The 143,705-nt window shown below is 45.3% G+C and overlaps 2 protein-coding genes across 5 annotated transcripts; one reads left to right on the top strand and one right to left on the bottom strand.

Annotated features, from left to right (window-relative positions):
- Nucleotides 1-10,985: 10,985 nt before the first annotated feature.
- On the top strand, nt 10,986-54,393 carry ZRANB1 (zinc finger RANBP2-type containing 1). 3 transcript variants are annotated; one of them, XM_058810861.1, is made up of 11 exons: nt 10,986-11,195; nt 24,601-24,698; nt 25,336-26,232; nt 36,607-36,794; nt 38,284-38,437; nt 40,809-40,880; nt 42,151-42,349; nt 46,395-46,515; nt 47,357-47,486; nt 51,137-51,366; nt 53,817-54,393. In XM_058810861.1, the coding sequence occupies exons 3-11, from the start codon at nt 25,419-25,421 to the stop codon at nt 54,033-54,035; spliced, it is 2,127 nt and encodes a 708-aa protein (XP_058666844.1). In that variant the 5' UTR covers nt 10,986-11,195; nt 24,601-24,698; nt 25,336-25,418; the 3' UTR covers nt 54,036-54,393. The 3 variants fall into 3 exon arrangements, with proteins under 3 accessions (XP_058666844.1, XP_058666843.1, XP_058666845.1); XM_058810860.1 differs by having other exon boundaries at nt 25,382-26,232; XM_058810862.1 differs by lacking the exon at nt 10,986-11,195 and adding an exon at nt 12,030-12,211 and having other exon boundaries at nt 25,382-26,232.
- A 1,712-nt stretch (nt 54,394-56,105) lies between these two features.
- On the bottom strand, nt 56,106-98,202 carry CTBP2 (C-terminal binding protein 2). Of its 2 annotated transcripts, XM_058810859.1 has the most exons (10): nt 97,051-98,202; nt 96,519-97,017; nt 68,975-69,129; nt 67,190-67,334; nt 64,319-64,525; nt 63,559-63,773; nt 62,974-63,104; nt 62,014-62,141; nt 61,308-61,425; nt 56,106-59,799 (listed from the first exon to the last, which is right to left on the bottom strand). In XM_058810859.1, exons 1-10 carry the CDS (start codon nt 98,200-98,202, stop codon nt 59,619-59,621), a joined length of 2,931 nt encoding a protein of 976 aa, XP_058666842.1. In that variant the 3' UTR covers nt 56,106-59,618. The 2 variants fall into 2 exon arrangements, with proteins under 2 accessions (XP_058666842.1, XP_058666841.1); XM_058810858.1 differs by having other exon boundaries at nt 96,519-98,202.
- Between the last annotated feature and the right edge of the window lie 45,503 nt (nt 98,203-143,705).

Raw genomic sequence — 143,705 nt, forward strand, 5'->3', positions numbered from 1 at the left:
GTCAGGAACAGCTGTTCTTTAGGACGTTGTAGGTATCTTTTCTCTCAAACTAATTTGATCAGGACTTAGGAAAACCTCCACAAAATAAATACTCCACAGTTCAAGCAGACACTGCAGCTGCTCGGTGGGGAAGGTTTCAGCTATGGAAATAGGGAAATTGCTGCTCCACAGGAAGATGGGAGCTAACTATTTCCTCTGGTGTGGGAAGAGTTGTCAGGGCTGTGGAGAAAAACAGAGCACCCAAGGGCAATTAGTGACTGGCAGATCAACATCATTTTCCTGTCTGAGCACTTACTATTAACACTTGAGGACAAACAGGGTCAGGACTCACCTTTAAAATATTTTCTACACAAGGAGAGAGAGAGAGAATGTGTCTAAATAGCAAAATATCTTCCTTTAACATTGCTTTATCTTTTCTTTCTTCATCTTCTCTAGCCATTATTTTTGTGGCTGAATGTTTTAATTTATCACCAAATACAGGTTTCTCTCTGTGCCATGTAAACTCCCTTGTCTGTTCAGTTTTAAAAGTGTACAGTGTTTTTGAGACCATTCATTTAAAAAGAGCTTTTAAAATGAAGGTGGTTCTTTGCACAGAACCCCTGAGACAGCTGCCAGGAGTGCTGCATAAATTACAGCCTCTTCTAGTGACCATTTAATGCAAGGAAGATGGAAAAAAACCAGCATGCAGATGATGCTGAAAGCCAAGAGCATTTTTCAAAACTCAAGGTCTTCACGCTAATAATGAAAAATTCCTTGTCTCTGCTGGGGGTGACCTTGTGAAAAGCAGCTTGCATGTGCATCTCAAAACATCAGGGCTAAATTAGGTCTCCATAATGCGAGTGCAGTGTGAACTAGGGTGTCTGTGCTCCCCAGAGGGGCCAGTGTGCCTGGAGGTAACGTGTTCAGCCTAGTTCAGATGCACTGAAATGCTCTGGGACGTGCTCAGGTGTGCTGAGCTGCAGGTGCTGCTTTCTCCCTGCTCCAGAGGAAAGGACAGTACAGAACAGCTCACAGGTGAGAGCTGTGGGAGAGGAGGATGCTGGATGAGAGGTGAAACTCTTCCTTTCAGATGGGAAATGAGCAGCTCACAGGTGAGGGATGCTGGAGAGGAGGATGCTGGATGAGAGGTGAAACTCTTCCTTTCAGATGGGAAATGTTGCTGCCTGGAAGCTTCCAAACCCAGAGAGGTTGTGGTGAATGCTGGAGTGTTGAATCCATGCTGGTTTGCACGAGCTCAGGAGCTCCAGCAGGATTCCAAAAGTGCTGCCAGGCTGCCAGGATGACCAGGAGAGGATGGAGCTGATGGAGTGTGTCTCTGGGGACATTTCCCATTTCTGGAGGCACCTCCATCACTTCAGGGTCCACCTCCACCCTTGCTCCCTGCCTTGGACACCAGAGGCTTTAGGAGATCCCACAGAGCTTTGGAGAGCAAGTTTCAGAGTTCCTGGATAAGTTACAAAAGCTCCAAATTCTGTGATAATTTTTGTTTTAAGCAACATTTTTCTTTTTCTGGAAAATTTTCCTTACTAATTACTTTCATTTTGTAGAATTAAGTATTTTAGAACATTGAAAATTGAAGCAGGAAAGAAATAGAGGCTTTTAAACAGCTCCAGCTATAAACTTGGATGAGAAATATCAATTAAATGATTTTTGTCGTGGCCCTTCCAGTATTAGGCTGGCAGAAAGAGAAGCCAAAACTGTTCTTGCTGTTCTAAGTTAATAGTTTGTGTTTCTAATCCATAATCTCTTTTATTTCACGCAGTCTCACTACATTTGGGACTTCATGCTCTCTAGTCACATTATCTCTCAAGGAAAACCAGCTCAATTAAACTTCATTTGGGTTTGAAAAGAGGCAGAGTGTGCATGTTTTGAGACAATTAGTGCAAGCTCAGACTGCTTATCAGGGAAAGAACAATCAGTGTCAGTCAGACCCTGGAACAGGGCTCAGAGAAGCCATCAGTGGGATCTCCACCCTTGGAGGGTTCACACTCAAAGGCTCTGATCTGGCCAGATTTTGTCTAGACTGTGCTTTGGCCAAGAAAAGCTGGACCAGAGGGTCCTTGAGGTCCCTTCCAGCCTGCTCCTCTGGGATTCTCTGATACACATCTAACCCCAAAGCCCTGTAAATCTGCAGGCAACATCTATGAGTACAAAAAATATTGTACAGGAGCCTGTGGGATGGGTTACAGCAGCCAGGAATCCCACTGCAGTGTCTGAGGGTATGGAAAGGAAAGGATTATGAAGGTATTCTGTCAGATGAGGAAAACCAGCTAAACAGGGCATATGGACCCAAAATGCCAGGCAGAACACAGATGCTAATATTCCCTATTTTTCCTGGAGTGTTTCAGGAAGCCCTTGATCAGTATTAGATGTAAGGACTCAGCCTGAGTGAGCTGCTGGTGAGAGCAAATCTGCTCATCCCTCTGCACTGAGCTGGGGTATTGACCCAGCACTGGCACAAACAGAAATGCCTTCTGCACTCTGGCAATCAAAAACTGCAGGAAAAAACCTAACCAGCTGGTTTGTTTTGTTCCAAAACATTGGAATTATATTTTTAACTAATGAGTTTGAGAAACTGATATTTGTGGTTCTCTTTTGGTGTTTGCTTTTAGTTCCTGACCCCTTTGTTTATACTTAGTCAATATTTTATGCTTTTCTGTGCTGCATTGAGGATTAGAAATCTACTTTGAAAATAAAGCCTCAGATTCTAACTCAACCACTTGACTCTAGAGGCAGAAGGTCTAGGACAGGAAGCAAACATTCCAAGAAAAACATGAAAATACTGACAGCTGACAGAAGTGTGATGTAACAGTGTTGAACTGAGAAGATCTAACAGGACCATATGCTGAGGCAGTCAGCAGCTCTGAGAGGAAGCCAAAGTCCAAGGGACTTTTCTCCAGGGGTTATCAAACCTAAATAAGAAGCAGCTATTTTGATTCTGAGCAACACCAGCGAGGCCTTATTTGGAATATTCTCTGATGTGAGAGGAAGACAGCCAAGAAATGAGCAGAGCTCAGCTTTGGAGCTGTGTGTTCTGGGGGAAGCCCAGCTCACTTGGCCTCTTCCCTGAGTGCCTGAGGACACTGGGAAAACTCTTGAGGATGAAGCAAATCAGGCAAGATGTGTACTTGGAATAAGAGAGTGAAAATTCAAAGCCAGGATGGCAGGATAAGAGAAATAGAAACAAAATGAAATGGCAGAACTTCTGTTTCTTCAGCACAGTGGTTGGAAAGCTCTAATTCAAACAGGTTTGGGCTCCATTTGAGAAATGAGCTCCCTCATTTGAGGCAGGTGATCAGCCCCATTCATCTGAACAGCCTCTGCTTCTGACATGGGGAGCCTGGACTCTCATCTATATCAGGTTGGATGAGGCTTGGAGCATCCTGATCCAGTGGAAGGTGTCCCTGCACAGGGCAGGGCGTTGGAACAAATGATCTTTAAAGTCCCTTCCAACCCAAACCATTCTGTGATTTTATGATCAGCTGTGTAATCAATATTCCTAATATAACCAATGTAATGTGATGTTTCTATACCAGTGAAATGTGGCTTTTGGGCCAAATCTGGACTTTCTCCCCAGCCCTTGGGTGTTTGTCCAGGTCCCTTGACTGTAAAAGTTGGCTTGGCAGAGGGAGGAACCATGGGAAGTCTTGGGGAAACTGGGCTGTGTGAGAGCCATGCCCAGGAATAAAAGGACATGAATCCCTCCTGGCCAAGGATTTCAAAGATTCCACAGCCAGTGAAGGAATGTGACCTTCCTGAGACTGAGCAGCTTCACCAATTTCCAGTTATTCCAGCAGCAGCTCAACATTTTGCATAATTTTGTAAAATTGGTTTTATTGATTAGGCTGAATTGCATTGTGCAGAGCTCAGACAGTGGCTCAGCCCCTCTGCTGCTGTGGTAGTGAGATGGACAGAGAATGATGGCACATGGAGCTGGCTGGCTTAGGGCACCAGGGGGTTACTCCTCAGGTAAATATCCTCCTGAATTCTCTGACCTTGCTCCTCACTCTGACTTCTGTGGGATATCCAAGTCCTTGTGATATTTAGGCAATTTCAGCTGTACACAACCCCAGAGATGCTCTGAATTGTCCTTTGGTGTTAGAGCCCTGTAAATTTACAGCTGTGCCTGGACATGGGCAGCTCCAGAGCTGCTGTCCCATACAAGTGGGAGCTTTTGAAGCTTAAACTTTCTTCAAAGGGCTTAGGCAAGAGAAACTCAGATGCAGCTGAGACATGTGGTTGGAAAACGGAAGCAACACGTTCCTGAAACACAAAATCTGTAAAGTCTCAGGGTGGCAAGGATTATTTGGGAGACAGAAAACATATTTTTCATATGAAAGCAGCAATGTGTGCTACAAAAAGCCTGTTTATAATGCAGCTTACCTAGCAGACAGCCATGTCAAGCTGTCAGTGGAGAGAGGACTGACAACAAGCTAATGACCTCCTGCTGCTCAATAAATGTCTCAGCTTTGCTCCAGCATCTCTTTGTGCAGTGGGAGGGAGACAGAGATGCCAGGCAATGTTCTCTTGCAATTATTTTATTCTGTTTCTACCCATTCTTTTAACACAACATACAAGAAAGGCGGGCACAGCAGCTTTGGTGAGGGATGATACAGTAAACAGTCGCTCAAGCTATAATTACTAAATTTTTTTTTTACATTTAGGAATAAAAGCAATCAAAGAACTGTCCTTCCAGAAAAATAATCTGTTTTGAAAATGATTTATTTTTCTGCTCCACTCATTGTATCTGTAAATAAGGCAAAGCATTATGAGGTACCCTGCTAGACAGCTTTCTGCAAGATTAAATTAGCAATAAGATGGAAAGCTACTTTTTATGCAGTTATTGAAACTGCCTATTAGTGATGAAGACGGCTAAGAGAAGGTACAGATTTTTACAGAACACACCTCTAAAATATATTAAATCATATTTATGTGATAAGAATTTATGGATCAGGCTAGGCCTGAATTAAAATAAAAATCTCATCCAACATTTCATGGTGTTCCAGAAAAAATGTCTTTTCCCCATTTTAATTCCAGAATTTTGTATTCCTTATCTTCCCCAGCTACCATCCAAGGTCTCCACTAATGGCTCTAAAGTATCCCTGATATTCTTTCACCATCCTGCTGAGCCTGTAGTGTGGTAATTGGCACTGCTCTGTTGGAATCTCACTCTTACTGGTTTGTGTTCTGGTTTCAATTGAGCTGTCTGTGTTTAATCCTAGATTTGCTCATAAAAAGGATAAGTTTCAATAAATAGGTAAGAGAAAGGCTTCTGAGACACAGAATGAAAATATCCAGAATCCTTAAGCAGTCTATTGGTGGATTACGTCAACTCAAAGATAGATTTTGCTCCCTCTGGCTCATCAAATAATCTGATTAGCTGGTGCTGATTATGCTGGGCATGATGCACTGTGTTCTGCAAACCAGACACAGAATGTCCCTTCTCTGCTGCCTCGTGTGCTCCTGGACAGCCTTATTTATAATAAATCCCATTTTCACTTTTGCCAACCTCTAACAGCTTTGGCTCAACTTTGGGCCATATTAAAGGCACCTGATAACGCTGCCTTGCTGCACAGGAGAAGGGCTGGCCTCTCCTAGAGCAGAAAAATGTCTGAGATTCTGCCTCTCAGCTCCACTGCCATTGGGTTTAGCATCTCTGGCTTTTACACAGTGTTTGGGGAGGGGTGATGCCATCACAAAAGCCAGCAGTCAGAGGAGGGGGTTGCCTGACCCAGTATCAAAACCTGTGGCAGCACAATGTGGCGTTTTCATCTCCTCCAGCCCCAGCTGGCAGTGGTGGAGGAGTCAGTGTTATGCTGACCCCACACCTCATTTTCTGCTGCCAGAAGCATTTTGGAGGGGTCTGGGGTTGGTGCTAGTTAAATGTGTCAGTGGTGATGGTGGCAGAAACAGTGGCCATTGTGCAGAGCTATCCAGGCTCTTTAGGCCTGACATTTCTGTACAGCAGTAAGTTTGTGGATTTCAGTCCATTTTTAAAATGGATTTTTGTCTCAGGTCCTCACAAATGTCTTATATGCCCGTGAAGGGACTCAGGCTGCTGCATCCTTTCAGAGCTGTGTTGTGATTTGTCACTGCAGTCCCTGATGGCTTTCAGAGCACACCCAAAGAGCTCTGTGCATTCTCCTATTCTATTTTTCTTTCCCCTTTCCCACCCTGTCTCACATTTTCCTTGGTTCCCTCTCTCTTTTCCTCCTGTCTGTCCTCCCCCTGCATTCCTGAGCTGTGCCAGCCTTGCTGATGGTGCTGGGAGCAGCAGCAGCCACGCTGTGCTCCCCATCTGGGCTGGGCAGCTCCTGCAGCTTCCTGGAGCCTCCAGATCCTCACTGGGGGCTGGAGCACGGCCACCATCCCAGCTTCCTGCTGTTCTCCACGTGAGCTGCTCTCTGTTGGCCAGGCTCCTTCACCTACACAAGGTCTGCCCAGCTGAGGAAAGCTTCCAAGGTTCCCCCATCACAGGGCTCAAAGCCTTCAGCTGGGCAGCCCCATCCCAGTGGCTTTGCTCCTTCACTCCCTCTGCTCCATGTGGAACTAGAGAGGAAACAAGAAAATTATGAGAACATGGATGCTTTCAATGTAAGTGCTCGCCACTTTGAACCATTTTCTTTTTGCTACTGAAATACATTTCAGGGTGCAGACTTTAGAGACATTTCTACCCAGTTTTTCCAAGCTAGGTTTATTTATTCTCTATCCTTCTGGCTGTTTTGTCCCCAAAACAATCACCCCACACACTGTGACCTCTTGGAGAACTGTGAAGGGTCTCTTGCTGGCTCTTTCACATCTCTTCCAACCCAAGGCATCCTATGGTTTTGTAAATGAGCCTCCTCTGACTTCAGCCTTGCCTGGATAGGACGGATCGTGATCTAGCTAGAGCTGAATACTTTTATGATTCAAATGGAATTGAGAAAAGCAGCCCAAGGATGGGATTTACTGGATGTAAAGGCTCAGGCTGACTCAGAGGATGGAAGACTGGTAACAAATCAGTGAACCATTTAAAACATCCTGTTCTCAATCCAAAACCTGTGCTTCCTTTGGATTTTTGTGCATTTCTATTCCTCGCCCTTTATCTAAGTGTTGCTAGTCCTCCTTGCTCCTGAAAACACAGGATAAAGAACAGCAAGAGCAGGATCTGAGGAGCTGGTTGAGTAGGGAGCTCTGCATATCCAAAGTTCAGCTAGTGAGGAATAATAACCATCTGGTGACCACGTCCATCCCTGCTGCTGGAAAAGCTGAGGATGAATCTCCTGATGGGAGCCGGCACCCTGCCTGAGAGCAAGGAGCTACCAGGGTAAAGAGAATTACATAAGAGCAAGATCTGCACTTAGACATCACTAACTAGATGTAATCTTTGCATTCAAGCTGAGGTAATTCTGCTGCAGCACAAAAACACTCCATGCCAGCAGAAAATAATTAGGTTTTTGTCTTTTTTTTTTTTTTTTTTTGCTTACCTGAAGCACAATTTTGTGTCGCTGAGGCTCCCCTGCTACTACACACAACAAATGTGCTCCTGTGGAATGTTTCAATGCTTGCTTTCTAATTATAGCTTTGGGTATCATTTGCTCTGGTATAAACAGGGTGAATCAGAACAGAAACGTCAGGCAGGCTTGAGGGTAAGGCCTTTTACTAACAGGACTGAAAAAAATCAGAGCATCTTGTGAGGCAAAGCTCTCAAAGGGTTTCACGGGAGACAGCGGCAAATTGCAGCTCAGGGTTGTGCCAAAAAAATCCTGAATTTATAAATTCTTTGTGGGAAAGGAAGGGAACTTCCCAGCCATCTGCCTCGCTGGCTGCCTGCAAGGCTCACACCTCGCAGGCACAGAGGGTTCCAGGCTGCTGGGATGGCAACCAAGGGGGCTCTGAGCTGGCTAAAGCTGCAAAATCACAGCCCTTGTGCACACTGCTGGGGTTTTACCAAATCTGTGGGCTCTGACAAGGAGATTGACTATCAGCTCTGGTAGGGAGAAAGGAGATTGGAGCTAGGATGGCTAAGGAAGGTGGGGAGTTACAAGAACAGGGATTTATGATGTTCGAAAAGTGGGGAAAAGAGAAATCTGGAACACACATATATGTGTAAATGATATTTTTTTCCCGTGGCTCTGCCGTGGGTTTGTTGAGAGGCACAAGGGGCAGTTGTACAACTCTGTGTGAAGGCACACGAGCTGCAAGGCCTGAGCAAATGCAGCTCTGCAAAGGAAGGCTCCCAAAATAACAGCTTCAGCTGTCAAATGAGTATGACTGTTCCAAATTCCTTCCCAGGGAGTTAAAATTTCTCCTTAAACCGGTGAAAGAAAATGAAAATTTTGGGTGGGATATAGGAAATTATATCCCACCCTCCTTCCTTACAACTTCTGCCACCTCTAACAAAAATAGAATTATCTTCCTGACATTTAAAAAAAGAAAAGATGATCAAATACCAAATCTATTGAGGACTGGACTATCAAGTCATGTAGATTTTGATGTGACTCCAAATTAGAAGTCTGAAAGCTCTTCTTGGATAAATTATATGTGTAAATATCAATGTTCTAAACTGCTGAAAGGTCATTCCTCTTGTATTTTATTGTTTAAGTCCAGAACAAATGGCAAACTTCTGCAAGGTAAACCTGGAAGGAGACACCAGCAGCTTTTTGAGCTAAAGCCAAAGACACAGCCTGACAATAAAGTCACCAACATCAAAACCATCAGGTAATTGGGAGATGCAGCCCAGGATTTGCTTTTGCTCTGGTAAATATTTTCAAATTCCATTTGACCACATGTTCTCCTTCAAATACTATCCAGGGACCTCTTTGACTACTCAGAATGCTTCTGTTCTGCAGATCAACTGTGCAGAGAGTAAAATCTCCTAGAATCATGGAACACTTTGGAATTATTTTTTTTCACTTGGTCATAACTTTTTTTTCCAATCCAAGCCCCTCTGTAAGTCTATGGTTCTAAGATATTCCTTCTATTTTCATATCTTTTTATGCAGTCTAATCTATAACAATTATTGCTGGAAATTTCCATTGTTGCACATTTGGGGCAGCATTTAGAATTTACCCGAACAGCTCTTCCATCATCTTGCCTAGATGCCAAGAGCAAGGGATACATTTTCATTTTCTGGATGATTTCTAAGCACAGAGATGATAAAATTCCTTAAGACAAGGAATATTTATTTTACATTACTTATCCAAGTCTTATTAAAAAAAAAAAAAAAAAAAAAAAAAGAAGTTGTCCCCCCTTTTTTCTACAGTTTTGAGAAATGCACCAACTTGTTCAGTGGAGTCAGAAAGAGAATTTAGTAAATAATTAGTCTGGGAGAGAGAAATCACATTACCCTCCCCCTGCAACAGTTCTCAATGTTTATAGGGAACTAATTTAATTGCAAATGAAGACAAATTTCTATTTCAGTCTCCATAAGTAATTACATTTTGCTTGTCCTGACTCCAGTCCTGGTTGTTTGCTTGCTGGACAAAGGGATTTTCTCTAGCATTGCTCTGCTGGAACATCTCAGGTGCTTTTCTTTTGTGCTGACTGAGGGAGAAGGGACGGATCCAGCTGGTCCAGGATGAGTTTCCCAATGCAACTCCAAGCCTGAGGCATTGTCTAACAGAGTCTGGGAATGGGGAATAAAACCATGGAAATAAGAAAATGCTAAAACATCCGAGAAAGCCTGAAATAAAAAGTAGTAACTGCAGTGGGGGGGGAAAAAATCATGTATCAAATGATGTAAAACCCACGAGGGAAAAGCAAGGATGTGGAGAAATACACATTTTCTGTCAGTGAGCCTACAAGGGCAGCTTAAGGAAGATGCAGGCTTGCAATTTTTGAGTGGAAAGCAAAAAAATATTGCACAGCCAGCACAAGGACTGAACCCAAGGGCTGGCAGAGCTGTTGTTGCTGGTCTTTTCTTCTCAGAAGATAAATGGGCTTTGCACTGTGGGGCTGCTGAGTCCTTTTGGGCAGGGTGACACCCTGAACTCCAACTCCACACATTCACTGTCTTGAGTCAGGAATGGCTGGAATCAACATGTGGAGGAAATGTTTAAATTTTATTTCACAGAATCAATTTAGATTGAAAAAGACCTCTGAGACAGAGTCAGACCTATGACCCAACACCACCGTATCAACCTGACCATGGCACCTGGTGGACTCTGGATTCCCATTAATTCCTTTCGTACTCCATAGTGAAATATTTCCCAAGTGCTGATAAGAAACAGAGGACAGGGCCTTAAGCTGCAGCCAGTGGAGGTTCATGAGGACATCAGGAGGAATTTATTCATAGAAAGGGTGATTTGACATTGAAGGGGCTGCCCAGGGAGGTTCGGAGTGCCCATCCCTGGAGGCGTCCAAGGAATGGCTGGATGTGGCACTCAGGGCTCTGGGCTGGGACAAGGTGGGGATTGGGGATAAGGTTGGACTGGATGTTCTGAGAGGGCTTTTCCAACCTCAGAGACTCTGAGATCCACAAACCGGTGTTCCCCACGCCTGCTGCCTGGCCATGTGCCATCACAAGGAGGTTTTTTGAGGGATTACTCCCTCAGGAACCTCCGATGTCCCTATACCCCGTACCACGGCGTGTGTGGAGGGGATGCTCTCGCCTCCACACCATAACGCTCTGCGCGTTATCTCCGGCAACCCAGGCGCATGTTTGGCTCGGGGAAGGTGGCGGGGTGCCGAGGGGCTCGGGGGCCGTGCAGGGCCAGCCCGGAATAGCCGGGAATAGCCCGAATAGCCGGGAATAGCCCGAATAGCCGGGAACAGCCCCGAGGGTCCCGCTCTGAAGGGTCGGAACTGGAGGCGCCCCCTGGCGCCCGCCCTGCGCGCGGCACCCCGCGGCACCGATGACATCACCGCTCTGCGCAAAGAGCCGCCCGCCGATTGGCGGAATGCAGGAGCGGGCCCAGCCAATGGGCGGCGCGCAGGGCGGCAGGCCGCGCTGACGTGCTGCTCGGCCGTGCGGGGGTTTATTTTGCTTTGGGCCGCTCCGGCCGCCGCCATTAGAGGAGCGCGGGCAGAGCCTCCCCCCCCCGCCGCGCCGAGTGGGAGCGCCCGCGGCCGCGGCAGCCGCGGCGCCTCGGGAGAGACCATGTCGTGAGCGGGGGGGGAGCGCGGGAGGGGGGGGGGGGCGGCGCGGGGCGCAGGCGGCTCCCAGTGCTCCGAACGTGTTCCTGAGGGACTGAGGGACGGATCCCGGCGGAGAGGTAAAGCCCCTGTGCTCTCACTGCCCTCCTCGGGCAGCGCTGCAGGACGAGGGGGCGCGAGGGGAACGGGGGCGAGCTGAGCCGGGGCCGAGCGGGGACCCGCTGCGGGGTCGGGGGGGGCTGTGAGGAGGCGCCTCCGGCGCGGCCCCGGATCCCGCTGCGCTCGGTGTCCCGCGTGGAACGGCTTGCTGAGGGCAGGCAGGCTGGCACAGCCTCCCTACAAAGGCAGGAAACTCGGATTTTTTTCTCCCGTGGCTGCTGCTCTGGACCCCGGGCTGTGGTGCCTCAGTGTGCCTGGTGAGATCATGCCTGTGCTGCCTCCCTCCCACTCCTGCCCACCCTCCAGCTCTGATTCTGTTGGTGCTCGGATGTGCCTGTGTGGATCAGCACGCGTGCTGGAGTAGGTGATGGGATGATGGGATGTGTCTGTGCATTTTGGGTAGCAGAACTTCCATGGTATTGCCTGTCCCATCCTTGGAAGTGTCCAAGACAGAATGGACAGGGTTTGGGATAGTGGAAGGTCTTCCTGCCATGGCAGGGGGTTGGAACAAGATGATCTTTAAGGTCCTTTCCAGCCCAAACCCACTCCGTGATTCATTCTGTGATCACCTATTGTCGATGCTTCATCAGAAGTACAGCGTGAGAAGTGTTTCAAAATCGAGCTCGTTCTTTGGGAACCGAAGTCCAAACAAAAATTAGGAAAGTTGAATTAAGGAGCGAGGCAGACCTTGGTAATCCACGCTGCCAGCGCCTCCCTGGCTGCCTTCCCCGTCCCAGACTGCAGCAGCTTCCTGGCAGGATAAGATAAACTCGTCTGCGGAGGTCATGGATGTGTCTGTGAGTCCTTCGGATGTGTCTGTGAGTCCTTCCTTGGGAGTGACAGGATCAGCCTGTCCCCACAGCGGGCTCGGCTCCCTCGGGAGCGGCGGGTGGCAGAAATAAATGATGGAGGAGCTGGATCCCGGTGTCCTGCACGGCTGGCACTGCCCGGCTGCTGAGAACTTTCTGCTGCCACGGTGACTTTCAGCCGTGGCAATAATGACAACTTTTTCTGGAATTCTTGGGGGTTGGTGTGGTAAACAAACGTTGTTTGACGGGCTTTGTGCTGTGCTTGAACAGTCTCTGCTCACCAGCTGCCTGCCGTGTCACAAGTGGTGGGGCTGGCATGTGAGTTTAGTGCTTTGATGCGTTTGTTTGGGCAAAAATTGAAAGGTGAGATGTCTTCTGTGTAGTAACTCCCTCTTTCTCTCCTTAGAGCTCACTCTGTTGCGAGCAGAACCTTTTAACAGTGGTTCAGGAGAGATCTGTTGTAATCAGTTTTGTTTTTCCATCTGCTTAGCGGTCTCACAGAAGAGATTTGCGAGGCTTATTTATTTTCCCTCCCCTTTCTCAGTAGTTAGACACGGGGGGACAGGTGAGCAGCAGGAGGTGTTCTGGAACTCTTGCTGCCCTCCCTCTGAAGGCCAAGCTGAGTTGGTGTTTCAGCATGTGGAGGCTGGCGTGTCATATGTGAAGGATCACTCTGCTTTAAGTCTGTCACAGCATTCAAAGAGAATAAAGCCTTTGGATGCGTTGCATTTGTGAAACTCTAATTATGTGGTGTAGTTCTCTTGAAGGAAAAAGAAATTGCCACCTTTACTTTGCTTCTGCTGCTTAAGCAAAGGCAGGCAGGTGGGGGTGACACTGGTGACACTGTCATCTGTTCCTGAGGAGCTGTGGCTATTAGCATTCTCTCAGAAGTATAATTACAAATATTAATGGAATTGGAATGCTGAGTGCCACAAAAGCATCAACGGGGTTCATCACAGCAGCGTGACTTTAATTGGGGACTAATTGCAGCTCAGAATGGGTCAAGGGGACATTTCTAGCTTTGTGTGTGGCCGTTCTCATTGTGTGTTGTTTGACCTGTAAATTCCTCGGGGACAGGAATTCCCACCCATCTTTGCTGCCCTTTGCAAGAAGGATCTGTAAATAAGCCAGAAGTGTAAGTAGGAAATACTTTACTGATTGAATGGGAGGTTATTTTTAATACAGTCAATCAAATAATCAAATGTTCTCTCAGGCTCTTTAAAGTGAGATTTACAGGCTCCTTGGTGTGGTATTAAGTTGGGTGTTAATTTTTCTCTTTCCAGCTTCTCTTTGCCATATCAGTTCCAGCACAACTTCAGATCAATCCATTCCCTGTCGTGATGTGCTCCCTGCTAATCACAGCAAAGCATTTAAACTGCTCCTGCCAGTTCTCTTCATAATCTCATGCCCTTTCCTCCCCCCAAAATTTGAAGACTGGGTTATTTTGGGCTGTTCAAAATTGATGTCAACAAGTAATCCTCAGTTTAACTGGATGAATTATGATCCACAGTCTCCTGGTACTAAAATGGAACTAAACTTTAGTTTGGCAGCTGAAAATGGCTGGCTTAGCTGTAACAGAGTTCTTAATTTTTTTTAAAAATAGTACGATGTGTGAGGAGGGAAACAAGGCAGAGTTGAAAAGATAATTTTTTTTCAACACAGCTGCTGAAGAGTTTGCCATTTGCCTTGTCAGATGGAATAGCTTGGTAAAATCAGTTTAGTAACATGGATAATTGCAACTTTGTCATGTCAGTTGAATGGAATTTATTACACCTTAAAACCATTTGTCTTCAAATTAAGATTTCAAGCATTTGGGATCCAGGTGCTTTGCTGGTACTTTTCATAGCATTTCTTGTGTAGCTGTCATTGCTTCAGCTTGCACAGGATTGTGACTGTGCTCATTTTTACATCAGCAGTGCCTGGAGCACTGCTGCTCTGTGTAGTTATTTTTTTTGGAGCTTTCTTGAGGTACAAGATTAATAATTACTACTTTAGGGTCTATCAGCATGCTTTAAAAGAACAACTGTCACACTAAGAGAGTGATAATCTATAATAATATTTATGATTTTGTGTTTCCTTCTTTCGTGGCATAGGCAGGTGTTCAGGAGCTCTGTACTCAAACTGGAGCTTTGTCCACCTGGCATTTTTCAAAACAACTTAATTTTCCTCTGCTGATGTCCCATTGATGCAGAAACTCCCTTTGGTGTAGCCCAGGGAGAGGAGAGGTGTGGAGGGGATGGAGCAGGAGTGAGGGCAGTGATGTTTGAGGAGGGAACTCTCTTCAAGAGGGGCTGATATGGAGTCCCTGATATGGTTCAAGAAAGCAGAAGGAAAAGGAGATTTTTTTGCAAGGAACATGGGCAGGTAACAAATGGAAGCATTGCTGGTGACTGGTGTGTGCAGAGCATCTTGCCTAGGAAGCAGCCACGTTTGCAGCCCTTTTGCATTTTCTGCTGCACAGCAGATGTAATGAGGTTGGCATTTTTCCCTTTGGTTATTTGGGTTTGTCTTGATGTAATCTGTTTGCTTGTTCTTAAGACAAGGATACTACTGCACGGTTTGTTGTTGTTGTGTTTGTTTGTTTATTTTTATTATGGTCTACTAAGTTGGATTCCTTTTTTTCCTTCCTAAGAATGGCTTGCAAATTTTAAATTAAGAACTGTTTTTACTACTGCAGATGACACAGGATTTAAGATCTTTTCAGAACCGAGCTGAAAATACCTGTAGTGCTGAGAACAAGGTACAAAGTGAAAATATCCATGTAAGCTGCTGTCCAGGGAATGTGGGGCTGGAAGGATGGACTTGTGTCTGCTCTGGCACATGGAAGTGGGGCTGTGTGAGTGGGATTTGTGTCTGGAGCTGTGGCTGCTGAGCCAGGAGGCTGCAGCTTCTCCTCCTGCTGTGCCAGGAGCCAGGGCACGGTGCTGCTTTGTTTCATTTGGGTTCTGTTTGCCATTACTTCTGTAATCAACTGTTCAGGTTTCAAAATCCTCCATGTGGCTCTTTGACTTCACTTTGATTCAGCATCTGGTCCTGAGAAGCTGTTTTTAATAAAACAGAGAAAGTTGGGGTTATTGAGGAGTTTGTGGGCATTAAGAAACTTCAGTAGAGTATGTTTGTTTTCTTGGTAACTTCTACATATTCAGGAGTTGGGGTTCCTGAGCTAAAGAAAACTGTTGGAACCGTGATATCTGTGACTAGAAGGAAAAATAAACTTGAGTGATGTGTTTTTTTCTTTGGTTGGTTGTTGTTATTGTTTTTTTTGGGTTTTTTTCAGTGTATTAGAGCTATTTTGCTCAGTAATCTTTTTGTGACTTTGAATTTACACACACTTTTATAGGTCCACTCATTTAAAAGCTCTGTGGTTCTTGGTGCAGTCTGTTGATTATCTGGAAAGAAAAATGTCTGTCATCAATCTCATAAATGTGTATAATTCCAGCAAAAAAATAGGAAGTTTGTTTGATGATTGCTGGTTTATGAGAGATTCTTTTTTTGTGGTTGTTGGGACCATAAGTGCCCTGTGAGAACTTGACTGGTGGCTGATGGCCTTGAAAGTATTCCTTGAGTCTCCAGTCCTCTTCCCAGTATCTGAGCAGGGATCTGTGCAGACAGCTGGCATGTTTATTCCTTGCTGTTATTTCAGGACTGCCCTGGAACAGCCTCAGTCTGCAGCTCCTGGGTTCAAGAGGTGTTGATGATCTGCTTTGGGTGGTGCTGGTTCTCAGTGCCTGGGAAGTCAGGAGTGTTCTGTCCTGGCCTTTGCTGTCACTGACACCCTCTGACAGATGGGCCACTGGCTTCAGGTTTTACCTGCAGAGGCTTCTCCTTACTGGGTGCCTGCTGAGCTCATTTTTATCTTGCTGAAGGGCTCACATGGGCTGCTGGACTAGTTACTTTTTGATTTTTGACCTCCCCATTACTGTTTAGCTGTGCAGGGATAAAAAGAAATGTCACCTCATGGCTTTAAAAAAGGATTATTTAAAGAAGGTTGTTCAGTGTTGCCTTTAGTAGAAACTTACTCCCACTCCAGAACCTGCTATTACTGTTTTAGAGCTGCTACTCTGCAACTTTCCAGGAGTGCAGAGTACCCTGCAGTGATTAACTCAGAGATATGAGACAGATTACTAATCATATGGTTAAAAAAAGGTGATTAAAAAAAACCCAAACTGGTGTCAGTGTCTTTAGAAGGAGTTTGGATCTGTTTTTCCTGTGGTATTTAACATTAGTTCTTTGCACTGTGGTAAGCAGCAGCATCCACACTAGTGGACTTGGTGTGCTGTGATAACGGCATTTTGCTACTATTTTTTCTTTTCCCCTCTGTCTGATACTTTGCTGCCTTGCCAGCATCTTGGGAAGAACTGGATAGAATGAGTGTGGTTTGTTTGGCTCACTCGAGCTGGGACTTGCCTGAAGTGGATTCCACCAGCAAATCCTTTACCAAAGGCAGTCCTTGGCCGTGTGTGGATGTGGCTTGTCGTGAATTGGCAGCCAAGTGCCCGTGGTGGGTGCTGAGCGTGTGTTCCCTGTTTCCTTGGGAGCCAGGTGCTTTTCCTCCTCCCCACGGTGACTGCCTGGGGAGCCCTGCAGTGATTTATGGTCAGCCAGCGTTGAGGAGGTCCAGGGGATAATTGTGGGATCTCAGCACCTCAGGATGGAGGTGCAGAGAGGCCGAGACCACCCTTGGGGGGCTCGGGAATCCTGGAATGTTGCCAGAAGTGTCTGGTGGCAGGATTTTGATCCTACACAGGAGATGAGACCTGTATGAGGACTGGGAGGATTCCACTGGGTGAATGGTGAAGGGATAAGTTAGTTAAAGTGTAAAACACAGGGTTTAGGATTTTGGTACAGGGGGGTCTAAAGAAGTAAGATGGAGGAATTGGGGCGTGTCCTGTCCTTCTTCTTCTTCTTCTTGGCCTCCATCTTCTGTGGTGATGGTGGCACTTTGGGATTGGTTATTACTAGAAGTGCACCGGTTAATAAGGGTAGAAGGTATTGGAGAAAAATGATAAATATTGTACACGTAACTTCGGGTATAAAGATAAGTGACCACCCGGGGGCTCGCGGAGTGTGCCCATGGCTGACTTGCTGTGCAGACCTCTGTCGGGCTGAAAGAAAATCTTTTAGATAAACAATTAATAAACACCAAGAGACAAGATCAGAAGTCTCTCCTCGTCCTTTGAAGCGTCGGCTCTTCAAGGCCATCCCTGGGCCTTTCCAGGCCACCAGAACAGCAACACAGAAAACCATACAGCTGGATTTTGATCCTACACAGGAAATGACACCTGTATGAGGATGGGAGGATTTCACTGGGTGAATGGTGAAGGGATAAGTTAGTTAAAGTGTAAAACACAGGGTTTAGGATTTTGGTACAGGGGGGTCTAGAGAAGTAAGATGGAGGAATTGGGGCGTGTCCTGTCCTTCTTCTTCTTCTTCTTGGCCTCCATCTTCTGTGGTGATGGTGGCACTTTGGGATTGGTTATTACTAGAAGTGCACCGGTTAATAAGGGTAGAAGGTATTGGAGAAAAATGATAAATATTGTACACGTAACTTCGGGTATAAAGATAAGTGACCACCCGGGGGCTCGCGGAGTGTGCCCATGGCTGACTTGCTGTGCAGACCTCTGTCGGGCTGAAAGAAAATCTTTTAGATAAACAATTAATAAACACCAAGAGACAAGATCAGAAGTCTCTCCTCGTCCTTTGAAGCGTCGGCTCTTCAAGGCCATCCCTGGGCCTTTCCAGGCCACCAGAACAGCAACACAGAAAACCATACAGCTGGATTTTGATCCTACACAGGAAATGACACCTGTATGAGGATGGGAGGATTTCACTGGGTGAATGGTGAAGGGATAAGTTAATTAGAGTGTAAAACACAGGGTTTAGGATTTTGGTACAGGGGGGTCTAAAGAAGTAAGATGGAGGAATTGGGGCGTGTCCTGTCCTTCTTCTTCTTCTTCTTGGCCTCCATCTTCTGTGGTGATGGTGGCACTTTGGGATTGGTTATTACTAGAAGTGCACCGGTTAATAAGGGTAGAAGGTATTGGAGAAAAATGATAAATATTGTACACGTAACTTCGGGTATAAAGATAAGTGACCACCCGGGGGCTTCGGGAGTGTGCCCATGGCTGACTTGCTGTGCAGACCTCTGTCGGGCTGAAAGAAAATCTTTTAGATAAACAATTAATAAACACCAAGAGACAAGATCAGAAGTCTCTCCTCGTCCTTTGAAGCGCCGGGCTCTTCAAGGCCATCCCTGGGCCTTTCCAGAACACCCAGACAGCCTAAACAGCCGAGAAACCGAGCAAGTGGCATCCCTGAGCTATCTCCGGACGTAAATCAGCGCCGGGAGAAACATTGAAAACTTACAGATAATGACAAGAAAATGTTCAAGTCTGGGTGTAATGTTCCTGCCCTTGGACAGGTTGAAGTGTCTCAGGGTTTGATGTCTGACTGCACAGTGTGTTTGCAGTCAGAGCCTGACATCTGGTTTTCCTCCTGGTGTGCGAGGATAGCTGAGAGCTAAACAAAAATGGGTCTGGTGTTTGAGGCACAGCCTAAACACAGATAAACTGTTTTTGGATTTGACCTCACTTTTTATAAAGAAACATCTTGTTCAACTTCTGTACTTTGTCCAAGGCTAATGCCTTTTAAAAAAAGCAATTTTAACAGTTCTGTTGTTTTATTGTGTATGTTTGTTACTGTAGATCTTAAGTCAGTGTTCATCTGTTGCTGTTCGTGGTCAAATTCATTAAATGCTGCTGGCTGTATTTATGCAAATCTTCTATCATAGCTCATTATTTTAAGTAATTTTGCTTGGCTTTTGATTAGTATTGTGTGGGAGATGCTGTGCATTATGTAACAGTTAAACTGCTTACCCTTGTTTGCCCAAATGGTTTCTAAGCAGTCGTATTTAGTCCATCCTAACGTGCAGTAACATCTCATCTGGACACTCATTCACTTTTAATTGAGCTTAAAACAAAACAAAAGAACAGCCCTGGCAAAGAAAGGGCACTGATCTGCAAGCTGCTGCTACTGGGTTTTATAGATTATTTTCAGCAGTTAAGATTTCCCTATCTTTTAGTCACAAGTATAATAGAGCTGGATGGAGTTTGACCCATTTGAGATGAGTAATGAACAAAATGCAAACTTGCACCATGCAAATTACACAAGAGGGTTAACTGTAGTGGCTAAGAGCACAGAAATGCTTCAAGAGATAAACATTAAAATAAAAATAAAGACAGCAGAAAGAGAAAATGTTTACTATTCTCAAATATCTGTTAATTCTGTAATGAATTTCCAGCTTTTGCAGACACATCTGTTTACATTAAGTTGTAGACCTAAAGTTCATTGTCAGTCTTGTATTTCAGATGTCTCCAAAGGTCAGAAACCTCCCAGATGTTTTCATTCTTAGTGCATGGAGCATTAGCAAAATTGGACATCCTCTTGCATGAAAGCTGCATATAAATTCTTGTGCTTATGAAAAGTCAGCAGTTGGGTTGGAAGTGTGAACAGAATATTGAAAAGAAAGCTGAAGCAAAATCAGCGTAATTTTTCTGAATACCATAAATACCTAATAAAGTAGGTTTAAGAAGCTTTGAAATGAGACACGAATCCGTAAAGCAGAATGAAAACAATTTTTTATTAATTTTAAGTAAATGAAACCCATCTGAATTCACCCAGTGAACAGACTTCTGAATGTGTTCAGAAGTTAATTCTTACTTTCTTGCTTTTTTTGGTTAAGAGAACTGTGTTTCTTGCCATGTGTTTCTATGTGAGAGCTGAAGTTGCCTGGATTTTAACTCATTCCCCACTTACAAAAGTTTAAGGTAGTGAGGCAGGTCATAGCTAAAAATCTGCAGTGAGGAGTATTTTTGGTGATCTGGGCTGTCAGAACTGAAGAAAATGTTAGAAGTCACTTACCATGCTAGATTGAAAATATTTTCATTGCAACTGTGTGACTATTTACAGGTTTTTTTTTCTCATGCACCATTAGTGCTGTAGTTTATGAATTGTGTTGTGATGTGCATGGGAGTGATTGGGTGTTTAATGGAATTGAGATTTGTGCCAGTCTGAGGTGGGTGATGCTTCTCTGAGACAGCAGCCTGGTCCCAGCTCCCCTCCTCGGGAGAGCAGAGGGATCCAGGTGTGTTTGGGGCAGCCCTGAGGATGGGAGGATGGTGCAGGCAGAGCCTCCCAGCCCTGCTGGTGTCTGTTTGCTGCCAAGGTTTCTGGGTTTCTGCATTCTGGGCTGCTGCAGCCTGGGTCCCGCTCCTGCTGTAGGCACTGCTCAGCCAGCTGGTGTTCTGTAAGGAAATCAACATTTCCTATGTAAAACCCCCACCTCGGAGAGCAGCTTGCAGAAAATCATTCCAGTGCTCTTTTACTGAGATGACAGTGACATTGCCTTTTTAAAGAACTGTCCTAACACCCAAAGCAAACGGGGCTTGTTTGTTAAATTCCTTGCTTCAGTGTGTTTGGGCTAATGCACAAAATGCTTCCATGTTTGTGGCTTCACAGTAATCTTTCCATTCTTTGTTATAATACATAGATACTACTGCAAAGCTTCCAGATTAAGTGCTGATCTGATCTGTTTGTTCCATTGACAGGGTCAGGGTTCTTAATTTTATTAAAATTAATTTGAGGAGATGACAATGGAGCTTATTGTTCATTCCCATCAAACTGCAGAAGCCCAGGTTGAAGCTTTCTGCTTTTAATGTACTGATCTGTGGAGGCTTGTACTGAGCTATTGAGAAAGAAGAGCAAATAGCTGAAGGCAGAGTAAGTTTGGTAAGGTAAGAGAAGAAAGTCAGTAAATGTCCACCTTGGAAAATTAAGGCTAGGATTTGTGAAAGGTTTTACTTCTACACTCCTGAAGTGCTGAATAAATAGATTCTGCATTTGGTTATAGAGATCCCTTTCTTTCAGAAAAAGGTACTTCTGCTTATTGTGTTCATGTGAAACGTTGCTTTAGTGTTTTTAAAGTAAAGAAACCAGTCTGCCTTTCTTTTTGGAGCAGGCTGTGAGAGGCACAGGGGGGGGAAGGAGGTGGTTCCTGATTCCCCTTGCAAGCCTTGCTGAAGGCTGGAGCTGGCACCTTGGGCTCCCTTTTGCCTGTAAACACAAAGTAGTTTGATTTGAAAATCCATAGACATGAACCAAATGAATTGGAGGTGGGAGCAGTGATTTGATTGGTGTGATTATGTAAGGTTTCAGCCAGCACAGATGCCAGCACCATCCCAGCAGAAATCTGTGGTGTGGACTGGTCTCAATCAGCATCTGGCCTGTGTGCTGGGAGGGCTTGATGCTTTAATGAAGTGGAGCTCCATATTGTTCCTTGTTTGAGCCAAAGGAAAAACAACTTCTGGACACAGAGAATAATTAAATTGAGGGAGTGTAGTGTATCTGTCATAAAAGTGGTATTTGAGACCTTCTTTGTTTCTTCCCAGTTTGTGTGAGCTGTTTGGTGTTTTCCTTTGCACCCAAAAAGAAGAATGTTCTTAAAAATAGAAGCAAAGCAAAAAAAAAAAAGTTATTCTGGGTCACCTTTTACAACTGACTACATGTAGTAAAAGGGTGATCTGATAAGGTTTTGATTTGTTTTTTTGTTCTTTATACAGAACTTAATGTATTTTTCTCTTCAGTGTATTGAGTTACTCTACAAGTATGTCCAGAAGATACACAGCACACTGTCTAAACTGATCAACTGGAATTTGTTTGAAGTTTTGTGGGTTTTAGTTTCTTGTCTGCTGGTGCTTTTTGGACATAAAGGCATGCACCTGCACTCCACAGTCACTGTGTTGCTATTTCTCTGTCAGAGGAGGCGCTCTGTGATTCAGCTGCTCCTCTGGGAGGAATCCAAAATAACAAGTTGACATGAAAACAGAGTCAAAGAAGTAATTGGGAAAAAATGTAATGAGCTTCAAACTGCTGTGGCTGGATGGTGATGCTGTATCATCAGTAAATCATAGAATCACAGGATGGTCTGAGTTGGAAGGGACCTTAAAGCTCATCCTGTTCCAATCCCCTGCCATGGGTGGGGACACCTTCCACTGTCCCTCGTGCTCCAAGCCCCTTGGCCACTTCCAGGGATCCAGGGGCAGCCTGGGTTCCACAGATTGCCAGGGCCTTCCCACCCTCACAGGGAACAATTTATTCTTGGTACCCAGTCTAAACCTACTCCCTTTCAATGTGAAGCCGTTTCCCCTTGTCCTGTCACTGCATTCCTGATGTAAATGAATTAAATGGGTCTGGTGTCTGTGACCTCCAGCTCTGCTCCCACCAGACCCACCTGTGGGAGCTACTGTGGTGGGTAGAATTGGAGGTCAGATCAAGTAAAAAACAGTAAAAACCCCAATGCTGAATTTCCTCACTGTACTTGGTGGTGGCAGAGCTGTCAAGGAAGAGAAATTGTGTTGCTCTGTTGAGCCTTTTTATGTTCTTTACTTCATAATAACCCGAGGCCTTGTGTTCAGAGGTGGTGAGCTCATATCTCAGAGGCTTTCAGAGCTGCACATACTCATCCTCTCTAAGAATTATGTCTGAGAGCATCTGCTTTTTAAGTGGCACCAAAAATAATTGCAGCTAAAAAGCTGATCTTGTGATATGGATGAAAGATTTCCTGTAAGGTGGGATGTCCTGAGCTGTTTTGTTTCCTGAGCAGTATCTCAGTACTTGCTTGGATTGTTTTTGCAACCAGCTGCTTTCCAACTTGAGCTGCAATCTCCTTTCCCAGTCTTAATATCACTAAAACAGATGATGTCTTGTTTTCATACCCATCCCAAATGTGGGTTGGGATTTGTCTGCAGTGGGAACTGTTTTATTTAAGGCCTTACAAACCAGGGCAGGGAAAGAAACCATTTACAGTTACACATACCCATCACAGACTGTATATAGATTTGATGGGAAGCATCACCTACTCCAACCAAACCAACTTCTCCTGCAGAAGGAATTATTCTCAAGCATTGGAGTATTGGGACAGTCACTTCTGGTAGTCCTTGGTGTCACAACCTGTTGGTGGCAGTGGGCAGGTGCATGGGCACTGTGCTCCTGCCTTCTCTGTTCTGAAAACCCTGTTCAACTCTCCCGTGTTTCTAACTGCAAAATGTGAATTCCTAAAAACCTCTACTGTTTCTAGAGAGAAGAAGCTTATTAAGAAAGTAATTAAAAACCTTATTTTGGGAATTGAGGGAAAAGCTTTGACCAAATGGAATAGATAAATCTAGTGTCTAGTGTGCTCGTACAGGAGGCGCTTTGGCAGAGTAAAGAAATTTTTCCTTAAAATTCCCAAGTCTTCCTTGGAAAATCACCTTTAGTAAAATTAAATTAACTTTGTATTCTCCTGTATATATGTATTGTTCACTTACTGTATTCTCCTGTGTATGTATATTCTCCTGTATATATGCATTTTTCACTTACTTTGTCACAGATATGGGGCACCTGGTATGATCCAGCTCCTTTTTTCCCCATTATAAATGAGCATGGACATCTGTCAGGAGTGGTGGAGGGGAAGCAGCAGGAAATGTGATTGCCTTTTCAGCACATTCCTCAGTGTGACACAGTTTTATAATGTAGAGGTGGGAGTGAAGTGCTCTGCAGGCTGTTCAGAGCAGTACCGTGGAACCTGAGCTTTATGAGAGAGCTTTCTGTGTTCCTGATTGCTCCTGGGCTTCCATGCAGCATAAATATGGATTGCTATGGAAAAGGATAGTGCTGCCCTCTCCTCTGGCCCAGCCATGCGATAGCCCCTCATTCATGCAGCCACCTGATCTGCTCAATAGATCACTTGAGCTCTTGGAAAAAACCCATGGTCAGTGCTGGAGTCCTCCGGAGCAGAGAGTAGGAGTAAGGCTGGCAACTTTCAGTAGAAGGTTCAGCTATGCCTTGATAGAGCAAGGTGTGTGTGAAGGTATTTCAGTGGAGAATAACTAACTCATAAAACACTGGCTAATTGGGGAGCAGGTATTAACTAATTTTTAGGTTTAGGTCTAGTTTTGAATTTAATCCTGTTGTGAGTTTTAGTTTCCTAGGCTCTGGGTGGTTTTGTTAGCTGAGAGAGTGGCAATATGATAAATAAGTGTCAGTCAAGTGATGTGACAAGTTTGTATTTAATGAGTTTTGCCTTCTTAAAAGCAGCACTGTGTTGAGTTTTTCATGCTGGATAACTATTCTGGGGTAAGGGAGGAAATGCTGTGTATGTTTTCTGTGTGTCCTTTATCTACCTGCCTCACCCTTTCCCTCTATTATGCCCTACACAAAGCTTTTTCTGCCCTCCCCATCCAAAGTTTCAGATTGCAGTGAGAGTGTTCAGGGGTGTTTTGGTGTGAACTTGTTGCTTGGATTTACTTCTTTTACTTCAGCAGATTGACCGCTTGTGTAGCCACTGTTTTTTAATAAATATTGGTTTATTTTAACCAGTCTCTCATGGCCTCAGCAGGTCATGACTGGGTTTAACTGAGTAAATTGGGATTAGAATAGGTGTGGCATTTAATAATTAACTTTCTGGTTACTCAGGTCCAGTAGGAAACGTGTAATGAGTCTGTTTTCATTTTGTTTACAGGAATAGTTATCTGCTTAGTCTCATCCTTCATATTTGGCAATCTGAAGAAAAGGTCTGAGCCAGCATGAAGACAGAATCCCCTCTTCATTAGAGAAAAAGTGAGTTAGAATTGAGTTGAATTCTGAATTTGTAGCATGAAAATACTCTCTTAGCCTGCCAACACACAGCTTGTGCTTGCTTTCAAGTGGCATTTTCCCTTTGTAACACCGCTGATACAGGTGATGTCCAGTCAAGACCTAGTCTTGGTTAAGCACATTTCTAAAATTTTCATATTGTAAGTATTTAATATAAATTCCAACACCCTCCTTTTCTGACAGAACTGCTTGCTCACTGTGTAACTGCCCACCTGATACACTCTGTCCTTCCAGATCCTGTGAGGTCTGTTACAGGACCTAGACTTTGTGTTCCTTTTCTTGTACTGCTGGATTCATACTGAATTTTATTTTGATAATTTAATATTTATAACTTGTTTCTGTAGCTGTCCTGGTCATTTCCCCAGTGTTCTCAGTGCTTAATGAGTATTCTGAATTTGTTGGGAATTGCAAATTTGAAGAGTTTCAGAAATGTAGGACTCATTTTTGCACTAATAAATCCCAAATTTTGCATGTAAATGCCGGTAGTGATTTTACTCCCCTTAGATGTTGTAATAATATCAAATAAAAAAGACTGCCTGTTAGGCCAGCCTGATTTTTATATCCACGGGGTTAAATCTCCTTCATTTGTTGTTTTGAACAGCTCCTTTGCTGGCTCTGTGTACTGATGGTGTGTTCTGACCCCTCAGCTTTCTGCTCGCCGCAGTTCATTTCAAGGAGTGCACGATGACAGAGCGTGGAATTAAATGGGCCTGTGAGTATTGTACATATGAGAATTGGCCTTCTGCAATCAAGTGCACCATGTGTCGTGCCCAGAGACCCAGTGGAACAATTATCACAGAAGATCCTTTCAAAAGTGGCTCCAGTGACATCGGGAGGGACTGGGATCCTTCGAGCACTGAAGGAGGGAGCAGTCCTTTGATCTGCCCGGATTCCAGTGCAAGACCCAGGGTTAAATCATCCTACAGCATGGAAAGTGCAAATAAATGGTCGTGCCACATGTGCACGTACTTGAACTGGCCAAGGGCTATAAGGTGTACCCAGTGCTTGTCCCAGCGCAGGACCAGGAGCCCCACGGAGTCGCCTCAGTCCTCGGGCTCCGGCTCCAGGCCGGTTCCTTTTGCCGTGGATCCGTGTGAGGAGTACAATGACAGAAATAAACTCAACACGAGGGCTCAGCACTGGACTTGTTCTGTTTGTACATATGAAAACTGGGCCAAGGCCAGGAAATGTGTTGTGTGTGACCACCCCAGACCCAACAACATCGAAGCAATAGAACTGGCAGACACAGAAGAGGCTTCTTCCATCATAAACGAGCAAGACAGGGCTCGGTGGAGAGGCAGCTCTAGCAGTGGTAATAGCCAAAGAAGATCTCCACCAACAACCAAACGTGAATCTGATGTGAAAATGGACTTCCAAAGAATTGAATTGGCTGGAGCTGTTGGCAGCAAGGAGGAGCTTGAAGTTGACTTCAAAAAACTAAAGCAAATAAAAAATAGAATGAAAAAGACTGACTGGCTGTTCCTAAATGCTTGTGTGGGTAAGTTGTTTACTGCTACCTTCTGCTCTTGTGCTGGTGGTTAAATATTTTGGGAGAATGAAGAATTAAAACAGAAACTTGGCATTTGATTTCAAACCAGCTTTTTTTATCCCTATGTTTCCATTTAAAAAAGTAAGCCAAATGTAGAGGTTCCTGAAATAGCACCTGCTGAGAGAGGCTGTGGAGTTCATCCATAATCTGAACAGGGTTAGACGTGTCTCTCAAGTGTACTTGGACTTTTCTGACCTTTTGTAGAAATGGATATTCTTGTAACCAAATCCTGTTGTTCCATGTAATTGTCAAAAGGTGGAAAAATTACAAAGCCAATCTACAGAACATGAGTGCAGACAGTGCTGTAAAAAATGCCATTAATGGATAATTAAAATTACTTTTCTTTCTGCTATGGCAAGACATGCTCTGTAGAGTCAGCAGCTGCAGCTTGGGAGTATTTGTAAACAGTGTAGAGCTTGCAACAGTACAAGATGCTCTGTCAGATGTTAAAAATAACACCAAAATATGTAGCTCCAAGAAACTGCATGTGTAATACTGACCTTGAAAGTAATAATGTTGTATTAATACACATACTGTGTTGTAAATGTTTACAGGCTTTCTGAAAGTATTTTTGAAGTCAGCTGCTTCAAAAAACATTCAAATACCAATTTTGTTTTGTATTTTAGTGCTTTGCTAAGGAAATGCTGGATAATTCTCACAGTGCTGTTAAAGAACAGAGCCATGTGAGAGCAGGGTTTTCTGCAGTTTTTGACCTTGTGAGTTAACTCCTGTGCTGTGGCTTCCCAGAAGCAGACATCGCGTGCCCCAGCATACGAGCAGCTTCAACACTTGAAATATGCAACTATTTTTAGAGTAAAACACTTCATTTGAAACTCTGGCTCCACTAGTATGGCTCATGCTGTTCCTTAATGTTTCACAAAGTCACTTCATGGTTGTTGTAATCAAAGAGCTAATTAGTGGAGCTGCTTTGTTTAACATATTTGATCAGGTGTAAATGTTTTTGTGGGTATGCTGTGTTTGGTTTCTCTGAGCTAATAAATATTCCAGTTTATTTTTGTGTTGTGTGAGTAGTTAGACATGCTCACTTCCTTTTGGAAAGAGATGCCTCAGTATTTCCTCATACCTCCAGTTTCCTTACAACCTTTTTTCCTTCTGAAATGAAGCAGCTGAAATTCTGTGTGGTATTTTTTAAGTTATTGAGTACCAATGGTCAGTTGTTGGAGGTTGTTCCTATGCCTAACAGGGGTATTTATCTTGAATTCTGATAACAACTGTATTAAATATTTGGCTATTTTTTCCCTTTGGTTTTTCAAACGTGATTTTTTTTGAGTATTCTAATATTACTTAAAATATTTCACACTTTCTGATTTATCCTGTGTGGGAAGGGTTGTATTTATATTTAAGAATGTGGGTTTGCAAGTATTTAATGTTGCCCGTGACTATATAGTTGTACATAAAACCCAAAACCATGTTCATAGAAGTTTTATAATGCAATAATGATTTGGTTTGAAGGGATCTTGGTGAGAAAAGCAGAATGCAGGTGGAGTTGTGTGCTGGTTGTTACTGCTGCCTGCTGAAAGCTTTCATGGATTTCCTTCTCTACCTTAAACACCTCCTGTGCTCCTGGGGGAGAGGGATGATGGGGGCACAGGAACAGCAAACAAAGCTGGTAATTATCTGTCCTTCAGCTCAGATTTTCATTTTGCATATTGCAGAGATAATTTATTTCCCCCAATTACTCATTATAATAGGAATAACCTTAGGAAGATTGATGGAGGTTGCATGGATTCTCCTGTGCTTGTCTCTGTTGTGCAGTGTATTTGTGCTACAAAAGTACTCCAGTCCAGCCAGTAAGCATTAAAGCAATAAGCTGAATTTCTGCTTGTGATCTTAGTGTGACATACCTAAACCAGTTTAACTGTCAATTGAATATTTTTGCCCAAAGCATCTGTTTTTACCATTGAAATCAAGTGGGTCACTGTTATTTAGTGAGTTCTGTTTGTTTGCCAGCTGGAACTCTTGGGAAGTTTTAGCTGAGCTGAACATTTCAGTCTTTGGCCAAGCAAAATTATAAAACAGGACAAGTTCATGTTAAATACCAAGTAAATTTGTGAACACTGATGGCCAGAGTTTGTGTGTTACCCTGCTCCATCCCACAGATGGTGCCTAACAAGGATTTGAGGACTTCAGACTGAAACCTGAAAGTTTAAGATCAGTCAGTTGTGGAGGGTCCATTAGCTTTGAATCCGTCTTTTGTAGGAGAGATGTTGAAATGTTAACATTTAAAGTTAGCCCTGAAGTTAAAAATAACGATTAAAGGAGTAGGAGGCATTCTTGGCAGAGTGGTTACTTTCTATTCTCTTAGAAGATATTATCTGTCAGAAGGTACCAAGGAAAATGTCTGATACTTCAGGACAGCTGTTTGGTTGAACTCCCTCTTCTCATCTCAACTCCAGTACAAAATTCTTTTTACTAGATTTTAAATTGAATGCCAAGTTTCATTAAAAAAACAGGTATCAGATTAGTCTTTTCCACATCTGTGTTCTTTTTAGCTGAAACATGGAGAGATGTGTATAAAGTAGATTTAAGAAGAGCTGTGTGTTTGTTTTTGTTTTGTTGGAGGCATCCATTAATGCTTTTCCCACCTTGGTAAGTAAATGTGTCATCAAGGCTTCTGTTCTTGCAAATCCAGGCTGGACAAAATGTGATGAGTGCAGCTCTTGCCTTTCAGCATGAATAGTTTCCTTGATACAGGGTATTCCTTCCAGATCAGAAGGATTAATGGTATTCCCCCATTCAAACTCTGCCAGCAAATGTACTTGAATGTTGCTTTTTTTATTGACTTGTTTTTTTCAGAGTGAGTGTATCTGTTGGGTGATTCTTTCTCAGAAAAACGAGATTTTAAACTGATTCATGTGGTGAAAATTGATTAAAATCCTAGCAGAAACTGGAGTAAGTGTGGCTTACTGGCTTCCTCCAAATGCCAGTTTAAATTCCAAAGAGGAATTACAAATGGTTTCTGCAATGACACCAATGTTTGCTACCATAGTGGCTTAGAACAAGATTAATGTGGAGTCCAAGGTGACTCATTTCTTAGGGGAGGGAACTGATGTGCACTTAAATTAAAATTTATTACCTTTTCTGTAACTTATGGCACCTGTGGCAGAGGCTGTCAGGCAGTCCTGGTGGCCTGTGGGACTCACAGGATGTGCTGTGCAGCCATCAGGAGTTCCTGTGGGGCCTGGTGAAGCTGCTTCCAGCTGCCTGTGGATTTAAGGAGTCCAAATGATGAGGATGGCTGTGCCTGTAAAACCTCTGTGGCATCCAGAGTTTGCTTGGGTGTTACCCTGGAGCTTCCATCTCCTGGCACTTCAGGGCTGGCTTTGTCAGTGGTGCTGGCACAGTGTGTTTGCTGCAGGGCACTGCTGGGGATTCTTGAGTGGTGAGTGCAGCTCCTGAGCTTGAGCTGCTAGGTTAGAAGTAAACTGCATTTCTTCCCCTTTTCCTTTCTGCTCCCCCTGTTTGTCACCTGCTGCAAGAGTGTGTTCTTCTCTTGCTTCAGGTCAGGTGGGTATTGCTGTCACAGGCCAGAGCTCCCTGTGGGGATGGTGCACACATTCTTCTCAGCTCTCTGAAAGAAACCACTAAAAGTGTGTTTCTTAAACAAATCCAAAGTATTTAGAGCAATCTGTGATGAATCTTGTTTTGCAGTACATCCTTAAAAGGACTGTAAGTTCATTCCTAGTATTCCTATTTATGTCTGCTTAGTTTTTTCCTTTGTCAACTGCTTTATCTCTCCATTAGATTTTTGAATTAGTGCCAAATATGTTACCCAGGCCTTCAGGAACCCTGTGGGCAAGGAGAGTCTCCCTGGCCAGACATTGGTATGGGGTTGTTGGGCTGTGTCCCACGCTGCCCTGCAGCTCTGGGAGACACAGAGGCACCTCCTGCTCTGTGTCCTGCAGGGCCTCTGCCTCTTCTCTGAGTGTTCATAAAGGGAGGTGGCATGAGCAAGGTGCTTTCAGCTGGCACTGCCACCCAGGGTCATCCCAGGTGCCCCTTGCTGCCCTCCTGGCTGTCAGGAAATGAAGCTGGGTTAGGGGATGTTTTTGTGGGGGGTTTGTTTCTCTTTGCTGGTGTAGTGAGTTCAGACTGACTTCCTATCACATCCAGGCTACAGCTGGACCTTGATGGTTTTGTTTATGCTGTGCAGTGGGAGTGGGAAGTGCCTGGGTGGGAGCAGGCTGGGCACCTCTCCTTGCTGCTGGCAGTCTGGGCTGGAGCTGTTCAGGGAAGTGCAGCAGGGATCTCTCACTCACTGCCAGGCTGTGCCTGGGGGGGAAGAGTCCCTGGTGGGAGTGGGACAGCCCAGCCTCCCTCCCTGCTCCCCTGGGACAGGGGAAGCGTGGCTGGGCTGCTGGGCCAGGTGCCAGTGATGTGAGATCACAGCTCTCACCTGGCTGGGAGAGCTCTGGGTGATGTCATCTGTGCCTTGTACAGCTGTCCTGTCATAAACGCTTTATACATTTGTGTGTGCACATCTTTGAGACTGAGAACTCTCCTGCCTTGCTCCCTGGCACAAAATCATAACTCCTTTTACTTTGGTTCTTGACTCCTTTTCTTAAACACTGCGGTATTTTATGCTGCAAATAATTGAATAAATGATCAAGTTAAAACCAGTTATTTCAATTTCCCTTAGAAGCACTGATGGTTAACTTTAATAATTAACTTTAATGATTTTCCACTGTCCAGCCTCCCTTTAGGGTACAACTCTGCAAGTAACAAGGGGTGTGACAGATTAGAGAGGGAGAAGGACATGTTTAAACAGTTGTTCTTACATCTGTGCTGCTCTGTCCTGTGATGATACATTCAAAACATACTGCAGGGGTTTGTATGTGGGGAGAAGAGCTGTTTGCATGGAACAAATAATAACCAATATTTATGCTCTCATGCATTGAATGGCTTCAGGTTTTAAGTACATGTCTTCTTGGAAGTATTTATTTCTTTTTTTTAGCTAATGCAAGATGCTGAGCTTGAAGAATCAAAAAAATCTTAAGATACAGAAGTTTTTGTCTCTGTCATTACCTGGAGAGTGACCTACTGTTGATTATGTACTAATACTGACAGGGGAGGCTCTGGAAATCCAAAAAGAGAAGGAACAGAAGGGTGTGGAAAAGGCCCATAAAGGTTTTTCAGACAAACCCTCTTTTTTATAAGTTGATGTGTCACATTTGCTTACAAAGCAATCTGTCCTTCAGGACAAATTCTTCCTTGGATGAAATTGTGAGTCACTATCAATAAAACCTCATTTATGGCCCCCTGATGTGCCCCTGGTGAAGAGTTGGAAGAGCCTGAGGACTGACTCAGCTCCAGAAAATGCCCCAGGTCCTCAGCAGTCTGTGTTAGAGGAGAAGAGATTCTTAACAGGTGTCAGAATTAGGTTTTAGTGGGTCAGTTGATCAGCCTCTCACTTGCTGGCACTTAAACCAATCTGAGGATTAGGCCTTAGATGAGTAAATGAGAGAGAGCATCTATGTGACAGACCACTTGCAGTTGTATCTGTGGCAGAAGAGAAGCAGCACAGGGCTCTGTGCTCTGTCTCTCATCTGTTTTATGTTACAGCAGGAGCTGTCTCTGCTTCTGACTTCTGAAATGTAGAACTTGGTTGTTTGAGCAATTTGCCTTCTCTTGCCAGGCAGTTCAAGGCATTGTCCCCCACAGAGACTCAGTGACCTCTTTAAGATGAAAATTTTCCTTTTGCAGTCTGCTCAGATGGAAGAACAGAGTTATGGAGGCATTGCTGCCTCCTTGAACCCCAGAAATCCCTAATCCCAGGGTGTTCTCTGGATAGTCCCAACTGCAGCAGTCTGCTGAAAGAATTTCCTTCCTGCATTACCAGCTGTGCCAGGCAGTGCCCCACAACCATCAGAAAGGTACTGAAGTAAATAAAGGCTGTGCTGTAGTATTTTCCTTGGGAATTTTTCTGCCTGGCTGTTCTGAAGCCACAGGAAAAGTGCACTAAGGGAAAACAGGACTTGGTTTTCTAGAAATGCATGTGAGCCTGTCTTGCATATTTTCCAGGTTTCTGTAACTGCACTAAACCCTATAAATATTTACATGTTCTAAAGTATAAACTTAATAGCACCTTAAGCTGAAATAGTTTGGTTTTAGCAGCTAATTCTGGCTTATTTAATATGAGTAGAATGTTGACATCTAATAAAGAAGGAAGTTATAAAAGTTGTAGGAGTATCAAGATGGTAAGAGTTGTAATTGGGTGATTAATATTTTTTAAAATTTAGTCTTTTGAAATACCCTTCTTAATTTCTATCATCTAATATATACCAAGATTGCAAATGTCTGATCTGTGCTGTTTTTAAGAGGCAGGGCTTTGCTAGAAGAAGAAAAAACCCTTGGCTCCTGATGCTGTGAAAGTCTTCCAATGGGAGGAAATGCCTGAATTGCAAAATGGGAGCACAGTTGAACCTGTAAATGCAGAATTCTGACTTGCACTTGGATTTTCTCATGGCATTCTGTCCTCTCCCTTAGGATGTCAGACATTTTACATGGGGCCAAGCAGAATTTTAGGGGTACACACAGACTGATGTACTCAGGGGCAGCAGCAAAGGGACATTTCTGGAGTCCCCTGTAAAGGACAGCTGTGGTGCTGTGGATCAGGCACTGAGTCACTGGGATGTGTTTGCATTTGTGCTGCTCTTGCAGCCACTCAGGGCTCTGCCCTCACAAGGGTTTGAGCTCCTGGAGGCTCCTGCCTGTTCTGGGAACAATCTTAAGGCCAATGCCACTCTCCCTTTTGACATTTTACCAGTCTGGGGAATGCCGTGGGTGTCAGTGGGGAATAATCCAACTGGCACAGGACACAATTCAGTCTGCTTGTGTAAGTAATGAGGCACTTCTGTGTTGTGAAATGCTGGGAATTAGAACATCAGTAAATATTTCTGTAGTATTTCTCATAAACAGTGGGGGTTTTGAGCTCTGTTTAAATAGACTTAATGAATTGGAGGGTCTGGCTCATCCCACAGAAATCAAAGCCTTTGTAGGAATGTGCCTCCTATTGTCAATACAAGCATGTTCAGGTCTCATTTTAGCATGGTGATACTGAATTCCAGAACTGCAGGCATGGTGCACGTAGGCAAATTCACCTCATAGTTCTGGGGCAAGATTTGTGTTTTCTGGTTCTGCCTGTTATCAGTCACTGTTAGATTTTGTGTTCACTGCTGCCTTGGATCATATGGACTGGCACTGTAAGCAGGGTGGCACTTGATGGGCTGTCAGGCATTTTCCCTGTTCTTCTGAAGTGGCTGCATGGAGTAGATATTTGGTAGAACAGGTAAAGAGAAATGTTAACTTCATGCTGTGGCTCAGAGGGGCCAAGGAGGCTTGTAATGCCCAAAGAATATCAGCCCTGCAACAAACAAAAACTTCCTGATGCTTCCCCCTGCTATAAAGAGTAATTTTAACCTGTTTTGATTAAAAAACAGAGGATGGCCAGATAGTATCCATGCCCACAGTCACATTGTGACCTGTAGCTCTGCTGGTTTGTGTCATGCAGCACACCAACCCTGTACCTAAACTACTAAAAATACATTTCTTTATTTTTTTTAATTAAGGCCTAGAAAGTATACTCAGTTTGCTTGGTTTGGATGTATTACTTGATCTTGAGCTTAAACTTCATCAGCAAAGTTTAGAAATGTACTTTTTAACTGACAGCTTATATAACAATTTTAGTAATTCTAGGACATGGGGCTTTGAGGAATGTCAAGTATTGCAAGATGTGGGAATAAACTTCCAGAACTGGCAGTGCTGCATGGAGCACATGTCACTGATCTGGATCCTTATTGCAGCTTGTAGTAGTTGGTGCTTGAAAAAGGCATTGCCAAACCTCATGTGAGCACCTCAGCATCAGCCTTGGAGCTCAGTTGTTGCTGAGGTTTGATGAAGAGTGGGATGGTAATAAGCAGCTGAGGGTGGGGGACTGGAAGAACAATTAAAATGATGAATTTCCCAGTAGTAGGCTGTAGTAAAATGTACTGCTTGACAGGCTGGCTGGAATGTGATTTGGGTCTGATCATCTGTCACCAAAAGATCATTTTAGGGATATTTGTTTGGATTTTGAAATTCAGTTGTGTGTATTTGGATTCTCAGAATGGCCACCTGCCAGTCTTGGGTGGTGTTTGGTGTGTTTGTCTGGGGGATGTGGTGGAAGGTGCAGGTGTGGTGACAGGAGTCTCCCCTGTGTCAGCAGGAGTGGTTAAAATACAAAAAGGGGTGATGTGCCTTTTGGCCTTTAACAAGGCGCTTCTCCTAAATTAATGTAACAATAAAAAAATAATGATATCATAAAATAGCAGAGAATTCGCTCTTCTATCAAGTTTCTTCTTTCCTTTGATTCTTGGATTTGCCAGAGCTGTGGTATAACTTGTTTTAAGAGGGCAGGTCATGAGAAATTTGATTTGTTATCTGGATACACATCCACATCTACACACACACACAAAATACCAGTTTGGAGTATTTGGTTGGAATGATCATTGCAACAGCCATGAGGAATTGCCTTATCAGTGGCAGAAATGTTTCTTGCATGGAAATAAAGTCCTACACTTGGCACTTCTGACTCCTACAGAGCAAGAGCTAAAATAAAATAAAACAGATAGAACTCATCTGGGGAGAACACCCAGGCAGGCACTGAATGAGAGAGTAGTGCTGGAGAGGAGCAGGAATGTCCTCCTTGCAGGAGACAGACACATGCAGCACAAAACTGCAAAACACTGTCTCTGTGGTTTTCCTTCTGCCCTGGCCTGTTAGGACTCTGGAATGAGTGGGTAGATATTGTATGACTAAAATTTGCAGTTGAACTGTTGTTTTGGAACTTCTCTGCTTCAGACCACTGTTGAATAATCAAACTGGTATCTGTGGAAGCTTACACAGCACAGCTGATAACTTCGTAGAGAAATGTCTTGCACTGATAATCCATTTCCCCCCTGTGTTTCTTCTGAAAGCTTTATAATCTCAGCATTCAAAATGATACTTTTTGGCTGAGCTAAGAATGCTTTTCTAAATCCTGGATTAACCAGCAAGCCAGTGGTTACTGTGCTTCTCTGCTAGCAGCCATTTCAATTTGTTGTGTTGGAGTTTTTTTAATTTTGGTAGGGGATTTTTACTCATTTGGGATGAGGGGGTGGGAAGTGTTGTGGTTTTTTCCTTTTTTTAAATTTAATTTCATGTCCTGAGTGGGAGTGATTGCCCTGACTGGGTTTGATGACCTTTCCTGTTCATCAGCTTGTGTGTCTTGGTGAGCAAATGAAGTGAAGGATGGAGTTGGGTCTCAATCTGCAGCCTCCACTCAGCTGCTGACTCTCAGGAAGGAGGTTTAGCTGCAGAAAATAGGGACAGGGTTTTCTCATTTGTCATCTGTGCTCTTCTCTGCTTGAGCTGCTGCAACAAGAGCTGCTTCTCAGGAGTGAGATTCCATTTACTGCTCCAGTAAAGATGGCTTTAGGGACACTTCTGTTTCCTCAGTTCAGCACTGCACTGTTCTCTCGTGGACCACGCACCTAAAATAGAATATATTTGAAGGAATTTCCAAATTTAGGAAGGCTTATATTGGAACAGATCCTGTTAGCAGCTCCACATCTTACTGATGGTGTATTCTGATAATTGCAGCTAAGGAATGCATTCAGCGTGATTGGGCTTGATAGGAAGCATGGTACATAAATCAAGATTGCCAGGGACTTTAGAAGATGTTGGGTCATTCGTTGTTCCTCTCATCTTGCTTTAAAGGTACACACAGTGTATTTAATTTCTCTTTAATTCAGTTTTAATGGAGTATCCTGAGTGAAACTCTCAGGCTCCATTAGCAGCAGAGATGGTGAGCTGAAGAGAAAAATTTATGCTTTATACCATTTGTATTGTTTGGAAAAAAATAAAACTTTTATGCCAAAAACCTTTTAATAGATCCTATTTCTATGATCTAGTAATTGGTGATTAAGTAATCAAATTAATCTCTTTACTATGAAGAAATTACTTCCTCTCTGGTTAAATGAAATGCGTGTGTCTGTTACTGCTGGTGTTTCATCATGGGTCCACTTCTGAGCTGCCTTTTGATCTCTTACATTTTCCAGCTAGTGTGGGTAATAGAAATGGTCTGAGATGAGGTAAGTGTAAATACTTTGTAGCCTTCTGCCTAAAATAATAAAAAATTGGCAAGTTCCTTGCTATGCAGCTGATCATCATCTGTTGTTTGGCCTGTAACAGAACAGCTACAGGTGAGCTGTGAGATGAGGTGACTTGTTCCAGAATGGCTCCCTGGTGTCTGAAACGGGCTGTGTGTTGTTTCTGTGCCCTCAGGAGTCGTGGAAGGTGACCTGGCTGCTGTGGAAGCCTACAAGTCGTCCGGAGGGGACATTGCCCGGCAGCTGACGGCGGACGAGGTGCGGCTGCTGAACCGCCCGTCCGCCTTCGACGTGGGCTACACCCTCGTGCACCTGGCCATCCGCTTCCAGAGGCAGGACATGCTGGCCATCCTCCTCACTGAGGTGAGTGAGCTCCCCTGGCCCTTGCAGCCATGGAGCAGCCCTGTGGGGAGCTGCTCCCCTGTGGGCAGCCGGTGGTGCACAGCTCTGCTTTGTGCTCCTGGTGGAATTTACGTGAATCGCCGCCTTGTGCCTCGGATTTCTCCTCAAGGAGTGAGTTGGCTTTAAGAGACTCCCTGTGATGGTGCTGAGGATGTTCAGTTTGCTCATTAATGAACAGTCTTGGCACATGTTGGGACTTTACTGGCAGTGGAAGTGAGCTATTGTGAGGCTTCCTGTGCTCTGGGTGAGGGAGAGGAAATGCTCTCAAAGCAAAGCACTGACATCAATGACAGCGCAGTTTATTCTCACTTTGCTAATGAGTAAGTCTACCTGGGCTGGCTTTCCTGGCTTTTGGGGCAGCTTCTCTTCCAGAGAGAGGCAGATTTCTTGCTTTGCAAAATTGCTGCATTTTTTTTTCTATTCCTTGCCCATTTTGTAGACTAATTCCTCTATTTTGCTCTTCCATGTTCCATTGTGTCACCTCGCTTCTGGTGACCTCTGCTGTTCTCCATCTTTGCCCTGTAAATAATTCTGTTACCTTTTTTTGTCCTTTTCCTTCAGCTCAGACTTTTGGTTCCTCACCTGATCAAGGCCAGATTTTTATTCTGCCTCCTTCCCTGATGCTTAGTGCAATTCTGAAAGCTGCTGTTTGCCTACAAAGCACATAAAGATGATGGAATGCTCAATGTTGAATAATTAAAAAGAGTAGATGAAGCAAGACAAATGTAGCTAAAGCCTTGAGTATATATTTATATACGACTAATATCAGCAGCTTTGTGCTGCTTACATAACTCTGTGGATGGAGTTACATGTTTTAAAACAAGTCAATTTACTGAAATAATGTCTTAGGGATTTTTGTGTTTGGTTTTGTTTCAGTGCCTAGGAATACTGATTCATCTTGTAATTTCTGGAAATGCTTGGTAGTGTTTGAGCCCCAGTGATAATTTCCTTTTCTAGCATATGAATGAGTGAAAATGTGGGTCTTAAAGGTGCCTTTTTTTATATGCATCTGGTGTCATCCCTGTGCCACTTGTCCATCATTGAATGGGTTTCTGCTGCCAGTGAACTGGAGAAATTGAACTGTCTTAGCTTCATAATTTTTGGGAATATTGTAGGAAACTGTTTGCAGTGCTAATAAAGTTTTGTTGAGTCTAGACTTGACTCAGGCATGAGATTTAAGATTGCTGTTATTATGAGCTCTCACCTGTTTTCCTCTTTTTCATCTGGGAGTGGTCACCTTTTAACTCACTTCTTCAATTTAAAGATGTTTTAACCAGGTCTATGTTATCATTTCCATGACAAATGAGACATTTCATTAAGAGTCACTAAACTTTACATTTTTCAGGTTGCCATTGTTTACAGCTCTCTTGCACTCCTGCTGGTGGTCATCCCTCCCAAATCTTTATATTAAAAGGGCTGATCCTGAGTGCAGTAATGTGTTGTTTTACAGGTCTCCCAGCATGCAGCCAAGTGCATTCCTGCCATGGTGTGTCCCGAGGTCACGGAGCAGATCCGCCGTGAAATCGCTGCATCTCTGCATCAGCGCAAGGGAGACTTTGCCTGCTATTTTCTGACTGACCTTGTGACCTTCACGTTGCCTGCAGGTAGCTACAAACCCCTTCTTCCTGCTGGAAGATTTTATTGCTTGGCCACTAGTTGAAAATTAGGTATTTTGACTTTGTGGTGGTGATGTGTGTGTAGGTTTTATTCATTAACAGGCTTATTAATTTATTAAGAGTTTTGTTTATTAAGACCTATTTTATTAGGTCAGATTTAGTAGTTGAATTTGATTACTCAGTATTTGCACACTTCAGTCCATACATTGTTCCTGTGAACTGAGCATCTGTTGCCCTACTTAGACATGAAGAAATGGAAGACAAGTGGTGTGTTCTAAGGAAAGGCTGTGTTTAAAGTGAGGATTGGAGCCCAGACATTTCTGGTCTGTGATGTGACTTTTCACATGGCTATTTTAGCTTCCAGTCCTTGCTGTTGAGGCCCAGAGCTGTTTTTTTTTTACCTGGTTGTAGCAATAGCACTTTTTGAATACTTTTGAGGTGCTCCGAGATCAAGAGAATGTTTACCTATTAACAAGGAGCTATTAGGAGACTTGTAATCTTCAAAAGCTGTTTCCTTTAATAGAAGTGCTACCTCTAGTAAGAAAATGTGTAGCTGCAAACTGTGCCAATCAGCAGATCTGTCTGTCTTTTTTATAAAAAACATGGCAAGAATTCTATTTGGAACCCCTTTGGTTGAGTGTTACCTCATCTCCTCTACAAAATTCTGGATAATATTTACCACTTGTACACGTGGCTGAGGTGCTGTGTTCAGTTGTACCCTGTGGGTCATGTGTGAGGCACATGGGGTGTCTGGGAGAGTAAAATTTCATTGGTTTTTAGGGGAGAGAGGGGAAAGGGACAACAAGGATTTCATAACATGTGAGAAATGTTCTCTCCAGAGCTTAAGAATTTGTTTAGTGTTTTCAAGAGAGACATCTTAAAGCAGTGTGCAGATCTTTGAGTCATGTAGTAGCCATTTAGTAATTAAAAAATAAAGCTGTTCAAAAGCTTTTGTGCGTCAAGACTTTCTACTTTACTCACTCTTTGCCAACTGCACATCTTTTGCAGTTTGGCTCCAGAGAGCATTTCCCAGGATAGAAATGTAAATCACACAATCCTGCTCAGATGTTACCTGAACAATGTAGTTTAGGAACCAGTTTCCACTCGACCTTTCAGATAAACAGATTGGATCCTCCTGAAGAGCCAGTGCTTGGATATTAGAGAGCCAAGCTTTTACATTGATTACTGGTCACTGCAAGCAGTTTTAGCTTTAAAGCCCCAATCAATCATACAAAAAAAAAAAAAAAAAAAGACCACTCCACATCACCCTGCCTGCAGCAGGCATTAATGTGCTTCAGTAGCAACTCATGTGCCTAAAAGTGGGCTTAAAGCCCTGGGGTACTGGACATCTGAGCAGGACTGGCAGCTACCACACTGCGATTAAGAGAGATCTTTGTGTCCTTGAAATACCACTTAGGCCCCAGTCTTTATCCCCTAAAGTGCCTGAAGGGGTGCTGGATGTTCCTGTTCCTATTTTATTACTGCCTTCACTTTCACATGTTTAAGTTTCGTGATTGTGCTGGAACCAGTGAAGTTTCTCTGGTTGCTGCTCTGCCTGGCAACCCTTTACTGCTTATCCTCTGTTGGAATGCAGGCCAGGAGCAAATATTTACTGTGTGGCACATGCTGAGTTTTAGAATGTGTGACAGTGTTTGTTGCTTTAAATGATACAGCAGTCACAAAACAGTTCTGCCCATTATACAGATTTCCACCTATTTTTTCCCTTTTTTATTAGGTAGTTGCAAATTCTGTCTGTAATGCTCTTGGAGCAGTTGTCAGTACTGGTATTTTCTATGGCATAGCTCAGTAGTTTTCTCATTTCTTGTTTTTTAATTGCTGCAAACCATTGGAGGTCTCAGATCTGTTTCATTGAAGCCTGAATGAGATCACAAAGGAGGGGAATGTTCTGGAGAAGAACACATTCCTTGACAAACTGGGAATGGATCCCTGTTCATTGGGATAGTCTGCAGAGGAGAAGCCATTCCAGATGGGTGGAAAAGCATTGCTTAGGATTGAAGCTGTGCTAAAATACAATAGGGTTGAAAGTAAAAATACTCTTTTGTAAAATTTCTCACCTCAAAGTGCTTGTTCTTCACTTTCTCCTTCAGAGAAATCCAGTCTTACCCTATGCATGCTGTGATGATCCTTTCTGCATCAGAGGTGTGACAGTGAGGCTGAGATGCAAACCTGCCTCAGCAGCTCTGCAAAGCCTTGGGTCACACATGACAGCAGCTTTCCAGAGGAGGTGTTAAGGCTGATAGGGCAAAAGCTGTTCTGTGAGTTCTCCTGAGCAGCAGCTGCTGATGTCTCTTTTACAGTTACATTTAGTGACTCTTGTATTTGCGTTCTGTTTTTTCAGATATTGAAGATTTACCGCCCACAGTCCAGGAAAAATTGTTTGATGAAGTACTTGACAGAGATGTTCAGAAAGGTAAATGCACTGAGAACAGCTGGGGTCACTCCTGGCTTTTCATTAGACAATGTGTCTCTTCCTAAAAATAGACTATATGTGTCTGTATATACGTGGCTTTGTCCATGAACATGTTTTAAATAGAGGTTGGATGCTTTCAACTGGATCTGCACCCTGGAATTCATAAAGTCACAGAATGGATTGGGCTGAAAGGGACCTTGAAGACCTTCTGGACCAGGTTGCTCCAAACCAGCAGCTTCCAGAATGGGGCAGCCACAGCTTCTCTGGGCAGCCTGTGCCAGGGCTCACCACACTCACAGGGAGCAATTTCTTCCCAACATCCCATCTAACCCTGCTTTGTGGTAGGGGGATGCCATCCCCCTTGTCCTGTCACTACCTGCCCATGTAAAATTATTTTAATTTTAACATTTCCAGTCCATTTATGAGGCAGAGGGAGAATGGAGTCTGTAAAAATCATGTTTGTAGAGCTTTTAAAAAAATCTTTAAAAGTCAGTTTTGAGTCACAAGCTTTTTAAGGAAAACTGAAAAAAGTGTTTTCATTTCAGTAGCAATTCTCAAACAAATGATGGGGGAAGCTGTGGTTTGGTTTTGGTTTATTTTATTGACAGTGGAAGAAATTTCCACAGCCAGTGTAGTTGACCTGTTCATGTTGATGCCTTGTGAGGGCTCAACATGAGGGCTGTGAGAGCTGTGAGGGCTGGCCTAGAACAGAGACTGGACAAAGTTAAAGAATAAAGCAGGGATTTATTAAAAGGCCTCCATGGATGCACCTTGGGCAGCACCAGAGCCCAGCCAGGGCTGCACCCAAGATGAACCAAAATGGCCCCAAAATGCACGGCCAGGCACGGGCTCTGTCCCTGGGATCAGTTCTGCTCCATTTGCAGTTCATTGTCCCATTCCAGCTTTAGCCCTGCAGTCCCACCCTGCTTGTTTTTCTCTCTGCAGCCCACGGTGTTTGTGCTCCTGGGCTGAGATTTGGATCATTTGTCCTTGGTGCCCAGCTGGAGCAGGAATTGTTTTTGTCTCCCTGCTCTGTGCACAGAGCTCACCATCCCCTGATATGAGGCTCAGAAATGCACACTAAAGCAGTGCAGAATCTGAAATATATAAAAGCTAAAACCTGAGGCATCAATTGTGGTATGAAGACAGAGTATAAAACAGAGTTTCATTCATGCAAAGGGGTAAGTCATTGAGACTATGCCATTATTGTGCTGTGTGAATTCCCTGAGATAAACAAGAGCTTGTTTAAGAGCTGTCTGTGCCGTTGCAGAGCTGGAGGAGGAGTCTCCCATCATTAACTGGTCCCTGGAGCTGGGGACACGCCTGGACAGCAGGCTGTACGCGCTGTGGAACCGCACGGCCGGGGACTGCCTGCTGGACTCGGTGCTCCAGGCCACCTGGGGCATCTACGACAAGGACTCCGTGCTGCGCAAGGCCCTGCACGACAGTTTACACGACTGCTCCCACTGGTGAGTCTGGGCAGCTTCTGCCCCTGCTGCAGCAGCAAAACCCCACTGCCTGCCCTCCCCAGTACCCTGCTGGCTTGGTTGGAAAAGCCAGATGTCTGCTAAGGAAGGTAGAAGCCTCCCTTGAAATGGAAAATGTAAATCTCCTCCCTCCAAATTGTTATAATTTTGAAATTAAGGGGCTCTCAGGCAAAAATACAGGAATAGAAATAACAGAATAACAGTTCTTTACTAGGAAAATTAAAAATACAAATGCAATAGTACCACAAAAAAACAACAAAAAACCCAAACCAAACAATTGCCAGAGTCAGAGCAGGAGCTGTCCCCCTGTGTGTCAGGGTGGTGTCCCAGCCCCATGCCATGGGGGCTCAGCCCTCCTGCAGTGCCGGCTGTGGCTCTGCTGCAGCAGGGATCCTGCACAAGGGGGGAGTTTTCCTCTGCAGCTCCAGGGCTGCTGCAGATGGGCCTGGGCTCCCTCTGGCCATGCAGGGCAGCAGAAAGCTGCTCCTCTGGCAGTGCAGGGGGCAAAGGCTGCTGGGGTGTCCCAAAGCTCAGATTGGATCCAGGCAGGAATGCTTGGCTCCTCCCCTGGGCGGAGCATCTCCCCATGGGATGCTGGGATTGGATCAGCCCTGCAGGGACACTCAGTGGCCATGGACAGCAGAGATCTCCTGGAGGGAGGGTTGGCTGTGGAAGAGATAAAGAAAACTGCCCCATGAACAGAGATAACTGCCCCACCTCTGACAGATGGCAATAGAATTCACACCCCCAGCCACATCTTACATTGCAGCCCAAGACACCTGTGGGTTGTGCTCCTCAAAGCTGTCCAGTGGTCCCAGCTGGGATCTTCATCTCATGTTTTAAATAGGAGCACTGGAAACTTGGATGCTGTGAACTCAGGGTTGGGGTGTGATGCTCAGCAAATGGCATTTCAAACACTAAAATACTTTATACTTGTCAGGCATGCACTAACCACAGTTACTGCAGCTGCAGTTTGTGTCCTGGCAATGTAAATCATGCACATGCCATGCCTTGCTGCTCGGTGGGAGCTGTGCAGAAGATTGTTAGTAGAAGATAGCCTTTTATTCTTTATAAACTTTTCAGTGTTTTCATTCCATCTGCTTAGTTACAGCTTTACTCAGGATTGCTCTTTTTATCCCTGTTCTGTCTGCTGAAATAATGGTAGTAAAGCAGACAGTGTTGACATTTAACTGGTTCTGTCATTTGGCCATAAAATTGATTTATCATTCTGTAAAACAACTTTTCTTGCTTTGCACTGACCTTCTTTAGTTGGATGCTGTGGTTTCCTTCTGCTAGAGGGACAATCTCAGTTGTTCCCCCAGTGGTGTCCAGCAGCTCTCCAGGGTGTCCTGGACTAAGGGATGAGCTGATAAAGACTGATAATCCCAGTCACAGGTGATCATTTCTTTGATGTTCTTGTAGTCAAGGACAGGAGAAACACTGTCAGCACATACTGCAGAAAGACTGTCCCTGTCCTCTTGCTGTACAGAAGATTAATTTAGGGGTAAATTTTGTGCTGTTGAGGGAGAACCCCTCAAATTAGCATCCAGAGCTGGGTTCCAGAAAATGATGCTTCAGAAGCAATTCTCCCAAGAACCAGTGTCTGAGAGGATCTGTCACTGCTTTGGAGCTGTTCAGCATGGAGTGTGCACCTCAACCATGCAGGAATGTCCCTGGCATCACAGACAACTCCCATGAGGCCAGAACAGAAATTTAGCATAGAACAGGTTTTGTTATTTATGGTAACAAAACTAAACATGGTATCCAAAAACACGCTGCAAACTACTGAGCTTTGGACCAAAGCTCCTAAAATATTGGTGTTAATTGTGGTTGACTTACTGCTGTATCTTAACATAACTCTCACTTAGAGGCTACTCAATCTTTTAAGCTTTTTAGTTTATGTCTAGACAGAATTTTCATTTTACTCTGTATTTGTGTAATCTTTATCCTTATTAGAAGCATAGTTTTTAACTGATTGATGTGCTCCTTCAAGGGAACAAAACTTCAGACTAGCAAGAACAAGTCTTCAAGGAACAAGTCATGTTCTTGTTAGAAACAAGTCTTTAGAATAAATCTTTTAGCCAGATTTTGTTGTAAATTGATCATTCTGTACATCCTGTAAGTGATGTATACATTCCATTTGAGAAGATACATTTAATTTTGTGGGCTAGGACATGTGGCTGATAGGAAGAGATGTCGTCACTGGAACAGGCTCTTAAATGCAATCCCTGCTTAAACTTTTATCTAGTGGAATTATTCTTCAAAGCCTCCACAAAGACACTTAAAAATGGGTATTTTTATAGTCAGACAGAAAACACTCATGTAACTCATTTGACCTTGTTTTGTTATGTTTGTTTAGATGCTGAACAAAGAAAAATCTATTTACCAGAGACAGTCTGTGTCTGGTACTCAGAAAAGCTCCACACTGAAGTTCCCAGAGGCTCTGGCCTGTGGAGTCTTTTCCACTCACCTTTCAATAACTCCCCTTTTTTAGTTTACACAAAAGTGTATTTTGAAGTGCCCCTTTTGTGTTCCACCATTAGCTTTTGCTGGAGAACAGGCACAATGCCCTAAGTTGACTTTCAGAATTTTATTCTTTAATGGATGCACTCAGTTCTCTTGTGTTAACCTGAAAAGTTTGCTTTAAATGAGATCAAAATCTTGTCTAACTCAGGGAAGAAACTTCTTTAGGAGAACACTTTCACAATCCATCTTTTAGGGAGTAGTTTGGTGTTTTCTTTTTTTTCTTTTTTCCCTTGAATTTTCTGGGCTTTTTCTCTCATTCTGGTGGTGTGGGAGTTTTTGTTGTTGCTTTGCTTTGGTTTTTCTTTCCCCCAGAATCTGATTAAATTTCTTTCAGGAGAACTGAGAATGAATTTAACACAAAGTACTGGTAGAAATTTATGAGAGAAAACAGGCAAAATATTTATCAGGTTCAAAGGTGGAAGTGTTGGTGTGTTTAGATAAAAACTGGAGTATAGATCCAGAAGATTCCCTGTAGATATTACTGTCAATCAGACCTATCCAAATATCTCAATAACAGGAATTTTAAGCCATGCAAAGGTTTTCCTGGACTCAGGAAACCCAGCCTGGCTGGTGGCTGCTGTCCTACACACCAAGATTTTAGGGTGATTCCACCTTCACTGAAAGCATAGGAAAGATCTTATCCACACACACTCACTGCCTGCTGATATTCTCAGATTTTAATTAAATGAGTTCATTTCAGTGACATTCTTAATAAGCTGAAACTTCAGAATGGTTTCTTTGTTTTCACAGTAAAGGCCATTGTTTAAAAATTGGCTTAGCACTGTTCCCTAAATCCTGGTTCCTAATACGAAGTTATGGCTTTTCCATAGGTTGGTGATTGGACAGAGTTAAAAATTTTAAAAAGCAAGCACCTTCCTCTTAATGTGTCATTTTTCTTGGTAAATGGTTAAATAAAATATCATGACTAAACTAAATCAAATTTTGCATATTTGATTCTTATCCACACTGCTTTACAACTCCATATAATGTGGAATTACCATCCCTTTGCTCCAAAATCTGGTATAAAACAGGTTCTGCCTCTTAACCACGGGCTGTTGGAAATTGAGATACAAGCATTTTGAAGTTAATTGACTCATGATGTGGTTAAAAATAGACAATACCTATTTTTTGTGTGAGAAGAATGAGCAACTCCTGCTGTATGAAATGGAATGTCTTACATTCTGTGTATATCAACACTTCAATAAGCCTAAATAAGACTTGCAAAAAACCAAAACAATCCCCATTGCAGGAGGTATCAAACTAGGCATGAGCCTGGTAGGAGCTTGGATCACGTCCTTTTTTTTTAAGTGGTTCTTAAGTGAAGATTGATAAATGGAGTCTCCTGAAGATAAAAAAACAAAACAAAATTCAGTTTTCCTGCACTTGCTCTCTCTCTTCTCCCTTCTTGGGATGAAGGTTAAATACTGCTGTCAGGATTATGGTGGTTGAGTAAATATTTTTGCCTTTACCACTTTTTTTCTCTCTCTGTGTAACATTTTAGGTTCTACACACGCTGGAAAGAGTGGGAATCGTGGTATTCCCAAAGCTTCGGTTTACATTTCTCCTTGCGAGAGGAACAGTGGCAGGAAGATTGGGCATTCATTCTCTCTCTTGCAAGCCAGGTAAGAAAACTCCTTTGTCAAAGGGCTTTTGGAATAGATATTTTAATAGCTGGAAAGAAGTTTCAGAACTAGAAGAGTTTTTTGGGAATAAGAATATTTCTCTATGAACTAAGAATATTCCTCTTAAGCCGATGATCTTAAAATCTTACTGGGGAAGCTTTTCTGCTGATATGGAAAGGTTCATTTGAAATTACAATTTTTGAGCTTCCTACTAAGCAGTGCAACACAAAAAAAGACTGGTGGTATTAGAGTGAAATCTGTAGAACAAATTCATAGACAATCATATGTTTAATATCCAGCTCCTGCAGCACTTTTACCTCCCAAACACACCTCCAAATCTGTCAGCTTACACTGCTCAAACTCCAGCAAGCTGAGATTTTATAACTGCCCTCCAAAATGAGATTTACATTCCTATAAGCTTCCAGCTATGGGAGTTATTTTAGCTCCTCTTTTAAAGTATAAACATGATTTTGGTGCTATTTTTTTTGAGATTTGTTTTGTATGTGCCCTTTTCCTATCATCAAAAGGTATTTGCCTTAAAGTGCCCTCAGATGAAGGAATTATTTTTAGACCTAACATTATGTAGAGTTTCACTTCTAAGTGGGGAATGAAATCCATTACAATGAATCTGGGCAATAGGACAGAGAATTATTACTGACAGCTGACAAGCTGAAATGTTTTTCCTTATTTCCAATAATTTTCCAGTCTTTTGTTTTTCCTGTCAAAGCTTTATCACTCTTAAAAGCATTTTCTCTCTCAATTTGAAGACTGTTTTTCAAATTTCAAAGTAGAGGATGGTAAGTTCTGTTTCAAGTTCTGTCTTTCTTTGTGTTTGGTTCAGCCTGGAGCGAGTTTGGAGCAGACACACATTTTTGTACTTGCACATATTCTTAGAAGACCAATTATAGTTTATGGAGTAAAATATTACAAGAGTTTTCGGGGAGAAACATTAGGATATACCCGCTTCCAAGGTAAGCCTTTCATTTTCTAAATTCACCTTTCAACAGGGGTGGGCTGTAAATCACTAGTGACATGAAGTGACTGTCTGGAGAAGGATGGAATGCTATTGTAGATAAATTTTCATTTGCTGTTAAAAAGAACAAAATAATCGTCTCCAAACTTGAAGTTTTTCATTTTATAAGTGGGTATGGTGCCTGTAAAAGTGAATTCCATGGTACTTTAAATGGGAATAAAAATTTTATTTGTGTTTCAGTGATTCACACTTTACAGCAAGTGTGAATACTGACTTATTTCCCATCAGTACTATAATTTTGCATAGCTTGATCAGGTTCTTTCTGAATTTTTTCCCTCCTTGTCTTCAGGACAACCTGACTGTCCTTAAGATAAATGTGAAGATGACTCAGTCCAGTTTTGCTTAGACTTAACATCTGTAGATTTCTAAAGATGCATTTGCTGCTTTGCAAACCAAATCTGTGTTTGGGCAACTTTCCCCTCTGTGACATGCTAATACTTTATTGTTCAAATAATAAAACATGAGAGGGGATTGGGAGCATCTGCACAAACTGAGCTGTAAACAGAACTATGGGGAAGGAGCTGTGTGTGTTCCAGGGCTTGGGACATTTGTTTTGCCCACAGTTCATGTTCCTGGCCTCAAGTACATCTGCTTGATGGTGACCCACTCTTTATTTATAGCTTAGCTGAGGACTTCCCAAACATCTTTGTGATTTGGAAGAAAAAAATGTGGTGATTTTGGAAGGAGGCAAGGCCATGATCTGTAGAAAACACTAAGCCGTGCAGTTAATGTTAATTTATAACTATTTAGAGTCTTGGCTTCTAAGTTTGGGGCAATAACAAAACTTCATGTAGGGAAATTAATTACCTTTTTGAAGAGTCTAGAACTTTAGTAGTCATTGTAGTTAGATGTTAACTTTTGTTTTGATGATGAAAGGCAGCTGGGAAGGGACAGTACTTGTGTCACTTAAATCTGACACTCCAGCTTTGTGTTGCCTTTAACTCCAAGGCTTAGTGGTTTGCAAAGGTTTTATTTCCTAGATTGGGCATCGAGGCAGACAAGTGTTACGTGGCCTAAATGTGCTGAAATTTTCTTGCTCTGTGAACCAGAAGGGTGCCTGGAACTCCCTTTTACTGCACACAGGTTTCCAGGAATTTAGGCAGCCAAATAGTTACAGCTTGAGATTTGCTTGCCACAAGCCCCATCCATCCATGCATGGAAACAGCCTTGGGAACAGGTGAACTTGGAGTCCAGTGTCACAGTAACTGGAATTGCTCCTCTCCCTGGCCAGCCACATTTTTGTGGTCAATGTGTGCTCATGCAATGCCATTGGCACAGCTGAACCCCAGCTGGGTGGGGTGGGCTGCCAGGAGGAGCCTCCTGCTCTGGGCCTGTGTGTGGGCTCTGCTCAGCACCTGCAGCTCTGGGGAGTGCTGGGGTGTCCCTGCCTCTGTTTAACATCACATCCACCAGAAAAGTCCCTGGAATGTCCAAGGCCAGGTTGGACAGGGAAGGTGGAAGATTGGGCAGGGGGTGGAACTGGATGGGCTTTAAGGTCCCTTCCAACCCAAACCACTCTATAATAGAAATGGAGAATTGAATTTTTTAAATGCTTGTTCAACATCATGGATCAGTTTGTAGCACCCTCTTAGCCACCCCTAAAATACTTTTTTCCCAGGATTCCTTGTTCCAGCTTGGCATCCTTGCTGTAGCTGCTGTGAATCCCATAATTGCCAGCCTCCTTGTTCCCCAGATTCCAGCTGACTGTTAATTCTGTAAATCCTAAAGCTTCAGTGGTGGAAGATCTGTTTTCTCAAGCTCTATGACCTTTCTGGTCTAGCCACATGTATTTAGTGGCACAAATGTACAGCCTTTAAAATTGAACAGGAAAAACGATGACTGACTGAAGTGATCATCAGGTCAGGCTGGAGAAACTAAATCCTGTCTGGGTGGCCTCAGGATAGGTGTCAGCCCATCCTCTTTATTTTCTGTGGCTTGTGTTTGTGTCAACTGTTGTTACACGACCTCCTGGCTTTATATCACAGTGACTTTTATAACTCTTAAGAGCACTAGATATTCTCCCTGGCAATGCTTGAAATTCTTTTCTTGTGGAGCTCATCACAGTGTTGAGGAGGAATGGAAAGTGCAGCACAGCCTTCTGTCCTGGGGAAATGATTAGTGTGGAATTTTCACCAGGATAAAACAATGGTGAAGGAAGGTTTCCAAACACTTGCTGAATTTCAGTGTAGAGATGGAGGCAAGCAGATGAGTTTCAGTCCTGTGCTCCAAGGAATTGAGGGACTGTCTTCCTTACATTTGGCTGGATGTCATCTTCAGTGTAAATTTTAATTTTGTCTGGATGTTTGGTTCTTGCCCTTAAATGCAAAGGTTTGAAACTTTCTGGTGAAACTTATCCTGTGTTTTTCACTTTCTGTGTTTAACATTGCTTTAGAGTGAAACTTGATAATAGGGACAGGAGGGAGGGCTAAGAATGTATTGAAAGATCTGTCTTTAAATCAAGGTGTTGTAAAAACTTGTAGGACTCTTAATTGTAAACAAATGGCAAGACTTCTAGGTAGCCCTTGATTGCTAATTCAAAAACAAGGAGGGGAGAAAAAAGGCACAATTGTTTACTGGTAGCCCCCACTAATTTTTACTGCAGTACAAAAAGATGAGCTCAACACTTAAGCAGAACCTCCAAAGCCACCCCTGCCTCAGGTTCCCATTTTAGCCTTGCCCTTCCCTCTCCATGGCTGTGAGGAGCTGTTTGCAGCAGCAGCTGTACTAGGAGGGGTTGCTATGCTACATGTGCACTTGAGTTTATGTGGGGCTATTTTTACCCTGTCACAAGGTGAGCTGTGCTTTTGCTTAAGTTGTCTTGCAGCAGTACACACCAAGAATTATTTATGTTCCTGGAAGAAAGGAGTTCCAGTTTTATTTTGAGACCTCGAGCAAATTGCTGTCTTTATTGCTAAAAATGGTGATGAGAAAAAGTGCAGTTCTTCTCAGAATCTGTGACATCAGGTGTTGGTTGTAGCTGAGCAAAGTCGTATCAGCTTTTTGGTGCTTTTTCCTTTCTTTTTTTTTTTTTGTAATTGATATGAATAATTGATGTGTGTTAATTTAATCTGTGAGTACTGTATATGAGCAGTCCCATTCTCTGGGATGGGTTACATCAGTGCTGAGTAACATTTTGTGCAGTGAGTTCTTTTAATGATAAGTTTTGTGAGCAGATGGTGGAATTTTTGCTCTGGTAAAAATAGACATCTGACTGTAACCTTTATTTCTGTCATACAGAATCTTTTTTTTTTTCTTCAGTTTTAAGAAGAATTATCAAACATAAAAGGCAGCTTTTCTAATCCTGTTTTTTTTCATCACTGCACTATAGATCATCAATTTTAGGGCTGTGGTAATGTAGTGGTTGTGATTGTAAACTCCTGTGTTTAAACTTGCATTGCAAAGATTGACTTGTGTTAATTAACAACAATTCTCTCTACTGCAAAGTGTGGCCTGTGTCAGTGCAGACCAAACCGTGCATGTTTTAAATGTGCTGTGCTTCTCTTTGGCCCAAACCACACGGTTTGTATCAAAACCCTTCCTTGCTGAGCAGCAGTTCTGAGCCTTCCCCTGTGCTTTCCTTGCCCACAGGTGTGTATTTGCCTTTGTTATGGGAACAGAGTTTTTGTTGGAAGAGTCCCATAGCTCTGGGCTACACGAGGGGCCATTTCTCTGCCCTGGTTGCCATGGAGAACGATGGCTATGGCAATCGAGGCGCTGGTGCTAATTTGAACACTGACGATGATGTTACTGTTACTTTTCTACCCTTGGTGGACAGCGAGAGGAAATTATTGCACATTCACTTCCTTTCTGCTCAAGAGGTAAGAAAGAAACACCTGGTGTGTGCTGGAGACTTTGTCACAGCTGCTCCCTGAAGCTCAGCAATCTCTGTAGCCCCCTGAGCTTTGGTGTCTAGAGAATTACAGGGAGTGTGCTGTTCTGGGTAATTAATGCAGCTCCCTTCCCCATCATTCCAGGTGATGCTGAAAGGTATTTTCCCACAAATTTGATGTTTATTTACAGCTCTGTAAATAGAATGTAACTTCATTGACCATGTAAATCAGAGAAACAAATCATAGAATCACAGAATGTCCTGAGTTGGAAGGGACCCACAAGGATCATCCAGTCCAACTCCTGGCCCTGCACAGGACACCCCAACAATCCCATCCTGTGCCTGAGAGCACTGAATATCAGCATACCTAGAAAAGGACACAAAAATAAGGGTTCTGTCACTAAAGCAAGACTGAAATCTGCCTTTTAGGGTTTTTTTCCCTAAAAGATGAAGCACAAATATTGGCCTACAGTTGCAGCATTTTCCACCTTCTATTCTAATGAAACTCAACTCATTTTTGCTTTAATAACTATGATAAAGACATGAAATTACTTCCCTAAAGGGTGTGCATGGGTGAAGAGAGGGCTGGAAAACTGAAGTAATTGCAGAAAGTGGGCATTCTGTAAATAAAAGGAGAAAATTACGAGCTTCAGGTCTAGAAAGGGATGTTTCCTTAGCAAGTGATATTTGTTACATTTTACAAGAGAAAATATTTCACATTGAGAACTTATAAAAATGTGTTTGTAAAGCCAGAAAGCTCTGTTAGGACTTCCCTCCTTATATGTGGTGCTTACTGTAGATAAATAGCTGCTTAAAAATAACTGAAGGCTATACTGGAAATAGACATGTGAAAAATGGAGAGAGAAAGAGAGAAAGAAAGAAGGATGGATGGGTGGATGGATGGATTAGAAGAGCTGGAGAGTACTTCCAGAGCCTTTGGCTGGAAATGCAGTGGGCATCAGTTTTCCTTTTGTGGGTGTGATGCTTTGGGGTGGCTACCTAGAAGAGAGGTGAAGTTAAGAGAATCTTAGATGAGATTAAGAGAAGGCAGTGGGGCGTGCTGGGAGCGGGGCTGGCGTTGGGCGTTTGGGAGAAAGGGATGTTTCCTTAGCAAGCCATGATATTTGTTGTATTTTACAAGAGAAAATGTTTCACATTGAGAACTTACAAAAATGTGTTTGTAAAGCCAGAAAGCTCTGTTAGGACTTCCCTCCTTATATATGGTGCTTACTGTAGATAAATAGCTGCTTAAAAATAACTGAAGGCTATACTGGAAATAGACATGTGAAAAATGGAGAGAGAAAGAGAGAAAGAAAGAAGGATGGATGGGTGGATGGATGGATTAGAAGAGCTGGAGAGTACTTCCAGAGCCTTTGGCTGAAAATGCAGTGGGCATCAGTTTTCCTTTTGTGGGTGTGATGCTTTGGGGTGGCTACCTAGAAGAGAGGCGAGGTTAGGAGAATCTTAGATGAGATTAAGAGGATCCAGTGGGGCGTGCTGGGAGCAGGGCTGGCGTTGGGCGTTTGGGAGAAAGGGATGTTTCCTTAGCAAGCCATGATATTTGTTGTATTTCACAAGAGAAAATATTTCACATTGAGAACTTATAAAAATGTGTTTGTAAAGCCAGAAAGCTCTGTTAGGACTTCCCTCCTTATACATGGTGCTTACTGTAGATAAATAGCTGCTTAAAAATAACTGAAGGCCGTACTGGAAATAGACGTGTGAAAAATGGAGAGAGAAAGAGAGAAAGAAAGAAGGATGGATGGGTGGATGGATGGATTAGAAGAGCTGGAGAGTACTTCCAGAGCCTTTGGCTGAAATGCAGTGGGCATCAGTTTTTTCCTTTTGTGGGTGTGATGCCTTGGGGTGGCTACCTAGAAGAGAGGTGAGGTTAAGAGAATCTTAGATGAGATTAAGAGAAGGCAGTGGGGCGCGCTCGGAGCAGGGCTGGCGCTGGGCGTTTGGGAGAAAGTGATGTTTCCTTAGCAAGCCATGATATTTGTTGTATTTCACAAGAGAAAATATTTCACATTGAGAACTTATAAAAATGTGTTTGTAAAGCCAGAAAGCTCTGTTAGGACTTCCCTCCTTATACATGGTGCTTACTGTAGATAAATAGCTGCTTAAAAATAACTGAAGGCCGTACTGGAAATAGACGTGAAAAATGGAGAGAGAAAGAGACAAAGAGACAAAGAAAGAAGGATGGATGGGTGGATGGATGGATTAGAAGAGCTGGAGAGTACTTCCAGTCTTTGGTTGAAAATGCAGTGGGCATCAGTTTTCCTTTTGTGGGTGTGATGCTTTGGGGTGGCTACCTAGAATAGAGGCAAGGTTAGGAGAATCTTAGATGAGATTAAGAGGATCCAGTGGGGCGCGCTGGGAGCAGGGCCGGGCTGGGCGTTTGGGAATTCTCACTGCTGGTGTTTGTGTGCCCCAAAGATAGGCAACGAGGAGCAGCAGGAGAAGCTGCTGCGGGAGTGGCTGGACTGCTGCGTGACCGAGGGAGGGGTCCTGGTGGCCATGCAGAAGAGCTCCCGCCGGCGCAACCACCCGCTGGTCACCCAGATGGTGGAGAAGTGGCTGGACCGCTACCGCCAGATCCGGCCCTGCACGTCCCTGTCCGATGGCGAGGAGGACGAGGATGACGACGATGAGTGAGGGGGAATAAAGTGCAAATGAGCAGCGCAGAGTGTGTGCCCCCGAGTGAGCGTTGTGCTGTAGCAGTTGGGTGTGGAGCGACCCAGGTTAGGGGATACATGCTGGGAAGGATTCTCCGACGGCACGGGGAGAGGATGGAACGCTCATCCTGCTGCCCGGAGAGAGCCGAGTGGGCTGGACTACAGTTTGTATAAAAACACGAAAAAGAAACAAAAAACAGCTAATTTTATTATCAAGATGGGAAAAAAAAAAAAACCAACCAAACCAAACCGACCCCATTTTTCTTTCTGACTGTAAATCTGTCTATAAATGTACCGCATGTGGTTGTGTAAGAGGTTGTGTAATAGGAAACGTATACCAGCATCTTAATTATTGCAGAGAAATTTTTCAACTAAGGGCACTTCTGAAAGCACATGTGAGCTGGATGGATATCTCCTCCCTCTGAGATTCTTTTACAGTAGAACCTGGTCTTCTCCATCACCTTTTAGATACTCTGACACATTTCCCTGAAAGGCCTTTTCCTGTGAAATCTCACTAGTGCCCAGGTCAGATTGTGAGAGGTTTTTTTTGTTTGCACAGATATCCACAGCAAGTCATAAGCAAAAATGCGTTCGTTATTTTACTAATATTTTAGTTATTGCTGTGCACACGTAATAAAGCCTAAACTCTATGGAACAAACTGGAAGAGAAGCTAAATTTACATTGAGTGAAATGATTTGTTTCCTGAAAAAGCTTTTCTGGGGTTTTTTTTTGCCTTTTATTTTTTCTTCTAATAGTTAATAGATTCCTTTCAGTAAACATAAGGATATTTATTCAGAGAAGTGACCTAAAAGATTTTATTCCTGTGAGCATACACTAAACAAAATTGTGTGAAATCTGAGAACTTGAACACAATTGAGAATTTAATCTTGTCAAAACTCAGTCTTGCTGTGTTACAAATTATATCATTTTTATCATTTATTCTTTGATCACTCAAACTTTGCTGCAAATGAAAAAACACCTTTTTAAAGGTTACTCCTCGGTCACTAAATCTAGTGAGAATCCACTTGGCAGTTCTAATTAAAAAGAAAGAATCTATGCTCAAGTTGTTTAAAAGCACTGTTATATATTTCTCAGTATGTAAACCTGGGAATTTCTTGCATGTTGATTGATGTGGCCATACTTAAACTTATGTAAGTTCCTAAGACTGTAAGTTCAGAGTATATTCTCCAGTAGAAATTTTATTATATTTGATAACTTTAGCCATGTAACCTGTAATGGATAAAGTTTATCTAAAAATCTCACTGAAACACTAAAGGTTAATGCCAGTTTTTACATATACAGTGCAATTCAGGTTGTCTTGAAAAGCACTTTTGATGGTGTGGTGGTTGAATAAGAAATTTTGCAGTAGATGAAATTGTTTTAATTAGAATTTTGAAAGAAGCCCCATAGCACCTATTTTTATGTAGTTCAGAGCTATGGAAACCCTGAGGAAGTTGCTGCTTTTTCTTCCAAATGCTGCTTAGATGGTGTTGAAATGTGCACAACTCCTACAGAAACTTGGTGACGACACCGAAAGTAAAGAAATAATGAAGTACTGTATTAATTTTGCAGTTCTCCCGTCCTAGATTCCACTGAGGTTTATTATGTCTTCACCTTTTTTGGCCTTTAGATTTGCTCTGCTTGGTGCATGCCCAGATTTCCAGGCGAAGGATGAATGCTGCTCTGCCATGTGTCAGTGACCCAAATTCACCACCCAACCCCAGATACTACAGGGGTTCTTCATGAGCACATGGTCCTGGTTCAAGTTCCCTTTCTAAATTGGGATTTGTTTTTATCCTTACCTTGCAGTGAAATCCTTTTATACCTCGTCTAGCTGAGGATGTAAAGCTTTTCTGTCAGGGAGCTGAATGCAGGGTAAGCTGGGATGAGGATTTCTGTGCCCTGAGCTGGCGTGCAGCCTGTGCTGGAGTGGTTTATGTGTCGTGCTGTGACCATGGGGGTCCTAACTCAGCCAGCCTGAGGAGCTCTCAGTGGCCAGACCTGTAACTTCAGATCCCAGCTGCCCTGTGGGCAGAGGAAAAGCCCCTGGTTCCATGGGCTGCTCAAGGATGCTGAGGAGTTTTCACTTTGCACCCACGTTCTTCTGGCAGCGCTGTTTGTTCGGGGAAGCAAAGCTTGTCCCAAGGGGAGAATTACCAATGTGAAATTCTGCCTTGAGCCACAGTGGCCCAGCTCTCCTGCCCTGCCCTTGTGGTGTCCGTGGGCAGCCTGCAGTGTGCCCTGTCCCCCAGCCCTCCCCTGAGCAGTTCCCTGTGCTCAGTGCAGCCGATCTCACGCGCACCGATGAATTCCGCACTGCTCCGACAGGACAGTCCTGGAACTTTGGATCACTTGGCTTCCTTGATCATTGTTGTTTTGTTCTGATGTGCTGTACAATGGTCTGTTCAGGTTCACATGCTTCACAGGCCCTTTGGGAGCTGGTGAAGTGTCTTTTCCAGAATCAGAGTAATCCAAACCTCCTGTACTGGTAGATTAAAGAGCTGCAACCCCCAGCTTCGTGCTCGCACTGCAGTCAGTGTATGTCAGTGGCTCCTCAATCACACACCTGGAAGTTTACAGGCACTGAGGTTCATCTGCACACACTCCCTTGCAGCTTGTCAGCAAGTTCTGCACTTTCAGCCATGAAAATATATACAAAAAATTGGGTTTCTCAATGTTATTTTCCTTATATATTGCTCGCAGCAGCACATGCTTTCCTAGCAAAGAACTTAGCTTTTCATTGCTACCTCCTTTACAGCTGGTCAAGAGTTTTTTTCTGGTTTTATTTATGACTTCCTCAGTGAAAATCCCTGTATTTCTTTTGTTTTTAATATATTAAAATTTGGTAATTCTGGATTCTTCCAAAGTTCTGCTGCATGGCTTATGGCAAATACCCCTGAGTTGCATTTCCTCCATTACCCAGGTTGGTTTGTGTGTGTGGAGACCTTAATTTCTGCTTTTCCCTTTTCTCCCTTTGATTCAGTAACTTCCCTAATACATTTTTGAAAGGTTTTATTCAGTGTTTGTCACCTTGAAGCTGTTTGTTTTGACAGCTACTTTGACATCTTTGGAGTTCTCCCTGGAGAAAAAGATGATTATCCCAGGAGATAACCCGTCTGCTTTCCCTGAGTGGGACAACAGCAGCATTGTCAGCCACAAACCTTCAGCAGCAACTGTTCATTTCCAATTTCTTTGCCCAGTAATTTTCCATTTGAGAGCTGCAGCTCCTGGTGCTCTGGCATCTCCCAGCTGTGATGATACTCTTCCCCTTCCACGGCTCCAATCTTTGCATGTTTTGCTGGTGTTCTCCCTGCAGGCACTTGTAACCTTTGGGATGGCTTAACCTGTGTTCCTGTTGAGCTTGTGGCACTTGGGACCTTGGTTTTGGCTGAAAGGGAAGTTGTGAGTTGGATGAAAGCTCCAGCATGTTGTGAGCTCAGAGTCACTGCTGGCACCCGGATCCTGCGGCGCAGGTCAGGGAGAGACTGGATCATTGAGAAACAAAGTACCAGGGCTCGTTTATTTTTAAAACAACTAAACCTGAAACATCAATTCAATGTTTTCCTCTTGGTTTTGATGGTCATTTTGGTGTCTCCCAAATGCTACCCCTGTATGTGACCTGTTTTATCCCAGTTTCTCACAGAGGTCACGGATAATTCACTGCTGGGCTCTGCTGAGCACTGACAAGGAGCAATCACTCTGTAACAGGTGACCTCTTTGTGTGGATGTTTGAAGCTGGTAACCAAGTTTTCAGTTTAATTTTAAGCAAACAAAATACAGAGTTTTGTAACTTGGACACTTTGGTTTCAGCTTTTTTTAGTCCCCATCTAACTCCATGTGTGTGGCACTTGGACACACTGGTAAAGAAGGGTGCAAACAAGAACAGACAGGCCTCTTGCCCAGTGAGGCTCAAAGCCAGCAGCACCTCTTGAGCACTTTTTTGGCTTTATTTTTCAATGGTTTGATAATGCTTCAGCTCTTGAGAATGTACAGAAAATGTTGAGTTGTAGCTGCCTTTGTACCTAATGGAAACCCACAGTGATCTCTTCATCACAGAATGGTCTGAGTGGGAAGGGACCTTCCCCTCCCACTGGACTGTAACAATGCACCAAGTGTGACCAGAATTATGTTTCTGTACCTTATGGGTTACCTCTCAGTGTCTCCAAGCCCCAGATTGCAGCGAGAGCTCTTGCCTTTCAGAAATTATAGAAATTTTATCACTTTTTATTGAAAACTGCACTGAACGCTAAATGTCCACCTTTACAATAAACAAATACAGTAACGGTAACACACTAAAACCAAAACATACTGATAGCCATTGGTTTCTTTTTTGTCTGTTTGGGACAGCTCAAGATTTCTTTTTTTTTTTTTTTTTTTTTTTTGTCACAGAAACAGGAATGTACCCATACAAAGGCTCAAAACAGGCCATCTTTAAAAACAAAAGGCGGTGATTCACAAAAGACTATGAATATAACATGTAACTAGTTGATACAAATCTAATAGGATTTGTTAAAATCAGTCACATCTAATAACACATCTTGAAGTGTTCTTGTATAAAATATCACGTGAAGAAAAGAAGATTTTTATCAATGTCTAAAAAAGTGGATTTTGTTCATAGACAGTCTGACAAGTTACCATAAAAAGTGTTTCCTGAGACATAAGGAAATGCAACATTATTCTTGAACCCTTTCCAGCTCAAGACTTTTTCCACTTGATAAAATAGCTGCAGATTTAAAACTGAGAAAATATATCTGAGTACAAATAGTGTGTGAAACTTAATACTTTCTTCTTTTTTTTCCTTTTTTTTTTCTTTTTTTTTTCTTTTATTTTTTCTTGCATCATTGCAGGGCGTAGGTGGATGCACAGCTACTTTATTCAGTGTATTGGGCAGAGAAGAGACTGGCAGTTTGGTTTTCCTTCGCCTGGGAGGGCAGTGGTCACTGCCAGGAGCCCTTTCTGCCCTTCCCATCCCACAGATCCCAGCTGGAATGGCTGGAACTCAGACCTGGCAGGAGAACTTCTGTTACACGGCACTGGCCACTGCAAAAAGGAGGAGGAGGAGATTTTCTTTTTTTTTTTTTCTTCCACTTCTAAGCCAGGACTGCTGCCCCCTGTTAGGAGAGGTCACCAGATGCAAGAGAAAGGAGAGGGCTGAAGCCACACAATGGTTTCTTGTTAACTCTGTAAAGATGGCTTAATTCAGTGGCCTGGACACAGTGCAGGAACCCTGTCCTTCCCAAGGAATTGAGGGGGGAAAGAAATTCATTTTTATTCATGTGATTGATGCACAGATGAAGGAAACTCAACACACAATAACAGAAGTTGCTCATTAATGTATCACATCCTAGTTTTCAGCACTGCAGGGAGCAGGTGACTTCTCTGGGGCTTCTCCCCAGTCTTGGCTGCTGTCGCTTTGTCGGGAACACTGGAACATCAATGATGCCTCTGTCCAAAATCAACATTACAAATTTCGTATCAAATTCTTCTCTTTTTAGTTCATGTATAACTTCTTTTCCAATGTCTCTTGGTCCTAAGTTTATTGAATGGTTTTTAAATTATCTGCTATTGCTCGTTGGGGTGTTCCCTGTTGTCGCCGTGTTTCGTGGGCTGGTTGGGCGATGGAGCTTGGGAAGGATGTGCCACTGTGGGGAGGTTGTGGGTGACAGGGATGCCGCCGGGAATGATGCCCTCCATGGCTGCTGGGATTCCTCCTGGTGCCACACTCACCATCCCGGGGGGATACCTGCCACAGGGGACACAGAGAGGCAGGTTTGTCACAGCACAGCTCGTCACACACCCCTCAGCCCACCACCACTGGAGGAACCACAGCAAGGAGATCCCACCTCCCTCCTGGAGCCAGGTTTGCTTTTCCTTTTAAGTCGCAAGGGAGAGTTCAGAGTTAAACACCAACTGCTGTGCCTTGGGTAAGTGTCTTCTGCCACACCACTGGAACTGCAGCTTGTCTTGTGCTCTCACCATGGGGAGGCCCTTCTCCTTTGGAAATTTGGGTAAGGAACCATGTAGAATGTTCTCTGAAAGCCCAGATGCTGGTGTGCTGACCCCATCATCCCTGTGTGTGAATACCTTGAACACCTACACCTGGTTTGTAAATATTTCCTGGAGCTGCATCTTCCTTGTGGAACAGCAAAACTCAAAAGGTGGTTTCGGATTTAATTAGCTTTTCCAAGAGCAGGAGGAATTGCACACGTTCCAAGAAACAACAGTGAGTTTGAAAAAGGAGAAGAATAATTATTTCTTCAGCTGTGATGTGGGGGCAATGAGGACCAAAATCCATGTGGAGCTCTGTAGCCATGTGAGGCCTGAGGAGTCCCACTTCCCTGCAGCTCTACTGCCTTGAGGCAAGGTGGGTTGGGAAGGGAGAAGGGAATTTCACCTGCCTGTGAGGGCGGTGAGCTGAGCCAGTTTACAGGGAGGGCTACAGGGAGCTTAGCCAGGCTGCAGCTCCCTGCAGAGAGGTTAAGCTGGGAAGCCAAGGCCTGTCCTTGGGTGCTGGCACTGCCCACGTGTTGGGAACAGGAGTGGGAACAGGGGAGGCTCTCTCCAGGTTTGGATGTTCTGCTGGGCAGAGGGAGCCTGCACTGCCTGTGGCCTGCATGGCCCAGGAGCTGCCAGGAGCTGTCCTGGGCTCTGCTGCTGGATAGCTCTGGCCTGGCTCTGCCTGACATGACCTGATGCGCCCTGCAGGGCATTTTGTAGCTCAGAGTATTTTTGGCAGCGGTGATACCCTGAATGAGCCCATGTTCCAGCTCCTTGAGCCTGATGGCTCCTACCAGCACACTTGGAGCCATCTAAACAGAGCAGTAAATAACCCTTAATCTTGGATTAGGTGGAAATTGGGTCACCTGATTACAGCCCTGTATTTGGAGCTTTTCCTGTGGCTCATTAACCTACCTGTGGGCTGGGCCTGGCTCACAGAGGTGCTCATGGACAGGAGCACCGAGCTGCTGCTGCATTCAGAACTCACACCCAGCCTGTGGGGGATCTGGGGGGTTCCTGCCACTTCTAGAGATGCCGCCCAGCGACTCCCAGCCCACAGGGATGCTGCTCTGGGAAGGGAGGCTGCACCCACCCTTGGGTTGGCTCAACCCCATCAGGAACCCCCGTGCTGTGAGTGCTGGTCCCCAGGGAGGGGGTGACAGCACCGGGTGCCCACCCTCGCTGTGCCAGCCCGGTGTTCCCGGTGTCCCTGTGTGTCCCTGCCTGTCCCGGTGCTCCCGTTCTCCCGCTCACCTGTACGTGGCACCATTGAGCTCGGGATGAATCGCCTGCTGGTCTATTACTGACCACGGGGCCGTCGTGACAAAGAATTCCTTGTTGACGCAGTTCCTTAGGCTCTCCGGGATGCGCCCTGCAGTGGGAGAGAAAGGTGAGGCTGTGTCGGGTTCATCACCTTCCAAAGAGCTACAATGCCTAAAGTTCCACTATGTCTGTCAGTGTAAAGGGTGGGAGGGAAAAATATCCCCCATTCCTTGTTTCAGGAGGGTGTTTGGGCTGTCCCGAGGCGCAGGGTTAGTGACCAGTTTCCCACCCTCACTCCCAACACTTGGCTTTCAGAGGAGCTGTTCCCTTAAGGGTGACTTTTGGGGGAAGAGAAGAACTTTTTTTGCTGGGGTACTGTGCCCACCACCTTGGAATTTGGTTTTGGAATGCAGTGCTGTGTCTGTGGGCCAGCACCAGGAACAGGAGCAGCTTCCCAGTTCTGTTCTTCTTCCCAGTCACAGACACCAGTATTTGCCCATTCATTAAAAAAATAAAACTAACAAAACGTGTCACCCAGTCATGACAAAACAGGGAACTTTGGGTTCTCAGCTCTTTTCCTGGGAAGCAGACTGGGGTTAAATCCCTTTCCCCTGGGCAGGGTGAATCCTGTCTCTGCTCCTCCTGGCTCCTGTTGCAGGCACCAGGGAGCCAAGCCCAGCAAGCCCGGGGCTGGTACCTGTGATCGCGCGTCGGATTTCGGTGGCAGCAGCTTCTCTCATCTCTAGGGATGCCTGCTCACTGTACCAGGCTGTGTGCGGGGTGCAGATCAGGTTGGGAGCATCTTTCAATGGGCCTTGAGCAAAACTGGGAGCAGGGGAAAACAAACAGATTAATCAATGTTTGAACAAAGAATGAAAGATGAACAGCAAAAGGCTTGTGGTCTGCCCTCTGCGTATGCAACACTCCCTCCAAGGCCAGCCTCGATGGGGCTTGATGAACCTGCTCTAGTTGAAGATGTCCCTGCCCGTGGCAAATAATTGGAACTAGATGAGCTTTAGGGTGCCTTCCAACCCAAATAATTCTGTGATTCCCTGGTCTGATGGTCCTGCCAAGCCAAAATGGCCACAGAAGTGCTGGGGAGGAAGCACAGCTTCTGTGCAGGGCTCAGAAAATGCAGCCTTCTGAAAATGCACCACAAAAGGGCTGAAACACCAACTCATGGGATGTTTGGGCTTAATGCTCCCATGGGAATAATGTCTGGGGTGTCTGCAGCACTGTGAGGATAAAGGGACAGGCTGTGGGTGATCCTGGGATGGGAGGGGTGGACACTGCGGTTCCCCTTGTGTAGGAGCAAACTTTTTGCTCTTTAAATATTCCTGTAGTGAGAAAAGCTGCGCTCTCAGTTACAACCCAGCCCTTCCCAGGCTGCAGGCAAAAATACCCAGCACTGAGTGCAGTGAATTTGTACTCAAGGGCTAGTGAATGTTTTGTGTTTTTTTCCTAAACACAGGTTGGGTTCTCGTTCCAAGCTCCCAGTGTCCCTTTGAGCACACACAGCCCCAGTGCTGGACTACACCGATGGCTGCTGCAGGGTGACAGCAGCAGGACTGTCCCCTGGGGCTGGGCAGTGACACTCAGTGGGTGCTGGGTACCCCTGATGGTGACACCGATGTCACCCCGCGAGCGGCAGCGTTACCTGAACGGTTCCGACTCGTGCACGTCGAGCGCGGCCCCTCGTATCCGTCCCTCCTTCAGGGCTTGGGTTAAGGCCTTCTCATCCACCAGCCCCCCGCGGGCCGTGTTCACCAGGAACGCCCCCTGCCTCATCTGTGCCAGCCCAGAGAGGGATGGGGTCAGCTGGGTGCACCCACCCTTCCTGTCCTCACCCCATCCTCATCCCTGGGGTGCTGCCCCAGCTGCAGGAGCATCCTGCTTTGTGTGCTCCAACGCTCCTGTCCTCACCCCCTCCCTGGGATGCTACCCCAGCTCCAGCGGCATCCTGCTTTTCGTGCTCCAGCCCCAGAGCAACCCCATCCCACTGCACATGGGTTTTCCATCTCTGGTTGGAGTTGGCAAATAAAACCCACCATCACCTCTGCACCACAGGGATGGGGATCATTTACCTGGCAGGACACTGCTCCCCCTGAACACCGTGGGGAGACACACCTGGGTGCAAGCAGCTCTTCTGGAGCTGCTGGGGAAGCTGAGGGATCTGTGGCCAGCCCTGCCCACCACCAAAGCTCTCCTCGGCCGTGCACGCACGCGAGGGTGAATGAATTACCTGCTTAATCGTGAAGTCGTTGATCAGGTGGTGGTTGTGTTCGTTGAGGTTGCAGTGCAGGGAGACGCAGTCGCTCTGGTAGAGCAGGTCCTGCAGGGTGTAGACCCGCTGGACGCCCAGGGAGCGCTCGATGCCGTCCTGCAGGTACGGGTCATAGAAGATCACGTTGAAGCCAAAGGCCTTGGCTCGGACCGCCACCGCCTGCGCAGTGCGACCTGTGCCGAAGGGAAGGGACAGGGCGAGTTAACTGAGCCAAATCCCCTGTGTCCGTGAGGCTGAGACCCCAGCAGGACCTGAAGATTGTCTCCAGGCATTTCCATGCCTTGCCTCAGTTTCCCCATTTAATCAAGCTTTTACATTTAATTTGCTGATCCCACCTCTAACGCTGAAACTCTCTACAGCTGTGGCTGAACTTAAGCTCTGTTTTACACAGCCCTTCCACTGTGCGGGCCAGAGTGGCTCAGGAAGGCTGAGGTGGTGCAGCTGTGGCACAGGGATGGGGTATTTTTGGGAGAGGACAGTAGCACTACATCTAGAATTGTGGTCCCTCTAAAACCCCACTGTGTTTCACCAGTGCTCCTCCAAGGACTCAACCACAGCTCACAAACAGCTCCCTCCCCAAAAACCCACATGAGCTATTCTCCCCATTTCACACCAGTGGTGGCTCTGAGTTTGGAAATGCTCCTTTTGGCTCCTCCCCAGGGCCGTGCAGAGGCTCTGAGCCCCCCAGGAGCAGCCCTCCCCCGCGTGTGGCACGCACCGAAGCCGATGAGGCCGAGCGTCTCCCCGCGGATGCGCGCGGCCCCCGAGGCCACCTCGCGGATCTGCTCCACGCTCTGCACGCGCGTGCCCTCGCGCAGCGCCTGGTACAGCCACGTGTTCCGCCGGTACAGGTTCAGCACGTGGCACACCGTGGAGTCGGCCGTCTCCTCCACCGCCGCCGACGGGATGTTGCACACGGCGATCCCTGCGGAGCCACACACATCACACATCAGAGATCACACACACAGATCCCAGATCTCACATCACAGATCACACATCACAGATCACACATCACAGATTCCACACACAGATCCCAGATCTCACATCACAGATCACACATCACAGATCTCAGATCTCACATAACAGATCCCAGATCTCACATCACAGATCACACATCAGAGATCACACACACAGATCCCACACACAGATCCCAGATCTCACATCACAGATCACACACACAGATCCCACACACAGATCCCAGATCACACATCACATATCACACATCACAGATCCCAGATCTCACATCACAGATCACAGATCCCACATCACAGATCACAAATCACAGATTCCACACACAGATCCCAGATCTCACATCACAGATCACAGATCCCACATCACAGATCCCACATCACAGATCCCAGATAACACACACACACGACAGATCACACATCACAGATTCCACACACAGATCCCAGATCTCACATCACAGATCCCAGATAACACACACATATCACAGATCGCACATCACAGATTCCACACACAGATCCCAGATCTCACATCACAGATCCCACATCACAGATCCCAGCCCTGCCAGCTCCTGTCCCCTGGCTAAGAGATGACTCCCAGCTGCCCTGCCCACAAGCTCCTTACACTGGTATTCACTCTGTGTCACCGTGATATTTTCTGAAAAATCCTCTTTGCCCAGGATTTTCTCCTGGGAAGCTGAGAAGCCTCAGGCTCTTCAAACTGAGAAGCCTCAATTTGAATTCAGTAACAATTCAAATTGAATTGTTTTTGAAAACAATAACAAAATTATTGTTTTCAGGAATGAAAACAATATTTATCTGATTTGCTTTTCCTGTGTTTGCTGCTTTGGAATGTGGCTTGGACATTCTTTATCAACAGGTGAATGTTTGATTGGTTCCATGTGAATTGTGTCGCATTAATGACCAATCACAGCCAGCTGTGTCGGACTCTGAGTCCGTCAGGAGATTTTATTATTCATTCTTGTTAAGCCTTCTGATGTATCTTTTCTCTTTTTGTAGTATAGTTTTAGTATAGCATAATACAATAAATATAATAGTATAGTATATAATAGTGTATTATAATATATACAATATAATACAATACAAATTATATATTATATTATATTATATTATATTATATTATATTATATTATATTATATTTATTCAATATAATTAATATAATATAATATAACAATAAATCAGCCTTCTAAGAACATGGAGTCGAATTCTCATCTCTCACCTTGTCCTGGGGACCTCACAAACACCACATTCTGTGCCCCTTAAACACCCACAAATGATGGTTCAACCCCATCATCCCAGTCTGGGGGTGCCTTTTAATTGGTCCAAACTGGTGCCCAGCCCAGCCCATCCCTGGCACTGTTGTTCAGGCACTGGTCATTGATTGACTGCACAGTTTAAAAACCACCTTATGGAAAGCAATACCAATTAAACTTTACGCTACATTTGTGGGGAGTCATTACATTTTCTACTCGAAACCACATCATTTGGCCACCCAATTTGCCAAGTAAAAAAAGAAGGATTATGCTGCAGTATCCCATTACTTCATTCGTTACATCTTTCCTTTCCTGATGTTCAAAGCCACAGAACATTGTTATAATGGATAATAACAATAAGAGTTAAAAACATGAAGAAACCATTACACTGAGGAGACACTGTTCTCCTCTTGAAAAAAAGAAAACAATTCACTATATTGAGAATTGCTTTTTTTAGGAATGACTATTTGCGACTCTCTCATCGCAATTATCTCTGTAAAACAGCTCAGGTGGAATGGCTGTTATTCTTCACTTCCCCAGAGATAACCTTTAATACAACATATCCCAAACATCACTGCAGGGCTGCTCCACAGACTGAATCCTGGGATCAGATGAGTAAAGCCTGTTGTAACTCAGCTGCTGAAACCAGGGTACAATTAAACTCCTGGAGCTGGGGCTGTGCAGCCAAAAGTCTCTGTGAGCACCCAAACCAGTCTGGAAACTGGGTGGCCCCAGCACTGTCTTACAACATGACCCTCCCTGTTTCTGGCAATCCACACTAAAAGCCCTTTTCAAGTTTCTGAGGCACCTTTGATGAGATGGCAAAGGAGGTGGCAACAACCCAAGACACAATTCCTGCTCCACCATCCAACACAGCACCTTCCCAGCAGAGAGGGCATGACTCAGAGAACCAGCTCAGATCAACAGACTGATCTTGCTTAACTAAACATAATAAAACACCCTTCCTCCAATTTTTCTAAAGCTGTATCAACTCTCCTGTGCCAGAAACAGAACAGCCATACAAATATCCAGCGGTGTGAGGGGGCACCTGGAACTCGGAACAGTGCAGGAATGAGGGATTCAGGCAGGGCAAATTTAACATGAAATGAACTCAAAAGCTGCCTTCTAAAACTGCCCAGTTTTGTTCACTTCATGGTCAAGTTTTCTTGTCATAATATTCTCTGTGTGCAAAAAATGTGAACTGCACCTCTAACTTTAGGGGCTGAATGGAGGTCCTGCCTGGAACTGTGCTGTGCCAGCATGGTCCCACGGAAGCAGCAGATCCCTGAGCTGATTTTAAAGGATTGGAAGGGCAGGGGAAGGAGTGAGGGTGCAGAGCTGGGACCTACCGAGCTCCCCAGCAGCTTTGATGTCGATGTTGTCGTAGCCGCTGCCTATTCGGACGATGACCCGCAAGGCCTTGAACTTCTCCAGGTCCTCCCGGGTCAGGGTGATGGTGTGGTACATCATGGCCCCCACAGCTTCATTCAACACCTGCAACACACACAGCAGTCAGGGCAGGGTGATGGTGGGGTACATCATGGCCCCCACAGCTTCATCCAACACCTGCAACACAACACAGCAGTCAGGAGCCACCAGCACGCCTGGGGGGACACCTGCAGCTCAGGAATCAGGAGTATGACCCAGGGAGTTGGGCATTTTCACTGCTGACCTGCTATCTGAGCCAGGTGTCACCAAACCCTGCATGGGTGTGACCCAACAACAGCTTTGGGAATGGACTTGGTGAATGTCTGAAAATGATGGTGTTACATTTGAGCAGACCAGGTAGATAAAAACCAGGTTTGTCTATCACCTGGACCCTTTTCCAGGTGGGTATCTGCAAACCCTCTGCTTCCAAGCAGCAGTAATTCTGCTTTTGAAAGGAATGAGGTGTTGCAGCAGTGTCTGTTGGGGTGAACAGGACTGTGTGACACCCCTAACACCTCCACCTCCTTGTGCATGTGAAACCCTGGCCACTCCAGTCACATCCACCTTCCCTGGCTCTTCCCAGGGGGCCTGAGAAGCTCTGCAGAGGCTGCACAGTCACAGGGCTGGGATTTGTCCCCTTCAGTGAAGATCCAGACCTATTCACCATGACCTACCTCAGTGCTCCAAAAACCCAAGACTCACCCAAACACCCCAAGCCTGGCTCACCTATTAATGTCTCACAAAAAACTCCCACTCTCCTTGCCCCAAATTTAACATCTGCAAAGACCAGCACTGATGCTATTTGTATTCCTCTTTCCCAGATCTTGGAAGTGATTTCCGATCACTTCAAACCTCATTTGAGGTATCTAAAATAATACTTTTAAGGGAATTATTTACATGCAGTTGAGTTCCCAAGCAGAAACACCCATCCACACTGCCTGGATCTGCCTGAATGATTCCCAAAGCTCCTCCACTCCCCCTGGAGAGGGAGGAGCTGCTGGAGGTGCAGCAGCACCTGTGAAGTCCCACCAGCTGCACCTGGGGTGGTGTCAGCAAAGCCACACAGCAGCACCACAGGCTTCAAAAAACATGAGAAATGTTAATAACATTGATGTGAAAAACCTGATGCAAAGAGATAAAGTGACTTTTTTTTTTTTTTTCCAAAATAACATCTGGCTCCTGAAACAGCCTGAATGAATTTTAATCTGCAGTGGCTTCTGTTGATGTTATCTCCTGATTGACTCAAAGTGCAGCTTTGTACACTTTCTGCTCAAAAATCAAACAATCACAGACTAGTTTGGGTTGGAAGGGAGCTCATTTTGCCAAACCCTTGCTATGGGCAAGGACACCTTCCACTATCCCAGGGTGTTCCAAGCCCTGTTCAACCTGGCCTTGGGCACTGCCAGGGATCCTGGGGGAGCCACAGCTGCTCTGGGCACCTGTGCCAGGGCCTGCCCACCCTCACAGGGAACAATTCCTAATTCCCAATTTCCCATCCAGCTCTGCCCTCTGGCAGAGGGAAGCCATTCCCTGTGTCCTGTCCCTCCATCCCTTATCCCAATCCCCCTGCAGCTCTCCTGGAGCCCCTTCAGGCCCTGGAAGGTCTCTGAGCTCTCCTGGAGCCCCTTCAGGCCCTGGAAGGTGCTTCACAGACGTGGAAGAGCCCAGCCCCCGCTGCCCCCAGCCCACCCCAGCTGTCCTGGTACCTTCTCGTGGATCTCCTGAGTTGATTGTGCGTCACAGAAGGCCACGGTGGCCAGGTCCTTGAGGATGGGCATCTCCACGGTGCAGTCCCTGCCGTCCAGCAGTGCCACCAGGGGCCGTGGGTGCATGGGGCCGTTCATGATCTGCGGGCGGATACCTGTGGGCACACAGGGGTTAAACCTCATCGGGGACCTGGTGACATCCTTGTGACACAGCGGGGACAGGGGTGACAGCAGCACGGGCTGAAGCCTGGCCAAGGGACTGGAGCACTCCCTGGGAACGCAGCTGTGGGTTTGCCCCTGGTTTGGTAGGGAATGGCTTCACCATTCTGATCACCTCAGAAAAACAAGTCCAAACAGAATCGCTCAAAAAAAATAGGATTATTGGAAAATCATGGAAAGAGCAGGACACTGAAGAGCTCTTTAGCACAGAAGGTTGTACTCTGATGTTTTACCAGCTACCAAAGGTTCATGGGAACAGCAAAGCTCATCTTGGTACACCCAACACTCTCCTCTGAGATGAGGAAGGAATTGATCACCAAGGGCCACAGAAGGCTGAATTTTATATTCTATTTATTGCTCTGTTGGGGATTAACTGGTTCATTTTGGGATAAGTCACTTAGAAACCTCTACACCTCCCTTTCAGTAAAGGTGTTTATTATATTAGGACCCTATGAAATATCTCAGGTGCCTTTCTCAGCTCCCAGGCAGTTTCTGGGCAGAGCACAGGGGAGGGAACCAGGTGCTCTGGGTACAATGTGATGCTTTATTTTGGCTGCTGCACCATTGGGTGGGCTGGAGCTGGAGGGTCTGGGTTTGAGTCCCCACACCCTCACACAAGCAGCCCCAGCTCCTTATCAAATCCCACATCTGCACAAGAACCTGCCAGGGCCACCAGCCAACATCTGTCTGCCCTTTGCATGCAGTAGTTGTGCTGGTTAGGGGAACAAGCCCAGGGCTTGGCTGAGGGCACTCCAGGGGCTGTTTTGGGGTATTTTGTGGGGGAATCTCCCCCAGCTGATGTGGGTGTTACAGACATGGGCACTGCTGGCCACAGCAGTGAACCCCAGACCTGTGGGCACCAAGAGTATGGTTCCAGGGAGGGACCCTGCACTGCTGCTACACTCACACAGCTATACTCATTTTACATGGGAAAAATAACTCCATGGAAACAGGCAGGTTAAATGGAGTGGGTTTAGTGGCTTTCCATTCCTTTTCTACTGAATGTGCTCAACTAACCCAGCAGACCTGACTGAAGGTTTTCAGCATTACAGGTGGGCGCTTTTGGAACTGGTCCTTCCCTCCCCCTTCCCCAGTGACGTCTCCATTAGTGGAAGTAATCCATTATGTTTGCCTGCATTTCATCCAGATGGGAGTGCAAGTGTGTCAATAGGCAGGGTAGAGTGCCGAGACGATCTGGATAAGGGAAAGAAGCTTGTGATAAGCAGATAAGCAAGAATAAAAACATGGCCAAATCTCCGAGCGCTTACACAATCCCTCTGGGCAGCACTGCACCCCAGCTAGATTATTTTCTCAGGTTAACAAGCAAGTGAATTATAACACTGACTTAAATGCTTTCTAATGTGTATGATCTCCAAGGCTTAGAGCATCACCTGCCAGCCTCACACCAAACTGCAAACTAAAAGGAATCTGATGCAGGATCAAGGTGGCCATGGTGCCAGTCCCAGTGGCCACCAGCCCTGTCCCCAGCTTGGAGCCCAGTGCCCACCAGGCACCAGGACCATCCTCAAGGCAGAGCAGTGGGCACACAGAGGTTGGAGTGGCTTCCTGTGAGCGTGGCAGGTGGAAGATGAAACCACAGGTTATCTGAAACTTTGACATTTAATCCAAGCCCCAAAATAACGGGTTATTATGCTGCCCTTACATAAGCTTCTTTGAAAGTCAAACGAAACATAGCTTTTTTTTCTTCCTTTTATTTTTTTTTTTGAAGCAGCATCTGTGTCTTTGCTTGGGATTAGGGATGTAATTGTGCATGATGACACAGGCTTCTTAGGCACGTCACCCTTGCCCACACACTCAAGTGCAGTCACTGAGGATGAATGTGGCTGGAACCCGTGAGGTACTCACAGGAACTGCTCTCGTTTCTCGTACTTCAAGGAGTAAATTTATTTCAGCTCGACAAGGAAAGTTCTGAAGCAAATCAGTACAGGATGAAGTGCATAATGTATGGAAATTACGTTTTAATGAAAACCATTGACAGCTTAAACCATGGTCTGCTTTTCCCTCATCCACCTCTCCTGCTGCCTTTCCATCACCCTGCATCCAGGAACCATCGCGGTTCCCACCTCTGCACAAACACATCCAAACCAACACATTTGGGCTGGCAAAACCAAAGCACCCGGCTCATACAGCACGTTTGTTCTGCAGGCGACCGCTTCATTGAGAACGAGGTATGCCAGGGATCAGAAAGTAATTAAACAGCAGCCACTCCTCCCGAAATTGTGCTAAAACATCGCAGCCATTAACCCTTTCACTCTGCCAAACCGAGGGTACAACGCTGTGTAAACCACGAGCATCACCGCCCCTGTGGGGCTGGGTACCAGCTCTCCTTGGGGCTGGGGTGGGAGCAGCTCTGCCGAATTTGGGAAATCTCGGTGCCTCCCAATCTCAGTGCCTCCCACGCCATCTGAAGCTGATTTTTGCTGAGAACCTCCCCAGCTGTTCCTGCAAAGTTGGGGCAAGTATTGTTCAATACATTTTGGTTTTTTTAAGGCGTTTTCAGCCGCCTGCGGAGCCTGGCCAGCAGTGTGGGGAGAGCTTGCTAAGAAAGAGGGAGAGGAGGAATGGTTTACTGGGGGGGAAAAAAAAAAAAAAGAAAAAGAAAAAGAAAAAAAAGAAGAGGCAAAAAAGCAAGGTTTTTCAGGCACAGAGAACTCCAACTCCACCCCGGCTCACAGGCAGCGCCGCTTGTTGCACACAGCCCGGCGTATAAAGTGCTTTTGTTTCATTTTTAATACACAAAGCCTGCTTGTCCTTTCCTGCCGCTCCTCCCCTTTGCCACCCACTTGTATCCGATCCCAATGGCACCCCTGCCAAGAGAATTAGGGAGTGCTCCCTGCTAAATGGCAGCCTTTGTGTGACCGCAAGACGGCTGGTACTATCTCACCGAAACAAAAGCAGAAGCCATTTGCCTAATTCTTATTAATCTCAGTTGCCTGCGCCATGCAGCATTAAAATTAAAAAAAAAAAAAAAAGGAAAACAGAAAAAAAGGCTTTAAACATGTTGCCCCTGCAGTATATAAAAGTGCATCAAGAAGCGATCCTGACACTCGCCTGAATTACCCACTCACAACCAAGTAGCTACAGTTTTACAGTCAACTACACACTTTATTAAACAAACAGAAAAGAAACAGGAAATTTCCCCTTGCCTGGAAAATGTTGCCTCCACATTCTTCTTCTTATTAAAAACCACACATGGCAGTGGAGGAGTAGGGAGGGAGGAGGAAGGGGGGGACCCACACACGATAAAATACTACCACTTCTCAGTGCGCTGCCTCTCCTTTCGTCTACGAGGGGGTATCTTCAAACAAGCGATCCCGCGGCCCACAGCTGCAACATCTCAAGACAAATGTCTCTTTGAACACGCAGGGAAAAGAAAAGGCTTTTGTCCTGAGCCCCAGAAGAATGGTCTGAAATTGCGAGAGGAGTTTCAGTCACCTCTGCGCGGCTCCCAACTCTTCAGAGCACTCCCTCCAGACTTTGCCGAAGCTTTTAACTAATCGTAGTTCTTTCCCAGCCCTTGAATAAAATCATGTGAGTGCCAGCCAAAAAATCTTATGCTATGCACACTAAAGGGTTTGTATATGTCACAGTTGCTTTTCCCCCTTCCACTCCCCTCCTCCTATTGACTTGCACATATGACGGGGTTTTTTTTCGACTTGTCTCAAATGGATTTAATCTGTGCCACACTGCGTTTTATGTTTGTTTGGGTTTTTTTGTGTGCGTGGCTTTTTTTTTTTTTTCCAACTTAAAAATGAAACATGCCTTTCTTTCCATGCAGAGCGTGGCTCCAGAAAAAGGCTGATAGCCTTGAGGAGCAGCACCTCGAAAACAAACACAAAGCACTGGGGAAAGCAAAGGCTGTGCTGATCTCAGCTGCACCCAGAAACCAAGGGCCAAATTCTTTCTTGATGTGTGAGTCAACTGATTTTTCAGCATCATAAATGACACTCGATTGCTGGCAGGATTCACATCTTGGACACGTCCATCTCCTGGTCCTGCCCAGTTTGTCCCAAATAGGTAAAAGCAGCCCCACGTCATTGAGGGAATGGCTGGAGCGTTGTCAGGGGGGTTTAGGTTGGGTATCAGGAAAGGTTCTTCCCCCAGAGGGTGCTCAGGCTCCCCAGGTAATGGTGACAGCCATGAGGCTGCCAGAGCTCCAGGAGCTTGGACAACACTGCCAGGGTGGGATTGCTGGGGTGTCTGTGCAGGGACAGGAGCAGGAGTCAATGATCCCTGTAGGTCCCTTCCAACTCAGGATATTTTATGACTTTGTAATTGTCACCCCAATCCCCCACTCTGTCAGGAGTATGTAGGACACTGCTGCTGTGCAGTGAGAATGAGGGCAGGCTGTCCCTGTGCAGTGCCCCATCTCCAGAGCATGGCTTGCAGCAGTTGTTGGAGCAGTTGTTTTTCCCTCCTTCCAGTTGCCACTGCCCCTGCCAGCGGCACCCAACAGCTACAGACAATCCCTGTCCAAAATAACAAAAAAATCTGCACCTCATTCCTGTTCCACACCATCAGCACTGCCTCTGCACAGTGTCACTGGGCCCCCATTTCATCGCCAGCCTGCTGGTTCCAGAGCATCATCCTGAGCACACACAGCCCGATGCAGATGGGTCCTGCCCACCCTGCAGGAGCTCTGGGACCCCCAGGGCAGTCCTGGAACAGGAGGATTGGGCAGGAATAAGGAGAACAAAGGTTCATTACCTGGAGTTGGTACTGACGGGTAACACTGACATCAAAAGACCTGTCAGTCTCCCTAAAATCCAGTCTCTGACTACAGGACAAGGGGATTTAGGCACAACTTTCTCTTGAGTATGAACCATTGCTAAAACTAGAAGTTCCTAGAAGCTCTGCACATGCAGCTGCAAGGACATGAACTGGTGTTAATGCAATGAAAGAGTAACAGAAGAGTAGTGCATGGCCTCTGCTCTATACCAAAATGGGGGTGTTTGGGTTATTCCCACAGTGCCAGGTTGGTAAATCCATGTTTGTGAACACCAAACACACCAAGGAGTGACTCCAAGAGGAGCTAAACAGGGTCCAACATCAAACTCCCAATGGTCACTCAAGGGGATGGGAGACAGGGCTGGCCCAGGGGGAAAATGTGTGAGCAGGGCATGGATGGAGGGGATGGCAAACCCAGGGAGGCCGTGGGAGCTGCCAGGGCAGGGACAGGCAGAGCAGATGGGAGAGGCCATATGGGGTGGTGAGGGAGGGATGCTACCAAGAAAGCAAAAGGAAGCACCTGGGAGAGAAACTGCTTGCTCAGAGCAGCTCAGATTCCTGGATGCTTTTTCTTTGGGGTTTCTTTTTTCTTTTGTTTTTTGTGAGGTTTTTTTGTGGTTTGTTTTTTTTTTTTTTTTTTTTTTTTGTAAGAGAGGGATAGAAGAAAGAAGAGAAAAGCTCAAGTTAGGGTTTGTTTGGTGGTTATGATTCAGACACCATACAGACCCTCAAACTGTCCCACTGCCCAGGGCTGAGCTTTGCAGCTTGTATTATAAAAAAAGCTATGGAGAAAGTAGCAAAAAAACCCCAGTAAATTCTCCTTGAGTATGCTCCGTTACTAAGCCCAGTGTGGGGAACAAATTGTACTCCTGGTGCTCAGTGGGCAGCTTTCCTGATATTATCCAGCACTCCCTCCTGTGCTGCACTTCAGCTGCAGGATATATCCTTTCTTTTTCAAGGGTGGGATGTTCACCTCTGAGCTACACATTCCAGCCATATGGAATGATGCACCAGGGACAACATCCCATTCCAGCTCTCCTTTGGGTCCCTCCCTGTCCTCTTTATCCATTTATCTTTTTCCCTTCCGTCCAAACAGAAACAAACTACAGCAGTAAAAAACAAATGAGCTGCTCCGGGAAACGGACAGCTTTCATTGTTTTGGTTTTTGGTTGGATTTTTAGTTTTTTGATTGAAAAGATAAAATAAATAAACCCAAGGAGAAGGATGCTGTTGCCAGGGGAGAGCTGCTGATATCGGCCATCTGGGCAGGAGGCTGCTCAAACTTCAAATTGCCCCGAGGGATTCAGAGGCTGTAAAGACATTTTGGAATATGAGATCCTGAAATCAAGGCTAAAGATGAGTCTGTCGACTTGCAGTGACAGCCCTGGCATGGGGACAGCCTGAATTCTGCTGCCTGAGACCCCCACCAGGGCAGCAGCCAGGCTGTCCAAAACACACCAGCACTGAGGGTGCAAACCTGCCTCCAGCACACACAGACCACTGACAGCACTATGGTTTAGCCCAGAAATTCCCTCAAAATAAAGAAAAGGGGAAGTATTAAAAGTATTAAAGCAAGCACTTGGATCCAGTTTGGGAAGTGGAAGGGATTCAATCCCACCAGCTGTCCATGTGCCGGCAGCACCTTTGGAACTTGCATTTGCACATTGATAATGAGAGATTCTGAGTGGAAAACAAAGAAAAGGCAACACTGGGAGCTGGTTGTAGGAATTAAATGATGCTGCTAACCACTGCCATCAGTCCTTCCTATATGCTGGACAGAAAGTGCTCTCCATCTTTCAAGCAACAGGGCTTCCTCTGAGCATCTCTGCTGCTGGAGTTCCTGAGATCTGCTGGAGGTTTAGATCCCAGAATAGGCTTGAGACATCACTGGAGGAGTTTCTGTCAGGAGAAACAGGACTCCTATGCTGGGGTGGGAGCCTGGAGAGCCTTTTGGAAGATAAATCCTTATTTCCATGTCCACCTGCAGCTGTTGTCATCTCAAGTCACCTATTTAGCCAGAAGGGACAACAACCCCCCAAGGATCCAGCCCAGGCTTTACCTCCTTTACACTTTTTCCATAAGGGCAATGGGGAAGCCTTCAGTGGGAGCCCAGCTTGACTTTAGGAACCTCCCCAAAGCAATTGCTGGCCAAACCCAGAGTGCCAAGAATGGCTGCAGCTGCATCAGCTCCTGCTGCACTGCTGTGGATGGGCCAAGGAGCACCTGGGGCCAGGGATGAGTGAAACCTTCAAGGGATGAGTGAAACCTTCAAGGGATGACTCCAACCCTTCAAGGGATGAGTGAAACCCTTCAAGGGATGACTCCAACCCTTCAAGGGATGACTGCAACCCTTCAAGGGATGACTGCAACCCTTCAAGGGATGACTCCAACTCTTCAAATCCACCTGCACACCTCTAGCACTTCACTCAAAGGGTTAAAAACCACAAGCAGTGAGTGCAAAGCCAGGCAGTCAGGGGCACAGGGGCTGTCCCTGAGCCCTGTGAGCCACACCAGGAGCACAGGGACTGTCCCTGAGCCCTGTGATCGACACCAGGGGCTGTCCCTGGGCTGTCCCTGAGCCCTGTGTGCTCCTCCACAGTCGCTCCATGATGCCCGCTGGCCCCAGCAGGGAGAGCCCAGAGCTCACTGCAAACCCACAGGTCCTGCCAAGGCCTTGTCCCTTCTAAGCCCTCCCAAAATAGCAGCTGGGCCCTGGCCAAGAGCACAGGGCCAGCTGGAACCGTGTGTTCAGTGACCCTGCTGCAAGGTCACCCCAGAGCCAGGGCTCAGCCACTGCAGCTGAGGCCACTGGACCTTTGGCAACTTTCTCCTCTCTCACATCCCCACCCCTGTTCCATGGCAAAGAGCCATGGAGGAACCCTCAGCACGGCCAGGAAGGCCAAGTGTTGCCATGTTCCCGCTGCTCCTGTTTTTTTGTGCCCCAGTTTCTTGCTTTGCTTTTTTCCCATTTCTCTCCCCATCCCAGCCTGCGCCCACAGCTCCTCTGCGCTCTCCTCCCTTGGAGGGGTTTGAGAGCAGCTCCTCTGAGTGCACAAAGGATGTGAAATATGGAATAACCCTGCGAGGTGCTGAATGGCTGCAAATCCCACTCATTTCCCTGAGATAAACACCCTCACTTCCCTGTAGCACCGATTACAACCAAGTGAGAAAAAACCCCTAAATACCAACATTCAAAAGCACTTAACTACAGCCTACTTGCTGTTAAAGTTGATTTACTTTCACAACAAAAGCTTTACGGGTCTATCATAGGATTTTATCATGGTTGCACTTTAAAAAAAACAAACAGGGCACACTTTACATTCCTGTTGACACTTAAAGCAGCCCAGAGCCATAAAAACAGAGCAAACAAAGCTGGGGCTTGGCAGTGACCACCAAACCCCAGCTGCTCTCCTCTGTATCCTCCAAGGAACAGTGTGAGGATCACCTTGTGGGGCTCAGAGCCACCTGGCCTGCCTGAAGGTGTCCTGCTCATGGCAGGGGATTGCACTAAATGATCTTTTTAAAGGTCCCTTCCAACCCAAACCATTCAGTGATTCCAGTATTCCAGTGATTCCAGCTCCAGTATTTTCTGGTTCAACTAAAATTGAAAAACTCTGGTTGCACCTCAGGTGGGACTTCTCAAGCATGAAGAAGACAGAGCTCTAAGTGTGATACCCCAGAAGAAATAGTGAAGAGAAAATCACTCCTGCTTCAACCCATGTTCCCTAACTAATACATTTGATTATTTTCAATATTGCTGTAGAGCTGTCTCCCAAGATCCATCAGGAAAATGGTGAAGGATGCCACACTGTGCTTGCAGCCACCTCCCCAGAGCAGCATTTTCTGCTGGACAGTTTACCACGAATTGGGTGACACTGGGTCCAGCAGCATCTCCTGGCCTGACATCTCCTCTCTGAGCCACCTGCAAGGCTGCTCACTCAGCTGGGGAAAAAACCAACCCAAAACCCCCCTGAGAAACCTCAATCTCTTTATCCAACTTCTCAGAAAAAAAGATTTTAGAGATGCCACACAATATAGCCCTTTTTAGCTATCTGTGCCCTCAAGCCATGCATTAATGCAGCTGAGACTAAGCTGGATTGAGGGAATTTTAAATTGGTCTGCTGGATGATGTAGAAGGCTATCAAAAATTAAAAAAAATAAAAAAGAAAAGAAAAAACCCACTCAAAAATTAAAAAAGAAAACACAAAATTGAATTGTAGGCTGGAGATTTCATGAGGTCAGGGTGAGTACACAAAACCTCCCACTGGAAAGCTTATTAATAATAATGTCTTATCTCCTGGAACAGAGAAATTACCTTAATTAATAACAATACACTGATTATTTACAAACTCAGGCATCTTAGAATATTATCATCTAATCAGGTTTTTAGACTGAGGACAAAGAAGTGCTATTGAGAGCAGGGAACTCTGTATATCAAACTCACCCTTCTGACTTTGCAGAGCCCCTCTCACCAATGATTCCTGTGCTGGGGGCACCCTGAAGGTGCCAAGGCCCTTGTGGCTATTTCAGGAAGAAATGAGAGTGTTACCATGGGTATGGAGACTTGGCACAAAATGAGGCTAAATGTAGAAATTTTCTGAATTTCACTGAATCATGGAGTCATTTAGGTTGGAAAAGACCTTGAAAATCATCGAGTGCAACATTTCCCAGCACTGCCAAGGCCACCACTGCTCCATGTCCCCAAGTGCCACATCCACATGGCTCATAAACCCTCCAGGGCTGGGGACTCCACCACTGCCCTTTGGTACACAGATGTCATGTTCCTATGAGTAAAATTCCAGCCAGAAAAAAAAGTCTTTTGTAATTCAGGGCTATTAAATCTTTCTTAAAACGTTCCAATCAAATTAAACCAAATGAGATTTTTTGTTTGGTAAGTTGCTTTTAAATTCAATTCCTTCAAATATCTGCTGAACCTTTTGAAAATTAAATTTATTTTATTTTTAATGCAATGTGCAGTTGTGGAGATCTGAGGAAAAGCATGTGATCCCAGAAGCACGTGGGTTTTTTTTTTCCTAACTACAGAAGTTGCTCTAATAAAGGATATTATCTCCCCCTGGAAAGCTTCAGTTTTCCAAGCTGAATAAAGATAACAAAAAGTTCAATGATTAACTTTTCCATTCACTACTTTCCCTCTTTATCAGCCTTTTCCTGGCCACTAGCATTCCTGCCTGGCTGCAAAACATGGGCTGCAGCCATGGACAAGAGCCTGTGCACCCAAAAGGGCTGGAAATGGCCAAAGCTCTCCCAAAAATTCCCAAATGACTTTTGAGATGTGAATTTTCTTTTTTTTGGTACAGTGGACAGAAGCTCTGAGTAAGGACCCAGGAGGAGGCTGAGGTGCTTCTGCCATCCCACCTCAGTTTCTCAGTGGCTTTGGAGGCTGAAGCAAACCCTTCCAGATCTGCCAGCTGGGCTGTCCTGGGATCTGCATGCAGTGGCAGTGGCTGAGAACATACCAAACATTTTTCCTTCTCCCTGACCCTACAACATTCTGTGGATTAGTGATAATCCCCAGCCACACATTTCACATCTTAGATTAAAACAGGGGGCTTGGGCAATGCTGACTGAACACCCTCACCGACGTTGTGACACCCAAGTGCCCCCTCACCCTGTGACCCTCCCTGTGGCAGCACAAGGGCTGCTCACCCCACCAAGGGTTTCCCTCGGCTCCCAGGGTGGGCTGGAGTCACAGCAAGGTTAAACTCTCATCATTTTGTAAATCCTGCCCCTGAAGCTGCTCCATCTCCTCCTCTCCTCTCCCAGCCCAGCCAGAGGGCTCTCAGCCGGGTCAGCTGCACATCACTGCCTTCTGGTTTATGGAAAACCACGCTCAATGTCCAAATATTGCACAGATCCTTGAGTAATAGGGCTTAAAACCTCCCCAATTTATCATCAGTGTTTAAAATAGCATCACTAATAAGTCATTGTAGTTGAAACATTTGTCTTAAACCAGAGCTATTTAAACGATGATAATCTAGAAAAATCTTTGCTAATCTGCTCCATCTTTGAGCAAAAGAAACACACACACTCCCTGGCTTTCATACTAAAACAAAAATGAGCATTGGCAGAGCAAGCAAAATCATCTACAAACACAAATCAACCTTTTCTCCTTGTGAGCCAGAGTAGCCCAAGGGATAACGGCCCGATCACGCTCCTGATGGATTTATACAGCACATTTCATCTTCATTAATCCACATAACTCACTGGCATGTTCTTATTTTTCAATTCCAAGAATGATGAGCTATTCCTGTGCTACAGCAGCTCAACACCCACCTCTCCCCAAGCACTTGGGGCTGACCACCACCCTCCTGGAGCTCCAGGTGCATCTCCTGCCCTCCCACTCCCTTGGGGGGTTTGTCCCAGCTCCAGGCTGTGGCCCAGGAGCCCCCACAGCCCACCACACTCCTCTGGCCACAGAAAGGGCCTTAAAGACCTCCTGAAGCAGCCCTGCCCTTGCCCCCTTGGCTTTTCTCACAGGGGTAACCTCAGCAATGTAACAAGAGTTAAAGGAGACAGATCAGGATGCTCCACAAAGAATTCCTGCACAGATCTGTATTTTCTCTCTGTTTTTCATGAGCTGGTGTTTTGGCTGACAACATTCATATTTAAGGTGTCTTATTTTCCTGTGCATGCCAAGGATTGCTACAGTGCAGCTCCCACAGCTGCTGGGAGGCATGTCCTGCAGGCATCCTGAGCACACTGAGAGACAAATAAAATCCAAACTGCAGAGAAACTGACTGCTCTTGAAACCACGCTAACTCTAATGGGCTGAAAATGTCTTCATTTTTATGTCTCTTCACTATCACAGTGCTGATGCAGGTAAGCACAGGATATAGGTTTATCTAATAATGCATACCCAAGACAGTGAAAAATATTTCACATTTGCCTACAGTTATAAAACTGTAAATCACACTGAACAATATCACTGCAGTAAGCTCTTTTCCTCTAACCATTTTCTATATTTTATTGGTTCAATAAAACCCACCACCTATCAACCCAAGAGCTGTAGTTATTCACCTTATGGTGAGTCTCAATTAATTTATTTAGTCTTAAAACTGTGCCATGAACCCACCACAGTGAGGTGTGGCAAAATGAACTGATCAGGTTTCATTTCTTTGTTGGGAATAAGATCAGGGAAGGTAGGGAAAGGGGTCTTGCACTGAAATTTCAGAAAGGTGACAAAATTTCCTGCCTTGCAGCAGAAGGCAGTTGGCAAAGAAGGATTCTGATGCATCCCACCCCTGTCTAGAAGTTTATTCACTTGATTAGATCATACAGATTACAAAACAAACCAAATCAAACTGAGTGTGTTGAGAAAACTCCCTGTGATCTTGAAAAGGAGGCTCCTACAGCAACAACAACAACCCTGCATTGTGCCCCTGGGTGAGGGGGACCCAAAGGCCCCCCAAGGCTCCCACTGACACAAAACCACCCTGCTGGCTGTAATCAACAGGTTCAGGAGACTGTGGCAAAGAGGGGAAGTGAGACATGGTGCTCATCAAGGCACCCAGCTAAATGAGCATTTTACACTTTCACACAGCTTTCACCGTTCATTCCACAAATACCCAAGAGATAATTGTACAGCACTCAGTGTAATCTATTCCTCTAATTAATACCTTTGGTAATACAAAGAAAAACCCAGCATTATGAAAAAAAACCAGAGCACGTGGCCAGCTGACTTTCCCAAGAATACTTAGGAACACAGAGCTGGCTTTTTAATTACCATCAAACCTCTTTCCATTTGGCAGCATTACCTTTAGCAAGAGCTTTCCCAAATCTCTCCCTGATTCTCAGCCCAACATGAGTTGCCTTCCTTGACCTGCTGTCCTCTCTGCAAACAGATAAAATATGTCTCCCTGAAGCCCTCATCCTTTGGAAGGAAGAAAGAAGGTGATTCTTGTGCAGAAACTTTCTAGAAGATGCTCTCAACATAAGATCAGGATTTTAGAATGGTTTGGGTGTGAAGGGACCTTAAAGCCAATCCCACTCCACCCCTGCCATGGCAGGGACACCTCCCACTGTCCCAGGTGCTCCCAGCCCTGTCCAGCCTGGCCTTGGGCACTGCCAGGGATCCAGGGGCAGCCACAGCTGCTCTGGGCACCCTGTGCCAGGGCCTGCCCACCCTCACAGGGAAAAATTTCTTCCCAATATCTAATCAAAACTGACTTCCCTTCAGCTTAAAAACCAACAGAAAGATCCTCCATAAAAAGAGACTTAGATTTGACACAGGGTGTGGAAATGATTCCCTGAGTTTACCAAAACAAGCTATTTTGTTGCTCCTCAGAAGCAGACCTTGAGAGAGGTGCAGCTCCATCTCAGTACCTTGCTCAAGGTCTTGCCAACCGACATGGAAGTGTTGAATGACATTTTTTTTTTGTTTTGTATGTAATATAAGGATCATAATCCTTGAAGAACTCCTCTTCCAGCTCCCACAGAATGAACAGGATGGATCTGCACCAAGTGCAGCCACATTGTCCTCTCTGGGGCCCTGCAGGAGGTGTGGGTGAGGATGCAGCACAGACACCCAGGCACATCTCACAACACATCTCACCCTCCTCTGCCTGGGTTCAAGCAATCAGCTTGTGGCTGCTCCGCTGTTTCTGCTCCTGTCAGGCACAAAAACAAAATCCCAGTTGCTTCTTCCTTGTGATTCACATGAGGAGTGCCTGGACTCAATGGCTTCAGTGTGGGGATCATTCAAACCAGCTGCAGCCACTAAAAGAATCCATTCTTCATTCCTGTGACCAGGCTTGCTAGAAAGTAGGGAGCAAATGTTCCACCCTAAATAGTTTTGGTCTGAGCACAAGAGAAGCTATTGGCAACAACAACATTGAGAGAAAGAATGTCTCAGCATCAGGTTCAGATGCCTTGCAAATGTATTTTGTATCCTCTACCCCAAACTGTATTTCTTTCTGCCTGTAACAGACTACAAGCTTTAATCGGCTCTGGCAGATTGCTGAGTGTCTTTATTTTGGCTAGTAGAGAGCTCCCTTCCATATGGGACCTCTCTGGGATGGAAAGCACACTGCCTGGGATGGAGAGCCCAACCCCAGCTGAGCACCAGGCCACTGTGGCCTCCACTGTGCAGCCAAGTTGTGCAGGAGCCACAGAATCACAAAATGGCTTGGACTGGAAGGGACTTGATTGCTCATCCAGTTCCAACACCCTGAGGGACACCTTCCTCTTGCTCCAAGCCCTGTCCAGCCTGGCTTTGAACACTTACAAGGATGGAGCAGCCACAGCTTCCTCACCATCCTCACAGGAATGAATTTCTCCCCAATATTTAATCTAAACCCACCATCTTTCAGTTCAGCAGTTCCCTCTGAGTTACCAACCAGGCCAGATCTGAGCGTTTTCTCTGGGCTCACTGGCAAGAGCAGCCCTGACATGGTGCATATGTTCTGAATTTGATGCACTTCAGAAACAAAATGAGAAAAGAAGTTATTGTGCTGCACTGTGGAATACCAAAAGCATTCAACTGTGCTGCATTAACGTGGCATTGTCTCCAGGACTCTTGTCCAAGTCCAGGCTGACAGGAGGAGCTGGCACACAGACACTGAGAAGTGCCCAAATCCTCTCCTCACATCCCAGGTAGTTTTGCACAGCACAAGAACACACATGGATGTGTGCACATGAATCCTCTCCATCCAGTTATCAGCACAGCCTGAACTGGGGACAATGCTCATTAACAAAAGATACAAGGGAGGATAACAGCCAGAAGATAAAGATTTGCATTTATTAATGTCACAATATAAAGGAAATGATAAACCCCTGCAAACCAAGTTTCTAATTTGGTCCTAATCCCACTGGGCGTGGCTGTGTGAGCCCTGGCTGCCTCTCTGTCTGTCCCACTCTCCTTTCCATCAGTCAGGACAAGCCTTTTCCCAAATCACAACAGCTGGCTGGAGCAACCCTCCACATCCTCCTTCTCACTACAACTTTCCCTCAGAGCATGATGACTTTTAAATCCTTTTAGGCTCAAAGCCCAGTAAGCAGTAAAGCCCAGCATAAAGTGATATTTATTTCTTGTAACTATTTTTTTAATATATGAATCCAATAGAAAAATAACCTCAGCAGTATTTGTCATTGCCAGAGGTGGATTTGAAGCTCTTATGAAGTGAATGTGCTGCCCATGAGGTGCTTTTGATGCCTGGTTCTTAACAGAGTTAGAGGAGGAGCCTGTCCTGAGCCACAACTTCTGTCCTCCTCCAGCTGTAGTAAGGAGTGACTTCAAATCTTTTGGGGAGCTGGAAACTTTGGTATGGACAAAGAGCTCAAATGAACAGCGACAATGGCTGCAGAGTGATCTCCTTAATTAGAAAATTGGCTGTGTTCCTAAGTAGGAGGAAAACAATGCTGCACACTGACAAGGCAAAGAGCAAGGAAAAACTGTAGCACATGTAGCTCTGGAGGAAACACCAACGGGCTCTATCAGCCCCCCAGATCCTCCAAAACCATTTGTATTTATTAGGCTGAAAATCAAGCACAGTCCTGCTGCTGAATCAGACCAACACAGGCTTGTGATTATCACTTGGTCTTAATTAATTCATTTTGACAAGGCTCAAAACACTCTCCAGGTGATTTAAGACACCGTAAAAAATAAGGAACTGACAGTTTTTGACCTCAAGATGTCAAATACAGAACTGCTGTCGGGTTGTGACGAGCTGTCACTCTGTCCCCTGGACATCCCCACTGTGGCTCTGCATTTCCCAGGGTGGGCTGCAACCACCCAGCATGGGCCATGAGAGGGCTGGCACGTTCTGAGAGCATCAGGCAGCCCATCCTCAACAGCATCTGAGAACCCCTGTCAGCACAGCAGCACTGCTGGGTGGTCTCCTCAGCCTCTGCCCTGCTTGGTGATGGAAAAAAATAACCAGGAAGGCTGTGTAGCTTTTTTAAAACAGCAGACAAAGCACAACAAACTCTCTAAGAATAGACATTTCAGAGTGTGTGCGTCTCTCAAACAGGGACAGAAAGACTGCACAGAAAAGGGAAGAAAACCACAGGCAGAGAAACTGCAGCTTTTCCCTGTGCTGGTCACAAGTGATCTGTCAATCTGACCTGTGCACCTGACACCTGTGATCAGAAAGAAGCTGATACCTGTTGTGCTGAGACAACTGAACATCCCTCACTGGAAATTCCAATGCCTGGTGCCAAAGCAGCTCCTGGGGGAGAGGCAGCATCTGGGGAGACTGGGAAGGCAAAGGGAGAAGAAAAGACTCCTTGGCTGCAGCAGAAACCACCATGCTGATGCCTCTCCTCAGCACAGGACTCTGCCAAGGAGAAACAGGGGTCATTGACTGCTTCCAGGGGTGCACTCGAGATGCTCTCACTGTGATTGATGTGAAGCTGTGGCCTCCAGGGCTGTGCACACTCCTCAGAGTGATGGGAGCCTCCCTGCCCAACTGAGCATGGGGAGTTTGGGTTTTCCTGCTCCAAACCAGCCACAGAATGAAACAAAACACGTGTCAGATGTGAGGGAGACTGAGGAGCTGCAGACAGGTGACCACACAGCAATGGCTGAGTTTTCTGAGTATGGCTCCAAAAAGAAACCTCAGCACACCCTCACTGAGCACTTCCAGGCAGAGATGAAAAAGAGTCATCCCAAACTTGACAGGAGACTATGGATATCACTCCAGGAGAACTCCATAATTGCCTTACAGTCACACCCAGGAGCTCCAAGTGGCTCAGTGCAAAGCATCAAAGCACAGGTCACACACTGTTTACAAGAAAATTAATCTTAAAGCAAAATCTTGGAATCGAGAGGTTTTTTGAAAAGAATTTTTACTTGCTCGTTTGCCAAATTCTGATTAAAAATCTTTGCTCAGACCCCAAGGGCTCATGACCCACTTACCAAGCATGGCACTGCTGTATTTGGATGGACTTGAATCAGAGTATTTCTAACTCCACAAAGGGTAGGAGCTGGAGGCAAACAAACAAAGCGTGTAACTGTGCCAGCTGGAGAGGGGAAGTGTACCAAAAACTTGGAAACATTTTGTGACTGTTACCAGCACCATTCTTCCCAAGCATGGAATACTTTCCTAGAAACTGGCTACCTTTAGGGCACCCTCTGTCCTGCTGCAGTGTTTTGGTTGGATTACTGTTGCTGATTCCAGTATTCTCCTCTTTGTTCTCCTTCCCTACCTTCTTCCTTCCTCTCCCACTTCTCCAGATGTGTTTGTGCTGGAGGAAAGCTGCTCCCCTTGACTCAGTGGGGCAGTTTCCAGCCCTGCCTGCTCTCAGCACTGCCTGCAGCCTGGGTTTTCCAGCATCCCTCAGTATGGGCTTCTTCAAAGAACCACAAGTGCCTTATGAACAGATTAAACAAATAGGTAAGAGACATATTAAGCCAGTGTGCCTAATAACTTGCCAGAGTGGAAGTAAAGGAATTGGAGATTCCCCAGGAAACTGTCCAGAGTAAGGCCAGGTTCTCCCAGGCAGCATCACACAGAGGAATCCTGTCCTCTTGGCACCTGGCACAGGAGATCAATCATCAAACCAAAAACCACCAAAGGCTGGGTGGGAATTGCATTGCTACCTCCTGTCTTCTTGAGTCCAGCTCAGAGCAAAGCTCAGTTTCAGAGCTAAGCACAAGTTACAAGATGTATTTACCACCAACTTTCCCAACTTCCTTCTAGAAGGACAAGGCAGTCAAATGAATCTGCCCTGGATTTCTCTTACAACCCCCCCCCCAGCTGCAAATCCTTTACAAGGTGATTTTTACTCAGCAAAGCTCCTGTTTTTCACCCTGAGCACTGTCTCCCCTCTGACAAATATTTCTGTTTACAGTCTGGAACTTTGTCATATCGAGCTGTGACCAATTTCATTATCTCCACACACCCCTGCTGTGTCAATATTACATGACTGCCATTTCTCCTTCTCCTCCTGAACTGCTACCATGATTAACACTGTTGCTTGTGCTCACAAGTGACCTCCTTTGCTTTACTGTAGCCCACAGTGTCACAAATCCTGAAATTATCCCAAAATACTGACAGACGGGCCAGTTCTGACATCTGCTAGCTCCAAGGATCTTCAAACCCCTCTGTCAAACATCCAGCTCTGCCCTTCCTGCAGAACTCCATCCCTCCCTCTCCAGGGAAACACCACTGGTCCCTTTCTGCTTCAATCACTTCTAACTCTGAAGCATTTTGTGTTTCAGGGGCCCTGGGTACTCCTTCCATCCACCTTCCAGCTCTCTGCACACTTTCAGAGCTCCACAGCAACACTCCACACTTTGTGTAGTTCAATCAAGTTAAAGTCTCACTTTCTGCTATGACTCAGCTGTGCTGGTGAAGCACTTCTGGCAACCATTTAGAATGGCTGAAAAGCCACAATAATTTATCAATTAATTACCCTCTCTACAGCAAAGCACAGTGGGTCCATATCTATGAATAATTTTCATTTCCTGAGTTATTTTTTTTTTCTTGAGAGCATTGCACTGAGCTAGTTGGGTTAGATCTTAAATAGGAGCAAAAACCAGCCTGACACCAGAGTTTTAGGCTGAGCAAAACCAAAACTAGGATAAGCTGCCTAATCAGAATGAGAATAGGGATATGATTGTTTTACATAAAAATATCAGAAATTAAGAAAAAAAAAACCATTCAACATACAAAATGTAGCCTTTTATAAATGGCAAATGTCCAAAGCAGAACAACAGTGGTTAACACACAGCCAGTACTGCACCTCAAAGGCCACACAAAAACAACCCAAAACTGAATAGCCAGCAGCAAACTAAATAGCCAGCATCAGTGGTGACTGGTACCACATCCAAAAGCAATTTGAGCTTTAATAATTCAACACAATTTAATTTGCTGGTGGTAGGAAAGGTGGAATTTGCTTTTTTTCCGAAGGATGACGTGGATGGATATCCTATCTCTGTAAGGTACACCCCAATTTGTGGTAAGTGCTGGGCATGAGGCCAAACACACAGAACACACACACAAAACACACAGAACACACACACAAAGCCTTGGTGTTCTCTGGATCGGGTCCACAAACCACAGAAACCAAGATCAAACACGAAATTCTCTGACAAATTTAACATTTGAAACCATGCAACATCACCTAGATTTATTTTACCCAGAAGACCTGACTAGAATTTTGTTTCAGAAATCCTCAAACTTGCAAGGGTTTGGTGGAATTCCTTTTCATGCCTGTTAATATCAGTCCCAGTGCTAATGACCCAACTTGTGAATGTACAGAGGGAAAACAGAGCTTCATGAAATATTGATACACACTTGGAAATTTGACAATTATCTCCAGAGCTCCTTGGTAAAACCTGCAAGCAAATAAATAGCAAACATTTCCTGCACTCATTAAAACACTGAAAAACAGAGGAAGAAACCTACTCATTATCCATTTGACAAATTTACCCTATTATTTTTAATAATGCACAGGCTTCCAATGCATGAAACCTACAGCTTCTCCTGCTTAAGAAACCACTGGGTTTGTAGATCTAATTTTAAGAAATGCAATAAAAGTCAGTGATGTAGAGCTGGCTCCTTTTGCAGGAGAGAGTAAAAATCCTTCTCCTGTTGAAATGAATGACAAAATCACAATTTTTCAAGTGAACTTGACTCACTGCCCTACTCTGGAAACTGCTCCTCTGGAAAGATATTGTACAAAAATTACAAATAATCACTTTGTTGGCGTTTTTCATGCAAGCTTCAGGAACAGGAAACTGGAGTGAAGAAGAGCTGATGAGCCAGAGCGTGGGGCTGCTGGTCCATGGGATGTACCTCTGTATCTTGCTTATCTCCCAGCAGGGAGATGATCCCCTGGCTCTCCCTCTGGCCAGAGCACGGTATGGGAGATGCCACACTGCTCCAAGAGAGCCTGGGCTTTTAGGGTGAGCAGCAAATGCAGAAAACACCTTCCCTGCTAAATAACAACGAGCTCCAAGGGGAAAACTTCCACTGCAGAGCATGACAGGTTGTTTGGCACTGCCCTGATGTTATTAGTTATTAGTAATCCTGGTTTTGGGACCTTTTAGCCCTGACTGCAGATGAAACAAGATCACATTCTCTGCAGACAAGAGCGAAATGGAAATTTAAGACTCTTAAGCCAAATGTTTCAGCTGGTAAGATAACAGCTCCCACTTTTATGCAGGTCTACTCAACATGAGGAAGAATTCAAAGATGCTCAAATAGGAGAGATTACAGAAACAGCTGGCCAGGTGGGATAACTAAAGTGACATTTAACCATTCTTGATTATTTCAGTGTCCCAGCAGGATGGTCTAGATACTGACAAGCTCTCTGCTGTCCACACTGAATCCTCTCTTTTATCCTTCACAATATTAATCAAGATTCCTTGCATTGACAAACAAAAACAAAATAAATGCACTTGCATGAACTACTTGCACTTTTAAAGTATTCATTTAAATCTTTTAACAAAACACTCAGAAGATGGCAGAGAACAAAACAAATGTGTGTGACATCTCCATTCCTGGGTTTCTTCCCCTCTGCAGGTAACAGTGAGAGAATTCAACAAGAGACTGGGCCATCCTAAGAAAAGACTGATAATCTATAGGGTCAGTAAGGGAATGTGTAGGAGGCAGCTCAGGGATTTGCAGTGTTTAGCACAAGTGTCAGGAAACGTGTTAAGGTTAAGAAGACCAGCAGGGGAGTCAGGTGGGTATTGCCAGGTTCCTGCATCCCACCCCCTACTCCTCCTGATGCTCCCTGGATGGAGGGAACCCACCTGGAGATACCACCTTCACACTGGGAAATATGTGCCAAATGTTTCCATGACACCTCAGTTCTGATCCTCTTTTTCTGACTTTTTAGATGGGAATTATATCCTAAATTATTTCTCTTCGCTGTGTTTGCTGTCTAAACAAAGTCCCATCTGCCTGTCTGCTCGCCAAGCTAGGAAATAATAAATTGCTTGATAACCAAAACAAGACACTTCTGGCAAACAATGAAGACTGCAGAAGCACTGATCCAAATGGATAATGACTGAGACACTGATTATATTTCTGAGATTTTTTTCTCCCTATTTTAATATCTATACATATCTCCATACATAAATAAAACATGAGAATGCCATCTTGGTTGTTCACACCAGCATTTACCAAGGATCTCCACCAGCAGGTAAACCCTGCTGGTTTCCTTCTTATTGTGACAAGCTGCTCATGTCTCAGATTGCAGAGCCTAAACCACCCTTTTCCCAGGGACTGTGATGCTTTTGGGAACTGCAGGAACAGCCCCGTGGTGTCATTTCTCTCACCTCTCCTTGCCTGACACCGCTTTCATTTACAAGATGAGGCAAGAGGCCACGATCTCCCTTGGCCACACAAGATTTTTTGGCTGAGATTCAAGGATGGAATGCTGCAGGTGGGAAAGGACCATGACCCTCCACCCCCAACCCCACTGCTGGAGTGCTGTTCCATTGTGGAGCACAGCTCGCGCACCTGGGGGCCATGCTGCAGACAGAAAGAAGGAATTTATGCCTGGCAAATGAGTTGAGGTCAAGGGCTTCCAAACTACCAAAGAACTGGAGCCAGCAGGCTGGGGGATGAGAGGCAGCAGCCCCAGAGCTGAGGGGGTTCCCTGCTGAGGGCCAGGGCACGGGCTGTGCCATGCTGTGCCATGCTGTGCCACACGACCCACGCTAAGCCGATTGCTGGCCGGACACCCCCTGCACCGGGGGAGAGGGTGGAGGAAGGAGAGCTGGGCACTAATCTGCTCCATCTGCTCTGGGCCAGCTAATTGGATTGAGGGTGCAGGAGGCAAGACCCTGGACACAGCACTGGGCACTCAGAGCCTCCTGTTTCGCTGAACAAAGCTGCTCCAGCACTGCCCAACACCCCTGTCCAAGCCCTGCCTTGGGACACAGATGCACCTGCCCTGCTGCCCAACACCCCTGTCCAAGCCCTGCCTTGGGACACGGATGCACCTGCACTGCTGCCCAACACCCCTGTCCAAGCCCTGCCTTGGGACACAGATGCACCTGCACTGCTGCCCAACACCCCTGTCCAAGCCCTGCCTTGGGACACGGATGCACCTGCACTGCTGCCCAACACCTCTGCCCAAATCCTTCCTCAAGGCACAACTGCTCCAACACCTCTGCCCAACACACCTCTGCCCTGCTGGAAACACAACCCATGTAAACCCCACTTCCATAAGCAACACTTCATCTTAAACAAAATTCTACCAACAGCAGACAAATAGATTAAAAATTAGGGTTTTTTACCAAAAGGCAGCAGAATGCTGTTAGTATCAGGATTTATTTAGGTGTAAAAGTCAAAAGCTCACCTGCCAGTTGCCATCTATAAACATTACTAATACCAATCCTACGTCTGCAACATTTATTTTATATCAGTGGCTTAATGATGTTGGTCTTCTGCTTTTCAAGGATTTAGCTCAGCACCTACTTTGCTTTTAAAAATAACAGGCAATTCAGTTGTGCAGCATTTTCATTAAACTGGGCTGCAGTGTGATGATATGAGAATGACAAGGAGAAGAAATATAAAAAATGTTTAATACAATAATAATAAGAAACCTTTAAATTTTTTTCCCCCCTCTGTGAACACGAAGTTTGTAGCTATGGAAACTACTTATGAGAAGGCTAAAAAAATGTCAGCAAATATAGTCAGAGAATGATCTGGATATATGAAAGTCCTAACAATGCTGGAGAACCAGAGACACAGGGTGAAAGAAAAGTGTAAATTGAAGATGACAACATTTGTGCATCTGACAACATGTTCTCCTTCGACAGGCCAAATTCATTTTTATTGCCATGGCACTAAAGTCAATGAATTGCAACTGGAATGAGTTTGACACTTTATATTGCTTTTGATAAAACCATTACAAAAAGTGTATTTCAGCCTTTAAAGAAGTATTTTAAAAGCATATTCCCTGCCACCAATGAACTGCATGTGTAGATTGGCCAAGACAGTCAGTATTATATCAAGATAGTCAACAGCACATCTCCTGCACATTCTGTTCCTTGGCCATTCACCCTGCCAAGGTGGGCAGTTGGGGTCCCTTCAGTTTTAAGATCCCACACTCGTGCTCAGCAGAGGTTGGTGAGGGCCCTTCTGAGCCTTTCAAAGGCTTTCAGAAATTCACTTTGAGTTTTCCAGCTCCTTCCCTTATCATTTTGCATATTAGTGTCTTGATGCTGTGACCATGGGGACAGCAGACATGAGAAAGACCTGTCTGTTTATTTCAACCTGCATTTTTGTATGGGAGTCATGATCCCAGTTAAAAACATTGCTCCATGTTTTTGTTAGTGAGGGCAGTGCAGGGTTTACCTGGACTAACACACTAGCTGGGAATGGCTCCAAGGACATGCTATGGTCTGTCAGGTCAATGTGCAAATGAAATCAGATTTATTCAGTGCACGGAGCTTCCCTTGGTGCTGTTTCAGTCCAGATTGTTGATTGAGAGACCTTACATGGATTCCATGCTGAGGTTTGTACAGAAAACACAAGGAAGAAAACCTGAAGTCGATTTCTGAGCTGTCTACTGCACTGGACGAAGAATAAATCAACATCAGCAAATGCTCAGGAAATTTATATTGTGTAGGAAATATCCTACTAAAGTCTGTCCATAGAAAACGGTGGCAATTTAGCTTAAATTAATTAGGTTAAAAGAATTAATAGCTTACAAAAATGGGCAAATGTCAGTCTTTTAACCATCTTTGACTGCTTGTTTTAACCACCCTTTAACAACCATCAAGGCTCCTGCTCCTGCCCACGCCCTTTCCTCTTTGGGGGTTGCCCATGTGCAGAGTTTCAGCCTACAACTATGTGTGGTTAACAGAGTTTTTATCTGTCACAGGGGGAAAATACCAATAAAAGGCATCACAACGAGGTGTGAAAGAGTACAAGCAGAGCTGAGCTAATCACAGTGAAAGGCATTTCTAGCTGGGCTCTAAGCTGATAAAAGAGAGGATGAGTCCCCTTCACACTGGAGAGAACAACTTGTCCAAGGAGGGCAGCTGTCCTCAGCCTGGCTTTCCCTGCTCAGGAAAAGGTCAGGCTTTCAACCAAATCTTACAGCCAAGTAATTCTGCTCTTGCTCCCTGATGATACCCACCTGACTTTACAGGGCAGCTCTGCTCCTCATCCCTGTGGGAAGCATCTTCCCTTTTGTGATAATTCACTTTCACATCTTCATGTGCAAACGAGAGCTTGATAAACCACCCAAGACACATATTTGCAATGAATCACCATTTCTCATTTAAGCTCCATAAGTCCTGCATCAGAAACAGAAATTGGACTGGCCACTGTTTTGGGAGAAGTCCAGGCTAGCTAAAAAAATACAAGACTTCTCATGTGCCAACTGCTTTACTACTAAAAAATTGGGTTAAAAAAAAAAAGCAATCTAAGAAAAATACAAAAATACTAGCAAAGATCATAAACTGAAGTTGCAAAATCTGGAGGCGGAGCTGCAGCAATGTGATCAGTGACTGTGAGATATTGTTTGCCCTCACCAGCTTTGCTGACCTGGACTATTTATTTCCCTGCCCTCCCTCCCAGCTCAGCACAGGGCTGGCCACAAATCCCCTCTGGCTCAGCCCTCCTACTGACACGTGTCTGTCACTCAGACCTTGCAGGGCTCTCTTGCTGCTCGCCACTGAGCTGCCTGGGTGTGCTCACCACTGCTGATCCTCTGATGGCCAGGCTGCAGGAGCACTCCCCTCAGCTATTGCTGACAAGGTCTCACTGACATGGAGAGCAGCAGCTTTGCCAGAGGAGCTCCTGGCATGGGAAGCTGGCTCATCTCAGGAGACGTCACTCTACCACCACGGCAACGGGTTTAAGGTGCTCATTCACCACCTCCTCTTCATACAATCCTTGCAACTCCCAGGAAGGCAAATTTACCTAACTTATTACTAATTAAGAAAAGCAAAGCAGTTGCAGCACTAAATCTCATTGCTCCTTTTCCCTTCTCTGACCATGCCAAAGCAAGAGGTCCATAAACATGTGCATGTGCCTGTATCCCTGCCCAGGATCCTGCCTCTACCACCAGGCAGGAGAAGACACCTCCCTCCTGCAAGCCCTCTGTCCAAACTCCAAAGTGAACAGTGCAGAAAGCACTCAGAGTGTCAAACTCAGCATAAAATGATAAATGGGGCATTCAGGAACAACTCATTGTAGAAAGACTACAATGCATAGTTCAACAAGACTTTTAAAAAGCCCAAAATGGTCTGGTTTAAGGTCTTAACCATACAACAAGCTTCAAAACATGACTGGGCTGTAACATGCACTTTATAACCCTCTGCTGACTGAGTAGACATTAACCTACACTGACAGAAAATATTTGCAGCCATTTGGAGACAGAGTTTAATACTGAATTTGCTTTTATCTTCTAACTCAAATATCCACAGCCAAAGCTACAGCCAAGAGAAGGCTCATCACTCCTGAAAACACATCCTGGCTGGCAAATACAATTTTCCTGGATTTAGTCAAGTTTCTGCCATCCACTCAAAGCTTTACAACATCTTAACATATCTCTACCCTCAGCTTATCCCCTTATGGGTAAGTGTGAACACTCCTGCTCAGCACAGCTCAAACAACTACGAACAACCACACACTTCCCCATTTTTAATCTTTCCATGTGCCTTACCTTGGCTTCTACTTTTAAAATACAGTTTAACAGGAAGAAAACCTCTCAGGCTATATGGAAAGGAAAAGGGGGAAATAAATAAAAATGAAGACAATTTTACAGGTCCTACTTCAGCTAAACCTTTCAGGGCCTTCAATGAGAAGATAATCTTTCTGTGATTATGGCCAAACCCTCTCGTTGCTTGGCAACACATAATTAAGGAATATGTTTTCAGATCCGCTTTGCAAGCTGGCCATTATCAGATGAAATTACTGGAGCAACAAATGTCATCCTCATGCAAATGAGATGGTCGTGGGCAAAAGAAGAAAAAAAGGAAAAAAAGAGGGTTGAGTAGCAAGAAAGAGCTCAACAGCACAGAAATGCTGCTGGCTTCCTCTTGCTGTGTACCAGTAATTCTGGTGAAGAGAAGGGATAATTTCAAGATTTTTAGAGAATGGGGTTTGCAGTTTATAAATGAGAGCCAGGGAAGGAGAGATCTGTTTCCCATGGTGGAGGAGATTGCTCCCAATCCCTGTGCTCTGAAGGTCCTTCAGCCCAGGGCTGTCGCTGCGTCGGCATCGACCGCTCAATGAGACACAGCGCAAATAAATGAACATATTTGTGTTCCCCACATTATGCCAGTTCGTCTTCTTAGCTGCATTTATTTAAAAATACTGCCTGGATGTACTACTTTAGCATCTGATCCATGTCAACACAGAACATGTTGCCTAATATTGAAGCATTTTTTAGAAATCAATACATTACACCAGCTACATAAAGGACTCGTAAGCGTGAAAGGACCGGCATTTACTTCCTAGCTGTGTAATTATGGTATGGCAGGGAAAGGGGTGTGCCAAGTGTCTGCATTTTGACAACTTTATCATTTCCACTCACAAAATCATTCTTTATTTAGATTCCTGTGGAATGGCATCACCAGTTTGGCACTGTCTCGATGCCTATAAATGGTATCCCTCTTATTAAGGCTTTGTGTGTGTGTGCTGGTACGGCAAATTGTTCGGGAATCATCTGCATGGGAGTTCAGCTGCGCTGCCCAGGGAGAAAACTCCCTGCTCACAGAGTCATTATCAGCAAAAAAACATTCCAAGGGGTGTCTTTCCACATTTTTTTTCAAACAGGTCAAGGCACAAATGAATGGATTTGATGAATTCCCTTGTATTTCTCCGGGTGGTTTTGGGGGTTAGTTTCTATCAGGCTCTGAGTGCCACATCTCCAAAGTGGAGGAGCAGATCCTGCTCAGATTGTGCAGCTTTTCATCCGAGCAGCCAAGAGCCTGAGTGTTTCTAGAAAGGGAAGGCAAGTCTAGGAGCCACCATTCATTTTTATTGTTCCAGTGCTTAATGACAGGCTTTTAGTTTTAAGCACAGCCCTATTACTTTAACAGCTCTATCGCTTCACTTACAGGCATCTCGAGAAGGAAATCAAGGGGTTTATTTTGTATGCTTGATAAAACAGCAAATTAATAATAAGAAGCAAAGCCTTAGGTAATGACCAAAGGTAAGTCGATTCTCAAATAACACCATTAACTATCTGATGAATTTAGTCAAAACAATGCTAACCATTTCCTTACAGGGACACATTTGTGCCTGATAACAGCGGTAAAAAGTCAATCTGCAGCAAACCCTGTAGTCCTAATTGCTCAGCCAGCACAGTGTCTAATCTCCTGTTCTCGACAAACAACAGGAACGGCAAGATTTACCCTGGAAGCATTATCTGAGATACCGCTCATGTTTAACTGAAGTTGGCTAAACAAATAAAGTATTTGGAATTTAACCACTGTGCAAGAATCAGCCTCTTTAGCTCTGAATGGCCAGCACAGCCAGGCAAAAAATCCCCTTCACCTCATTTTCTACATAGGACAGTGTCTAATATTTAGACATGAACCCCCATGATATTTGACTGTGGGTTTTTTGAGGGGTCAAACAAGCAACAACAAGGTGGCTCTAAACTACTCTATGGACTAAGCCCCTTCAGTAATTACTTGGTTCAGGCGACGCCATGGTGGAGACGATGACGGGGGGCCCCGTGCGCCTGCTGAGCTTCGGGTACGGGGAGAGCTGGGCAGGGAAGGCGGGTCCGGTGGGTGCCAGGCTGCTGTCCCCTGCTGTCCCCGGCCGCCGGAGGAGCTGGGGGCTGCTGTGGGGGCTGGGTGCCGGTGACGCCACCGCTGTCCGCTCCCTCTTCATCAGCTCCATGGGCACGGTGTAGGTGGTGGGGTACGCCGTCTTGGGGCTGGCGTGCGGGTTGGCCGCCGTCATGGGCACGCCGACCGGAGCGGAGTAGGCAGAGGCGGGACGCGGGTGCGTGCTGCAAGGCAGGGGGGTGTTGTATCCCGAACCGGGGAGAAAGTGTGGCCCCTGAGGAGGCCCCGCTGGGGCTGGGTAGGTGGTGGTCTCCAGCAGGTGTTGGGTCGGGGCGCTGGATGGCCGGCGGTGTATCTCTACACCTCTTGGGGACAGTGGCTGCAGCGGTGGCGGGTGCTGCGAGGTGCCAGGGCCATCCACGGTGGGCACCCCGTATTCTGCCGGGAGCTCGCTGCGGTGGCTGAAGCTGTTGGAGCGGGTCCTGGGGCGCAGTGCCCCGCTCCTGCGCTCCTGTCTCTGCAGCTGCATCTCTGCCTTGTAGTTGTGGGCGATGCGGGACAGCACGCGGGCCTGCCCCAGGTTGGGTGCCACCGACTTGATGTCATTCTCCTCCATCATGGCCAGCAGGTTTGGGGAGTCGAAGCCCTGCTGCAGCAGGGCAGCAAAGGTGCTCTCAGAGACGCCCTCCGCACGCAGCAGCGCCACAAACTCGGGGTCAAAGCTCCTCTTGCCCTCTGGCCCAGGGAAGGCAGGTGGCACCGGTGGGTGGGAAGGCGTCGCCACTGCTGCCTCGTAGCTGTCGTAGGGACCCTTGGCACCGGTGCTCTCCCTGCCTGGCCCGTAGCTGCTGCTGGTGCTGGTGGTGGGATCCACCACCAGGCAGGTGGGGACAGCTTGCCTGGCCGCTGCTGCCACCTCGGGAGCCCGCTCTGCCCCATCGCTGTAGCCCGGCCTGCTGGGGAAGGCGGGTGGCTCTGCCGCGTACCGCGGGCCGGGAGGCTCCGTGCCGTACCACGCTGGGGACACATCTCTGCCACGCAGCCGCTGCCCATCCAGGGCCAGCTTGGGGTCTCTGTAGAGGCGGGTGGCATCGGGTGGGGCAGGTGGGCGCACGGCGCTCTGGTCCCAGGACAGGCGGCTGCCAGGCGCCCCATAGCTCGCCAGCGGCCTGCCCGCCACGTGCTCGCGGTAGAGTCGAGGGTCCTTGGGTGACCTCGCCGACAGCGACGGGTCGCTGTAGTAATCCTGGGGTGGCAGAGAGCCCCGGCCCGCCATGGGCGCCGGCCGGTCACAGTAGGCGAAGTCGGGGACAGAGCCCTTCCTCAGGGGCCCCGGTGCGAAGGTGGCATCCTGGTACGGGTACGCCTCTTGCTTCAGCTCCGCACCGCCCTGCAAGATGATATCATTTGCCCGCGGTGGCTCGTACCAGCCGCCCTCACCGCCATAGGTCAGGGAGCTCCTCCGGCCTGGCGGCCTCTGGTACTCGAAGGCGTTCTCGCTCTCCCAGTTCCCCTCATACCAGCCCGCAGCGTCCCAGCTCTGCGAGCGGCCGATGTTAGGGTGCTTGCTGGGGATGGGCATCACCTCGAGGCCGCTTGCTCCCGCTGGCACAGAGAAGAGGAGGTGCCTTCCTTCTGAGCGCTTCTCCGGCACGCATCCAAACCGGGCCGTGCTGCGCCTGAGCCCTCCCGGGACTTCAGAAACCAGCGGCCGGCGGTTTTGTCTTTCCGAGTGTCACCTGAATTATTAATCCTGGGTAACCTTAGCAGGCAGAGCGTGCGGCGGCCGGCGGAGGGGCTGCCCCTGGCCGTGCGCTGCAGCCAGAGCGCGGGAGAGCGGCCGCGCTCAGCCCAGATGCTTTATCCTGTGCCGCTGGGGACGGCGAGCGCACATGGACAACTGGCCGAGCAGTGTGTGGGGATTAGGAGCTAAATAAAACCACTAAAGCCCTCGCTCCATGTGACATCATTTTAGCCCGATGAAATCTCACGCACTGACACAGCCAGCAACCTCAATGCAATTTTTCCCCCAGGGAATGATGATTTTTTTTTTTTTTTTGCTTGTTTGTTTTTAACTTGTTTTTTTTTTTTTTTTAGCATGTGTTTCCTCTGTTTTGGTTGTCTCCCCCCTCACGTGCTGGGGGAGGCTGTCCCGGCACCCAGCGGGGATGGGCAGCGGGATCACAGAACGTGCGCGGATCCGCTCGGCCCCGCACAGGCGCATGTAAAAATAAAAAAGAAAGCTTCAGTGTCAGCTCAATCTTAATCCAACCTGATGAAATGCTAATCCACTGCACACAGCTAAGGACAAATTAAATGGGAGCCAGCAGACAGGCCAAAAAAGGCCAGTGTAAGATACTTGGGAATACAAGAACGGTCAGAAATTAGTTAGGTATCTGTTTAGCACTTTATGAATATTATAATTTGCATTGGAAATTGCCTTTTTTTTTTTTTTTGTAGTTTCAAATTAGCCACGCTAACTAGGCTCCAGAAAGATTTTTTATAATATTACCATAATACGCAAATCCTTTCATCATCCCAGGGCAGAAAATTGTGGAGGTGTAATCTGGAATGCATAATTTTAAGACCCTAGCACAGGTCATGGAGAAGGAGGGGAGGATGAAAGGATCTAAAGCCTGGCCTAACAAAGCAAAAAGGAATAGTAGAATTTTGCCCATTATCTCCAGCTTCCTTTGGAAAAACTGCATGTTTGTGAAATAGGAAAACACTCAGAAACATCACACAAAACTCAATTTGTACTGACCAGTATTTCAACATTCATGTGGATTAAGCTTTTTTTACACTTGGAGTAGGCAAAGGGATTTAGATGGAATCACAGCACAGAAAATTGCTATTTGGGAATGTAATAAAAATTTCCATATAGAGTCATTGTTTTCAGAGGAGATATTAAAATGGCTCCCCAAAACACATAGCCCAGATTATGGCAGGCTGCTTATGCTCAAATATTCCTTTTCAAAGAAGGAATAGCTCAACTGCTCCTAATTTTGCTGACCACTGCTACAGAGGCAACATTTTATTTTTTGAATTAAAAAACTCAGATGGAAACAATTTTGCTTTTCTCTGCTACAACAACAGCTTTCTTCCCCTCCAATACACCCCCTTCCAGGACAGACCGACTGAAAGGAGGAACAGTCACCTTCCCTGGCCTGTTTGCAAGACAGCTTGAGCATTTTTCCTGGCTAATCCACAATAAATGTTTCGTGCACAAGCCATCACATGATGGACTATTGTGCTATTATGATAGCTAAATCACTAATACAGTCTAATGCTTAAACTTGCCTATCATACTAATACCTCTGGGCTATATTTCTGACCCAAATACTGACAGGATCTTTGAGTAATCCCTAAATTTCTTTATTGCAGTAAATATTACAAATCCTCTTCAAACATTCTCTCCTCCAATTCCATCCTCAAGAATCACGATCTTGAAAATTATGCTGGATACATGCAAAACATGGGGCCTAAAATATTATTTATGCAATTCTCAGAGAATATCTGATTGGCATTATACTGAATTAACTAACAAACTTCAGACACACTGGAAGATTTCTTCTTTTGTGAGAGTCAAGATGGGAAGACACATTTGTGGCTTACAAATAAAGCAGAGAGTATTTTAACCAACAAAAACATTTTATTACAACAACATTTTGCTAAAGAATAAAATGTATTCCCAACTGGATACTGTGAGACTGGTGCCATTTGTTTCGAAGCAGCAGAAGAAATCTACCAAAAATGTATATGACAAAATAATGAAATCCTGGTCTATAGATCAAGGGCATCTTGCACCATTGTCTTCTAAGAAGTTACTAACAAACAGTCACCATGTAAAGCCCTGGCTGACAATGGAAAAAAACCATGCCATAGAGAAATGAAATTTCAAAAATGCTGATTTTTAACAACTGCAAGGGAAGCCAGAAGGGAGCTTGAAGCATTCGCTACCTCTGAAAAAACCAAGGACTTTAACAATAGAAACCTCACCCAAACCAACACATCTGTTGGTTTGGTGGCCATGCCCAGGGCACAATGGGTGACAGCAACACTCGGAAAGCCACCTCCAAACCCCCTCAATCCCACACACAGGAGCACATCCGGGCTCTGGAAACCCCCCTGGCATCAGCATGCCCTCACAGTCTTGGGCAGGAGGTGTGCTTTTCTTCCAGGGGCCAGGAAACCCAAACTGGGCCCTGCCACTGGGACACTCATGCATATGGATGGTTCACCCCGTAAGTGCTGACCTCAATGGAACAAACAGAACATTCCTGCGCTCCAAGCCAAGCAGAGGACCAGGGGCTGCAAGATTTGGACATTTCCCTGCAGCCAAGGGCCAAATGTCCTCTCTGGAGGACTCTGCTGGCCCCAGTTTTTGTTGACCAAGAGCTGTATCCAGTGGGGAAGATGTGGCCAGGAGCTGTGGAGCTGGGCTGCCTCCTGTGCCACCAGGGCAGCAAAGGAAATGTTACACCCCCAGTGAACCCAGGAATGAATAAGAAATTATCAGAATGAAATATTTATGGATAGGCAGGAAGGGTTTTCTCTTTTTCTGTTTTATGCAGTCTTAAAAGCAGCCCCCTTGTAAATTCAAGCAGCATGGGCAGCAGGGCAAGTGAGGTGATTGTCCCCCTCTACTCCACTGGTGAGACCCCACCTGCAGAGTTGTGTCCAGCTCTGGGGACTGAAACATAAGAAGCACATGGAGCTGTTGGAGCGAGCCCAGAGGAGGCCACAAAGATGACTTGAGGGCTGAAGCATCTCTGCTAAGGGGAAATGCTGAGAGAACTGGGCTTGTTCACCCCAGAGAAGTTTTGGGATCATATTATCACTGCCTTTCAGTATCTGAAGGGGTCCTCCAGGAGAGCTGGAGAGGGATTTTGTTGAAGGGCATGGACTGATAGGACATGGGGGAATGCCTTCCCACTGCTGGAGGGCAGGGTCAGATGGATACTGGGAAGGAATTCTTCCCTGTAAGAGTGGTGAGACCCTGGCACAGGTTTCCCAGAGAGGCTGGGGCTGGCCATGAATCCCTGGAAGTGCCCAAGGCCAGGTTGGATGGGGCTTGGAGCAGCCTGGGATAGTGGAAGGTGTCCCTGACCATGGCAGGGGGTGGACCTAAATGAGCTGTAAGGTCCCTTCCAACCCAAACCATTGTGTGAGTCTGTGAAAGTCTATGAAATTATTCTGTTCCTATTTCTGCATCCAGACCCAAGCAGGATGGCCAGGAGAAGATACAGAGGCCCAACCTGATGTAACTGATCCCATTCTGTTTCTCGGGAGAGCAGGAGGCACCAGCACCCACATCCTCAACATGAGGGGGAGACAAGGACTGTGGAACAGGAAGAAAAATTATTCTCCCTTTATCTTTTAATTCTAGAGGTATTTTGGGAAAGGAAAAAAAATCACACACAGAAGGAAAAAAAAAAGCTGATCAAGAGATTAAATGCTCTGGTATTTCAGACCACGTGAAAAATGCAGTGTTTTGAATAATACCCTCATTTTCAGTTTAGCATTGATCTATTCATGGTCACAAATATCTGGTTACAATACAATTTGGCCACAATATTTGGTTACAATACAATGACCACAGAAGTCTGCTCTGAAAAAAGGTGATGATGGAGCAGAAGAAAGGTGGGCCCATTGTTGAGACACTGCATTCAAAACCAACAGCAAGAAATCTGAGGCTGGAACCCTCTGCAGTGGATGTGAAACAAGCACTGCTACAAAGTGCTGTTCTCTTCCCATGGGGAAAGTGTTTTACACCTAAAACCCAGGGTAGGAAATCAGCATGCTAAATCTGCAACACAACTGTGTAAACAACATTTTTTGGAATCTAGCACTGACTCAGGAGAGGTTGGCTGCAAAATTTCATTCATATTGATATAAAACATTTCATTACCTATTCTGAAAGCACATTGCTGGAAAAATTATTCTGTGCAGCAAAATAATACAGATTGGGATTAGTTTTGCTTCTTACTATTGTAAAGTAGATTTCAATTACAAATTTAAATCCTGTTTATATTAGGGAAAAAATATTTTTAATGTAGATTAAGATGTTGATGTTTTCTCCCCAGTTATTTTCTTCTGGGAGAGAGTGGAACAGAAGCAGCGTGCCAAATGTAATTTCTGGCAAAAACTGTAAGATGCAGCAGTCTGGGAAAGCTATTTCTCTTTCAAAGGCAAAGGAATCCTAGCCCTGGTATTGAAAAATCCACTGGAAAACAAATACATCTCTTGTTAATGGAGAGAGCAGGTATCAGGACACTCAGCCTTTATACCTCGCTCTGCCACTGTCAGAGAGTAAATTGCTTAATTTCTTACTTGCTGATTCCCCTTCCATCAAGAGGGATATAATAATATACACCTCTCACACTCGGATGGTGTTAAGATTAATCAGTGTTTGTCATATGTTTTCAGGTGACAAGGTACAAAGCCACTGGGAGGATAAATGCTCCTGCCCTCCCTGCCTGGGCTTTCAAGGACTGCGTGTGATTGTGCCTAATGACCCCCAAAGCTCCGGAAGCCTCTCCTGAGCATCCTCCTCCCATGTTCAGCTTGCAGGATGCCAGGGGAGCAGAAATGAGCTGCTCTGCACTGTGGTGTGCCATGGATGCCGTGGAGAAGAAAAGGAATGGGATGCAGTATGAGTAATGCACACACACACACACACATGCATGCACAGCAATTGAAAAGAAACAAAATTAAAAAGAAAAATGAGAGAGGAAAAGCAGCAAGAAAATGTTCCAAATCCTTTGAAACTACTCCATTTGCTAAAATTTGGCTCTGCAAATCTCCCTCACAGTGGCAATAAGCACTCTGCCTAGATGGACTTTTTAACAGTCTCCTGAAATTAAGGGAGCACAAAGAGAAAATTAGCAGGATTGTGCTGGAATAATTTTCAATAATCAAAGGAGCAGCACAGCATCTGAAAGCACTCAGAGCTTGAAGCCCTGCCACATGCTTTTACCAATTTCCAAACCAAAAGCATCGATGCTTTGTAACTCCAACAAAACGCTCCCAAACACCAACTCGGTGCCGCACAACAAAACACTCTGAAGATCAGCCGGTTATTAAACAATCACTGCCTCATGGAACTCTGCATTTTGATGACTTTGAAGCAAAAAAACCAAAAGCTTATGTCCATTTCTACCCCTCAGTGCTGGGATAGAATGTGCCATGAGCTGCCCTGAAACATGACACACAATCCATGACTGGGATTGGTCACCATCCTCAGCAGTGACACACAACTGGACCCAGGCACATAGAAAATAAAAGGTCAATATGGGACCCCAACAAATGCACAGCAAAGAACCTCCCATGCCAAAGCCAGCAGAGGTTTCCCCTCTGAGCTGGTGACACCATATTGCAGTGCCCTTCTGAGTCATTCCCCAAGAACTCCCCCAAAACCCCACAAGCCCAGGTGAGCAGAGAGGATGTGAGGCCTTTTCCACTCCCCCCAGCCAGAGTCGTGCTGAGAAAGAGCATTTCGTGAAAAGAAATGAGTGACCTTTCCCTTCATCCCTGTGGAGCTGCCTCTCCACTGGTGTTCTGTGCTAATCTCTGGATGGAAGGGGTTGGATGTGGGAGATGTGCTCCTTCCCAGCCTCATGGCCAGCCAGGAATGCCTCCAATCACTGCCACACAACAACTCTCCATGGATATCCCCTTTCACAGATGGGTGCCTTACCCCAATGTTCCCCATGACAGGAGGGAATAGCTGGAGCTATGTCAGGGGAGGTTTAGGCTGAGTATCAGGAAACGGTTCTTCCCCAGAGGGTGGTGGGCACTGAACAGGGAATGGTCACAGCCCCAGGGCTGCCAGACTCCAGGAGTGTTTGGACACTGCTCTCAGGGATGCCCAGGATGGGTTGTTGGGGTGTCTGTGCAGGGCCAGGAGCTGGACTGATGATTCCTGCAGGTCCCTTCCAGCTCAGGACATTCTGTGAATTATCTTCTGTTTATTTCAGAATGAGGTATGTGCCAGAAGCACCCCAGTGGGCATATGGTAACCCATCACCTCATGTTCTGCTCCCCTGGCAAAGCCTTGGAGGTTGCCCTGAGAAACTGTACATATCCCATCCCTGGAAGTGTCCAAGGCCAGGCTGGATGGGGCTGGAGCAGCCTGGGATTATGGAAGGTGCCCATTCCCATGGCAGAGGACGGAACTAAATGATCTTTAAGGTCCCTTCCAACCTAAACCATTCCATGATTTGCCATCCAGGAAGAAAATCAAACCGCAGGTAACAAATGCAGGAAGGCAGCAATCATCTAAAACACGCGTGCAGCTAAAAAAGAGAAGTGCAGCTGTAAAACACCCTTTGAGCCATTGGAATGAGCCTTACAAGCTCCTCAAACCTCAATAAGAAACCATTTTGCCTTCAAGTATGGGGAAACTCCAATAAAAGTTGGCAGAAACAGCACTGTCACATTCCTGCATCAACAAAGGGATAATAAAAACATCAGGTGTATCCCTACAGCACACAGCTACACAGTCTCAAGGACTGCAAAATAAAAACCAATCTGGATGCTGAAGGGCGGGTGAAAAGCAGCAGACAAGGTTCATTGGGCACATCCCTCAACCATTCCAAAGATCTAATCTATGAATGCTCTTAAAAATAATCCTCCAGAAATCACATCAAGCACCTTGTCTCCAAAACTGGGTATTAGACTTTGAGGTCAAATCTCATCATTTTTAATAAGAATTCAGGATCAAGATTTGAACAGCATGTGTAATGAAAAGAGTGGGAATTATATCTATCCCAGAAAGCAGTAGAGAAATCCACTGTTAAATGAATATATATTGTAAATCTGAACTCTGCCATGCATGCCTGGGCTTTGCAGAGAAAATAATTAATTACTAGACTGTAACACAGGCCTGGGTAGATAAACAGGCTGGGGTTCAGGGTGTCTCTCCTTACTTCCCCTGATGATGCCAAGAGCTTGAGACATGCACTTCCCTTTCACACCCATTGCAGATAAAAACCAAAACCAAACAGGAGGAAATACTACTTTAGCTAAAAAAGCATTTATGCCTTGCTTTTTTAAAAGACTGGTCTTTTGCACTGTTGTGCTGCAAACCATCAAAAGTGAGCTATATCTCACTGTGTTCCCACACCATCCTTGCTCATGTTCATTTGCTGAGTCAATCAAATATCTGTAGCATCAGCAGCAACACCACAGTTTTTTCTCAAAAATGGGTGTCAATCTACGCTAAGGATATTTTGTGAACTTAATCTGTTTATTACTAAGCTTTGAGGTGCTAGATGGCAGCAGAGAGTGTTTTGTTTAAAATAAAAATTAAAAAGATAATATAAAAAAGAAGAAAAACCAAATTAATAGTGTTAAGCTAATGGGCTGTATAAAAGTGTCACTAAGAAATGATCAATGTCATTCAATTTTAAGAATTGCAAAACCAACTCAAAACTTGCTCTTTGAAGAAAGCTCTCTAATGAAAACCTTCACTGTTTTGGCACTTGGATCCATTACATCTGTTTGTGGAGAGCAAAAAATATAAAAGAAAAGTTGTGTAATGTGTTTCCCTGCAGCTTTATTTTAGTACGGCCAGGTGTCCTACTCCTGTCAAAATATTTACCAGCAAATATTCAGGAAATCAGGATAAATTTGAAAAGATTGGTCCAGATCCAAACACTGAAACAGTGTAATTTAGGAGTCAGATATAAGATTTTTTTCCTGGTATTTTAAAGGAAACCCCATCCTGTTCTCATCTGTCCCCGAGGAGTGATCATTTCTCATCACATATTTGGAAGCAGCCAACTTCCAACCCCTGGGTGCTGGAGGCAGCTTCTGCAGCATTCCAGAGCTCAGGAAGAGGAGCCAGGGCTGCCCCGGGGTCCTGCTCCAACAACCCCTTCCCAGTGAATATTCTGGGAATATTATCATTTTTCTGAGTAATCTTTAAATGCAGCAGAAGCATTTAGAGGAAGGAGGAAAATACAAAAAAAACCCCAGATAGGATGACAACATGTTAATCCCTAAACCAGTTAATTTAAACGGGAAATGTGGTAAGGATGGAAATTAGGTTGATGGTATTGAAGTCATCAGCTGTAATTGTTTCTTAATTAATGACACCAAGTTGTAAAGCGTGTTACATGGAACACTGTCTGGAGGCTGGGGAAAATGGAAAAGTACAAGGCAGAATTAAGAGTCAGACATGTATTAAGTTCCCATCAATGTGGGTTTAAACACAAGAGAAGTATTTTTTCTTATTTTGGTGCATCCAGTCCTCAAGTCCAGGGAAATGGGAGCTCCCCCTCCTCCAACAGCCAGAGCCACACATCCACTATGATGCACACCAAATTAATGGAATTTTTGTCTGCAACCTTATCTAAATGTGTCTCACCCTTGCCTGGATGCCTGGGGCATTTTGTCAGGCTGGCCTTGGATCTGGCTGGAGTCCTACATCTTGTCATGTACATTCCCCCACGGAACATCACGGGAGGGAATGTTCAGGAAAAGGATCCACACAGGACTGGAAGCCACTGGAGCAGCCTGTGCATCCATGCAAGGACAACAGCACACCCCTGGAAACGAGCTCCATCCCAAAGCACAAAAGGACTCACACAAGCATGCAGAGTTCTTGATTCAGCACTGCAAAAGGGTTGAAAAGCATGGAATAAGGTCAATAAGCTTGAATAATATCTGTAAACCCACTGAGGTTGCTTGAACTTTCTTCATCCACAGGATACTGTCTGATTTAAAAAAAAATTATTAAAATTTTAACAAAAACTATTAATCACAAGGAATTCCCAAATATGCCATGCTTCTAAAAGAGAAGAGATAATTAAGAACATTACTTTGCACTGGTAAAAAGAGGTGTAGAATCCAGCTTTTGTTTGAATTTGAAATGATTTTCTGAAACCTTCATAAAAGCCAAAGACTTAATTTTGGAAAAGCAAAACATCAGGAGCAGCCAGACAGATCTTCAGTGTGCATAAATCAGCACAGGGTGCAGTGGCAGAAGATCTGACAAGCTAATACTGCTTTTTCTCTAGGCTAAATGTGGTAAGCAACCCTTCTTTAAAAGTCTGATAGTTTATGTGCTTTGAGGTGGAAACTTAAAAAAAAAGTATAAAAAGCTTTATTGTGGGGGGGAAATCCTTGTACTGAGTTTTATATTCATGGAACAAAGAAACTCAAATCCACTAGATAAAAAAGGTCTACATTTATTCTAAATAAGTCACTTTTACTCAGGACAAGCAGTTTCTTCCGTGCTTGATATCATCTTTAACTCATTGTTTCTCATCAAATGTCTAGTGGTGATAAGGATTTCCTGAGATAATAAGATTCTATTTCTAAGCAGTAAAAATAAGTATTATCAGATGCTACTTGGTGTGCAAATTTGCAAGAATGGAAGAAAATTTCTCCACCCAAATATCAAATGTGTTCATTTTTGCTACTGTTACATTATACAAAGCAGCAAGAATTGGAGGCAGCCACTTTCCAGAGTTGTGGTTTTAATGTGTATTTTCCCTTTTGGTTCCAGGAGCAAGGTTCCTCTATTTTTTAGCATGAGTGGACTGTGGCTGTTGAATGAGAACCTATTCCATAGTCTGCTGTTAGTGGTGTGTGAGCCCAGACCTCAGGGACACATTGCTCAAATACTCCTGAAAAGCCAGAAATATCACAGGTCTTCAGAGGCACTTCTGTTGAGAGTTAGTGTGGGGGTTTTTTAACAACAAGAAAGTGCACAATAAGCAGTAATTGATATAGTGATTAAGTCCACTTCTATGGAGGATAAACTGAAATAAAGAGGTAAAAAGCACCCTGTCATAGATTCAGGTAGGTACCAGAGTACCTAGCATTACATAGTATATTTATTCAAATATCACTGGATATGGTTTGCACTGACTTCTGCCACAGGGGGAGGACTGGAATACAAAATTTCTGTGCACCCTTGAGATGAATTAACCAGCCTAATGCAGCCACAGCAGAGATAACTTCAGTGATGTTGAAAACATCAATTCCTACCCCAAATTCCCTCCTCCATTTCACAGCATCACTGAGGTTGGAAAAGACCCCTGAGACCATAAATCCAAGCTGTGACCAATCTCCAGGATGGGGACTCCCAACCTCCCTGGGCAGCCCCTTCACCCACCCTATAATCCCATGATCCCAGCTGGACAGTGTGTCATGGGAAGGTGCCTATTCAAGGTTTGTAAGAAAAATTATTGCATTAAGGACTCAGACCCACCCAAGAGGCTTCAGTAACCATGGTGGGGTCACATTCCCACAGGCAAACAAGGATTTGTGGAGAGTCACGGCCACACACAGATACTACAGTGGCTGGAAGGTAAATCCATGAGCAATTCCCACAGGAAGTATCACCACAGAAACCTCAGCTGAAGAGGACACCAGGGTGCCACTCAGAATGTAAGGCAGCAAGTCAAAAAGCCAGAGACTGGTGCATTAAGCACTGAAAAGTATTATGTGACTGTGCTGGCATTTATCAGCCATCAGACATATCAAAGGATCTGAAAGAAAACAAAGAATATGGATGGCTTGTCTGCCCTGCAAACAGCTCTATTTTGCAAAGTACAGACAACTTTGGTGGCACAAACTGACACGTAAGGACATGATTTCCCACTGGATAATGACAAATCCTGGAGCAAAAACTGTCAGAAAATGTCTGGCTTTGCTTGGCCTTGCTATTATTTTTTCACTTTGCTTCCTGCTCATCTCAGGGCTGCCACTTTTGAGGCATGTGAAGGCTGAACTGACTCATATATGTTAGTGCAAGCTCTGACCTCTAAAGCCAGGCTCTGCCATTCCCTGGCACTGGGTTTGAAGACAGGCTAGCACAGCTGCAGGGGTCTGGGGCAGAAGCAGCACTTGGGATCATCATTCAGTGGTGTTGGGAAACCCATGTTCTACACACAGATAAGGTGCTGCCATCCTGCATCCAGGATGCGCCACCACTGCTGCCTTTTGACACAACAAGGAAATGACACAGTGCCAGAGCACCTTCTCCCCTGCCTGCTCCCAGAGACACAACCAGCAGCTGTGCATGGGCTGCTCTCACTCCCTGCTTACCTCCTGGAGCTGTTTAGTATTTGTTTAACCACATTGACAGAGGCACAGGATAAAGATCAGCTGAGCAAGCAGCAAAAATGATGCTGCAAGTTGTTTCCTTGCCCAGGAATGCTGTGTGTGAGCAGTGGAGTCCCATGGGAGGGATGGATGCCATGCATCAGGAGTGCCATGGTCTTCTGAGTGTGGGGTTTCCTGGAGGCACTGTCAGACACCTTGTTCTGCCACAGGTAGCAAAGAAAAAATCACATCTAATCTCTCTGTTGTTGTTTCCTAAATGAAAGGCAGGTGAGCTTCTGCCCTGAGGGCTTCTGCTGCCATTTCTCTGAAAGGCTGCAAATGCACCAGGTTTGGGAAGGAGCCCACTCCTACACACAGCAACTTGGCTGCACAATTCAGGCCCTTTTTATCCCAGGCAGAGCAGGCAGGTCTGGCAGCTGCACATCCATGGCTGCAGGACTGTGCCTGAGCTTTGTTTCACACACAGCAAAGCCAACATCCCTCCCTCTCCATCTCCCACCCCAACACGGCTCCACAGTTTTTGCTGGAGCTATTTTTTTTTTTTATTCACCCTGAGGTAAAAAACAGTCATGGAAAGAAAATTTCAGCTCAAACAAATGTTAAATGTGGCAAAATCACAAGCTCATGGGAACAGGACCCAAAAGAGGGGTTGCTGGACAAGTCTGACTCCTCACAGCACCAGCGGCTCCACCTCTAAAGCATACTTTGACCCACTATGGAATAAGACACAATTCCACAAACAGGAATTATGTAAACCACTCTGCATATATTATTTGCAAAAGCCCCAGCCATTCAATGGGTCCATCCCACCACCCATATGGATCCAATTACAGAAGAGGCACCCAAAGTCTCTGGGACAAGCAGAAGAGAAAGAAATGGGTAAGCCAAGACCACTGTGAGCACAGTCCAACTTCACTCCATTCGGGTGGGCATCACCAACCCACATAATTGCTGACAGACTATTCAAAATGTCTTTGCTGCAGGCTGCTGCCCTGAAATTCCTTTATCCCCTCAAGTCTGGACCTTCATCCCACCCATATTCCTCTACAGATCAAAATCTGTGACCTGGTTAAAAAGCTCACATCTTCAAACCAGCCTGCTCAGAGCAAAAAGTAATACTGTCACACAAAGATGTCATAAATAAATACTTAAAAAACCAAAACCAGAGGAGCTGGTGAAGCTGAGCCATGCACTGAGACTGCACAGCTCCTCTCTTTGGAAGACTCATAAACCTGCCTGTAAAGGCTGTGAACTGGCTTTTTAAACTATACTACCTCCTTGCATGGCTTGGATTATTTTTCCACACCAGATGTACGTTTAACAGAGTAATACAAACACTGCAACTCCTTAATAAACTCTTTTAATGCCCCGACAGTTTGTAAGGCATTTCCCTCAACATGTGTCTGGTTATGGTTTCAGCAAGCCTGCAGGAAGAAGAAGAATCTGTCAGGCAGTTTGGACAGTGATTACAACATGTAGCCCGAGGATATTTCACCTCCAGACCTGCCACCATCCTGCTGCATGGAATAAAGTCCATTCCCAGCAAACTCTGCAAGGCTTTGTGTGGGGAATAGTAAAAGGGATGGTATATGCAACTTGAGGAAAAGCACAGAAATCCACCTCTGTGCTGCCAGACATTTAGTCTTTCATCAGGTAAATGCAGCTTTGTACGCCATTCACATTTAAAGGGAAAAGCTTCTTAAGTGCTTCCACAGAACAGGAAATCGTTAAAAGCAGCTATTTTGGACCACATTGCCCTAAGCTTGATGGAGCAATAGATTCTTCTCACTGAACACAATTCTGTTTGCAAAGACTCCTCCATCTGCTGAACTAGTTCCCTAATTTCTCATCATCTTTCACTGATTATTCAATATACCTTTCCAGAAAAATGATCATTTTTTTTTAAAGTGTGTTTTTACAGCAGCTGGGATGGCCCCTTTCACTGCTTTTCTATGCTATAATCCAAGATTAGGAGCCTATAGTAAAAATAGCCATCAGAGAGGCCAGTAGAGTATTCAGCTGTCCTACAATTCTAGTATTTTAGCAAACCCAGAGCTTTTTGCATTTCTCAAGGTAATTTTTACAATGCTTCTCACACTCAGCCCTTGTCTGTTGCTTCCAAATACAACACAGCAGCGTCTCCCATCATTTCCATCAAATTACAAACCCAGTGGCAAATGACAAAGTATACTTAAAAAAAGTTATGTCTCCTGCACATTTACAGATTAGAAAATAATATCTTTTGACCAAGAAAGAAGGAAAAAAAGCTCATATATCAGAGCAAAATAATCTAAACTTCAATCACATCTAAAGCTCCGTTAGCAGGTTTGTCATACGATCCTTTTGAATTTCTTGTACACTCAGCAAGTAGATCTGATGGTAAACATCAAACCAGAAAGGCAGCTTTTGAAAATCCAGGCTCAGCTGATAGAACTCTTTTAAGTCAAGTTCAAAGTAAGTTTTGAAGATGAGATAGTGTGCTACACCTGAGCGTTTATGACATTCAATAGGAGAAAGAGGCAACTCCACATTGCAGCATACCCTGGATATGCAGCATACCCTCCTAACTCCTCTCCTCTTTGTCTCCCCTTTTCCAAAAGCAACAGAGCAAAATTAAAAGAGATAAGTAATTTATGATGAATTTAAAACAGCAGCAGTGTAGAGTAAGCAATAACACAGAAAAGTCAAGGCAAAATCCACCCTTGTCCTGCTGATCAGCGTTTCACGCTGAAACTCCACAAAGCCCCACACATTTTACTCAAACGGGTGCAGAACAACTCCCCTATGAGCTCTGTGCTTTCTTCCACCACCAAATCTTATTTCACCTCACTGGCATTAAAGCAATACTGCAAATTGTTACCCCGCAGGCCACTATCCATCTCCTTAAGAGCAGCTGAACACTGGAACTCCTGAAGAGACAGGAGATATTCCTCCTAAAATAACACTCTGCTCTGCACTTACTGCTGATGGCAGAACTTGCTTGAGTGTTGGAGAAATACTGGAGTGTACACCAAAAAGTCAGAGCTTGCTTGCCACCACTTGATTTCTGCCATAAGTAACGTAACACCATGTGAGCTGCAATAGCAAATGTTTCCTAAAAACTTTTTTGCTGGAAAATTACTCTAGAAGGTAAAAGTCACCTGTGCTGAGACACTGTAAGACACCATGAATGAAGAATTGCAGCAAACCTGCCTGACCCACACACACTGACCAAATAAAAGCTGCTACAACAATGTGTTAAAACCAAAAGAACAACAACTCTTACATTTTCCATCATTTTCTTACAGGATAACAGTAAATATGTTTTAAATTGGGACAGACCAAATTGTTTTAGTGGAAATTAGTATAAGAGGAAGTGACTTGGTAATTAAGCAAAAATCTTATTCACAGGACTACACATGACTTCCAAGTGAGTAACCAGAGCAGTGTGAATGTATTTTGAGCCTACAGAGAGGACAGGGAATCCAGCCCTGGATTTGGATCTCTTTATGCCTAAGTACTGAAAGACACAAGGAAAAATTAGATATTCTACCCTAATCATGTATCAGAAAAATGGAAGCACACTCTTACCTTCACAAATTCTGTCCAGTCGCTGCCGCTTGACTTTGTGTTTATCCACAAGTGCCATTCTTGATGGGATTTTGCAACTTTCTGACTCAAAAAGCACAGCAGTCCCCCAGGAGCTTAGGAGAACTCACAGGAATCGGCGTGCATACCGCCACTGTGGATCTGCAGAGAAAGGAGAGCATTGGTAAGGTTTGTTCACTTCCCATCCCTGCAAGTGCTCAAAGCCTGGGTGGATGGGGCTCAAAACCTGGGATAGTGGAGGGTGTCCCTGCCCTCAGCAAGGATGGAACAAATGGGCTTTAAAGGCCCCTTCCAGCCCAAACCAGTGTCAGATTTCCAGTACACCAGGTGAGATCTGCCTGTGCCCAGCAGCAGAGCAGGTTTTGGAAAGGACAGCTCTGAGCCTGCACCCCACAAGTCACACATCTGGCACCACAACTCAGTCTCTTTATCCTCCCTGAGATTCAGAAAACCAGCCTTGCACACAAGAGCTGCCAAAGCCCTGCATGGGCTTCCCAGTTTTATTTCTGACTGAAAAAATCTATTCCTAGTGGATAAAAACCATGAGGTTATTTTGTAGGCTCACAGATGCTGAAAGATTCTTAGAGTATATAAAACAGGGGAAGTAGTTCTTGCTCTGCCAGTACTCTCATACCCAACCCACTTTCATGTTTAAACCTTGCCCTGTAAAAGTCATCAATGGACCTTGAATTTACAAGAAGACCTTGATGTATATTCCAGCTGTCACCACAGCCTGTCCTTGCCCTCATACTTGAAGGGCCAGCCTTAAACTTCGGGTGCTGTTTCTAGTGCACACATTTTCAATGCCAGAGAGATAAAATCATCCATGAAGCCACGCGTGTGGATTGAAAGAAATGCTCTCCAAAGAGAGAGCAGCTAAAGCTTTTCTGCATTTTGGTGGCACAGAGGAAGACCCTTAATTGATACTTTGAGGTCTGACACGTTTTGCTCCTACACAGAGCCAAAGGTTTGTTTAATCCCTGAACACTGACCTGACTCAGCTGCAGCCTCTGAATGTGCTGTTGGGGTACTTCTATCAGGTTTGATTTTTTGATGTAAAACCCAGGTGAGAGTTTTTCAAAGCAAGTTCCACAGCAGCATTCATGAATCAAGACATGGAAGAAGAGACCTCACGCTGACAACTGAATTTCAACAATCCAACATAACACACACTAATATTTTATGCGACTGCTGATTCAAAATCCTCTTTTGTATTTTAAGGTGAAGACAGATGACCCTAGTAACAGCTACAAACCTTCCCAAGGAGGGATCCTGCTCACGAAAAAGGCCTTTGCCCCTTCCAGCCATCCACCACTCACTGCAAGGCACCAAAGGAACAGAATTAGTGTAAATCTGTGATTTCTAGAGGCAACCACATTTCCAAAAGCTTTGCACGGAGAGGAGGGGAAGAGGAAGGCAGAAATGAGTGCAAGCACAGCAAGAAACCCTCTCCTGAGTAGCCATCTCTATCACCCTGTGGAGTCCTAACCTCTCTGCCTGAATACAGTAGAGTGGTTTAAAAAAATTGATAAAAATTCTGAAAAGCCAGCAGTAACCACAAACCTGGCACCATTCATTCAAACTGAGCCTCAAACAGCTCCTCTCCAGCACATGAATTTTCACACTGCAGCATCTGCAAACAAAATTTTTGTGACAAACCAAAAAAGCAACCAGTTCACGAAATGCAGGACAGAAGAGAAGACACCACACCAGAAAATCCAGGCTGATGCCCAGAAGTTGACCTTGGGCAGTGCTTGTAACCTGGAGTTTTGCTTCCCCTTGTGCAAGAAGCAATAGCAACACTTAACTCATCCTCTGGAGCACCCTGACAGGTTCACATAGCCCAGTCAAGCATTTCTACTTTGCATTTTATTCTCTTGCACCAGCACTGGCTCTCCTAAAAAACACTCCAATAACTTCCCAGAAAACCCAGTTAACCAGCAGGCCAAGGATGAGAGGGGTAAAGGCTCTAACAAAGCTGCTGCACTCTGGGATGACAATTTCATGGAGATTATTGTTATTATTATAAATGGTTATCAATTATGCATCACATTGATAGTTAATTTCCAAAAGGAAAGGCCTCGTGTCGGTACAGCTGAATTCCAACTAAGGATGATCGGCGATTTCCTGGTAGTTAATGGCCAATTTCCCAGCAGCACAACTGCAGCATAATCACTGAGATTTATAGCAATAATTAATTGATTTTTTTAAAACATAGGGATGCTAAAGAGCACGATTCCCACTCATATTAAAAATTAATGCAGCATTCTAGGAGATGCAGAAAACTTCCATTCCGGAGGCAGATGCTTGGTACAGTCAAAATATTTCATGCAACAAAAATTAAGCTGTTAGTGTAGCTAAAGCCCAAGTTGCTAGTGGCATTTCCATGATCAACATTTACAGGCACACACAAGATTTTTCACCTCTATTACATCTCATTCCACTTTCAGGGAGAAATACCAGGTTATAAAAAAAAATCACATCAGAAGAGTATTTTGTTCTGAAAACACTCAAATGGTTCATTATGTTGGGGCTGCAACTCCTTCCCCTTTACTTCCCCAAACAAAACCAATTTGCAAAGTGTACTTAATTCTGACAGAGTGCATTTTCTGATGGACGAATGCATCCATTAAAGTTTTTTTTTTCCCCAGCCATCTCAATTCCCTGCATTATTCCCTGGAGGAAAACTTCCTACAAAAGAAACTAATAACAATCAGAGAAATTACTGCTCATCAGAGTCCCACACAGCTTAATGTAATGCCCATGAATGAGCTCCTTCCTAATGACATGAACTGCCCCATCTTTGTCTGACAGGTGTCCTTGGTGGTACCAAACAGCAATAAAAGCTCAGCTCAGAAGACTTATTGAAAATGTGGCAGGAGCTGCTGAGCAGATTTGGCAGGGATGGATAAAATGGAGAAAAGCAGATGTGTGGGGCACAGAAACAGGAGGATATTCCCCAGCCTTTGCATGAGGCTGTAATTAAGAAAGCAGTTCTTCCATTTGTGGGATGGAAGATGCAATTACTTGTGCACCCAACTTCAATCTATCCCCAATGGATTCTACAGCCAGCCCAAGCTCAAAACAATCCCAGGGCTAAATGTCCCCCACCATAAAATAAACACAATCAGACTTGGCAGAACAAAAATCATGGTCAGCAATTAAAAGACAAGAAAACCTCATTGTCTAAGGAAATTTGAGAGGAAGAGGCACACGCACAAAAATTGTACTTCATCCTCAGCAAGATTAGGAAACAAGTGAAGTGATTTACATACAGTAATTGCATGGCCTGTGTTAGCCTCCAACAGTGTCTTTCAAAATGTAAATTTTCTTGAAAACCCTTGGACGCGATGATAGCCCATAGCTATTTATTTATTTAAGGCAGGAATTTACTTAAATACAACACTTGAGGAAAAAACCCCAATCCTGAAGTAACACATTTAAATAGCTTCTAAATACTGCCTGTTAAAGAGCACAATCCATGAGCCAGAAAATGAGAGCAGAGAAAGCTGTATTAGGGCTTTTTTTACCCTCACTTTTGATGGAAAATTAAAAGAAATAAAGGTGATCTTCCAAAATAAGATGCATGGTTAGATAAAAGTAAGAGAAAAGTGATTTCATTAAGAACATCCTGTCTTCTAAGCTCTTTCTCAACTTATTCTTTTGTATCATCTTTTTATGGCACATGAGGTAGGACAGGAGCATAAATATCAATCACAGAAGGGTTTGGGTTGGAAGGGACCTTAAAGATGAATCAGTGCCACCCCCTGCCATGGGCAGGGACACCTTCCACTATCCTGGGTCATCCAACCTGGCCTTGGACATTTCCAGGGATGGAGCATCCACAGCATCTCTGGGCACCCTGTGCCATTGGGCAACATCTGTTTTAGAGCATCCATCATAGGCACTGTCACCAAACCACCCAGCACCTGGCAGGGGATTGAGATTTGCCCTTTCCACTGCTCCAGACACAACATCTCACACAGTCCCTGTCTGTGCACAGCCTTGGGAAAGCAGGATGGTTTCCCCTACACCCTGTTCTGTGACAAACCAACTGACTGCATTTTCTACCCTCTATGAAATACAGCAGCAACAAAGTGGAGAGTCTCTACTACAGAAAAATACCAGCTCCACAAACTGCAAAAGCTCCCATTTCCAAACAGCAAAGGACAAATTCCATCCTTCTTTCCTCACATCTACACTGGGTTTTCACATGTACAATCCCTTCAACTAGTGCAAATGTTTTGATGGTACTGCAGGGTATTTCCTGGGCTCTCAGGAAAAGAGAGGTTTCTGGAGAAGGTTTAGTACTCATGATTACTGCAGAATGTCAGTCCTCTCAGCTGGAAGCAGAGCAGGATGCCCAAGCAGAATTGTTGAAGTCAGGATCTGCTGATGCCACAGACAGCTCTGCCTGTATTCTCCTTTGAGTAAGGCCCAGTTTTTCACAGCTCAACCACACTTGAATTGAGATCTGAAGGCGAGAACAGCCCTCGGAGCTGTGAACTGCCCCAGCCCTGCCTCAGCATCCCTGTGTGCTCACTATCCCGAGCTCTGGCCATGCCCACTGCTCCGCGTTTCAGCTGCCTGGGGAGGGCAGGAGGGGCTGGGAACCAGAGCTCAGTGCAAGAAAGGCAAGGCAGGGAAAAGAAAGCAGGAGCCACGCAGAGATAATGACAGGGGAGGGAAGGGACAAAGGAGACGGCACAATGCAGGAGGAGCACTTGGAGAACACTCTGCCATCCCTCCTCCCAGCCAGCCCTTGAGCAATGCCCTGCTCAGCCCCCATCACCTGCCTCTCCCTCCCAGACTGCAGGGGAGGAGGGAAGCACGGAAGGGAAGGGACAGACAGCATGGTCCTGCTGGGTATGGGTTTTTGGGATATCGTCTTTTAAAGCACAATGAGATAACTAGGGAAGCTCACAGTGTTGACACGCCATTAAACCAAATAGCCCAGTAGGAACCAAAACCAGATTAAACATTTATACAAATAGTGAGAACAAACACGGAATTTCATTACCCAAAATAGTTTGGTTGTTTTTTTTTTTTTTTTTAAATAAGCCTCAGAGATATAAACCCACTCACTTGGGAAGAAGAATCACGGAGTTTATGTGTGGCCAGGGTTTGACTTCTCCCACTCCACTAAACACTCAGCCATCATATGTGAAATAGGATGCTAGGGGAAAAAAAAAAAAAGGCTTTTTCTCATTTTTTCTCAGGAGAACTACCCTGGCTGTAAATCACACCTTGAGTTTGGCTGGGGTAGAGTTAATTTTCTTCGTGGTAACTGGTGTGGGGTGCTGGTTTGGCTTTGCACTGGAAACAGGGTTCATAATCCAGGGATGTTTTTGTTATTGCTGAGCAGGGCTTACACAGAGTCAAGGCCTCTGCTTCTTGTACTGCCCCGCCAGTGAGGGGGCTGGAGGGACACAAGGAGCTGGGTCATCCCAGCTGACCCAGGGATCTCCCAGACCATGAGGTGTCATGCTCAGCATGTGGAGTGGGGAAGAGGAAGGAAGAGGGGGAAGTTTGGAGTGCTGGTGCTTCCAAAGTCATGACTATGGCATGATGCAGCCCTGCTATCCTGGGCATGACTGAACACCTGCCTGCCCATGGGAGGAGGGGAGTGAACTCCCTGTTCTGCTTTGCTTGCATGCAGGGCTTTTGCTTTCCCTATTAAAGTGCCTTTATCACAACCCACGAGTTTTCTCACTCTTACGCTTCCGATTCTCTCTCCCATCCCTTGGGAGGGAGTGAGTGACTGCATGGGACTGAGCTGCCAGCTGGGATTAAACCTCAACACCCTCCCAGCAGTCTGCAACCCCCCCAGACCATCATCACCCTCAAAACAGTGAGGGCAGGACTCCTGCTATGAAGCCATTATTAATTAGGTTTAATGTTTTTAGCAGTTATTATGATTTTGCTGCCACAGAGCGTTGGGTGATGTTCTGTGTTAAGGCTTCCCTGTGGGAATGCCTGGATGCTGCTGGGGTGGCAGGAAGAAGAATAATTATTTGTCCAGCTTCTTTTCCAGCCCAGAAACCTAACAATCCTTCAACTGCCTGCCTGGTGCCTTCGCCCAAAACCTCCTGGGGAAGGTGCACTCCCTGGATGCAGGGAAAAGAGGGAGGCAGCAGGTTAAACGTGTTCATGGAGAGCCAGCACTCCCACGTGAGTACCTGCTGGTGGCACACAAAGGACTCTTCCACTCCTCATCACACAAAAAAGGTGAATAACACCCTGTATGAGTCTTGTGCTGAAGAAGTGGTAACAATTTTGAGGAACCTGCTATTATATGAGTGAACAAAATGTACCATAATGGCATATGAGCCTGCACATCTGCTGCTAAATTAAACACGCTACATAATGATGCAGACCACATCTTAAAACACTATGCAATGAGATAGAGACTCTGCCAAAATAATAAGGCTTTAAAGATGACACAGAGAGCCTGATCCTGCATCCCTTACAGATGCTGAAAGTCACAGTGGTTACTCCTCAGCAGTTCTACTCCATCACAGCTACTTGTTGACTCAGAAGAAAAATCACAATTATATACAGGTGCCCTTCAAAGGGAAAAAAAACATATGGGTTTGCAGCATTTTTCTTTCTCTCCATCTTAATGATGTGTAAAGCACTAGAAAGGTTTTTGTTTGGAACTGGATTTTTTAGAAAAGTTTCTGCGAGAATTGCGTGTCAGGCTACAAATTCCTCTCCAGACTGGGTTCTCAGCAGCCAGACAGATATTATGAAGATTAATTGAAATGACAGTATTCAAGTTGCCTCAATAGCCATGGTACAAAAAAGAAGGGAGTGAGACATCCCTTTTATTTTCAACTTCTTTTACCTATTTCAATTTTCAACATTAGTGATTTGCTCTTGACTTTGAGAAAAGAAGATCCAGACAATGCTCCCTTGTCAAGTAGTAACAGCCTTCCACAGATCCTCTGTGAGCTTTCAAGCAAAACTAGGAAATACCAGAACTGGCACTCCTTTCATTCCTAAAGCTGAAATACAAACAAGCAACCCCAACAGACAGCAAGAAAATTGCTTTAAAGAAAATAACTGTCATCTCTCTTTCTGGCACCAGGAGTGAGCAGGTCAATGCTCTGCTTACCCTGCACCAACAGCCTTCAGAGGCTGGTAGTGGGCAAAACAATAACCAGGAGCTGAACCCCAATTATCCACTTAGCTTTGAGAGGGCCTAATCTATTTGCTAATTAATCATGGGCCTCCTTCAACCTCTCTTATCTTGTTTTTCTAAGTATCTGATGCTGATAACATGCACACGGATCTTGCTGAAGCACGTAAAGGGCTGGAAAACTACCCTTAAGTTTTCAAATGAAACAAGAGGAAAAGATACATAAATAATTTTACATTCTCCAAGGATCCCTGCCATACTGGAAAATAAAATCTCATTCTATATTTTACCAAAATTCCTAAATTACAAATTACTGACTTGCACTAATCACAAAGATGAAAGCTGGAGAAAGGTGAACCTTCACTGCTTGCACATCTGGATAAGCAAAAGCTCTTCTCTACTCAAGCCATTAATTGCTCCTGTATCAAAAGCAGCACAGCAGATTAGAAATCTTGAGAAAAATGAGTATTTGCTGGTTTGTTGGATGAGTTATGCAGTTACTTGTCCATTAGAGGGCATTTTATACTGCGGAGTGAAGCGCCGGCAGCTTGGGAACAGCATCACTAACCCCATCTGGAGCTGCTGGAGAACAGTTTCTGTCGACTCTCATTTAGTAATTGCCACTTTTCAACCTTTCCATATGCTGCATATAGATGAGCAAGCAAGAGCAAGGACAAGAAGAAAATAAGATGAAACAGCTATGAAAAAAGTCCTGCTTAAATAAACCCTTTTCGTTTGCAGCTATTGTTGCTTCCAAGGTTTGGTTTTATTCAGTTCACTTCTCGCCCCCACCCAGCTATACCACAGCAAATTTCAACCTTTTCACTCTCACAAATAGCACTTTATGTTTTAAATTGTGAACATGATTAACAGAGAACAACTGCAAACTGTGCCGTGGCATCATTACCCATCACTGGAGCGAGATGGGAGAGCTCATCCATCTCTGGAGCTGAACAAAGGCAAATCCAGCTTCCTCAGTGCCAAGAGGCAGGACATGGCCACTTACCTTCAGATGTGTCCTTCTGGTGACTACTAATACTGCTAAATGTGAACTGTAAATTGCTTTCAGCGTCTGCTGGCTAGGGAACCACACAAAGCCACCCACTCCCCTGCTCCAGTGGTTTTCCTCTCCCCATATAAATGCAAATCAAATTAGGAAAGAGGCAGATAATCTCGCTATACATCTCCAGATATACGTATGTTTGTAATCAGGGTGGCCAAACTTCCTGAGTATGAGCTGCATACCAAAATCTCCATGGGGTCAAGAGCCACATGTACCAAAAGCCAGCCTCTGTACCCCTTCCTGCCACACACATCCCATGCCCCTGTGAATCCCTGTGTTTCTCCCATCCCCGTGACTCTGTGCTGCTGATCCCCCAAGCCCATCTCCCTCTACGATCTCTTTGCAGAGGCACCACAGCAGCACCCAGAGCTCCTGCCTTGCAGGATGTGACTGAACATCTGCAAACACTCCTGCAATACTCACAAGTTACTCCTGAATTCCTCCTCAGCAGAAAGTAGAAAACAGCAAGAGCAGCAATAAAAATCTGAACCACCTCAGGATCAGCACATTCCCTTGGGAGCCCAAGCCAAAGTACCAAGACTACAACCAGGACCACTTCTCTCTGAGACTCTTGCAAGTCCTTGGCTCTGTATCACTACTCCTAATTAAAAGAAATAATGAAATAAGGATGAGGACATCCTTACAGGCAAAGCCATGGCACACTCAGTGTCCTGAACTGTAACCAGGTGGTGACAAGGACATGATGGTACCCACATCCCAGTCCTACAGACGTACAGGACACACAACTGGAGTGTCTCCAATTCTGGAATTCTGGCCTTCACTGCTAATTTCTTAATTCTTCCACAATCAGGACCAGACAATTAACTATTATATGGACACCCACACATGCTGGGAAAAGATCACACCAGCCCACTTCTTCAAATCCCAGCTGAGGCCCAGAGGAGGAACCTTCAGCCCTGCAGGAGATTCCACCATTCACCCAGAGGAAGAGCCTCACTCATCTGAGGAGCAAAGATGAATCCCCTCCTGCCCCAGCAAACCAGGAGACTCAGCTTTCCTCCAGCACACTGAACTCCCCCACACATGGCACAAATGCAATGACTTTGAATCTTTGTCCTGGGATCTCTGCCTGGACTGGGAACAGTGAAAGGCAGCAGTGACACTCTTCTGTCTCCAGGAAATCTCTGGAGTTATAGTTTGCCCTTATCTTAGAGCTTATATTTACAAGGCACTCTTACATAAAAAGCACTCATCTGCATTGACTTATTTAGCAACATGAAATAAAATAGCCTGAAGCTATTCATGTTGCTTAACGTACTTATTTTTTTAATGTAGACGATGCTCTGTGTAAAGGAATATTCAAAGGGGAAAACTGTGGTTTGTTTGTAACACTTATTACTATCACTGAAGAAAATATGTTCTAACAAGTCTCAGAAGGGGGAAACACGTGTAATACCTTTAACAGCTCAGCTAATTCATCTTCTGCTGCCCAACTGCTGGCAAAATCTCAAATGGAAACTCTCAGAATGGAAACATGGAAAAACCCCTTTCTCATGGTCTGAGACCTGTTCCCACTATACAATCTCTTTCCACCGGAGTGAGTCCTGTTTGTTTTCAGCACACAGCAGCTTTACTCAACAAAAAAAAAGAGAGTTCAAGAGTTCAAGGCTACGTCTCCATTCAGGCGTACACCCACAATGAGAACCGGGCTCTCCGGCCGGCGCTGGAGGCATTCCTCTCCCTCCACCTACCCACAAAAGGGCCTTGTCTGAGGGAAATGAGGAAGGAAGGAAGGGGCAGGATGCAAAGAATGGCAGAGAGGAGAAGAGCCCGGCCAGGTGTTGGGGCATCAAGCACCAACTAGGGCTTAGATCATGAAATGGGTCAGCAATGAGGATGGGGGGTGGCTTTTGGAGTAATCAGGGGTCTGGGGAGTCCCCAGAGATCTGCCATGCTCCAGACAATACTGAGCTCCATGGGGTCAGGCACAGGCAGGATGGAAACATCTGAGTGTTTCCGTGAAGTCCCGTGGGAAAGAGCCCATCGGGATGCAGGACAGCTCAACTGTGGAACTCTGCCTCCTCCTGCCCATCCCATCCCATCCCATCCCATCCCATCCCATCCCATCCCATCCCATCCCATCCCATCCCAGCCTCTCCCTACTGCTTTCAGCATCACTCAACCGAGCCCAAGGAGAGAGAAGGAGGGAGCCAAGTGAGTAGAGACAGGTTTCGATAACAGCAATAAATAAGATTAAATAATTCTCCCACTACCAACCTTTAGACAAGAGTACTCCCTGCAACCACCAGGTTTGCATCATCTACACATTTTTATTCCAAGCCTTGCCAGCTCCCTGTAGCAGGGCAATTTTGGGATTTAACAACACTCAGGTTACTGACCTAAATTCAGCCATGCTCATCTGGAGCCATAATGGTCCATTGTGTGCCCAGGCCTGCTCAGGACTCCTTAATACACAGATTATTGATGCAATGAACTGTGACGGCTCCTATAGAGCTGTTAGGGTTTATTGTAGCAACACCTACTCGGGGTCCCTTTAATGCGCGGATCGGTGACACAATAGACAGAAACGGCCACGACTTGGGGATGCATTATCCCACGGATCACTGGCGTGACAGCCATGGCTCCAGCCTCCTGCCTCAGAGCAGCCAGCAGCAAATACACCCAAACCTCACGTTCCCAAACCCTGGGGAAGCTGGGGAGGATGGCAGAGAGGTGCAGGACTTGACCTACCTATAACGCCCCCCTACCCACCCAAACCTCTGAGAGGTGGCATTTGCAGACAGCAATTTGCTACTGAAAATAAGGATTTATAATGAAAGCCCTGGTGGGATCAAACTTTTAGCAAGAACAGCCACAGGCCTGCATTATAGATCAAGGCTAAAAATCCTGTCTGAGAAAGACATGGAAATTAGCCAGAAAAAAATCAGCGTCCGATTTTCAGCATTAAAAAAATAAAAAAAATTTATGTTCCAAGAGAACGTGACGAAAGCAGACACAAAAGGAAAGTGCTCAAATATCTGTATTTCTCTCTTCTTTGCTTCTTAAAGAACAAAAATATCCTTACAAGCTGAGAACTAAGTACTGTTTAAAGAAAGTCACTGGCACAGGGAGACCTGGGGCTGAGGAAAGGAAAATGAAGACATCACCACAAATCAAGTGTTTGCAGCCTCCCCACAAACATCAGCGAACAGTTCAAAAAGCTGCAGCTGGCTTTGCACTATCGCTTGCATCTTCCCCACCATTTACCAGGAGCTTTTTTTAACATCGGTGACACTTCACATTCAAAACTGCAGTTAAAAATAGACCATTGGTCCTCCCCTTTTAGCCCTGAAAATTCCCTCCCCTCCTCTCTGCCTCCCCACACACTCGCTGGTCCTTCCTTCCCCTCCTGCCCTGTTGTCAGCCACGGGGTGATGGAGGGGTGAGGGGGGCCCTGCCCAGCTGCAAGTCCCAGAGTCAGGCAATCACAGAACAGTTTGTGTTGGAAGGGACCTTACACACTGGATAGCTCCAAACCCCAGAATCATGGAATCACAGAACAATTTGGGTTGAAAGGGACCTTACACACTGGATAGTTCCAAACCCCTTCCACTAGACCAGCTTGCTCCAAGCCCCTTCCAACCTGCCTTTGAACACTTCCAGGATCCTCCCACTGCTCCCCAGGACCTCATCCGACCCTGGGAGCATCCCCTTCTCATTTCATCCCAGAGCTCGTAGCTTTATTTACAGGAATGAAGGCAATGGCTCTATTCTTGGTTTCCCCTCCCACCTGCTTGTGCAGAAGATGTGAGTCTAAGGCTTTAAAAAACAAAGCATCCAACACAATGTTTTCTCCCTGGCCTTAAACCCTGCAATCAGCAGATCAAATGTGAGTGTAGAGAAAGAAATTCCTTTGTTATCCATAGCTACTCAAACACTGAACCTTCAAAACCTCCTCAGGAAACAGGCCTGGGGAACGGCTGCTGCTACTACAAGAAGCCCAGCACAAGAGAGACTCGAAAATCAATATCCTTCACCCAACTTATCAAATTTACCGAGGACATTTATACAGTGTAATTAAATAGAAAAGAGATACAAATACAAAAGAGTATTTGCACGGCACTGAATAGCAATTGCATTATCTCTGGGACAGAGGACACTTTGACAAAAAGGAAGGAAAACACCATATATCAACTGAAGAAGCTGCAAGGAGCACAGGGAAGGTCTCTGCTCTCATAGCTCACAGGGAATGTACAGCATTTAAGTAGAGACAGCCACAAAATATACATCAGCACGTACACCTAAGGCATTTCTGCAGGTCCTGCTCAGTCAGCCAAAACGATGCTGTCAGAATTACACTGGTGATGGATATGGTCCAGTTGCCTCTCACCCTCGTGTAGGGTCTCCAGCACATGTTGGGGCACTTCCCCCTCACTGCCGTGGCAGCAAAGCAGAAGCTATTATGTTGCTTTTCAGCATATGAATGTACCAAGTAAAATCAATTTTGCCCAGTAATCCACTTGGTAAGTCAGGGATGCTTTCCACAACCAGCAACCACCTCTGCAGACTGGCAAGATAAAATCTCTGCAAGGCTAAACCTGGGAAAGGCTGACTGTGGAAAAGGCAAACTAGATTATCTGGCTATTTGTTAAACAATTCTTCTCACAAGGCTTGTGTTACAAGCTTTTTGTGAGTGCTCCTCACTTTCAGGTAGAGCCAGCTCTGGCTCCTCACTTCAGGTCCCTCTAGGAAGCACACTGCTGTGGATGAGACATCTCTCTTGCCACGGTGACCCTAAAACTCAGAATAGCCCAGTGTGGCGCTGGACACACGCTCAGTGCTGGGGAACAAAAGGCAGGGGTGGTTTGTGATTGCAGATCTGCTTCTACCTCAGCCTCAAAGGTGTCATCCTCAGGGCTGCCTTCAACAATTAGGCATTGCCTAATTACAGTGACCAATAAAACCCAACGAACAAGATGGGCAGGATCCCTGCATGCTGCTCCCCCAACACCAGGTGCCGTGAGGAGAATCCCAACCATCCCCTTCCCAATATCCTCATGGGGATGAGGGAGCATCAGGTTAAGGCTTCTTTGTTGCTTCTCTTGGGTCTTCATTCTTTAATGTGAATCACACTCCACTCTATTTTGAGCAATCCTTTATTAAAAGTGCCTGTGAGTCATTTTCTCTAAACTTGAAACTCTAAAAATGGTAATGTTTGGGTAGTAGTCAGGAATTTTTAAGAATTTGCATTCTTCTCTTTTTGATTTAACAGGAAAAGGAGGTAACCTGACTCACAGAGGGTTTGTTTCCCCTTGTCCTGCATAGAAATGCTGCTCTTGGATAGAATCTCAACTCATGAAATAAAACTTTGGAACATCTTTCACCAAGTACAAACAAAGAGTACTGAAAAAACAAATACAAAACAAAGTATCTCCTTAGAGAAAGACAAAAAACCCAACAAGTGACAACCTGGGAGTATCTATCAACTTATGTTCAGTATGCTATTAAAAAAGAGTAAAGATTTAAAGATTTATCTTTTTTAAAGATAAATCTGTGAACTTTGGAATAACATACATCCCTTTCCAGATGCATAACACAGTAACTGAAAATCACACTGCTAATTATTCATACCTCACATGTCCCCCAAAGGAAAGGTAAAGGAGACCAAAAATATTATGAGGAAATTTTTCCCTGTGAGGATGGGGAGGCCCTGGCACAAGGTGCCCAGAGCAGCTGTGACTGCCCCTGGATACCTGGAAGTGTCCAAGGTTATATATCCAAGGGCTTGGAGCAGCCCGGGACAGTGGAAGGTGTCCCTGCCCATGCCTGGATGGGGTTTAAGTTCTCTTCCAAACCAATGTAGGATTCTGTGATTTGCTCTCTGAACCCAGGACAAATTTTGCACTGCACAGCACAGCAAATAAACTGGCCCACACGCACCACACAGAGCTTTTTTCATCACAGAGACATCTTATCCTGCTTGATGACATCCCATGAGACACTACTGCCACATCAGTTTTGGAAACAGGCTCTTCACCAACAGGGAAAGGTCTCCAAAGAACGGATGGTACACACACCAGTCAGCCCCCACATTTCCCTCCTCCATTACCTCACTGCAGAGCTTGCTCCCATGGTCTCCAGGCAGGACTGGCAGAAGAACACAGGCTCTGGCCAGGAAATCCACCAGAGAAATCACCTTTAAATGTCTCCTGGATGAACTAGGCATCTCTGATGCTCCTGGGCACAGAAGTCATGGCCAGACTTGCATGTTCCTAGGCCCTTGTCAGGAATGAGAGCTTAACTGCTCTTCCCACCACATTTGCATTCCAAATTGCTTCAACTCCTGCAGAGATCCCCACCCATCACCATCCACAGGTGGTGTGGGAGGGAGGAAGACACCATGGTAAAAAAGAAACACCAATGTGATCTCCAAGCAGAGCAGACCAGGATGGAGCAGAAATCCTCTTGATTCCCTTGGGCAGGACCAAGACCCATGGGGAAGAGAGGAGAAGGCACCAACGGGTCCTGGGATGGCTCCACACAGATGAAAGACCCAGCACTGCCATTCTTTCACTTTTTAAGCTTGGAGGGGATTCCAAGATTCCATTCATCCTGCTCAACCATCACAAACAGGGATAAAGGTGATGGAGTTACTGCTCCAGCCACAGGGTTTCAAACCCAACCTGTGCAAAGAATGCTAGGGAAAATGTCATAAAGGGAAACTCACTTCCCCCAGCTGCCTGATAGAGCCCATCACAGGAAACATCTGCCATCCTCCAGTGAGGACAAAAATCAGGAGGAAGTGCTTGGTCCATCCAGAGAAAAGAAAGTCAGAAATACTACATTTCTAATTAGGAGCACACAGGTCCTGCCCAAGGTAGGAGATCCACTTCTGCAGGCAGGTCTCAACAAAACAGTTTAAATAAGGAGTTTTATAGACTGCCAAGCATGAAAACGGCAGCAGCCCACTTGATGAGGTCAGGGACTGAAGTGGCCTATGGTACTTGTAAGAGAAAACATCTGTTGGTGTTAAAAGGTCAGCAGGAAATGAACACTATTTACTTTGTCCTTACTGGTTGGGCCACTGCTCCTCGAAAGAGAAGCACACATGGCTCAGCTTAGCGCTGTCCCCTCGACAGCCGCCCCACAGCTGCCCACCTTCAAGTCCCCCTGGTGCACCAGGAACCCCCTGAGCAGCCCCTGTGAGGGGGATGAGGCTGTCCTTCCCCCTGGCAGACCCCAGGGAGCCTCCCTCCCTCCCTCCTCGTGGGAGGGAAAAGTCCTTCACACCGGCTCAGGAACAAGCCGTTAAAATAAATCCGTCAACATAAAAGCAAAAAAACAAGAAGTTTCTTCTGAAAAACAGGAAGCGTGAGGTACATAGCGGCTTAAAATAGCGCCCGCTCGATTTGTTGACAAAACACGGGTCCCAAGGGGTCGTGACTTTCTGTAGGTTTTTATTTTTCCTGAGGGCTGCCAGGAGCACCTCTGTGGCTGCCCGGTGCTCTGGTGCCCTCGGCCGGGGCCTGGCATGGCTCCCTGTGCCCGCCCGGGAGGCCAATGGCCGCAGGCCCGGCCGCGCTTCCTGTGCGCAGCTCGGGGCTCCCACAGGAAACCCCGACGGAAAACAGCCCCGCTGCGAACCAGGGCTCGCTCCAACAGGTAGAGACAGTGTTCAAGGCTGGCACACCCCCGATAAAGCTCAGTCTGAAGGTCTAAGTGTGTAGGACTAGTGCTGGTTGCAGACTTTCCCGGCCTTGCTCTTCATGCGTAGAAGAGCGCAAGGCCGGCCAGGCAGGACGAGCTGCTGGCATCTCAGGACAAGCTTAAAATGATAATGGTCTGATCCCAAGCCCTAGAGCCAACAAAAATTCCCAAACCAGGAACTTCAGGATGGCATCTTCTGCAGAAAAGAGGAGGAAGGAAATTTTATGCTTCAGCATTCCATCAAGGTTGTGTGATACTCTTCCATTCCTCAGTAACTCCTCAGATGGGGTTCTGCCTCTCCTTCCCCACAACCACAAAACTATAGAGGGGTTTGGTTTGAAAGGTCCCTAAAAATAATGCAGCTCCACCCTTCCACACCTTCCAGGTTGCTTTGAACCCTGTCCAATCTGGCCTTGGACACTTCAGGGATCCAAGGGCAGCCACAGATTCTCTGGGCACCCTGTGCCAAGGCCTCAGCACCCTCACAGGCAATAATTCCTGCCCAATATCTAACCTACATCTCCCCTTTTTAGTTTAATACCATTCCCCTTTGTCCCATCCTGATTCAGTCTGCAGAGGTGGAAAGCAGCACCATTTTTTTGGTCTTATTTAAAATAAAACCTGAACCACATTAAAGCAAGAATAACCCTCTCAGATGATCCAGTGTAGACTAAAAGGACTGTACTGAAAAGCAGGATGAGATATCACCCCTTTCCACATCCCCTGGCCTACAGACCAAGGCTGCCTGTGAGCCCTGCCCGCCTTCTCCTCACACACCACACCAGACACGACGGGGCCCCAATGGTGAATAGCTAATTATTGGCCCACATGAAATTATTTCTCAAATTAAGATTTGTGGGTTTTCCCCTCGCCTAACAATACGCCTTTGAGAGCAGCCTTGCAAACACACTGGAGCAGGAGCAGCAGTGTAGCTCCATGTGCAATTAGGCCAGCATGTGGATCTTATTGCTCCTAAGGACTCTCATTTGATTTCCCGCACCACCAACTGGTGAGAAGTTTTCAAGTCTATATAGAGAAGAATTAGATCACTCTTTGGGGTGGTCGCATCTGGGGTTGGAAAACCAGATGGAGCGTGTTTTCCCGAGCCCTTTGTAATTGAACCAGCACACCAAGTTGCTAGGGAGCAAGAGAACACAATCCCTGCTCTGGGGCAGCCCGCAGCAACGCCGCTGCCGTGGCTGCCAGCACTCGTAGGCACCATCTGAAGTGCCAGCAGGGAAAACGGTCACACAGGCTGGGGTTTGTACAATATCAATGTGAACATGGACCTACTGCAGGCAGGGAGGAGCTCAGGGACTCCTGAACATAAACATCTCCACCCATGGTTACAGAGTCACCAAAGGAACCCAGGAGATGAATTTCTTCAGCTCCCCAAAAATGCAAAGTTCTCAAGAGTAGGCTGAAGCTGGGGAATGAAGAGGAGAGTGCAGGAAGGAGCAATATGGAAGCTTCAGCATTTTAAAGCTGAGTGGGGACTGAGCCATGAACACTGCCCTTCCTGAGGACCAGGAAGGTGCATCTGACAGAGAACAGGATGGACATAAGGCTTTCCTAATTAAAACATATTTTATTGACTGAAGTGAGAGATGGATGAAGTGGTTGCCTCCAAACCTTGACCAGCAGCAATGCACATACACAGAGCTGCAGCATAACCACAGACTGGTTTGAGCTGGAAGGGACCTCAAAGCTTATCTCATTCCCACTCCCTGCCACGGGCAGCGACACCTTCCACTGTCCCAGGCTGCTCCAAGCCCTGTCCAGTGTGGCCTTGAACACTTCTAAGGATGAAGCAGCCACAGCTTCTCTGGGCTTCAAGAGTCTCACTACTCTCACAAGGAAGAATTTCTTACTAATACTTGATCTTATCCTGCCCTCTGTCAGTTTGAAGCCATTCCCCCTTGTCCTGTCATTCTGGGCCCTCACCCAAAGCCCCTCTCCAGCTCTCTTGGAGCACTTTAAGGTACTGGAAGGGACTCCAAGGTCTCCTCAGAGCCTTCTTCTCTTTAAGTTGAACAACACCAGCCCTCTCAGCCAGCCTCCAGAGCAGAGGTGTCCCAAATGGCACAGTCTTTGCCAGGGAATGGCAATTTTAAAGACAAAAAATGCATCTATTTTTCCCAGTGCTTACCCATGTGCCACATTTTAATACGTATGGGTTTAAAACCTCCTTATCAGCAGCTAACATGGAGCACGAGTCCCCAACATGCAGGAAGCATATGGATATCCTACTCTCCTTTCCTTTCCTGCCATTTATTTTCCTCCTTGGAACTCAGAACATGCAACAACAAAGTCACGAGTCAAACCATAAAAATGAAGCAGAATTTCTCCTTCAAATGCTGAGTCTGCAGCTGGAGGAGCAAAAGCAACCTACAGCTTCCCATGTGGCATCCCTGGGGCAGGCATGATGAGGGAGGGCTGCTCTTCCTCCCTCCACCAAATATTCCCAAAGCACAGCGATTTAAAGATGAATTAGCCATTCCAGCCTAAGCAGAACACCTTTCAATATTTGTTTGGGATTTTTTCAGAAGGGAGCAACAAATACAAAAACAAATATATGTCCAGAGTCAGCACTGCACGACTCAAAAGCTACACAGATGAGTCACTTCTCATGAACATGGCCTGCATATAAACATTCACCTTGAAAATAATCCTGCAACACTGAACCAGGAGAACAGGAGGGTGGTGGGGACATGACAGAGCTCAGATAAAAGAGGGAATGGGTGATGGGGAAGCTGTCAGGAAGAGGGACCCAAATGAGAAATCCCCCTTGGAAAGCATATGTAAGCACCTGGACAGAAAAATCTCCTTGAAAAGCACTTTCAAGCACCTGCCTCAGCTATTTTATCAGATTTTTGCTTTCCACACAGCCCACAGGTTTTGTGCATGAAAATAAAGATTTTTCTTTCTGCAAATTATCAGCATTTTGAGTTGGTGTGTGAGGAGGACTCAGCTTTTTAAAGATTATTACTTCATAGGTGTTTTCATCTTAGAAAAAATAAGATAATATTTTCCTTTGAAGACACTAAGCTGACACCTTTGGTTTTGCATTTTTCACATCCAATTCCACAATGGTTAGACTTTTCCTTCTCAAACCGGTATTATTCTGGCCTTCCTTTCTGTATCCACCTTTCACCTGTCTAAACATGTGGGAGTTTAACACAAGCTACACCAGACCTTTCCAACTGTGACTACAATGAACTCCTCCATGGCTCTGGAGCATCTGGAGCCACTGGGATTTCTGAAATAACACGATGAAATATCTGGGTGACTACACAGCCAACTTTGGGCAGCCAATTTTAAATTTCTGGTTGGTGGTGCACCAAGGGAGTGCAAGGTTCAAGGGCTGGCCATCACACAAAGTGTTTCACAATGAATTCCCACTGCTTTCTAACCCAGCTGCCTTGTTTAAAAATAAGTACAACTCTCTGAGGTACACAAATAATTAATTTCAACCCAAGCTCTAAAGCAACAGCTCCCAAACTTTCTTTCCTGGCTGTGACCTCATTTTACAGACCAGTAGCTCTGTGCAACCCCAAACAGCAGAATAAATATGGAACAAAATGAAATTTCCATCAGGCTCACGACCTTGTTCATAACTTCCCCAAACCTCATTCTGGAGCCATCACTCCACTCTGGGAACCGCTGTAACACAAATGATGTTGGAAATCCACACCCAGCCATGGACAAACCCCTGGTGGCACCCACAGAGTCACCAACAGCTCCACGCTCATGGAGAGGAGACCAACTCCTTTGTTTCTATGATAAAACCTTTATTTATCCCATGATGTCTGTCAGGTTTTTCGCAGAAATGCCCCCAAATCTCTCCAGCCTGTTTCACAAACAGCAGAAGCCCAAAATGTGGATGCTACTTAAGAGCATCCTAAATAAATCCCTTTCAAATTATCTCCCATGGTATTTTTTATTGCCTCAAGACAGATTTTAGCTTTAGGGAACTCCGGTGCTTGGTGCACACTGCTGAGGATGCAGCCAGTGTCACACACATAAATTATCAAGTCAAATGACTTGGTCCACTATGTATCTCTGGTGGCAGGAGCTGAGATTGGAATCAAGGCTTTCCTGGTTCCCAGGTCAGATCCTACACAATTACAGTTTTGCAGCCAACTGTACAAACGGGATGTTTCCAGGCTGGATATCAGAGACCAGCAAAGGGAAAACAAACAATGGGAATCACTTCAGAAAAACTTGATCTCTTCCTCTCCGACTCCAAGTTCATGATTTTGGCATCATCCCTGATGGTGGTGACTTAAACAATAAAAAAGGCAACCAGCAAGTTCATGCAGTAGAGAGGGGAAAAGCAACACAGATTCTGGGAAGGGATTTTTTGGCCATCTGCCCTCTTCCTGACATATTTTAAGAGATGAGAAATCCCCAAAATGATTTATCCTGAGGGTTGGACCATGAACTGGAGCAGTGGGGCCATAATGGCTGTAAAGTGCCATTCCCTGCACACACACACACTGTATCCCAGGGCACCAACCTGAACAGTAAACACGAGGATATTCCCCTACATGTGCAGAAAACCAAGGATAAAAATTCAGTCCTTTGGCTCCCTACTGCCATTAAAATTAATTGCCACATAAAATTGCTGATTCCTACCAAATGAAGCCACACAATTTATCAACTCAAGGATAGAGCAAACTCACTCGTGGTTTAAATACTTTATCTGAGTTATTACAGGATTCTGCACCAGCGACAGTTTTATGGATAATGTAGGTTTTGTAAATTCATTAGTACAGGACGAACTTTCAAAGCAAACAAAGGCATTAAACAAACACCACAATACTGTATTTACACACAAATTAGATTTCCCTTCCCCTTCCAAAGCCATGCTGGGATACTTGAAGGAAAAATAGGAAAGAAGGTCTGCTGTAACACGACATGAAGGGAAAACAGGGCAGTTCATTAGCACCTGAATCAGTGGGGGCTGAGCTCAGACCTGTTTCCTGACCTAATACATGAGCAGGTCACTTGCTGGCTTCTGATTCAGCCCCTCCAAGCTCTTAAATTGTTGAAGAAGCATTTCTATACCACAAAAGGAGACTGGACCTGCTCCAGAGCCCGTTGAAGTCCGTGGCATCTTTCCACTGATTTCAGCAGGCTTTAAAACAAGGGCACGATGTCCCTTAATTAAAGGGACCACGTCATCTGGAATCTACTCCATTTAAACCAAAGTTAAAACCAGTTTCAAACCTATTCCTGGGTGAATCCCCCTGCCCTTTTCCCGTTGACTAAATGCTTCTCTTCCCAATTGAGATAGGAAATAGCTGCCAAGATGACACAGGACATGGGAGAAAGAGGAAAATTGCATCTCTATGACTTGCTGTCAAACCAAAGGAGACATCGAAAATAAGAGGAAAAACATTTTTTGGACTTTCTCACAACAAGAGACATGAAAAACAATTTCAGAAGGAAGCACAAATTTTCAGCTGATACTGCTTCTCCTGCAAGAAATCTCATGATGGAAACTGTTTTAACCTGTACTTGCTGGAAGGAATGACTAACATTGCTATAAAAAAAAAAAAAAAAAGAGATTGTAGAAAAAAAGCACTGTTTTTCTCCACTTTTCTATTCTGTTTACTCTGTGCATTTATCACCAGCATGTGTAGAAGCAGGCTCACTCTTTCCCCTGTGCAGGCAGTGAGTTAGTCACACTTTCCCCTGTTGTGTAGCTCCTTTAGTCAGCAGCAGGGAAGTGATAAAGATGAAAAAAACTAAACAAAACCAGGAAAATGCAATTGTGAAAAACACAGGAGTTAGCAGGAGGTCCTTGTAGGCAAACGTAATATTCAAATCGATTTGGCTTGCTTTAATTTAGGAGACTGCAATCTGGAAAGGAGCTCCTGCCTCTCCACACAGCCTCTCCTCTGAAGGAAGTGCACGAAGGGCACAGGAGAGGGAGGGCAGGGACACAGGAGAGGCAGCAGAGCTGCAGGAACCCCTGGTGCAAAGTCCAGGCAAAAACATTTCAGCAGCGAGAAACTGCTGCTAGAGAATAGATGTGAGCCCCAGAGTCAGTGCCAGCTTCCAAGCCCAGCAGGGCACTCACTTTTTGCTCACCAGGTGTTAAATAACCCGCTCACAGTGGGAACAGCCCAAGTTTTGTGGCCAGGGTAATGTAATTATGCACCACTGCTTCATTCTTGGGGGTCTGCTTATTAAAAATGCATTAAAGAAATAAATCACTGCTGACTATGTCGTCCCCCTTCCCTTTTTTGCTGGGCTAAGAAGAGTGACTTGAGGTTTAAATAAACCCAACAAAAGCAGTAACAATAGGAAACTCCCAAACTTTATTTCCAGACTCACAGCAATTGCTTGTTTTCCATTAAATTATTTGCTACAGTAAGTACATGAAGTAGCAAAGATACCAAATCACCCTAATAAACCTATACAAAATTATCACCCTAAACCATCTGGAATCACAGTGCTCTGGTGGGCAGCTTTCCAGTCTTGGGACTTATTCTTGATTATAAAAACCACGGATTGGTCACAGGCAGAGCAGGGGGAAGCTGAGACTTTATGTTTATTAGGCACAAATCTGCACCAGCCTGCTTTAACACAATGTAAAGGCCAGGTAGGATCCTGCTTCCAGGACTCTGAGGTCCAAATCCCACAGACACCTGGTGTGCATGACCAGACCTGGCTCCACCTCTGCAGAAAGGGGTGTGGGATGGACACCAAAACCCAGGGAAGAAGGGCTCCTTTCCAAGTGCCATCACTGAACCCATTAGTGCTGCCACAGTTTCATCAGCAGGTGTGGGTGTGTCTCTGGATGATGGGGTTGATGCTTCAAGGTATCCAGGAGATGAGGAAGAACAAGGGGATGAGGCTGTTCTGCCTTCCCTGCACTGCAATTTTGGGGAGCAGCCCAGAGTGCAAATCCCACATCATCCTTTCATCTCCCAGTTCAAAACACCCTCCTGGCTCTGTAAGGGCAAGGATTTGGCTTAAATCAGCACCAAAGAGTAGCACACCTCCACTTAAAATCAACCCCAAATCTGAGATATTCCCAATGCAGAATCCAGTCAGCAGGGATTGGGAATGGTCCAGCTCACACAACTGTCCCACCCCAACACTTCCCTGACCTGCAGCCTGGTCCAGCCTGGTTTCCTGTCCATGGCAGGGGATTGGAACTAGATGGGTTTTATGGTTGCCACCAACCCAAACCAATCTGTGACTCCCATGATCCCGTGACATCCTTCTAGGAAAGCCCCAAGTCACCCCCCCAGCAAGACAACCTGGAATAAAACCACCTACAAGCTTGTACAGAAAAACACTTCCCAGATAGTTTTTCCCCCCCTCTCTGGTGTTAGTCTTCAACCTTCCCAAATATAAAAACAGCTGAATTTAGCCTGGCCAGGCACTTCTGTCAAATACTTAAAGAAAAAATGGCCAGCAAGAGGCTGTGCAATCTCATGTGAACATTTCTGTCCCTGAAACAGATCTTAATTCTCTAAGGATCATCTCACATGCCAATGGGAAGCTCAGTAAGGGATGAGATATTTAATCTAATCTGCTTTCAAAATAATTTTGTTGGCATTGATTGTGCTGAATTGTATCTATGGGAAAGAATTTAAAGTAAGAGCAAATACAGACATATATGAGCCAGACAAGTAAGTCTCTGTTACCATTACTGTTGGCTGATAATTACAAAGAACAACAATCTAAATATTAATGTAAGGTAAAACCACCTGGTTTAGGCAGCCAGCACACAGCTGTGTTTTTAAAAATTATTCTAACATATGTAATATTATAAAAAATCCTCAAAAATGTTCTGGTTTTAAATTCTTTTGCTTGACTCTTCCCTTGTTCCCCCAGAAAACCACCCCTAAAATCTGAGCTGTGTGCAAGCCCAGCTGTTTCCTGGCTTTTCTATGCAAATTGTTCTCCCTGGATTTTATTGTGTGCATGTAGATGTCTCTCAGAACGCACTCAAGTTTGAATTAGGGGCCCTACTTCCATCAAAGGGCATTCTTGTAAAATAAGCTTCACTCTCCCAGTATCTGACACGGAATTATTATCCCATAACTCACGGGTGTCCTAGCAGTTCTGTATTAAACACAGCTCTGGAAAAGTCCCAGAGGGAAAAGCACATGAAGGGACATGGAGAGTCACTCAGATGTAAACCTGTAAAGCCAGGAATTCCATATTTCCCTGCCAACCCACAGAGCTCACACCATGTGCTGGGTGAGGATGTGCCTCCTGCCTTGCTGCTGAATTTTCACCTTTCATGATTAACTAAACACCGACTGCCTTATTGTGTAATTAGGTTAAATTAAAACTTAGCTTAAAGCAGGAAACACTTCCTTTTCAATTCCAATCAAAAAGCATTTAGTTCATTTAGTTTGATATTGGCATCTCCCTCCAGCATGACAAATTTAAAATTATTACTGTATGACAAATTATTACTTTCTGGAAAACCAGAAAGTAAAAGTTACTGTGGTAGCTGGTCTGAAAGCTCACAATTACCAGAAAATGAGGAGATTTCTGCTGCTGCTTTTCACACTTATTCCCTCCCCAGTTTCCCACTGACTTTCTGGCTTTGTTGCAAAAAAGAAACTCAAATGGTAAAAAGTTGCCCAAGTTATTTCCCCTTGACAAGGATTTTTAAACCCACTGCACCTACTGAGCTCACCCTATAAATCAGCATTTTCTATCCACCCTTTTTGGACAGCCAAGGCTGTAGTGTGTTTCTATACATCAAAACTGTATCAGCACTGAAAAGGTCCAATTAATCTTATTTATCAAATTCCAGCCTTAGACCAAAGTTTTTTTATGGTCAACCCCAAAATACCATTGGATTGATAATAATTGCCACCCTCACATCCACCAGCACAGGGCCAGCCTGGAGAGTTTTCTGGGGTGGCTCTGGAATATTTTACATGCAGACTTTGCATGGTGTGACCCAAATTCTGTCCTCAATCACAGATATTCACAGAGCCACAAATGTGGGGACACCATCTGAAAGCAGAGTCTGTCCCACACTGTTCAGGAACCAATGACAGTGTGTGGTAAATTATTTATTATGCTCCACAGCACTGCAACTGACTGGCTGTACTTCCTCCCCTCTCCATCAGAGAACACTGGAGCCCTCTGCAACTTCTGCTCAAGACTTCTCAGGTTACATATCTTTATTTTTCTTACAGATTTTCCTATAGGATTGTGTCTCTGCAAGGAGCCATTTGGCAGTTAAGGCAGTTTACCCAGAAACCCAGAGTGCTGTTTGGTTTTTTCTCCTCGTTGCCTCCATCTCTCTGGAATGACACCCCTGGCAGAGTGTCCAGAATCAATTTCCTAAACACAACTATAAGCCCACAAAATGCACTGAATGGAGCAAAAACCCACACCATACTTTGTTAACCAGCACTGTACCAGTCTCCAAAGGAATCCATCATGCACCAGGAGAGGAAAATAATGAAAGCCTTGTGTTAAGATTGCTTAATCCTGCTCCCAGTACAGACCATGACATGTGATGGTGGGAAGAAATTCTTTACACAGAGGGTGGGCAGGCCCTGGCACAGGGTGCCCAGAGCAGCTGGGGCTGCCCCTGCATCCCTGGAAGTGTCCAAGGCCAGGCTGGATGGGGCTTGGAGAAATCTGGGACAGTGAAGGTGTCCCTGCCATGGCAGGAGGGGCACTGGATGGGCTTTAAGATCCTTTCCAACCCAAACCATTCTGGGGTTCCACGATACCTCCCTCCCTCCCCTCACCATGCCACAGTGGTATTTCACTCCACTGCTCTCAGAAACAGCTCCATAAACTGGGAACCCACCTACAACAGCTGCAATTCCTGCTGCCACCAACAAGGCAATGAAGACACAGCACCAGGAAGATCCTTAATTTGGATTCTCCAAGGGATGTGCATCCAAGAGCTCGCTGTCCCTGCAGAAAACCCTCATCCAGAGGGTGGATGGGGCAGCTGGGAGGTACAGGATCACACCCTGCCCTCCCTCACTGGCCATGTTGCTGTTGGCACCAAAACAGAGAGATCTGCAGGGAATGTAAGGAATTGAAATGGAAAAACCAGGAAATAAAATGTAAAAAGTGCATTGTGAGCAAGTGATTGAAGGAAGTAGCAGAGCCCTTAACAAATTGGTTATTTGTCTGGTTAGCTGATGCAGAAGTGGAACAGGAAATTAATTCAATATGCCCCAGACTTACATTCCACTATTATTTTCAGAGTTTTTTCTTCTTTTTCCTTTTTTCATATACATATAGAAGCCCAAAAGTCAGGTATTTCCAGTAAAGCCAGCATTTGATGCTGATGAGACTTCAATTAAAAAGATCTAATCATTATCTGAGCCAGACTGCAGATTGGATTGGAAATGAAAGAATAAAACAAGACCAATTCAGAAGGAAAGACCCCATTCAGAACCCACCTGGCTACCAGCAGGTCTTGATTTGCTGAAAAATATCCCAAAGCAGTAGGTAACAGTCACACTCACACTAAAGCTTTATGAACAAGTTCCCACTCTCTGTGCCTCACACGATATGGCAGCCTGCCAGTAATTTTGCTTTAAACATGAAAATGGATATCAAATCCAGCTTTTTAGATAAAATAATGGCCCAGGAGATTGATGGCATTGCTACACTGCACAATGACCATTTAAAATGCTTTTGGCTGCAGCTACAAGGCTCCAGTGACCTCCAGAACCAGAGAAACTCCACGCAGCATTAGGAGAAAATAAAATTAGTGATTCACAATGAAGAAATAAAGTGATTCAGTGCTTTACCAAGAGGTACTGGCTGCAGTTAGCACTTCTGCAATGACACCAGTACTCAGGGTCGTGCCTAGAGAAGGAACAAACGCTCTGAATTTCCATAAATGAAATGTCTGCTGCTGAGATGGCACTAAAAATGGTACTGGGGGGTGCCAGGGAACTGAAGTGGAAGGGAAATAGGTTTTTCATTATCATTGTGGGGAACATCACTCCCCCACCACGTGGTCATGGCACAGGAGTGGGCAGTAAGAGAATGGCAAAAGGCAGGAAAGAGAGACAAAAGGGAATGAAGCTGGAGGAAGAATAAAGGGGAGAAACGAGGGGCTGAGACTAAAGCTGAAGGCAGAGTGGATGGAGCAAGAAAAGCCAGAGGAAGACAAAGCAGAGGAGGCACCCCCATCACACCTACAGCTGACTCACATTTCGGGTTACTTTCATTATTTCTTTGTATTCCGGCAGCATCTGGCATCTGCTGCTGAGATCAGAGCTGTGTTGTGCCAAGTGTGAATCAAGACCTTTCTGCTCATCAGCTGAAAATCCAAACAGACAAAAGGGAAAACTGAGCAAGGAACAAAACCATCCAGCCTGGAGTGACCAGGAGCTGCAGCAGCAACAGAACCCACGCAAACACCACTTTGGTCATCCTGGAAGTACACAGAGAATATAATTTATTTTTTTTCTACGCCAAGAGCTGATTCTTTCAAGTGGCTTTTAGAGCTCTCAGGATCCATCTGCCCCTCAGTAAGGGTGGGTCAAATGTTTGGGATTGTCAGGCACTGTCTGCATTTGCTGCTGTAAGCAGCTACAACCCAGCTGTGCTGCCATCAGGAACCAAGTGGGCTCTTCCAAGCATCCAGTACAGTCCACAGAGAACATTTAAGCTCATCTGACACCCATGAGGCTACAACAATCCTGGGTCTGAAGCTCCCAGGCTCACCCTTGGACTGCCTTGCACCCTCCAGGCTCAGTACTCTCATTTAACATGTGGAGTAAAAAGTTAGGAGAGCATTCCTCTTGTATTGTGCCAGGGAACTGTGCAGAATTAATTATTGTGCAAATAGAGCTTTAAATCATTAACAAAAAAAATATTATAGCATCTGCCATCATTACTTGGCCCATTACTTAAAAAGCTGGATGCAATAAATAGGATGGGAAATGGCTGGTATTACACTGACAGAGCTCAAGAATCCTGAATATCAGAAAATGAGCCCTGCCCAGAACAGTTACACTTGGGCTCTGTGAGTACTTTGTAGTCAGACCAATATAGTAAGTCCTTCATCCCCAAGCACTTAAAAAAACCCAACAGATAATCATTAAAAGAATGAAAACAATACTGTATTCCTCCCAGGCCTTTTGTCTGTTCTTCCTGTTCTTTGGAACTTTAATAAACTTACGTTTTTACATTACCCCATTAGATTTCTTAGATAAATATTTTAACTAAGTCAAAATATCACAGCTTGAAATAGGGATGGCTTTTGTTTATTTTGCTTTCTTCCATGCTGGCTGCCAGCTCTGAGAGATGTTCCATCCACCAGTGGCTGCTCTGGTGGGAGTGCAAGTGCTCCCACTCCTCAGTGCTCTCCCCTGCTGCAGGCACAGCTGAGTCCCACCACCCCTCAGCCTCCAGAAGAGGCATTTTCAGCAGGATCCCATTTGTCCCATGGCCTTTTCCATACCAGCTGGGGATGCCTCATCCTTGACAGTGTTTAAGATCAGGCTGGATAGGGCTCAGAGCAACCTGGGATGGTGGAAGGTGTTCCTGCCCATGACAAGGGTGACACTGGATGCCCTTTAAGGTCCCAAACTTTTTTGTGCCTCTGGAATCTCCAGTGGCAGCTGTAGAGTGCAAAGTCAGGCTTGGAAAGCACCTTCCAAGGAGAACCTCTTTGTGTTGCCCACACAACGACCAAGCAGAGCATCCTGCAGCAGTTTTACTGCCATCAGAACTGAGCACTCAGAAGTTTATCATCCATTCTGGAAACACGTGCATGTCTCAGGCTCTGGCAGAACTCTGATCTGAAGCCTATCTGGAATGGCCACGGGCTGGAGCAAGTGGCCATCAGGAGCTGTCCCCCTTGCTGGCAGAGGATGACACGGGCAGCTCATCCCTGCAGGACCAGGGGCTAGCTCTGCAGCACACACAGATGAGCTCCTCCAGGTCCAGCAGGATAATCCAGAGCTCCAGCACACACACTCTGAGTTTACAGCTGAAATAGCACAAAGGATCCACTCACCCAAGGCAACTTCCCAACAGCAACCCATGGCTCCATGGCTGGAAGGGACCACACTGACTGACACCTTTGGGTCACGAAGTTAGAGAAATTTTTCTCTTTAAATAAAATACAATTTCTTTTACATTCAGCCTAAATTTCTCAGTGTCATGGTTAGCAGTACAGGCAGCATCCCCAGCAGGGTCCACCAGATGCTCCGCAGAGGCATTCTTAACACCTCCCTCTGCCAATTCCCACCTGACACACACAACTTTTCTTCATGACTAACTAACCAACACCCTTTTATTAAACATTTCTTGTTTGAATACCCTCCTCAATTAGCTCTTCCTCTCAGAGCTTTTCTCCAGCCCCACACCCTTGCTGTGGCCACGTTATCCTTTCCCTTCTTGCCTGATCAGAGGTTCTGCGCTGGCTCCTCTCCAACTCTGCTCTTCAATGCAATCATTTCACTTAAGAGCCTGGCAAGCTGGTTTGTTTTTTTTTCCCCCATGTCTGTTTTACACAATTTCAAAGCAATGGAACAAAAAAAAAAAAAAAAAAAAGAAGGCATATTTTCCAGTATGATGAATAACAACCTCACACTGCAGCAGCTCAGCTCACCCATGAATAGGGCACTTTTTGAAATAATGAACAGAATAGCTGGTATGGTAAAACAGTGCACAGTGGAGGTCTGTGGAGAGAGAATGGAAATGCAACTTCCTCACCTGTATCTTAAGAAAGGTGTCAAAATGGATCAGAAAGAATGAACTTCTCTGAAAGTCTCTTTAATTTTGATACAGAAGCACAAATAAATTAAATCTCCTATCTCTGTTTTTAAACCTTTATCTTCACTATAGGAAAAAAAAGGGAAAACTAAGGTTAAATGCAGTATAACATTCAAACAGGAGCAGGCAGTGCACTGTCAGCCTGCACTGCTGGATACACTGGTCATTTCCAGGGATCCATCCTCAAAACCAACAAAAATAAGGACTAACAGAGGCCACCTTTCTGCTAATTAAACTGTTCCACAGAAAATGACCAGACTTCCCTGCAATTGCAAAGCTCAGAGAAACTCACTTCTGAGGTACCTCTGGGACAACACGGGCCATGCCCACGGGTGCCATCAGGTCCCTGTGGCCAAGCTGGGCACGGCCACCCCCTGCCCAGTGCCACCAGTCCTGGGCTGTGAGTCAGCTCCCCCAGCAGCACTCCTCTTCCTACCGCTGGCAGAGCCATTAAAAAGGTTTTTTCCTGCGGTTAGTTTATATGCTGCAGCTCATTAACATCTCCTAATACCAGAACTTGAGGCTAATTAGGCATGGCAATCCTGAGGAACATATTCTCTGTTCGTCTTCCCAAAGCAGGATGCTCCTTGGCGGCCCAGCTGTAGCTCCACATGCTACCATGAGGGTATCACCCTGGAAATAAAAATACTCCAGGATCCCACACATTACACAGCAGGGATCCCATACTTGTTAGTTGATGGCACAATTTACAGGCTGTTTTGCTTAAAAATTGGAAGCATCTCTGTCATCAAGGCAGATTCCTGCTCAGCAGCCTCAGGGAATTTCCCCA

Source organism: Ammospiza caudacuta, chromosome 9, assembly GCF_027887145.1.
Source record: "Ammospiza caudacuta isolate bAmmCau1 chromosome 9, bAmmCau1.pri, whole genome shotgun sequence".
Taxonomy (NCBI): domain Eukaryota; kingdom Metazoa; phylum Chordata; class Aves; order Passeriformes; family Passerellidae; genus Ammospiza; species Ammospiza caudacuta.

Bases quoted from the DNA above. Each gene is read 5' to 3' on its own strand.
- ZRANB1 (XM_058810861.1), top strand. From the start codon at position 25,419: ATGACAGAGCGTGGAATTAAATGGGCCTGTGAGTATTGTACATATGAG. The intron at 42,350-46,394 runs GTGAGTCTGGGC...GTAACATTTTAG, and splicing joins TTACACGACTGCTCCCACTG to GTTCTACACACGCTGGAAAG. The intron at 47,487-51,136 runs GTAAGCCTTTCA...CCTTGCCCACAG, and splicing joins AGGATATACCCGCTTCCAAG to GTGTGTATTTGCCTTTGTTA.
- CTBP2 (XM_058810858.1), bottom strand. From the start codon at position 98,202: ATGCCCATCCCCAGCAAGCACCCTAACATCGGCCGCTCGCAGAGCTGG. The intron at 69,130-96,518 runs GTAATTACTGAA...GTGTGCCCACAG, and splicing joins CATGGCGTCGCCTGAACCAA to GTATCCGCCCGCAGATCATG. The intron at 62,142-62,973 runs GTAACGCTGCCG...CCCTGCTCCCAG, and splicing joins CACGAGTCGGAACCGTTCAG to TTTTGCTCAAGGCCCATTGA.